Source organism: Equus przewalskii, chromosome 3 (assembly GCF_037783145.1).
Source record: "Equus przewalskii isolate Varuska chromosome 3, EquPr2, whole genome shotgun sequence".
Taxonomy (NCBI): Eukaryota; Metazoa; Chordata; class Mammalia; order Perissodactyla; family Equidae; genus Equus; species Equus przewalskii.
The window spans coordinates 99,421,238-99,540,708 of NC_091833.1; the positions used below are offsets into that span (position 1 = coordinate 99,421,238).

The following is a 119,471-nucleotide window of genomic DNA, read 5'->3' on the forward strand; positions in this document are numbered from 1 at the left end:
GATGGAATGTTCTGCCGACTTGAAACGATGGAACGACAACATGGGCAAATCTTCAAAGCATAATACTGAACAACGAAAAAAGGTAGGTTGCAGAAGGCTATGTGTAGTGACACAACAGTTTATAATGTGTACATATATGTACATCATATATTATTATATCAAAACTTTATATTGTATATGATGTGTAAACTTTAACAAAACATACAATAATAGATTTATTTATGGAGCCAATATTTGCATTAATAATATAAAAACATGCCTGGGAATAATAACCCAATTCAAAGGGAGGGAGGAAAGGAAAGGAATATGGGGAGGGGTACAAAAGGACTCCTATGGTGTCTTTAACACTTTGTTTCTTTTGCAAAAACCTGAATGGCAAAATGGTGAATTTTATAAACCTGGGTGGCAGGTGATGGCTGCTCGCTATATGACTTGCTATGCTCTTCTGCTTGCTGGAATCATGCGTAAATTTTCAAGGTCTCTTAGATTTCATGAATTTCATTCTGGGACTCTTGGGCTCAACATCTCACACCACCCCTTTAATTAACTCACTTCGCCCGCATGTCCCTAAATACTTTGAACCTCCTAGAACCCTGCCTTCCCGGCTCTGAGAGACCCTCGTGGTCCTCGCCTGCTGCCTGGAATCCCGGAGAGCCCTCCTCGTAAACCCGGTGTTTGCTTCAGGCTGTTTGAAGAGCCACCAGCCTGCCCCTAAGGACACTTAACGACTCCTGCCTCCTGCTTAATCGCTGGAGAGGCTTCAAGCACTGCAGAAGAACTAAGGACAACATTCCCTTCCTCAGCCCGTGACTCTCCCCACTCCCATGTCCCGGGAAGCCTGAGGACAAACCTACAGAGTCAAAGGCTTTTTCCAGTAACTGTCACCCCCACAGGGCCTGGCTGCCCTTCAGAGCCCTCAGCATGTCTCCCCCCACGAGGTTTCTGGGGTTGTTGCCTGCGTTTCCAAAACCAAACACCCACTCCAGGGTGGCAAGAATGTCACAGTGCGGGCAGAGAGGGCTCTGGAAATGCCCCTCCTAGTCATTTTCCGAAATCCACACTAAAAAGGCGTTTAAGGATATACCTAACCAGCTTGGCCTTGGGTCCTCACAAGAAAAACCGAAATCGTCTTTCCTTTCCCTTGGCCCCCACTCCCACACACGCAGCCCTCCTCGGCCTCCTCCAACCCCCGCTAAGAATAAAACGAGGACTCAGCAGCTCCATGTGGCCTTCAGGGAAGACAAGACAGAGGCCTGAGAGTGCGGGAAGGCGGGCGATCTGTCCTGGTCCTGCTGTCCTTCCCCTCTGGGCTCCACGAGGGCACCTTTGCCAAGGATGCTGCCCCCCTGCAGCACTCCACACTGAGCACCCACCTGGCTGCTGGCCAGGCGGCCGAGAATCAGCAAAGAAACCCCGCCCTGGCGCTGACATTCCAGTGGGGGAGACAGGCGATTTACAAGGAGATAAATAGTCACAGAGTATCCTTGCAGGTGGAGACACGCGCTGGGCAGAAAAGCAGAGTGGGAGAAGGCGTGACTGGGGCCGGGGGAGACCAATGCCTCACTGATAGGATCAGGAGGCCTCTCTGGGGAGGTGACTCCTGAGCACAGAGGACATTGAACATGGGGTGGGAGCCAGGCCTGGAGACATCCGGGGGAGAATGAGTCCAAGAAGAGGGGCCTGCAAGCAAGTGATGGGAAATGCAGGGGCAGACTTGTCACAGTGCTGGGAGAGCACTGTCATGGCCACCACCTTACAGACTAAGAAACAGAGGGCCCAGGAGGTTAAGAGGCTTGCCAAGACCAGCAGCCAGGATTTGCTAGCTGAAGCCAGGCTGTCTGACTCAGAGAGATTACTTCCCGCTATCTCCCTATCATAGGACACACATAGATGCATGACCTTTATCCAAACCCTGGGGCAGCTGTGGGTGGAAATTCAGAAGCTTCCAATTTAAGAATGCTCACACAGTGCAGTATGGTATGGTCCGTCACACCCCCGGGGGATCTGGGACAGCACACAACAATTAAATATATTAACATAGCAGGACACAATTAGACATATTCATATTTCTGCAGCAAAACATACTAATCTTCACACTCAGAGGACCAAAAGAAGAATTGTTAACAGCCTCAGTTCAGGTGAAGTTTGCCACCAAATTCAGGTTAGTTACCAAAATAACAACAAACAACTTCTGGTTTTCGGAGCCTTTAGGATTTCCACTAAAGCTTGGGGGGCGCAGCGTTGCAACTTCTGGAAATGTCAGCTCTGTGAAGACAGGCTGCAGAGAGGCCAGCTGGGAGCGCCGTCGCCCACATTCGCATCTTCGCGAGGCCCAGACCAGGAATCGGCACAAACTTCCTCCTGGGCAAAGGAGCTCCCGGCAGCTCGGGAGCGGCCAGCACCGCGCGGGACAAGGTGATGCAGGAGTCCAGACCGCCTGGCCGGGTTCGAAAGGGCGCCCCGAGAGCCCAGCTTTACTAAATAGGCAGCAAAATGAAAGGTTCCATTCAGCTCTTCCTACTGGGCCCTTCCCCGCTGGGTTGGGTTTGAAAACACGGCCAGAGGCAGAGAAGTGAAAGACGGGAGACAGAAAAGCATCTCTCCTGACCAGTCCTGGTCCTCCTGCCCCGGTCCCTACAGAGACATGCAAACCAATGCTGAGCCCCCTCCCTGGGCTCCTCCTCTCACTCTGCCTTGGCCCCTCTCTCCTCTGCTCAGCCCCTGGGAAGGGTCAGAACCCGAGGGAGGCTGAGGGGGCGGGGCAGAGCTGCCAGGCGCAGAAACGTCATTTCTTCCTTCTGTCCCTCAGCCTGGCAAGAGGCAGTGGCGTCATCCCCACCCAAGGTCAGGTGCAAACCCGTGGTCCGGCGGCCTCCACTTCTGCCCCAAGCAGCTTAAAGATTCACTGAGAATCAAAATGCAGCAGAGGTAAGAAGGAAATGATACAAGCCCAGATTTTCCTTGGGAAATTGGGAAAGTAGCCAGTCATTCATTCATTCACTCCATTATTCTACAGAGGTTTGTTGAGCACCTACTATGTGCCAGGGGATTGGGATACATCTGTGAAGAAAACAACAAATGCCCTTGTCCTCACTGGAGAGGGAGTCAGACTTGGATTCAAAATATCACAATGTGCAAAGGTGATGGGTGCCTGGGGGGCGAACAGCGCAGGGCGAGGGAGACCAGGGTGCCTGGGGAAGGAACTGAGTTTTAAATAAGGTGTCAAATTGAGCAGAGTCAAGAAGGAGGAGCCATCCAGAGAGTCTGCGGGAGAGTGTTCCAGGCAGAGGGCACAGCCAGGGCAAAGGCCTGGGGGAGCGATGTGCCTGGCAACTTCTAGTTCAGCACAGAGGCTGATGAGACCAGAGCTGAGTTATCAAAGGAGAGGAGGAGGAGAAAGTGTAGGGGCAGAATGCGCAGGCAGAATCACTCAGGGGCTTGTCACACAGGGCTTTGTCTTTCATTCTGAGCGAGAAAGGGAGAGTTGGAGAGTTTTGAGAAGAGCCCATCAGGGTGTTGGTTAGAAGAATCACTCTGGTATCTGCAGGGCTTGGGGATCATCAGACTTGGGGAACCAAGTTGAGCTCTAAGCTTCTGAGTAAAGAGGTCCACTATGATCCCAGGATTGTAAGACAATATGTATGGTTTGCACAGGAGCTGGGAGGGAGCCTGGAGAGCCCATGAGGAGGCTGCTGGAGTTCTGGTCTGCAGTAGCCAGGTGGTGGCACTGTGGACAGGGCGTAGGGCAGGAAACCCAGGCACTATTTCAAAAGTATAATCCAGATAGGAGACAGTGGATCAGTCTAAGGAAAGCAGCAAAGATGAGCCATAAACTTTCTGACCTGGGAAACTGGACTGTGGTGTATATTAATAAAACGCCCCAAATTAATAAACTGACATGAACACTCTTTAGATGCCCCATCCTCCAACCTCATGCTGTGTCAAGTCCGCCTCTTACACAAACCACCGTGCTGGGGAGCTCAGGCTAAGTTTGTTCTGGCTGCGTTTGAATTCTGGCTGTCTACAGATGAAAATGTATGGGGTTGTTATTTGTTGTGGGGGGTTTTCTTTAAAACATTTTTTTTTTTAAGATTTTATTTTTTTTCCTTTTTCTCCCCAAAGCCCCCCAGTACATAGCTGCATATTCTTAGTTGCGGGTCCTTCTGGTTGTGCCATGTGGGATGTCGCCTCAGCGTGGCTTGATGAGCAGTGCCATGTCTGCGCCGAGGATTCGAACTGACGAAACACTGGGCCATCTGCAGCGGAGTGTGCGGACATAACCACTCAGCCACGGGGCCAGCCCCCCTTTAAAACCTTTTTTTAAAAGTGGCACCACTCATTGAGACACACTGGGGTGGCATCCCACATGCCACAACTAGAAGGACCCACAACTGAGAATATACAACTATGTGCCAGGGGGCTTTGGGGAGAAAAAGAAAAAAAATAAAATCTTTAAAAAAAAAATCTTTCAATTGCATAAAATTTGCTATTTTAGCCATTTTCAAGCATACCATTCAGTGGCATTAATTGCATCCACAAAGCTGTGCATGTCGTGCTTTTTTTATTAATTTCAATAAGCCTCGGTTTTCTCATCTGTTACGTGGGAATAATAACAAAAGCTGCCTTGAGGGCGACTGCAAGGATTAAACGGGATAATCCAAGTGAAACAGCTCAGTGCCCAGCATATAACTGACACTCAGCCAATGTTAGCTGTTTCCTACCTTATTGCCTCTCTCCTCCTCTGTGTCATCCCCAGTCACACTGGCCCTCATGGCATCCTCGTCACCTCTTGCTGGTTGGAGACTCCTCTCCTCCCCCCACAGAGCCACCAGACCCATCTTCCCAAGGGCAACATCAGATCCAGTCCAGCCTCTTGCTCAAAACTCCTCAGGACTCGCCACCATCGTAATGGTCAGTGTCTCTCTAATTTGCCCCAAAGTCACCTGAAGGGCGTTTTAAACCACAGATTGCTGGGCACCCCGCCCTCCCCCCGGAATCTCTTGACTCAGCAGTGCTGGGGGGAGCCTGAGAATTTGCATTTTTCACAAGTTCTCAGGTGATGCTCCGGGGACCCCACTTTGAGAACCACTGAGCTGAGGGATAAGGTACACAGCATCTGACCCCCTCTCTCCACTCCCCCACTGCCACCCCTGCCCCATCCGGAGCCCCCTCCCACATCGGCCTCGTTCTGCGCTCTCTCCCCCACGGTTCATTCGTAACACAGCAGCAGGAGGGGTTCTTTGAAGACGGAAATCAGCCCATGTTCTTCCTCTGCCTAACGTCCTCATGGTGTCCGTGCTCATTTCAGATAAAACCCACAGGCCCTGCCATCTCCCCCAGGGGCCTGTGATCCGGCCCCCTACCGCCTCTGCCTGCCCTCCTCGCCTCTCCCCTGCACACACCTGCAGATGCTCTTCTCTGTCCCAGATATTCCCCTGGCCCCTCTCTCACCTCCTTCAGATCTCTTCTGGAATGCCCTGCCTAACCTAAAATAGCAACTTCTTTCCTCTCCCTTCCTCCTCTTCAGCTCCTTAACCTGCTTCACATTTCTTTATAAGATGGTGCCATTCCCTGAAATTATCTTGCTCATTTACTTGTTTCCTGGATTATTGTCCATCCCTCCCCCATCATTAGAAGGTAAGACCATAAGGGCAAGGATTGACTGTTGATCAATATATACTGTCAGTGCCCACAATGATGAGAGCACGTAGGAGGTGCTCAATAAATGTTTGTTGAATGAATAAATGACATCCTAACTCCTTAGCATGGCACATAGTCTCTCCGTGATCTGACCTCTGACCACTTTTCAGGCCAGATTTCTTGTCCATCTCTCTGAGAACACTCCAACCATACTCAACACTTGTGGGTGACCCAATTGTTGACACCTCCAAGCCATCGGACAGGCCATTCTGTTTGTCTGGAATGCCCTTCCCTACTCATCTGTGTAGGGACGACTTACTCATATTTCCAGATTCAGCTCGAGCACAGCCTCCCCATAAAGCCTTCCCAGGCTCCCAGAGGCCGCCTGCCCTCTTGCTCCTTTGTCTGGTACCTCCCCTGCCCCGGCCCCACACCTTGTATCTCATTTAGATACTTGTCTATCTGTGTCCTCCTCAAGCCACTAAAGGGCAAGCCAGGGTCTCCTTCATCTTGTATCTGGGGGGGCTGGCACAGGGCCTGGTACCCATATACCCAGGGAGTGTTGGTCAAATTGGGGAAAGAATTAGTGGAAACCAACCAAATCTCTTGAGTTTAGATTTTCTTAATACTACTCTTAAAATTACAAAAGTAATACACGCTAATTATTTCTCATGAAAATACCCAAGTATATACAAGGAAAGGTAAAGTTCCTAATTTTCCAGGACTCTCTGGAGCTGCTCCTGACCCCCAAGCACTTCCGCCCAGGCGGCAGGCCAGAAAGTACAGGGAGTGGCGCCAGCCCAGCATCTCACCAGCTTCCCAGCAGGGTCCCATGGTGGGGCCGAGCAGAGGCGGGAACGGGCACCACCAGGAGAGGAGGGGGGTTGACTCGGCTGACCCCAGGGTCAACCTCTCCCCTCTACGAGAAACTTGGGATGACTTCTGCCTTCTTCTCCTCCTCCAGTTGAGAGAATGTGTGCCTGGTGCTTTCTTACTGCTTCAGAGCTGCCCAGGTTGGCATTTCCCAGAGAAGCTGGTAACATTAGTATCAGTGAAATGGATTTGTTGAACGTTCAATCTTTTTTTTGTTTTTCCTCTTTCCTGTTTTTGGCCTTATCAGAAACTCCAAAAATAAACAGATTCTTTCTCAAGCCGGACCCTCACCATAGTCTTGGTGTTCTCCTTCTGCAGAAATCAAATGTGACAGCAGAAGCTCCCTCAGAGCCTGGCCCACACAGCTCGCCTCCAAGCGAGTCTGTCCTTCTGGTTGGCGTGGGTGGACCAGCCAACTTACAGTTCAAAAGTTGGCATCTCGTATAACTTTACTACAGAGAAAAGATGCGCTGGTTGGCAGACATGAGTCTCTGGATTGCTAGAAAATTGTATTCCTCATTGGAAAGTGTGATTTTTAAAGACAATTTTTTCACTCCTAAAAGAGGGCAAAGAGATTACAAGACTGTGGACAGTTGGACAAAGACCAGGATGAAGGTGATGCTGGTGGTGATGTTGAAGAAGATAAGCGAGGTAAAATCGGGTCGAGCACTTCCTTCAGACCTACAAGTATGAAATAAAGCTGCAGGCAGCATGAGGGGTTTAGGTAAACATCGTAGAGACCAATCTGATACCCAACCAAATGTATGCCTCCCTCCAGTGGTTGGATGAATTTCTACATTGGCCGCTTCACCAACTCAGATCCGCAGCCTCCTGCTTTTGCTGCAAGCCAGCCAGGAGTTGAAATTTGGCCATGGATTTCCAGAGTCTACTGTATGTCGCTCTTACTTCTTCCCCACATTGTTCCTGGCCTCGGGCCCCCAAGACCTACACCTTGCTAAACTGCCCTCTCATAGGTTTGCATGACCAAATATATCAAGTCCAAACTTTAATATAAATAATAATTTACATTTGTCCAGTTACCTAAGGTTCACGGTTTGCTTTTGCATCAATTATCTGATCAGTGGATATACCCATTTTATGGGTGAGGAGGTTGAGTGGCAGAAAGATAAAGTGATTTACTCAAAACCACACAGCTAGTTAGATGCAGCACTGGAAGCTTTTCCATCTACACTGCAGCAGACCTTGAAAGGGGGGAATTATCTGGTTAATTTGAAATACAGAGAAGAAGAAGAGAGGTGTTGAATTTCATCCTTTTTTATAAACACTGCAAGGTGGGAAAGAAACTTAAATGAGACTCAGTATAAGTGGAGAGGATTATGCTGCCTCTAACCTGACATGACTTGGGCCCTGAGGGGCTGATTCATATAGGTTCAATAGTGCTATGGTCAACGGCTTATAGGGTATTGTAGAGTCAAGCTCTGCTAGAAATGGCAGCTGGAGCTAGGAATTCCAATGGCCTAGGACAAACACCAGCCTCTCCATGAGTCAGGCTGGGACACATTCCCTAATGAGCTATCACATTCCTTACGTATTCCAGCTCACTTGAAAGGAAGAGAGAGCCTCCACCATGCCATTCAAAGAAATTCTGCAGCTATAGACATCTCAGAAAACAAGGTGTTGGAGCCGGCCTGGTGGGGTATTGGTTAAGTTTGCATGCTCTGCTTCAGTGTCCTTGGGTTCAGGGGTTCAGATCCTGGGCATAGACCTACACACTGTTCATCAAGCCATGCTGTGGCAGCATCTCACATACAAAATAGGGGAAGATTGGCACAGATGTGAGCTCAGTGACAATCTTCCTCAGGCAAAAAGAGGGAGACTGGCAACAGATGTTAGCTCAGAGCCAATCTTCCTCACCAAAACAAAAGTGCTAATTGAGCATAACAAGATATTGTTTCCCACTGACCCTGGAGTCAATCCTTGCAGATACCAAAAGTTTTCAAAAAAATGGTGGCCCCCAAAGCTCTCCTTGCTCTACCTTGGTCCATCTCTGTCCTTCCTCCCCAGGCAAAACCTTAGAAGAGATTCTTCACAAAAGGAGATTTATAAATAGCCAATAAAATATGAAAATTTGTTCAATTTCATAAGTCATATGAAAATGAAAGTGAAATCACAATGTGATACCACTACACACCAAACAGAATGGCTAAAATGACAGGGACAGGCAATACCAAGTCTTAGCAAAGAGATGGTGCTACTGGAACACTCATACACTGCTGGTGGGAGTGTGAAGTGGTACAACCATTTTGAAAAACTGTTGGCATGCACCTTATGACCCACTCCTAGGTATACGCCAACAGAAATGCTGACTTATGTTAACCAAAATATATGTACAAGAATGTCATAGCAATTTTACTCCTAATAGCCCCAAACTGAAAGCAACTCCATGCCCATCAACAGAATAGATAAATAAATTGTGGTATAATCATTCAATGGACTATGAGAAGGCAGTGTTAATAACAGATTGTTGTGACACCACAATACAGATGAATCTCACAAAGATAACATTGAGAGAAAGAGACTAAACACACAGCCCCAAACCTGAAGGACATAAGGTGAGCTGGAGCTGTCTTGTTTGGGCTTGTGGGAGCCGCTTTTTAAATTTTCAGGAATTTTTCAGGCTGGTTGCTACACACAACCACTATTTAAAATTATATAAACATACAATTAAGTAAATTGTATTAAAAGCAAATATAATGAATACTCAAAATTTATTCCTAATTTACAAAATTTTACTACAGGTAAAATTTACATTTTTACAACATGTTACTATTATCCATGTTTTCGAGGTTATTTACGCCTACTGTATCTGTGAGGTCCAACGTCTTTGTTGTCTGACTTTTGTCTTAACTCCTTAACATAAATGAAAATTTAAATAACATTCGTATCAGAAGTACATTCATTCATTAAGGACATGAGCACCTCCTTTGCTGAACTGGGTAATAAACAGCTATTTATTCATAGTCTGATTTTGTCAAACCATTCTTGAATTACAACTAAAGTTTGGTTACACTATAAGAGTTCCACAATAACAAAAATGAAAGCATTCTATGAGAATCAATTGTGCATACAGAATATACAGCAAAGAGTATTGTATATTTTGTTATTACTTGTAAAGTGTGGACATGACTTCCTGGACAAAAGTCCCTTAAGAGCCCAGCAAGGGAATGAAAACAGTCTCCCGTGAAAACATATCATCGTGAAATCCCAGAATACTGGGGGAAAAGGGATGATCCTAAATGCATCCAGAGGATAAAACAGGAACAAAACCAAGAGCCAGGTCCCCACAGACGAAGGACGGGTCATGGCAACACAGGGAGCTAGAAGAGAAAGGAGCAACGCCTTCGAAATTCTGAGGGAGAGGATTTCTAACCTCGAAATGTGCACCGGACCATACTATCAATAGATGTTAAAACAGAACAAAGACATTCTCAGAGATAAGACGTCTCAGAAAGTTTACTCCCATGTACCCTTTCTCAGGAAGCTTCTGGAAAATATGCTCCCCGCAAACAGGAGTTTTGACTTAGAAAGAGAAAGATACGGGATCCAGAAAACAGAGGTGAAGTGAACTCTGGGGTGATGATGAAGGGGATGCAGGGTTCCAGCTGTGACAGCTCCAGGGCCAGCTGGAGCAGGTCAAAAGTTCCATCTCGTTTTGTATAACACATTTCCTAGGGTCCTCTCCCTACTGATTATAAGAAACCTGGGACTTGTGTTTGAATGATGCTTGGGTCAAAAACTCTTGGGTTTCGTTCAATCAAAAGAAGTGCATCTTGGGGCCAGCCCCGTGGCCGAGTGGTTAAGTTCGTGCACTCTGCTTCGGTGGCCCAGGGTTTCGCCAGTTCGGATCCTGGGCACGGACATGGCACTGCTCATTGAACCACGCTAAGGCAGCGTCCCACATGCCACAACTAGAAGGACCCATAACTAAGAATATACAGCTGTGTACCGGGGGACTTTGGGGAGAAAAAGGAAAAAACGAAATCTTTAAAAAAAAAGTGCATCTCAAGGCTGTTTTCTGGTCTGTAATTCACGTGTTTCTCGGGCTCCCTGGAGACTTTTGTGAAAAGTGCAAAGTACTGAAGGCAGGACAGGTGGGATCAAGGTCACCAAGAAACCAGGGCAATGGGGCACATGGCCCGGGAAGGCTTTTAGTGAGCACTTATTGTGTTTCTCCAGTCACTCAGAACCAAAGTGACCACCGGGTGTTTGCAAAAGCGTCATGATGGCACTGTCCTGTGAGTCACTTATGCAGGTACCAGCCAGATGCAACAGTCTTCAAACTGAGCATGGCACAGGGCAGAGCAGGGGGTAACCCAGGAGTGGAGTGGGGCGGCGGTGCCCAAGGCTGTTGGTTATTAATCACCATTGACTGTGTCCAGCACCCTCCCCACCACTCTGCGGTAGAGGCATGGCTGGAGAGCAGAAGGACTTCTTCCAAAACAACCTTCATGCAAATGAGCTCTTCCCCCTTGCCAACAGCCACCTTGGGAGGCCACACTCGTACGCCAGCCCATATTACTGTTTTACCAAAGGTTTAGAAAAGACCTCCTTGGCAGTGGCCAACAGCCCCTGTGTCATATTCTCAGTACCCTCAGTGGAGACAAATGATCATCCTTTGCGTTTGGCGGGCCGTCAAAGCCAGAGCTGATGTCTGAGGTGATACTTAAAGGGGGAAATTTTCTTTGACCAGAAAGAAAAATTTAACCAAAGCAGTGAGGTGATGGTGATAAAGTTCTGGAGTTAAACCCAGCAGCGCGGCGGGGTAACCATGGCTAGGTTTATGGAGTGTGGATCTGGGCCAGCAGCGCTAACCCCTCACGTGCACGTTATCTTCTCTAGCGCTGGCCTGGACCCCATGCGGGGCAGGCTCACTATCCCGTAGCACAGATGAGGAAGATGAGGCTGCCCGACGTTCAGCAGCCTGGTGAAGGTCTCACAGCTACTAAGTGGCAGTGTGGCCTGGGAGCTGGCTCCGTCTGCCCCAGAGCTTTTTGTTGGGACTCGGGGAGGGGGATGAGGGACTGCTCCGAGGAGGCAGCCATGTGCAGGGAGGGGAGACGGCAGGTCGGAGGGACTGGTCCCCACAAGGGAAGGGAGGGAGCGAGTGCTGTAGGGACGCACCATGTGGGCTGGGTGTGCTCCAGGGAATCCGCGATGGAGCAGCAAGGACAGCTCAAAAGGGCCCCAGCCCCTCGGGGCGAGGTGGACAAGCCACAATGAGCAAATCACTGTGCAAACGTTCCATTTTCTTGCTTACGAGCATTTTGGGGCGCCTTGACAAGCCTACAAGTGGGGGCGGGAGGAGCCACTTTGAGGATGTTGGTTCGCCACCTCGGGAGTTCCCCGGGTGAAATTTGAAACTGGTCCCCAGACACGAAGGGCAAGAAGAGACTGAGGAAGGAGGCAGACCAGTCCAGATTGGGAGGGGCAGTTTAGGAAGCAAGGGAGCTGGCTTACGGGGCTTGTCTTGAGTGGCTGTAAGACAGGAAGATCTCCACATCTGCCTGCCAGAATCTGAAAAGTGTATGTAGAGACCTTAACTGGGTCCAGTCTCGTATGCCACCCAGGTGGCCTCAACACCACCTTACTCTCTCAAGGCTGTGTCCTTGATACAGCTTCCACTGTGGGAACGGTGGGTGGAACGTACATTCCAAGGACGGGGCGGGGGGTGAGGAGCCCGGGTCCAACTTGAGGGTCAACCAGTGGCCACCTCCTCCAACACATGAGCAGCAAAAAACGCACTGAAATTTGATTTTATACTTAGAAGGCAATTCATTGGTTTTGTATAACACAATGCTGATTAGGTCCTTGAAAATTCTGCTCTTGACAGATTAAATATCACCTTCCTCTCTGCAAGCTTTTAGCACAGTCATTTGCTTAGCAAATATTTTTTTCAAAAATAGACCAAAACTTCTCTATTTAAAATTAACAGGATCTGAATTAGTGAAATTTAACACAAGGTAGAAGTTTCTTTTGGCCTGTGCTCACTGACTACCCACACTGCCCAGAAGACCTTGGCCATACCAAGATGGAAAAAACACAACAGAGGGGGTGCCAGCTTGAGAAGGAAACAGGCTCATCAACTAGGGTTCCCAGAGGAGGCCCTTGGTGACAGCACGGTCTCCCATTCTAAGTAAAAGTCTGAAAACTACAGCCAGGTCAGGCTCCACTCAGAACCACACGAAGGCTTCCTTGGTCGTGAGTCCAAAGAGGAACCCAGGAATGGCTATGTCATCTGCATGGCCCAGTGTGAAACGAAAATATGAGGCCTCTTGTCCAGAATTTCAAGACAGCAACAGCAGAGTATAAGACTGAATACACATAGGGTCAAAAGCCAAACCAGATATAAAAACAGAACTCCGACCCACAGCCTGCAGCAACGTGCCCAGGAAACCAGCTCCTTATCCACAATAACCAAGCCAGAAAGCCAGGCTTTTACACAAGTCATTCTCGTAGGAAGTCAGACTGTCATCTCTAGCGACAATCCAGGATACCATCAATAATCCTTGTAACAGTCAGCTCCAAATGGCCAGGACATGATCAATAACTGACAGCTTCCCTAGTTTTTGTCCCTGCTTCCAACTCAGGACCAACCAGAGACAGCCCAATATGCACCCCTAACCAATCACAGAGGATGCCCCTCTTCTAGTTGGCCCGCCTCCAGCTTCCCGAGCCAACAGCCTCCAGTCAGGACACACCTGAAGTCTTCCCTTTTCTGCACTACGAAGCTTTCCCAGACCCCCTGCCTGCCTTTGAATCTCTGCCAAAACGCAGTGACCGCCTCCCTTGCTGTAGCCAGCTCAGAATACACACCCTTTGCTTGTTCTCACTTGGTTGGTTTTCATTTATTTCCACAGAGCACTGCACCGAGCCTGGGCCCTTCAGAGCACAAGGCCCTGTGTGTATCCACATAAACAAGCGAACTGCTGCCCTCTGCAGGGGCTTCCAACCAGCCAGCCAAGAAGACTCAGGAACTCTCCTGAAGAACGTCTCCTGAGGGGGACCCTCCCACACGGCCTTCCTCCCTGGGATGTCTTTCTGGGACTGCTGGGCCTGGCAGAGAAGCGCCTGGCCACCCAGCATCAGCCAGAAAGCCCATGTCGTGCCTGGGCTTCGTGGCTTGAGGCATTCCCACAGAGCACCCTCAGAAACCTGCATGGCCGCAGCTGTGGGGAACAGCTGCCTCCTACCTTGGGCGGCTCAGCTCTGCAGACCTGGCCCTGAGGGCTGGGAGCCTTGGCGTGGGGCGGCTGGGGGCTAAAGTTAGACTTCTCAGGCACCAGGGGGCGCTATGGCTTCCCAAACAGGATTCATGGTGCCCCGTCTCCATCGATTTCAGGGGCAGGGCTTCTTAAAAGGCACAGATCTTCAGTGATGACTTACATCCAGGCACCCCCAGGTTCACACACCAGAAGAGGAATAGATGCTATCCCTAAGTAAAGGGAGCAGGTGATTGATGTCAGAGATGTGCAGTGTATGACTAAGAACTTGGTCCCCATTCCTCACTAGCTGTGTGAACTTGGGCAGGTTACCTAACCTCTCTGGGCCTCTCCATCCTCCTCTGGACAAAGGCATTAATAATGCTTCCTTTCTTATGTGTGATGGGGTGGAGGCAGCTGAACAAATTAATACCTGTAGTGCATTTAGTCCAGGTCCTTGCCAGTGGTTAGCAATCAGTAAACACAAAGGTTATGGTGAGAACAGAGATGACAGCAGCCTGGGGCTGGTGCGGTGGGGCCTGGAGGAGTGAAGGGAAGCTTGGAAAAAGCATTTAAATTGGTCTCTGGGACCGACGGAGGGAAGGCAAGGAACAGCTAACCTTCAGTCTTCTAAATTAGGTGGACGCATTTCTCACACGTCCCCCGAGAGCAGCGCCACCCCCTCCCTCCTGTTGTGCTTCAACCCGTGAAACATCCTGTCTGTTTTCTTTTCCAGTGATTCTGTGTGTAGTGTCATCCTCTCAACTCCCTTCTGGCAGCAAATGGTCATCCACCCCGCCAGCTTCCAGAAATGGGCTGGACCAGGTGGTATGTATCACATGCCCATTGCCCAGCCCAGAGCAAGACTAGTTGTAAATTCGAGTTACAGTTAAGTACACGTAAACAGGCCATTGCACTAACTAATTTCGGAACTAAGGGGAGTGAAAAGTCCTAGGTTGCAAATTTGAGAGAGCCAAGGCTCATGTTTTAACTAAATTGCTGAGCCAATTTGCAAATTTGTTCCTTCAACATCCATTTTTCCAATGGAAACTAGGTTATTCCATTTCCTGCTCCCTCCTAAGACTTTCTCACCTCATCAAGTCCCTTGTCCATGTTGGAGGAGCAAATAGGATAACTGGCATGTGATGCTCGGAGCTATTTTGTGTAATAACTCAAGACCTAACTTATTTTCTTGACACTGCATTATCATAGCTCCTAGCCCACTAATAATGGGCCAAATGTGTTTTCCTGGTCTGTATTTCATGGAGTCACGGTCTCTCTGTGTTCATAACAGAGTATTCTGTTTTGAAGTTTGCCTCCTGCAAATTGCAAATGTGCCCTCTGCTCAGCCCATGCCGAGAATGGTTTCTCTGAGGATCCTCTCTCTGCCTCTCCCCAAGCTCACCCGTGTTCCACTGTCCATGAGAGCCTTTACCCGCTGAAGTCTGTGACCCACAAAATGCAAAGTAATCTTGATGAATTGGGAAATGGGACAGAGAACATTCACAGCGCAGATCTAGCGGGCAGCTTCCCCTCTATCTTTTCTGGGGAAGGAACGTGGCTGTCTCTCTGGGACCCCAACACACACACGAGAACCTCCTCAGGTGGCGAAGAAAGAGGCACGTGCGTCACTGGCTGAGGGCAGTGCTGTCTTGGAGGAAACCACACTAGTCTTGGGGGTCAGAACTTGGGGTTCAGGACCCAGCTCTACCACATACCACGCCTATGCCTGCAGGAAAAAAAAAACATCGCTCCTTCTCTCAACCTGTTTCCTTACGGAGCCGAGGGTGATCATGAATGAAGGAGCTCTGGGAAGAATGAAGCTCATCACGACTGTGAGCCGTCACCATTGTCAGTCCGTGCCACCCGGACATTAGGGTGGTCACACCACTGCAGGGACACTGCGCTCAGGGAGCACGGCCACAGGCAAGGCAGCTGGGGGCGGGGAGGGAGGGCAGTGTCTTGGAACAACACAGACCCCAGAAAGACAGCACGTGCAGTGGCTAAAAGCAAGGGTCCTGCACCAGACTGCCTGGCTTCACATCCCTCTCCCACCCCCACCACCGTGTAATTCCCATGGACAAGTTAGAAAACTTGCCTGTGCCTCAGTTTCTTCATCTGTGAAATGGGGATGATGCTAATACTACTACTTACCTTGGAGGATTATACTGGGACATGCTTGGAATGGTGCCTGGCTCTTACTAGTACTCAATCGTCATTAGCACTTACTGTGATCTGGGATCAGACCATCCATTTTTGCATCCTACTAGCTACTTGACAGTAGGCTCTACTTGATAGTAGGTCCTACCACCTACTAGCTGTGTGATTAGGACACAGAGAACTTCTCTGAACATTTTCTCTTTTCTGCAAAATAAAGATAGCAATTCCTTCGTTGCAGAGCTGTTCAGAGAATTATGAGATAATGTACCTCAAGCACCTTGCAGTCTCTCCCACATTATTCCGCTTCCACGACAGACTTCTGTACAGAACCTTGGAGAGCCAAACATCGACAGGAGAAGGGGGTGGGCAGCAGCAGCTGCAGGAGGAGACCCTTTGATCACAACCAGCTGCACGTCTGGTCTGGGCCCGGAATGTCTGTGGCCCCAGCACCTGGGATTTTCTGGCGCAACTTGGCAGATCCAGAGGTTCCCAGGTCCAGCTGGGTCTAGCTTCCTGGGTCTAAGTAGCCAGCTGAAGCCCAGTGCCATCTCCTAGGGGCCTAGGGACTGCCTGGTTCCCAAACAGCCAGAGCCCTGGACTGGGCAGTGCCCCCTGAGGAATGCTTCAGATGACCCAGGAGAGGCTCAGCACTGGAGACAGCCCTGAGCCTGAGCTGGGGAGGCCTCAACTGCACTGTGGCACAGGGAAAGACTGACGGGTCAGTGTGTGCTCCTCTGGGGCCCTGACTTCAGCAGGCACCATGGGTCACCTCCTCACCCTGCCACACACAACTGTTTCCACAATCAGCAGCGTACTAAAGGCAAGGTTAGGCAGGACAGCAACCAGAAATACCCGCTTTCCACAGCCAGCGGGGAGAGCAGCTGAGGCCAGCTTCGAAACCAAATCAGAACCGACCTCCACCTCTATTACAACCTTTAATCTTACCTCCTAGAAGTAAGAAGCACTAACCTACGGCTGACCCATGAATTAAAACCACCACCCGTGCTCGCGATTGGCTTAGTAGTTCTGTTCTGCACTGTGTCCTTTACAACCAAGAGTAACCGTTTTGAGCTCCTCTCCAGCAGTCGGCGTGGGGCTTAGGAGCCCAGCCTGCTCAGCCCGCCTGGGTTTGAACCCCAGCCTCATGACTGACTTAGTGAACTTAAAAGTATATCATTGATCCTCCTATGGGCCTTTCAAAGCCCGGGGGCCTTGGAAGCACATGCAGCCTTCCTGTCTCCTCTGTTCCCCTCACTGCTGTCATCTCATCAGGTGGCCACTCCTCCTCACTCACTGGGGACCCCAGCACCCAACTCACTGTTACTTTCTCCCCCATTACTGCTGTCATCTTTTTTGGCAACTTACACGGATGAGCCATCCAAAACCCCTGGCCACTCAGTCCTGACCTACTTAGCTCCAGTGGTTTTCTCCTTCCCCTACAGCAGCCACCACCACCATAGTTATACTTGTCATCAACTCACCACCTCCGTACTATCCACTGCTAATGGCCCTCTGGCCGTCGCCTCTGTCTTTCCACCCCTCCGCTTCTGAACCCCATGATTCTCCACCTTCTGATCCACTGACCCTGCCACTCTTTCACTAAATTCCCACCCCCCTGGCCTGTTGTAACGGTTTGACAAAACCCCCACCCAGATGAAACCCAATGCTCCCCGAATCCACCCCCACAGCTGAGCAGTGGGAGAAAAGGATTCCATTAATCGGACTCACATTCGATGTATACCACACATCTCCTGTGGGAACCTCAATGCTAACGCTTCCTCAGCAAATTCACTTTCTCATTCTGAGTGACCGTGTCACACCTCTCCTCTTCACTCTTGCTGACACCATCACACCTGTTTCATGAGGAAAACTGTACGTTTCCCCACCTGCCAGCATGTCCACCTGTGCCTGTTAGGATGAAACAAACACCACGCTCCAAGCTAAGGCTGCCCTCCCTGCGGTCACCGGGTCAGCCCTTCCTGCTTCTGGAGGACTTCACTCACACACGTTCCATCTTTCTCTAGAATGGTCAGCTTCTCCTCCTCCAGTGCATCACAGATAAATAAAGAGATACAGATAACTAAATAGGCCTTGATACCATCAATCTTTGTTTAAAAAGTCCCCTCATAGCATCCATGTCCCCCAGGCACCATTCTTGCAGTGAAACTCTTCAAGCGTTGCCTCCATTTGTGGTCTCCACTTCCTCACCTCACGTCTGTTCCTCAGCCACTCCCACAGGGCTCCCGCCACCAGCACTCCTCTGGAACACTTCCTGTCGCAACTGAACTTTTTTTATACTAAAAATCATCTTTTTAATACATCATTTCTATCTTAAATTCGCAAAAACAAAGGCCTTAAAAATTATGTGGAGGCTGAAAACTAGGAGTCCTGATTTGGAAATCGAGGTCTAAGGCTGCCAATATTTGGGTGGAGGTGAGCTCACAGAAGATTTCTCAGGGTTATTTTCAGTAGGCACAGGTGGACCAACAAATGACAGTTTTTCTATGAAGAAATGTAATCAGTGTCAAATAACCATTTTGCAAATTTTGGAATACAACCCATTTGTGAACAGATTCAATACACTGCAATGTTAAAATTTCAGGATAATTTACCATTTATATCTCAAACCACCTTACTGTATGCTAAGAGATTTGGTAATCCAATCGCTGTATATTATTAAGCACCCACCACGTGGCAGGTACTGGGTATTAGGGAGTTAAACAAAACGGACAAGATCTCTGACATCACAGTGCTTATAATCTAATTTAGACAGTAAAATAACAGGCACCAAATTAATGTCTAACTACAAATTGTGACAACTGATACAAAGGGAAGGGTCAGTGAGAGAGACTCCAACACCACAGCAGGCTCCTCTGAGGAAGAGACATTTAGCTAAGAAATCAAGGGTAAGTGAGAATTAACCTCGTGAAGGCTGGGAAAGGACACTCCTGGCAAAGGGCATGTCCCAAAGCTCTGGAGGAGGAAAGAACTCGGTTCCTCGGGAAACGGCAGGAAAGGCAACATGAGCAGGGAAAGCCCTGGGACAACGCTGAGGAGGAGCCAGGGCAGAGCCCACAGCGCCTTAGAGAACACGCTAGGAGACTGAAGTTTACTCAAAATGCAGTCGCCATTGACTTCCCATTTTCCAGAGAGAACAGCCAATTCTCCGTCCCTCCTTCTCCACTTCTCGGCAGCACTGGACACGGCCGACTACTCCCTCGCCTGGGCTTCCTGAAACCACTCACCCAGGCGCCTCCGGTGGCTCCCCTCTCGCTCGAAGAGAAGGGCTCTGCACCTTGCAGGGCCCACAAGGGTCTCAGCCCTTCGCTATCCACACTCCGCCACTAGATCTTGACTTTGCATCCCAAGAAAGCAAACCATACCATATATTTTTTTAATCCTTCACACCTTTTCCTGCAACAATTGGGCAGGACAAAATCAGTGGTGGAAAGGAAAAAGGGAAGTCACTTGTTATCAGTGTTAGAAAGTTCTGCAGTGTCATATCAAATGTTGACAATTGATCGCACAGCTTACAGCAGCTGGCTACTCATCTAGTTGGGCTCCTAAACACCAGTTCTACTGTCTGAACAGTGGAAAAAATATAACTTAGAATAATAACAATGTCCACTCCACAAGAGGAATCAGGAATACAGGTGAATAAAAACCATCCCCAAAGTTTCCAGTCTGGTTGGGGCCATGTGGGAACACTGCAGTTGGATGGCAGGAGGCATGGACTACAAACCTGTCCCCTCGTTTTAAGGTTTAAAACATCCATCAAGTTGGCACAAGTGTCATTCAATCATGCTGTGGGACAGATTTATCATCCGTACAGTGGTAACCACACAGTACACTTCGTGTCCTGGGGCACTGGGAGTTCAGGTGGACTGCAAATACCCGAGGAAAGGTGACATTTATAAGCTGTAATGGCCCATTACCAACCCGCATGGCCCATACCGACCCAACTCAGCATCTACCCCTCAGCTGAACGTGACCTTCGGAATGCTGAAATGTGGCCTTGAGGGACTCATTTCTACATGGCGCAGTGCACAAGGAGAGTTGAGGTACAATTATGCCCACCATCACTTAGACAGATTTACAGAAGACTGTGCATCTTGCATGTGAAATTAACCACTAGTTAGGGTCATTTTTAAAGAAAAGAATACATCAATTTTCAATGCATCTAAGAGAGCAGCTTTTAAACTTACAACTACAAATGATAAATACCTAATTACTAAACATTAGCTTCCACAGAAAATAATGGTTCTCACCCTCAGTGGGCATAACACCATCAGGTCAGCTGGTTAAAAATGCAGATCTGGGCCCCTTACCTTCACATTCTGACTGAGGGGGCTTGAGTGGCACCCACAAATTTGCATTTTTAATTACTGCCCCAGGCAATTTTGATGTGGTGGTGTGCGCTTCATGGGAAATTCTCTTCTAGTTTGCTCAGAAAGTAGAAAACACTGACTACCTACCATATTAACAATTCATTTCTTCAAACTAACCCTTTAACAATTGAGACTTTCTGAACTGAATATTCCTCATAAGAGTTCAAATACTATTTTCTGCTCTAACTCCAATACACTCCTTGCTCTCACATTATAAGGTTTTCGTCAGTGTAATCTTAAGAACCATCTCCCTCTGCTCACTGAGAACTAAAACCGGTATGCTGGACAAACGTAGACTCTAATAAATGCAAAGAGTCTACAGATAATTGTCACAACTTCGAGAGGTGCCAAAGAAACTGATTTGCCCCTGTCGAAATCATGCAACCCATGATTTCAGTTATAGCATCCTCTAGAAATAAGTATTTAGCACATGTCTGCTTGCTAGACTTCCTCAAGAATGAGAAAATATTTGGATTAACTTGGATATGTGGACTCCCCTAGTTACGGCGTCATAAACTCAAGGCTACATAGCACAATGGTTTTCTTCACATTTATATTCAAATGCTCTAAATAAAGACGACAAAATGTTTTAGCATTTTGCTGAGTGTAAAATTTTATTTTAGAAAAAAAAAGAAAAAAACAAACTAGAAAGGCAGAGAATTAGGGAGACTATTGTCACAGTCCTATTAAGTCTGGAAAAAACCCCTGACTATTCAAATTTCTAAAAAACCAACAAATTTATCCCAGAAAAGAGCAGCACAGAATATTGTAATAAGCCGTAATCTTTAGCAGGTGTCTCACAACGCTCTACAAACACCCAGTCAGGAACTGGGGAGCGCCACTGCCCAGGGTCCTACATCCCCACGCTCTCCTTGTTGTTCACTAAAGCCAAAACCCTAATTCAGCAACTACTGCTAAATATGCTAGAAATAAAGTGATAATGTATAATGATCAAATTGGTTCTAAATATTAAAAGCAAAGTTTCTAATGGTATGGAAATATATCTAAAAATACAAAGATAAACAGAAAATTATTTGCTCTATACTTATTAAAACTTAAAAAGAGATTCAGATATCAGTTTAAACTTTTTCACTTTGACGTAAGACAAAACCAGTTCCTAAATATTTGATATATCATATATATTATAAGCATTAATGAAACAACCATCCTCCTATAAACCGGGACTGACTCCCAGCACATCAAGAGAAGCACTCCTGATCCCTGGTTCAAGATCAGGGCAGAGGCTGGAGTCTCAGGCTCGATGTATCCCATGCTGGAACAGCAGAAAGCAAACAAGCACATATCAAGAAATCTTTATAAATTCAATGAAGTCACATGGGACAGATTACTGTCTAATAAAGAACTGGCTGATTATTGTGAAACTGTAATTCATTCTAAGAACAAGCTGTAATTATTTGACCCCCAAATCCATCAAGTTTATTTAAATATCATGCAGGAAATTTGTGCCATGCATTTACTCTCAAATGCCCTACATACCTACAATCTATAATTTCTCCAAAATGTCACCTGGCAGTTCAACTTTCTTGCTCAGAAAAGCTAACTCAAGACATACTGCACTTTGCCATGAACACTGACCAACCATCGATAAACGTTTATGTAAATTACATATTAATCGTGTTTAAGGCCTGTTATGCGCAAGGCTGCAGGCTAGCACGGTCAGTGTCCTGAAGATCACAGTTCTAAACACCAAGCTCATACACGCAACAGTGTCTTCTCTTCAGTTTTCCCTTCAAAACACACAAAGATCAGACCAACTGAGGCACCTGGCATATCTAAAGAGTTGTACCTAAAATCAAGTGTAACAGCTCCCTATTAAACAAACAGGCCGACGACACAGCAACCCTGCAGTTACCCACTCACCAGATTATAGTTTATCTTCCTGCCTCAAGATATTTAAAGCTTTAAAAAGTGATTCTTTCATTTATCAGTGAACTGATGTTAGAATTCATATATAAAATGGAAACTCTTTGAAAGTCACAGGCGAATACCATTCTACTCTAGAAGGAGCATTAGGAATCAAGAGTAGCTCATTTGCACTAACATTATGTTTAGTTGATCCGTATTTCTCATGTCCCCAAGGAGTCAACCACACAGCCAGCCAGCCACCATATGTCCATGACCAATTCTCAACAGAGGAAAAAGACACTTCTAAACACTGCTGATTCAAAGAATTCAGAGCTCAAAAACAGTAACAAGATGAGAAAAGATAATCATGTACGTGTCAAGCAGCGTTTTTGCTATTTAGATCATAAAGAAGTATCCGTCTTTTGGTTTAAGTAGCATTACAGTAAATCAGTAAAGTTTATTTTGAAAACATAATTTTGAAAACATTCTGGAGACGTAAAACTAACTAGAAGGGGAAGATAGAAAAATAGGAATAAGTGTTGCCTATGTTTTTAAAATACTAACTGCATCAAAACTTCCAGTGACGATGACTATTTAAATGCAATTTCTTCTTGATACAGGAATGATTCCTGATACCTACATTTTGACAAAAAAAGACTGAAATCTTCTTCACATTCAATTTATGTTTTCTTTAAACACTAGTTCTGCACACAGTATTAAAAAGAAATATCAGTAAAAAGAAAGTCTATCACTGTGACTATACCACTAGGAGATGAAGCAGAATAAGAAAAATAAAATTTACTGTTTATTTCTTTGTTATACAAAGAAAATCAGAAGTGGTCCAAAACACTCTTATGTCCTTTCTGACATAATGAGAACATACAAAACAACAGCAAGCTAGCTTAGGAGTCCAGCTCAGGGTCAAGTTTTTCCACTTTAATGACTATCTCCGGAGCTAACACAGCACCAGCTGGCTGGTTCTCTGCCTCTGATTCGGACAGCGCCTCTTCCTTTATCCTCACAGGCTTAGTACCAGCCTCCTCCTCTTCATCGGAAGACTCATCGAGCTCCCACTCATCATCTATGTCCATTTCAAATACTCTCACATGACGGAGATTTGAGCTTAACTACAGAAGAAAAGGCCAAATAAAGAATTTTACAGTAAATGGTTTATACACTATATATAAAGAATTAGAAATCAGAACAAAGAATGGTTTTATAGGAAAGGTATTTTCCCATCAATTTACAACAAAATCACTAAGCTTAGCCTGCATTTTATGTAAAAGGATTGCCACATACAGCAGTGACAATTTCACGATGATTAAAATCTAGAATTGTTATTACTTACTTAGTAAGCTCTCAGGACAAGAGAACTAAACAGCTGAGGACACTACATGCTCATAATCAATAAAAAACAAAAACCACATAATGTTTGCACTAAAAGGACCTTATAGATCCAAAGTCACTTCTCCTTGTTACTCTTAGTCAGTAGACAATCTGTAGATACCTACCACACAGGACACTTTCCGAAAACCATTCCCAGCAACATACTGTGCTTTCATACTTTCCAGTAATCTCCAATGCTTCTCAAAATGCATGGTACGTGTGGGAATAGCACTGCACTGCTCATCCAGCCTAGAGAGGGGAAAAACCAACCCAGGAATGAAAAAGGGATCCTCTCCCTGGTTTACTAAGGGTGGTATCAGAGTCAATCACGGGTTCAATTTCTACCAATACTCCCATTTCCAGTAGAATTCTACCAGCCACTGTATAAAAAAGCTGTGATACTATATTCTCTGAAAATAACTGTAATTCCAAATAGGCAGAATATCATCTTAGTAAGGTTCTTGATTCCCTTTCAAGGAAAGCAAATGGACACACGTTTAAATTAGAGAAGGAATCTGCTTATTTAAATCTCAGTCAACTAAAGCCATCTCTTGGAACTGGACGTGTTCCCTCCACATAGCTTCTGAGGTCCTAATTCCAGAAGGAATACAGTAGGGGCAATCTAAAATAATTAATTCTATTACAAACTGGGGTTAATGCTACCCTTGAAAACAGAACTAACAGAAGCCCCCTTCTCCACTCCAAATAATTCCCCACCTTGTTCCAGCAAATACTTCTTGATTTACTAGTAAAGCAAAGGGACAGAAGAGCTGTTGAAGCCAGTATTTTTTAAATAAAAAATAGGAGTATTTCTGGTCAGCTGACTTTACGATTATCCCTATTAACCATTTATCTAGGATACCTAAAGAACTAAAATGTATGATACACATTAAAAAACATTTAACTGTTCTATCAGAAAGATGATCTTACTAATGAGTTAGTTACCTTGCAGAGTAAGTCCCAGTGAACTGATATTCTGTAGAATCTTCACTGTTATATACTAAAGACAATGGCAACTGGACCAAGAGTCGATCTCTTCCTTCACGTCCTACAGTGTCTTTAAGAACTACTGTTACAGTTTCATCATCATAAAACTGTGCATCTAAACAACTGTAGGTGCTAGAATTGAAATAAGCTGTGTTATTTCAGAGATGATCCTAACTACTGAGAAAATATTGCATGCATAACATTATACTGGTATCAAGCAAAAAAACTGATGATAAAAAAATCAAGTGACATTCTATACAATAATGTTTAAAATATATTTTGCACTAAAATCACAGCTACCTGTTGGACTGATTATTCAAAAATGTAACTAGGCCCTAAAAACAGGTAATCATGAAAAAAGAAAAATCTGTGAGGTTGGTTCACAGTTCCAGAACATTCCTGACAACAATGGTCAGGCCTTGAGCCAAAGGAAATTCCATGAATGACATCTTATATATATATGTTGAGTAAACAGAGTTAACTGGACTGAAAAGTAAGATTTACATATGAAGACACAATAACTTCAAAGACATCATCATAAAAAACTTTTACATAAGGAAAAGAGAGTAAGGAAAAGATCAGCCTATGATTAGTGTCAGCTCTTCCCTGTGCAAAGCCTCAGGGATGACTTAGGTATGACTGACCTTTTGTATACAAAGAAAATCCCAGAGCAGTCAGAAAGATGCAACCTCCTATTTTTGTTGGTCATAGCAAGAACTTTAACCATCTGTCCTGTGGAACCACATTTCTCTCTTAACAGACCGGAAGCTCAGAAGTGTTAATTACAGGAAAGTATGCTACATAAATTCCTGCTGCAGGGCAGTCAGGTTCCAGTCAACTCTAAATCAAATCATTCTCTAAGTATAAAATGTGTAACCCCCTATATTGCAAGTGAGGAGGTCCTAGGTGTATCATCACTGTAACTGAGCTCACCATATTCCCGTAATTTGCATTTATTAACATATACACATATCATATATATATACACATCTCATCTAAACAAGAGTCAAGATTTACCTTCTTCTCACTTTTTCGGTTGTGGCATATGTGAAGCTCCCAAATTTAATAGCCACTAGTCCATTACTTACAGATCTTGAAGAAAGAAGGGGAAAAAAAGAGACTGTGGAACAACCTGGATAGCCAATAATCTAAATGCTTGAAAGAACACGATTGTCAGGGTTAGTACATTTATCTAAACAACAAATCCCAGACCAAAATACCATTACGCTCACTCCACAGTACTGACAGCTAATTTAAATACCTAGATAGATAAACCTAACATCAAAATGACAAGTTGGTTTAAAAATCTTATAATCACCAAAGTAGCTAGATACCTTAGAGAATTAAGGACATTGGGAACGACTAAATTATTTCTCTTTGGCTACATCGGTATCAAAAAATTTCCTTCAAATTCAGGTTTAAAATCTTTTAAGGGGCCAGCCTGGTGGTACAGTGGGTGGGTTCACACGCTATGCCTCGGCGGCCCAGGGTTCACTGGTTCCAATCCTGGGCACAGATCTACACACCACTCATCAAGCCAACCTGTGGTGGCATCCCGCATACAAAACAGAGGACGACTGGCATGGATATTAGCTCAGGGACAATCTTCCTTACCAAAAATAAATAAATAAAACCATTTAAGATACTAATGGCCTTTTGAATATGAATTATCCTTCAGAACTTTGGGATCTAAAAGAATTCTCTATAGGTGAGGCCTCTTGTTTAATGAAAGTCATACTTAACCTGAGGTAAAAATCCTTTCTATAAGGAACCCAAAATACAGCTTTGAACTTCTAAAGGTTTATGAAACATAATCCTGAGTGCTCTGATCTTATACTTTTCCTAACCCTAAAAAAAATCCTACATGTAACAGTTAGATACCAATACAAAATTAAATAATCTAGAAGTAGAAGGGATCATATAGCTTCCTGATCTGGCATTTTCATCTTAATGACATGAAAGCTAAGACCAAGCACAGTTAAACGACAAGCCTAAAGTCATAAGGTAGCTTAACTAAAACCTGAAATGTAGGGAAGAAAAGCTGCATGTTTTATTATTAAAAATAATAAAATCTTATCTCTTATTCAAACTTCAGATTAATACTTACTGGGAAATATCAGTATGTCTCCTTAAGATGCACATTTTATAAAGTGAATCTTCTAAAATAGTAAAAAGAAGATAGTGTAGATTTAAAGTTTTATTATTCCACCTAAAGAAAAAAAATGAATGTCAAAACATGATACTTAGCTACAGATGCATAGAATACAACTGTATTGTTCACAGGAGACAGGAGAGAAACACACACTTACAGAAAAGGAAATTTGAACAATCTACGTGTAGATTCCTCACTAAAAGAAAAGAAAAAAAGGTAAGAAAAATTTAAATTGGCTGCTGAATTATACTATCCAAAAGGTAAACAGAATTACCTTCTAGCATCTCTATACAATGGAATACAGATTGCTTGATTCATCGATTTTCCAATTACATCCTAAATAAAGTAAGATTTAAAAATATTATTCGAGCATTTACATACACACAGATAAATACTCTACAGAAAGTGACTGACAGACGGACACTGTTCAAGTCAAGTAAAAAATAATCTCTATCACCAAACCTTTCACACAAGAAACTGTAATGTCAGTCATAATAGTAAGGAAAAGAGAAAATTCGGAGCTGAAAAAGACCTTGGAGACAAGCACATGGCAGGTTAAGAACCACGTCCCCTGTCTCATGCCTTCACTCATAAACAAGAGACACATGAGCTCTGTGACTAAGACCATTTATATTAAGTTTGCTCTGGAGACAAAGAAAATACTAAAGATGCCAACACTTCCAATAATCTTGTATTCAATTATAATTTACTGCATGCAAGAAACTAGGGTGAATCATATGAAACTGCCATTTTTGTTAGTCAAAAACAATTGACTATCAGCGTGTTCACAGGATTCGTATGGTTCATCACTAAGATCACTTACATAAGTGAGCCACATATTGTATATATCTTGCTTCTACACAAAGACATGAATTTCTTTTAAACTTACTGCTGGCTTTTGCAAACACTGATCAATAATGTTCTCCATCCGCCTTTTCACAAAATGCAATGATTTTCGAGGATAATAAGGAAACAGCAAAGGACTTTCTGGTTTCAAACAAAAACAGAAACAAAACCAAAAAAAGCTGTAACAAACCAGATGATTAGGAGAAAATAATCTACTGTTAGAGCCAGCTGCACAGCTCATTTGATGATGGAATTCTCCCTGGTCACTTCATTATGTCTTCACACAACCTCACTAGAAATGATAGTGGCCTTCTGCCTTTTAACTTCCCCACTGCCAGCCCACTAAAAACAACCACACTTACTACAAATGGAGTCCCTGCAGCTTATTAGTCTATATTCTATCTTTCCCACCAAAACCCAACAGTATGCTTTTGTTGGCTATAAGAAAAGGATGCTTAGGGAACCAAAAGACATATAATGAAACAAAGTTCATTCTTCTCTACTCTTTGCCATAATGAGTGACAACAAAAATCCAGTATTTGTTTTCGGAAGAGTATGATACTAAAAACAAAAACAGGAGACAAGAAACTAGTGTTATGAAAATAAGCGCTTTACTTTTGAAAAGGCTACTTTTTCAGTAGAAAGTAATATATAATCTAGCATTTATTGACACCACATACGTTAGGTTCTCTCTTTTTGTTTTTTTTCTTAAAGATTTTATTTTTTTTCATTTTTCTCCCCAAAGCCCCCTGGTACATAGTTGTGTATTCTTCGTTGTGGGTTCTTCCAGTTGTGGCATGTGGGATGCTGCCTCAGCGTGGTCTGATGAGCAGTGCCATGTCCGCGCCCAGGATTCGAACTAACGAAACACTGGGCCGCCTGCAGCGGAGCGTGCGAACTTAACCACTCGGCCACGGGGCCAGCCCCACGTTAGGTTCTCTTTTTAAAAAAATTGACACCGGAACTAACAACTGTTGCCAATCTTCCTTTTTTTTCCTTCTTCCTCTTCTCCCCAAAGCACCCCCCCAGTACACAGTTGTATATTCTAGTTGTGTCTCTGGTTATGCTATGTGGGATGCTGCCTCAGCGTGACCTGATGAATGGCGTCATGTCCACTCCCAGGATCCAAACCAGCGAAACCCTGGGCCGCTGAAGCAGAGCATGCGAACTTAACCACTCGGCCACGGGGACGGCCCCAGGTTCTTTTTCTATCTGTTACTTCTATTGCTTACAACAGGTGTACAAAGTAAGGTTCATCCTCTCCATGTTACATATGAAAAAAAAATGAGGCTTAGGAAATTTAGGCAATTGCCCAGTGTGAAAACGACCGAGGATCTAGACCTGTGAATCAAACTCAAGTCTGATTCCCAAGCCCACCCTCTTCCACTGTGCTCTGAAGGCCTCCCTCACTTACGGCATCTCACATCCCAGCCATGCTGAATAAAAGGAATTTTAGTCATGTTAACATTTTAAGTTCCCAACAGGTGACAGATGCTGTGCTATCACAGAAAGATACTTGATCTTTGTCCCCTGTTCCTGGCACAGAGCTCTTAAACCCTTGGAATTTCCTGACTGATGAGGGTGACAGGAGCATCTTTGCTTTTAATGCGGTGACTCTTGGCAGGCTCCAGGATGGAGGCTGGTTGCCACAAAAACCAAGCCTTTGATTAGAAGCTTCAAACTTTCAGCCCCATCCCTCAACCTCCAGGGAAGGGAGAGAAAGTGGAGTTGAGTTCAATCACCAATGGTCAATGATTTAATCAACTGTGCAGAAATAATGAACACTCCATTAAAAAAAATCCCTAAATGAGAGGGTTCAGAGGGCCTCCGGTCAGTGAACACACCAAGGTGCTGGGAGGGGGTGTGCTGGAGAGAGCCTGGAAGCTCTGCACCCCACCCACTATCCGGCCCCGTACATCTCCTCCACTTGGCTCTTCCTAAGGTGTATTCTTTACAATAAATCAGTAAACCTAAGGCAAGTGTTTCTCTGAGTTTGTGACCCATTTTAGCAAATTATCAAATCTGAAGGGGGAGAATTGTGGGAACCCACACCTTTGTAGCCAAGGGGCACAGAAATGTGGGTAACCTGGGGACCTGACACTTGTAACTGAGCGGTGACGTGAGGGCAGTCCTGTGGGACTAGGCCCCGAAACCTGTGCAGTCTGGTGCTAACTCTAGGTAGTTGGCATCAGAATCGAACTGTAGGACACCCACTTGGTGTCAGAATTGGTCTCAGGAGAAAAACCCTTCTCATTTTGGTATCAGAAGTGTTCTGAGTAAAAACAGCTCAGATGCCAGCATACTGGCTGCCTGTGCACTATGTGCCAGGACCATTCTAAGCGCTTTATCTACAGTAGTTTATTTAACCTTCACAACAGCTTTCTGAGGGAGGCACTGCTATCATCCTCATTTTACAGATGAGAAAACTGACGCACAGAGGTTAGACTATTTGCCCTCAGCCACCCCACCAGGAAGGTGCAGAGCAAGATTCCAACCGAGGCAGGCCAGCTACCCGGGCACCAGCTCTGACCTATTATTCAACACTGACTCTGTCAGGCACCCTAAGCGAGCACATGCATCAAGTAGTTAGCACGTGATTTTTGCAAAGTGCTAGAAAGAAGTTTCATTCAAGTTTTCTTAATAATTCCATAATGACAGTTAGTATTACTTCCTACTAGACTAAGAAACTGGCAGATTAATGGGCTTGTCCAAACTCACATACTAGCAAAACGTCAAGCATTTAAGAGATGGAGTTAATCTGAAGTGTATGTTGGTTCAACGTGAGGCTTATAGCTAAGATTCGGCCTTTCTGTTCCGCCACAGAAGATGTGGGGGAAAAGAAAGGTAGGATCTACTTTTAGCCCAACAAAGTTCCCACAACTGGTATTTGCACAGTACAGTGACAGGGTCCAGGTGCCACCACTGCTGGCACACTGTCATCAGCACATCCCAGGCATCCTTCCTCCTTGGGCATCCTGCTTAAATACAGCAAATGAGTTCAGTCAGCTGTACCTTCACTCTCCCTCAATTCAATAGCTAACTTACACCAATGCATCTCTCTAGTGATCATAAGACTCTCAAGCAATACAAAATATGTCCTGCTCTGACAAAGAAATTGGGCTTATAAGGTTAAAGCAAAAGAGCAATAAGCAAAGTTCTGGGCCTCAGAGAATTCTCTCCCTTCCCCACTCACTCATTCAGATAAGCAGCAACCAAATAAAGTGGCAGAGATTACGACTGAGTCCAACTAAAAACTCAGGCTCTGAAGTTAGCAGAAGCCAAGCTCTATCACTTGCTCGCATGCATCATCTTAGAGCTTCTCTAACCTTCAGTTTCCTTGTTAGTAAAATAAGGATAACAAGCACCCATTCCAAAGGTTCTTGAGTAGATTAAAGGAGGTGATACGTGTACGTGGCTATTGCCTTAAGGATCTAGGAAAGAGTTACACTGTGGTCAGATTACTCTTTGAGAAAGCAAATAAATTCTTTCTTTAAAAATATTGTCTTTGGGCTGGCCCCGTGGCTGAGTGGTTAAGTTCGTGCACTCTGCTTCGGCAGCCCAGGGTTTCGCTGGTCCGAATGCTGGGCGCACACCTACCATTGCTCATCAAGCCATGTTGAGGCGACATCCCACATGCCACCTTGAAGGACCCACAATTAAAATATACAATTATGTACTGTGCGGCTTATGGGGAGGAGAAGGAAAAAATTTAAAAGAAAAGAAAAAAAATATATATATATATAGTCCTCTAAAATGGTAAAGTTCTGACATATTTAATGATTGCTATTTTGTGTTGCATCCCTAATAATGCTGGATAAATAAAATTTTACTATATCAACATCTAGGATCCTAGAGAATGAAAGGCATAACAAGTAAACAAAAAAACTACAACCTCAGGAGAATACGATGATGCATTATTATACTTTTAGAAATTAACAGACTAAGATGGGCAAACAGACTTCTCTGACCAGTAGGCTCTACACTTTTCTTCCCAATATCCTATTTTTTATAGGGTGGAAAACAGACAATATAATACTTAAGAATAAGCAATCTTACTATATCACAGTTAATCTAAGAATGTTTTTGATCACGATAGCATCATAACACTATTTGTTATTCTGCTGTTTCTCTAATCAAAACAGCCACAAAAGATAAATCTAAAGGACTATTAGGTAAGTATTGAGCAATTGTTCAGCAAAACTGTTAGCCGGTGTACTGGTCTCAGATAAAAAACACATGGCCCAAATCTACTCGGCTCATGAAATACCTTTAAGGTGGCTGCTGTTTTGAAGGAAGTCATACCACTGGTTTCCCTCTGTGTTAGGGGGTGACACAAGATCATCATCTTCATCTTTTAAGTACTAGAAATACAGAATTAAAAATTTAAACTTAGTAAACCAAAGAATTAGGCTCCAAAAATTGTTTATATTTAAGATTATTCTATTTAATAAGTTATTTTATTTTACTGCCAAGTCCTCTGAAAGTGCACTGCTATTATTCTAAGCGAGGCGACCAAAAATTGCTAAATGCCAAGCAACTAAACAAACTGCAAACTACTAAAAGATTAGAATGCTGTAGATGAAGAGACCATAAACTGAGTTTAAATTTCACGTTCCATTTTCATGAAGCATATTTTAAACTTATCTATGTAAGTTTATAAGTTAATTTGAGAAGTAAAAACTATCAACCTACTCTATGGCTGTAGTTCTCAAAGTGAGGTCCACAGACCTCTCAGAGCCCCCAAGACGCTTTCAGGGATCCAGGAGGTCAATACTATTTTTATAATAATACCACGAGGTTATTTGCCCTTGTCACTGTAATGCCAGCTGTACGGATGGCCAAAAGCATATGCAGGGAAAACTGCTAGCACCGTCACCAAGAGTCAAAGGTGTGGCCCCAAACCACACTAGCAACCACTGTCTTCCTTTTGGCCACCTACTCAGTTTCACCAATCTCTAATGTTAATAAAATTTAAAATTACTAATTTCATCAAATTTCAACCCCTGAATACAAGTCTTTTTTAATATTCTGTATGATGGAATTCAGAAGTATATAAAAAGCACTTTTGCTGCATACCAAAGCATGATGGCTACCATGAGGAAAAGCATTTAGGAAACTGTAGCTGTAAGTTAAGCCAGGCACTACCATGTTGTTAACACAATTCCATTTTTAATGCAAAGAATGACTGGCAGACAAACTATGATTATTCATTCTTTGGTATTTGGCAGATATTTTCTTGAAAAATGAAGTGAGCCTGTCATTTTAAGCAAAACAAATGACAGTCTTTGTTGCCAATGATAAAACTTAAACATTCAAACAAGAATTAAAATTTTGGAAAACCTGTACCTGCCACTGTGTGCTTGACAGCTTCACAGTACTTAAAGGCTGTCTGATGAGACTGATGATACTACTGAAATCTGACTTTTGGATATTGTAAGATACTAACACTTGTCAGAATTTGGTGTAAAACCAAAGAATATCCACAATTATCTAAAAAGCTATTCAAATACTTTTCCCTTTCTAACTACACACCTGTGTGAGGTCAGACTTTCCTTATACACATTGACTAAAACAACATCACAACAGATTGAACGCAGAAGCAGATATGAGAATCTGGCCATCTTCTATTAGGCCAGACATTAAAAAGATCTGCAAAAATATAAAACAATGCTACTCCTCACTAAATTTCATTTCGTGAAATACAGTTATTTTTCATTAAAAATAAATATTTTTTTATTCTGTTTAATTTCTAATACTTAATAATATCTACCAGTGATAGATACAACAGAAAAGCTCTTTGGGGCCCTCAATAATTTTACAAATGTAAAAACTGTTCTGAGACCAAAAAGTTTAAAAACTGCTACTCTTTGGTTATTTTACTAAAAGGGCAGGGCTACTATAAAACTTGACATTACTTTCCATAAACTTTGGATAATAAAGATTAACACTATTTATTAAAGTTTTAAAATCAGCTTTTAAAAATAAAAGTAAGTCAATAACTAAGTTCAACCCAAAGCTCATACCTGACCAACTTTTTCAACGTTAAAGTATTTTCCTTTTCGATTATAAAGGTCTGGAGCCTAGAAAAAATACAGTTTAATACTTAAGTCAACTTACAAAAGAAAAAGAAAAAGATGTTATATTTAAAACAAAAACTTTACTTTTTAGGAGAGCTGATCGTGGCAGTTACTCTTTTTTTTCTATGGACTGTAAGACACACATACAAATAAAAGTCCAATTTATAGGCTTTATGTTTAATACCTAAGTACTGCTATTAATTAATAGTTCAAAAAGCATAACTGCTAAGGACTTCAATTAAATTGGATTAAATTTGATTACTTCTTAACATTTACTCAGGTTTATTGCAATTATTTTTTTAAAAAGCCAGCATTATAAAAATACAAATTTCCTACCTCATTGAAATGTTCAGTAAGAAATTCAGCAACAAATGTGATATCTTTTTGAGTCATCTATCAAAACCAAAAAGGAGCAAAAAAACCAAATCAAGATAAAAGAAAGCTTCCCAATAAAAGAAATACTATGTAATAATATATGTGACTTTTTTTTTTTTTTTACTATCTACTAAAAGCCATGGGACAAACAGGCAAAGTTCCTTCAAAGAAATTATCAATAGAAATCCAGATTACACAATTCTGAAAATATGAAATCCTAAGGCTCTGAGAAGCACAAACTTAAACGTTTTAAACCCATCTTCCAATCACTGAATTCGACAGCTACAGACCTCCTTATGGCCTAGGGTTGTTTGTTGCTTATTTTATGCCGAGTGCTAAGACTAAGTTTGCACAGCCCCTCCTTTGGGAGTGGAGGACTGTAGCCCAGATAAATCACCTCAACCTGAGTTAAGGGCTGTTGGCTTCAGTGTTGGCCTCTGCTACTTGCAATGGCCCTACCTTCACGGGACCCCAGTTTGTCAGCCCTGAAAAACTTACACATTGAGGTCCCACCCAACAATTAACATATTTCATCTCCCAAAACAAAGCTAAGAGTGCTGTCAGAGAAACAGCTCACATGAACTTCCCTGGCACCCAAGCCAATCATCCATAGCACAAAAGATGCATCTTGTGTAAGAGGTGAGATCCCTTACTCACCTACTCCACCCAGGCTAATTTTAATGCTCTCCATTTTTCCAGGCTCAAAATTACCTAATCTATCCGAACCTGACAGTTTGGGCTGGGGGGAGGATGCGTGAGCTGTAGGAATCGAGTGGGAATTTTGCCCTATTCTCTAAGATCTTCCTGGAAGGAGATTCCATTGCTACTTGTCACAATCCTTAGTCAGAAAGAAACTGGTGCTTACCAGACATCAACACAGGTACTAATATCTAAGTACTACATATTCAAGGAAAATAAAAATGCATTTAATTTAAGGAAGTTAAAGTAAGGAATACAAACACCCTGTATTATATAGATTATTAAGTCTTATATAAACATGAAAATCACAAATTTAGCTAGCTATAATAAAGGTATTCTGTGAGATGAAAAAGTATAAAAAACATGCACATTTCTTTAAAAAGAAAAAAAAAGGGCGGCTTACTAAAATCTGTCCTGTGTCTACAGCCTGACATCCCATTAACCAGTAACTGTATATGAGTACCAAGATGACCAGCAAAGCTGAGCTCCACCAGGGCAATATTAACACATCAGGAAAAGATGCTACTATGTACTACCTTATTCAGCTCGGGAAGCACATGGTCTTCTGTCATTCTCAACATTGCTGGAAATATAAATTTAAAAACTACCTTTAAAAAAAAACCTACAAACATAATTTTAATCATAGATGCATTTCAAAAACTAAATGTGTTTCACTGGACTAAATCCTCAATTTGCAACAGCTTCTTTTCACCAAGGAAAACTTATTTTCCTTCTAAAAACTAAAGGGTGAAGAATTTAAATTTGATTTCTATTTCCAGGTTCAAAATGGTTGGTCTAACCATCCTAAACTATTATTTCTCATTTTCTCCTTCAACTCAGTCCACTGCCACTCCAGACAGACAAACCTAAGTGCTGCCCTGTGCTGAGACTACATGTGCAAGAATTCTCCCTTCTAACCCAGTGACGTTTCTTCTCTTAAAATCTGCAAGCAATCCTTTCCTCCAAAAGCCTTAGAATATCAAACAAATGTGTTTCTTTCCCTTGGGCTTTTCTGCTGCATGAAGACATTTGTTCTAAGATTTATGTATGTATACACACACTTACACATATATAGTCATGCACTGCAAAATGACATTTCCGTCAATGACAGACCAGAGACAACAGTGGTCCCATAAGATTAGCCTAGGTCTGTAGTAGGCTATATCATCTAGGTTTGCGTAATCACACTCTACAATGTTCACACAACAATAAAATCGCCTAATTACGCATTTCTCAGAACGTATCCCCACCATTAAGCGATGTGTGACTGCATACATTTATAGTTTCTTTATAATCTAATATCTGTGGTTGACTCCTTCTGCCCTTTCATAGGGTTGTCTTCATCAGTACTGTGTTTTTTGTATTATGTCCATCTAAGTCAAGAAGTATGCTGCACGTGCTTTTGCATAGTGTTTGAACATACTTCTTGGTCAGGAAAAAGCATGGTGAATGTGCTTTTGCAAATACAGATGATTTTAGAAATTTTTAATTAATGCAAACTTCTAAATTATCTGAAAAACCAATCATAACCTAGTTCCATCATTCATTCATTTATCCATCAAAAAATTACTTCTTGAGCGCACTACAGGTACTAGGGATACAGCAGGATAAGAGGTCCCTGCCTTCCCGGAGATTACATTTTACAAAAGGGCAAACTAAGGTTACTCAGCTAACTAGTGGCAGAGCCAGGACTACATCTAGGGCTCCAGTTCTCCAACGCAGGGTGCTTTCTACAACGTCCTGCTCTGGTGATGAGGACTGAACAGTACTTCATTTTTCTTCTGATCTGGCTTCCTATTACAGTTAGGACATTAAATAAAAATATAAACTGCCTAAACTACTTCAATAACTTATTATAAGTGAGACCAAACTTCTGTAAAAGAAAATTATTTCTAAGGTCTCATTCAGTTCTAATATTATAATTTATTCTAATTAACAACTCTGATATTAAACAGGCTGGCCTAATAAACACTCTGGCTCCCCATTCTGGCTAGTATTGGTATGGTTTCAAGAAAAATCTAACAATTTTAAATGTCAACATCTGCAGATCAGATTCATTTTTTCAATCAAAAGCAATTACATTAGATCGACAAATACGAAGTCTGTTTTTAAGAAATCAAGTTAGGATTTGGGCATTTGTTTAACGGATGTTAGCACATTACAGGCAATTTACCTTCTATTTTACTGTTTAGAATTTCAATATAGGATAAATTCCATTTACAACTAAATTTTGCATACGTTGGAGAGAAATGTACGCTGTATTATTTCAAAGATATTAAGAGAGATGACAAAAATAGCAGTATAAACGGACCTAAACAAAATATGCATACACTGAAGAGTGAGCATTAAAACATTTAATATCAAGTTAATAAATATTGGTTAATTAATTACCTAAAATGCAAAGATACTGTGGAGATACAAAGGAAGGCCACAAGCGGTCTAAATTCTGTTTAGCTAGGGCATCACTGTCCAATAGAAATGATAATGGAGATTTTCTACTTCTCTGCTGTCCCACATGGTAGCCACTATCTACGTATGGCTATGGAGCATTTCAACTGTGGCTAACATGACTAAGGAACTAAATATATAACTTCAACTGCTTTAAACAGCCACATGTGGCTAGTGTCTACCATAATGGACAGCAGAGATGCAGACACAGAAGACCAAAGTATAAAATAGGAGATATGCTACTCAAGGACAGAGGCTGTGTCTTATTTTTCTCTTTATTTTTTTTAATCTCACATCTAACAGTGCCTAACACACAGCAGGGATTTAAAAATGTTATTGCAATCTAAAGAGACAAGGTAAGAAAGGGTTAATTACCAGTGAGTGATAGAGACAACCCATGCTGCAAATTACATCTGTGGGCAGGTGGGGATGGGTGGGTATTAGAAGAAATAAGATTGGCCACGTGTTGAAAACTGCTGAAACCGGGTGAAAGGTAGAAGGGGGTTCATCATTTACACTATTCTCTCTACTCTTACAGGTATTTGAAATTTTACTAGAGTAAGTGAAATATTCTAAATTGATACTCCCATAATTTTTTAAAAAGTGTTAAAAATAACAAGAATGCTTCATTCAATTTAACTTACCCACATAGAGCCACCGAAAAAATGCTTTGAAATTTTTCATACTACTATCTATAACTCTAAAAAGATAAAAATAAAAGAAATCACAAATGAAATTATTACACGGGGTTCATATATCATTGTTCAATTGTCATGGCATATAATAATACTTATTGTTCTATTTTACCCTTTTCTGGAAGACATTTAAACCTTTAAAACAGCAGATTTTACAAATCAAACACATACCTAAAAATAAAATTTCAGAAGAGCAAATCCTGATTCTTTTCAAAAATAAAGCAAATAACTCAGATTCTAACCAGTTCTAATAGCCTTGCCACAAACTGTGTAACGGTCTTTCCTAGCATTCAGTAAAGTATGAAATCTTTCTCCAACTTTGCAAAGAAATCAGAAAAATACAGTTTTCAGCATTATTCTCAGTTTTTTTTTTGTTTTGTTTTTGTTTTTAAGATTTTTATTTTTTTCCTTTTTTCTCCCCAAAGCCCCCCGGTACATAGTTGTGCATTCTTTGTTGTGGGTTCTTTTAGTTGTGGCATGTGGGACGCTGCCTCAGCGTGGTCTGATGAGCAGTGCCATGTCCGCGCCCAGGATTCAAACCAACGAAACACTGGGCCGCCTGCAGCGGAGCACGCGAACTTAACCACTCGGCCACGGGGCCAGCCTCCATTATTCTCAGTTTTTAAAAAAAATACTGGTTAGGGGCCGGCCCCGTGTTTAACTCCGCTGCGGCGGCCCGGGGTTTCCCTGGTTCGGATGCTGGGCAAGGACACGGCACCACTTGTTAAGCCATGTTGAGGAGGCATCCCACATAGCACAACCAGAGGCACTCACAACTACGATATACAACTATGTACTGGGGGCTTTGGGGAGAAGGAAAAAAAACAAATGATTGGCAACAGTTGTTAGCTCAGGTGCCAATCTTTAAAAAAAAAGAATACTGGTCAGTAAGAAGGAAAAAAATCAACCCTAACAGAAAATCAATAATATAAATTTGTACTATGTCACTACCGCTGATCTCAATGGACATTATCTTTGGTAATCAATTTTTTTTTCAGGAAGATTGTCCCTGAGCTAATATCTGTGCCAATCTTCCTCTAATTTATGCAGGATGCCACCACAGGGTAGCTTGATGAGCAGTGCCAGGTCGGTGCCCGGTACCCAAACCTAAAAACCCAGGGCCGCTGAAGTGGAGCGTGCAAACGTAACCACTACACCACCACACCACCAGGCCGGCCCCAGTAGTTGACTTTTGATCCTTACAATAACTGAGATCTCAAAAATTGAACTTCCTTGAGCTTTACACAAATGTATAAGTGGAAGTCATCTTCATTTTGATGAAACTGTTTCTGAATACAGAAATGGGTATCATTCTTAAAAAAGTCTCTTTAAGCTCACATCTATAAGATAATTACTCTAAGCAAATAACACCTGCACTTCTCATTCCTAAATCTCAAAGGCCAGAATACAATGGAGTGATCCTTTCAAAGCTCTATGAGAAAACGATTTCCTTTTCAGAATCCTATACTCCCTCAAAACCATCAATTAAAAGTGAAGGTTGGAGAAAAGATACAAAAGGATGCAGAAAGTTTATCTTTACATATCTGCTTTCTCAAGAAGTTACCGGAGGGTATTTTCCATCAGAAAGAGTAAATGAATCAAAAACAGAGGAGACGCTGGAAGTCTGAATCTAATTCATGAAAGCTGTGAAGAAAATGCCTGTGTGGCAGCTGGCGGGAGAGCTGAAACCCAACATCCAGACTGAGGCAGAGGGATGGAAGACTAACGAAGCAGGCATCAGGAACAGAGGGAACCCAAAGATATGCTACTACCCTCAAGACAGGGAAAGAACCTAAGGATGTGCTAAAAACGACAGACAATGCAAGAAAAAAGAAAGCAGATAAAGTCTAGGAAAACAAAACAAACTCAAACAAAGAATAATTTCTAAAACTTGGTAAATGAAAGAAATGCAGTATAATCATACAATTTAGAAAATATGCAGGTGATTTATAGAAGAACTGAAAACAGAAACAGTTACAAGAGTTAAAAGGATTCCCTCTGGAGAGAGGACTTAAGAGTGAGGATAGATGGGACAGGAAAATATGCTTTATCAAATTGCTCTGCTACCGGCTTGTTTTAATCAAGTAAAGGTATAATTTTCATAAAAACAAAAACTCATTTTAAGAAAATCATGACAATTTGCTAGGTTCTTATTTATAAGTAAAAGCCACATAAAATGGAGGAAGATTGGCACAGATGTTAGTTCAGCAACAATCGTCCTCACTAAATAAATAAATACATGAATAAAGTTTAAAAAGTAAAATAATCTCAGGTTAATGATTCCAGGCATCCCCAGTACTTACTGAAGAAGTTCATTTGCCTTGAGTATGAAAGAACCCACAGCCGTAATGGCATCTAAAGGGAAATAATTAAATATCATTTGTTAAATAAGTAAAGTGTGTTTAAGGTATTCTATTAAGAAATTAAATTACTACCTTCAATTCCTGCAGCATCTAGTCCAAGAGGTTCATATTTTTGCTTCCATGAAGCCATTCCTTTCAGTTCACTCAAATGGTATAATAAAGACTCTGAGCCACTAGCAAAACCGAGCAGAAATAAATTAGTATGGCAGCCATCATCAAGGTGGCAGGCAGCTACTACTCTGCCTGAACATTTCTAAATTTTCAGAAATAAAAACTGAAAGTAATTTTTTCTTTGTATGACAAATTATTTCTCAAAATTATCTCTAAAAACTGTAGATCATTTGGTTGTCACAACTACTGAGATGAGTACATGACCACAAGATTAAATTCTGTAAGATCAAATTACGTTCCACAGTTAGTCTTGGCCCTTTTAAGACAGTCATATGATCATCCTGTTCACCCAACAGCTATATATTCAATATTCAACATTCAAGAAATATTTATTAAGCTCCAACTTTAGGTCAGGCCCTGTGCTAGATACTGGGCACACATGGTGAACTAAACGCAAGGGTCCTCGTGGCACCGAAGCTAATGCGGGGATAGTCATAACCACACAATGAGACAGCGTATCATTTCAACCATCACAAATGCCTTGAAGGAAATGCAGAGTGCAGCTATAACAGAAGAATCTCATCTAATCTAATGGGGATTAGGGAAGGCATCTCTGAACAAGTGATATCTGAGCTGAGAGCTGAAGAGTCTAAGTGAAGAGCAGGGTGGGAGTGTTCCAGAAGGCAAAAGGGATGTACAAACGCCCTGGGTAGGAGAAAAACTGTCACATTTGGGAAGGCCACCAGGGTGGGTGAAGCAGAAAGGCAGGTGTGCTAAAGGCTATGCAAAGGTCTTGGTGCTAAGAGCAATGGGAAGGCACTGCAAGTTCTCAAGCAAGAGCAACATGATCAGATGGCCTGTGGAGAAGACATCCGGGGGGGCACAGTGCGGACTGGAGGAGACCAGGCCAGAGGGTACGGCAGCAATCCGAGGGAGCGGTGATGCAGCTTGCTTCAGGGACTCAGCATACAGGGACTTATCAAAATTTAAGTCACACACTGAGCATCCACCTGCAAACTGCTTCACCGAGGCAGCTGTGGCTAGAAACAGCATGAGATGAAGATTGGGACAAAGTCTTGGTTCTGACACTTAGTAACTCTGGGCCAGCCACATGACCATTCTGAACTTCAGTTTCTTCTTGTGTAAAATGAGGATAATCATAACCAACATCTTGCTGAGGTGGTAAATGCAAAAATACATAATGTGCTTTGTAAACGATAGAATATAAAAATATACTTAATTTCACTGCTCAAAAAAGGGTATATGCCCTATTTAAAATATACTTCATGGTTTTCTGGTTGAGAAAAAAGCCCAGACAGGGCCTAGCCTGGAGAAAAGATGTTGGGAAATTTGTTCAGAAGGCAGAATTATATCATTACTGACTCTAAACCATGGGCACTCCAAGATTTCCCTCAGATGCCAAAGCAACAATTTTAGCTAGAAAAGGCTCAAAAAGAGAATGCCAGATGATGAAGAGAAGGTTGCAGAAAACAGACCGATGCCAAGTACGTGTAGATGCAATACCAAAAAATTCTGCATCACCTTCTTACCTCTGTAAGTGACTTATAACCAGTTTTTGTATACTGGAATACGATGACTCTATAGACTGGCCAAGTTTTTTTAAGCCCTAAATAAGAGAAGACAATACATTTAGCATACAAATAAGATACTATACACAATTCTAAAAAAAATTAAGAATGTGTTCACAGCCATTTAAATACAAAGATACTTTAACTGCACCTTCACTGTTAACTGGTTCATTAAGAGGGTCTGAAGCTCAGCACTACAATGAAAAAGAAGTATTTTTAGTCTTTTGTATTCAAATCTGAATGCATCACTTAAAACTTTTAAATGTCAAAGTATAAACAAGATTTTTAAAGAAAAATAAACAAAAAGAAATAGCCCAACAAAAATTAAGACTTTGTTGTACTCACAAAGGAACAGACAGAAAAGGAAACAAAGTCCAGAAACAGACTGAAGTATAGATGAGAATGTACTATATGCTAAAATGGCATTTCCTATCAGTAAGGAGAAAGTGTAATACTCGATAAGTTACACTCAATTATCTAAACATTTAGGAAAAAAGAAGTTAGTTTTCCACAGCATATAATCAAATAAAGCACATCTGGAACATGTAAATGGAATAAAACAAACCATAAAAAAAACTCTAGAAGAAAATACAGATCAATCTTTAAATACTCTTAAGATGGGAAAGGTCATTTTAAGAGTAATGCTAAGGAAAATACTATAAAAAAGACTGATTTGGCTATGTACAATTTTTAAAATTTTTATACATTTAAAAAATACATACACTATATATAGTATACTCACACAAAATAATCACATTTACATAAAAAAGTACGTGCAAAGAAAAGCCTGGAAAGATATATACTATTTTTTTTTGTTCTTGTGCACCAGAATTTTCTTTTTTTTTTACAATAGGAATTACTTCTGAAATAAAAAAACTACTTTACAAAAATAATGAAAAGCAAGAGTACTTAAGAGGAGTTTACCACCTTGCTTTGCCCCACAACAGCAAGTGCATGAACTCATCTTGCACTGATGTAGTTGTGTTCTTTTCCTAGACAAAATGATAAAATCATGATATGTATTTTTTAAATCACAAGCATATTTATTCAAAATTACAGGAGCACAACTCCTTTTCTTTTCCTTACCCTTCCTTCAAATCCATATGTAAACTGATTATCTGAATATCAGTTACTGGAAAACAGCCAGTCAGCTCTTCTAACACCTGCCCGTACTCCCCAAGCCCCACCTGTTCCACTTCACAGCCCTGTCTCCACCTAAGCTGCACCAGTGGGAAGAGACTCCTTTCCCTCTGAGCAAGTGGTTTGAGGTTAGACCAACACATTTGAAAGAAATCATGATCTTAGCCTTTTATGAATCAGATCGATTGTTCTCAAATACCTCATAATATAAATAAGGATATGCCTTCTTTAACTCCTTCTATGGGAAACACCAGTTACATTACCTGCACAAACTTGGTGAGACGAGAATCCATCTGCATTAGTATTTCTTCCCATGCTTCACACATACATGTCAGTGATAAATTTATATACTATTAGCAAGAAGAAAATATTAAAATAGTAAAAAAGATTTAAATCAATATGCTAACTAAATAATATGTACTTCTTACTGTCAATTGTCTCAAAAGAAATCCAGAATTCACTTTTAACTCAGTTAAGCCTAAGAGAGAGAAGACCATAGCTAACACCTGATAATCCCTTAACTATCAAACATTCTTAAGTTTTTATCTGGCAAAACAGATATCCTCCAGCTTTTTACTTGTAAGATATGTTTTATGTATACTAAGTGTTAAAATGCTGGTTTGGTCAGCTATTTGATTTTCAAACAGGATCCTTAAATAAGACACTGATTTCCAGAAATCTTTGACATCAAGTAAATCAGTGACTGAAAATAAAGGCCATGATTCTTTGCAGCTCCTCTATCCAGACGCAGAGTTGATTTCTCCAGTCCTTGAATCTGGGCGGGCCTCGTGTCTTGCTATGACCAACACAACGCAGCAGAAGTGACACTGTCAGTCCAAGGCCTCAAAAGGCTTTTTTGCACACTTCCACTCAACACCCCTGCCACTGCCACCACTTCTTAAACAAGCCTGGGCTAGCCTGCTGGGAGATGAGGAATGTAAAGCCTAGAGAAAGCCATGAGAGCTAAGGGACATTTAGATCAGCCGCTGACCACCAACGTACGGCCAAGCCCAGCCAATATTAGCTGAACCTGGCCCAGATCAACAGAACCTTACAGCTGAGCCCAGCCTGAATTGTAGACTAAAACACAGCCCCTACAGAATCATGAGCTAATTTGGGGCGAGTTTATCATGCACAAAAGCTAACTGATACGATGACTGTTTTCCATAATACTTTACTTGCAATAAAACTTTTAAAATTCCAAAATGTTATCTTGTTTGTGGGAATATTTTTAAAAATTTAAACCACTTTTTTCTTTCAAAGAAATAGAGATGGGTGGGAGTAGATTTTCAATTAAATTTCTTTTTCTTGCTTTAATGGATATATAAGATTATCAGACTAGACACCTCTACCACAGATAGATAGCTTTATAAAATAAAATTTTCATTTTTTTTATTTACAGAGCGTTAGAAATCTATAGTAAATATTCACATTAAACAAGCTACAAATAAATACCTGTAAAAGAGCCGAAATGTGAGTAAACTTTCTGGCCATTCGAGTTACTTCAGGTAGGAAAGAGTACAATAGATTGGTTTCAAGCTGTAAAAACAAAATAATGAAGTTAGTCATAATCAGATGCACTTACTTCTTTTAAAGATAAATCAGTCCCTCCCACTCAAAAAAAAAACCCTGTAACTGAGAAGAGTCAAGGTCCAGCTACATATCAGCAAGACTATCAGAGTTCCGCTCCCTTTGAGTGTTAACAGCCTGGAGATGAACAGAACATAACCTCAGCATTTTCTAATCTGCTGTGTTTAACTGCTCACAGATCACTCTCTCTAGGTTAGCAAGCTATCCTCTCTACAGTAGCTCGCCGGAATAAACATAAGAATCTATTTCCTAACACTATTATGAGGAATTTAAAAAATGATCACAAACATGTAAAAATTTTTAAAGGAATTACAGGCTATTGCTAAATACAAATTAAATATCTATTACAATCGTATGTGAATTACATCTCAACAAAGCTGCTGTTAAAAAATACCTATTATACACTTCAAAGAAATAGTGAGTCATTTTATTACAGCACCAAATGCAATCCTGGAAATCACATTTTCACAGAACCTTAAGATGAAAAGCAAAGATGAACAAGCGTTCCAGAGAATCAGGAAGTCAAGAGTTCTCTGATGCTCTGAATGCAACAATAAACACTGGAAAGCACTATACACATTGCATCTTGCATCTTTTTTGTTCTACTTTTGTTTGAGAGTTCACGCATACTTAGGCTAAGTGGCTGGGTTATTTGAGATGAAAATTTGGGGAAGATTTTCTTGAAGGCAAGGCTACAATCTAAATATAGGAGGCCAAAGAGTTTCCACAATCCACTATACAAACAACACAATAAAAAAGGTTTTTCCCAACATTAAGTGACCATCTTACACAAGAAGCAATGCACTGGTTAAGAGAACCGACTCTGGAGCCAGACTGCCCAGCATCACTTTCCAATTCTGTGACACTGAGCAAGTTCCACAGTTTCTCTGTGTACCCATTTACTGATCTATAAAATGGGGATGATAACTGTACTGACCTATTAGGTTACTGTGAGGATTCAAATGAATTAATTACATGGAATCGCTCAGTATTTGGCACATATTAAAGGAGTAATAAATATTAGCTTTTATTCTCAATTAATGTGGTCATTAATAGACTATCTACTGTTTTTATGAAAAACTATACTGGGCCATGGGAACAATAACAAGGTATTGACTATACTAAGATTCTGTATATAAGAATTAAAAGCTCCAAGTCAATTTTTTGGCTTTGTTTTGTTTCCAGGACCACTAGAATCCAGTGATATATATGATAAAAAGCTATAAAACCTTTAAAAAATATATTTACTCTCTACTGCTATAGGCTTCAGTACTCACCTGAAAGTATGAAACTTCTGAAGCACCAGTGGCAGAAACCTCTGTGACCACTGATAATGATTTCAAATCACTTGATAAACACAATGCAAGACAAGTACCAACAATCTGTAAAACAGGAAAATCCCCCCAGTCTGTTTAGTATTATTGCTAGGTGGCATATGCCTAGGATAATACACGAAGCAGAAATCCAGAGCTCTGAGAAGTAGAAACACACACACCTAGCTACATACACCACATAGCAGATGAAGGTAGGCATCCACCTCGTCAAAGGACAGAAAAACACACACGCCCACCCCTCACCCCCATCATGGGTCCCAAACCAAGCACTGGAGAACCAACATATTCCACACAGTCTACGGTATTTTTTACCCGTTTAGGGAATGGTAAGAAGAAGATGAAAAAGCTATGGAGAAGACTGACTGAACAAGCACCGTAGACTCAGTACTGAGCATAAGACTGCGTCTGATAACTTTAATCACATTTCACTGACAAACCGGAGCTCCCATCTACCACAGGCTAGACAAACATTAAATCATAATCAAGTGTATCATCGCAATCTTTTGGTGAAGGAGAAAAAAACTTTAATTCCACTAATCTTCATGGATTATTTTATCTTACTAACAAAATTATCCTCAACACTTAAGAACAAATAATTCCAATAACTGAACCTGAGGAAAAAAAACAGTGTTTTATTCTTTTTCCATAAATCAGTTAGCTGCTATATTCTAAGGGACATGATACAAAAAATTTTCAAGAAAAGACTTACCCCTGTGACTCGAGCAATTTTGAACATTCCATAAGCATAAAGCTCAATAAATCCAGAGCCTCCTCCAAGGACGAGAATATTAAGCCTAATTAAAAGTAATTCAACAACTTGAGGACAACAGAGAAGAGGAGTTCTCAAACCAAGAGAGAAGCTGTTCTGCTCTCACGTCATCTGCGTGCTACGGCTTCCCCGTGAGGAGCTGAAACACCAAACAAACTCCCCAAAGCGCAACAGCCAATCACATTGGGCTTACTTTTTTTTTTCCCCAAAGGAACAACATAAATTTTTTCTAGCCTAAATTAAAAGCAGTTCACAGTAAAATAAAACTATACTATTTTAACAATGACTGTATTTATATACTCTCAATAACAAAACAATTCTTTTCACAGCTAATACCAAGCGCCATCAGTTTTATCATGGCTCAGATACTAAATGTATTAAATGGGTTTAAAGAACTTGAATACTTAAAGTTAAATTTCTGAAATTAGTACTTCTATCCTCCTTTACTTATTAAAGTAAACAAAGGTACATTATAATATTATTAAAACTTGACAAAATCAAAGACCACAAAATAAAAACATGTTAATACCAGATATTAATTTGTCAGCAAGGAAATAATATGACAAATAAAGGAACTGACCTTAAAACTCTGCAAATTGCCTCAAATATTAATTTTAAGAAATTAGACTTGTTATTTAAGATATCTGCAAGATTTACCTGACGTCTCCCAAAAGCTTAATAATTTCATCAGAATTTTCTTCACTGAAATGTAAAAATAAATCGAGTTATCTTTCAACTCTTTTAAATAACAAAAGATTGTCTTACTTGAAAATAAAAAAAGCATAACTTACCTAAATATTTTTGAGGTGTTGCTATAACTAGAAAAACGGAGATTAGGGTAAAAAAATACTCTTAATAGAAACACATTTTTTAAAATGCACAAGAAAATTGTCACAGTGTTAAAAATAAAGGAAAGAGAAATCCACAAGATAAATCCCAGTGAAATTAAATTCTGATACTTACTTTTTTGGCAATGTAGGTAATTTAGGTAAGAGAAGATTTGATTCATCCTCGGCATTATAAAAGGATGTTAGAACACTAAAAAGAAAAAAAACAAGCATTATAAAAACACCAACTTTACTTCTCTTTCCAGTAAAAAAAAAAACGCTAATTTTTTAAAAAGCTGCCGAGTTTTATATATTATGCATTACCAAGTAAACAAATGCCACACATATTTTACCAGTGTAAAACAGTCACTGTAACAATCACAAATGAGAAACAGAAAAGTAGTAAATTCTTCCTTTATAAAGGGCTTTATTTCTGCAAAAAAATCAGCCTACCCACTTTACTTTTAGAGGAACAAATATTAAGAAATAATTTCCTCAGCATATGAATTATTTAGATACTGAGAATTTATGATTTCTTAACTCTCATCTAAAAACCAACACTAAACATATGAGTATCAAGAGTACTTGTAAAGAACACTGCAATTATTATACCATTTAATTATGGGTTCTATGACTTATACACATATGGAGATTTGACAACCCAGCAAGTATACAAGACTACATCATGCGTGTCGAAAAAGTCTGATTTATCCCTTTTTCTTTCTTAATTCTACCTCCAAATAAGGTTGGAAATAAAGGAATGAGCAAGTGAAAAGGTAGTGACTCAACAAGCATTTTTTCCCACTTTAACACATAGCAGCTGTCCTGAGAGACTCTAGAATCTCCACCTAACGTGTCTAAACTGTCAGGAGAAAGAGTGTCAGGAATACACTTAGCAGGTAACTGGACTGGCACGGAAATCACACGGTACACTCTGCTTGCCGACCTATAAATTCACGTGATTGTCTGCAATCTGTGATTACTCCATGAAGGGTTAATCACTGTTTAGTCTACAGTGAATTCCAAACCCCAGGCTAGATCCTTGCTATCCAGTTCTTTCCAGGCCCCCCTACAGAAAGCTGTCAAATAATATTCAGCATTTACAAACTCATTTGCTATTAACTTAAAATTTAATTAGAAAGAAAAAGCTAATGGCGAGAAAATTATCACATTTCCTCAAAAAAGAAACAATTTTTTTTTCAGTATTAGCTAAACCCATGGATCCCTTAGGCCATCTTTACTACAAACCTGGTCTATTACTTGACTATGTAGACAAAGGTAAAATTATTTTCATGTAACAAGAAACCCACTGAGACCGTGGACACAGAAAGAATCCGGTCAGCATCAAAACAGAATGCTCAATTTAGCATTTTTCATCCTCTAAGAATACTTACTAAGACACAAAAAACCAAAGCTCCAGATGAAATATATAGTGAAAAGGAAAACAGAACTTCAATTTCCTAATCAGTAATTTTAATTAATTATTTGAAAGTATAAGTCATTAACATAAACTACTAAAAGTAACTAAAGAGAAAAGAAAAATCTTCGCCATTCAGGCATTATTATTTCAATAAGAAAACACATTTTTTCAGAGCAAAAAAAAACTATAACAAAGCATTAAAAAATTTCACCTTGATAAACTTAAAACAAAAAGGTAAATGCAACGCTCACATACTCAACATTCAGATACTCCTAAGTTTCCATTATGAAAAATGATAATTTCACCAACGTCCCATTGTGACTAGAGGAGTTCTTCTTTATTACTCTACCTGCTTTCCACAGTCACTTCCATCCAATGCATACAAGAAACTGGAGCTTCCACAGAAAAGGAGTGCAAGCTTTCAGGTTTTTCCACATCACACAAAACAATTTTTTTGGTATCAGCAAGAGCAAAGGCCAAAACTAAAAGAAGGTAAGAAGAAATAATCAGAATAAATTAGAGAAACATCTGAAAGGAGTAAATGGGTATTTCACGCCTTGCTCAGTTTTTTTATTTTAAATACACTGAAATCATAGGAACTATTTGAACTAAAAATCCTTCAAGTAATGTTTTAAAAACTAAAAAGATTCCTTGCACATAGTTACGCTATCATCTACGCTTATTTTGAAGCACTCAGATTCTCACAAGTGACCTACTTTCTCGTGTACAGTACTTAACACCCTACATTTCACAGCCTCTAGACTGGAACCCCACTGCCAAGCAGAAAACAGAACAAGTCTCAACAGACAGACATCAATATCGTATCACCAAGAGATACTGGTCCCGTAAACATGCCTAAAAGGTAAGAAGTGATTCCATCTGCCTTGTTCTGGAAAGGCTTTTTTTCCCCTTGTTTGTTTCCAACCCTTAGTGAGAAACAAGGCCATCAAACACTGATGAATCGTCTTCTTTGACTGTGGCTGAATTATCGCGTACCGTTTCTCTACGTAAGTTATTAACATCTCCTAACATATCAAATATAAGAATTTCTAAATAGAGGTCTGTGAGTTTCACCGTACACCAAGACATGCAACTTTGCTAGCTGTGAGGCAGCCCTGGCCTCCTCCTCTCCACAACAACTTAAAGCAATCTGGAAATAATTACCTAATGAAACCTTATTTTACTGTCCAAAAACAGGAGACATATTTTTTAATGATAAAAATATCATCTACTTAAATACATTTTAACACACAGTGACTTTCCTGACTTCTTTGTGACATCCTGCTGTTTGGGGATGAATAGTTCAAGATCTCAAAATGTTTACTTACAAAAGTCCTCTAATTTTACACATACTCTTTTGTCAAAAAATAAAAGATAAAACAGGAGCAGAACAAAATGTGTACAGATAGGAATAGCTATCTGTAAGTGATAGACTTTCAGGGCATTTTTACATACTTAGTCATATTTATCTAGGAAAAAATTAAGCAATGAGGAGTACAAACCATTTTACAAAAACAATTCCGCTTTTTTTCTTAAAACACCAATAATACAGATGAACTTGAAGCTGTACGATTTACAGTATTTTAATGTACTGACCATATGCGTACAACAGCTCAAATAACAACTGTCATTGTAAACAACACATGGAAGAGGAGAGTTCAGACATCAGAGCCCTAACAAGTTACAAGGTAACAAGCTACAACATAAAGGGCACCAGCAGGAGAAAGATCATAAAGAAATGCAAGGAACGGGGCCAGAGCTGACAGTCCTTCTGGTGAGGCAAACATACATGCAAAGAGAATATTTATGAACTACACATTTAATGCTAAATTACATTTTCGTGAGAAAAAGGCCATGACGGCACTGAAGTGACTGGGGAGTGGCAGGTGAAGCCTGGGCCTAATGGTGCAGGACAAGACAGCTGAAAGAACAAAACCAAAGTATTTTGCATTTCCCTCAGATTTCATTTTAGAGTTGTCTTTGCCAAGAAGTCAGATTTCATTTTAGAGATATCTATACCTAGAAACAAGATGCTAGAATTAATATGAGTTCTACGAAAATACTTCAAAGCATTCTAAAAAGCAAAGCTCCCCAAACTGGTACTTAGAATTCCAGTATATAACAGGAATAATAAATTCTGGAAATAAGCTTTCCTTACAGAATATTTTTGTGAAAAACAAAACAGTATTTTTTATAATACTATCATTACGTTTGCCATCTGGTCTCCAAGCCAGACACGTCACTTCCTTTCCTGTATTTTCATTCGGTGGAAAACTCCAAACTCGATGAAAACTTGCAAGTCGATGAAGTAAAACCTAAGACAAAACAGATATAATGGCAGAAAATAAAAATCCATTCCCGAAAATAAAATAAACCTGTATCTCCACTACAGATTTTTAAACTATCATCTCTTGAGTATAATACTTAGCTATCAGAAGAAATTAGAAGAATTCATTCTGTGTCTGCATGAACTTAAGATATTTTCAAAGAAATGGTGAAACAAGAAGGTCTAATTTAACCCTGTACCCTACACATTTTCCTATCTTTTATGTCAACAGGAAACTTACCTATTGAGAAGTCTGTCCAAGAAGATGACGAAAAGAAAGAACACAGATAGCACTAGAAAGGTAGCTGTAATATAGTCAAATAACACTAAACTTGGAATCAGACAACTTGGCATCTAGCTTCAGCTGTGTCACTTACTGGCCATGGATCTTGGACAAGTCACTTAGCCAATCTAAATGCCCATTTCTATACAGGTAAATTCCCACCTTGCAAGGTTAAGATGAAGCCCCTTGTGCTTCAAAACTAAGACTGCCCCTATTCCGTCCTCTATTATCACCACTGAAAATAAGGGAGAAAAGGACTCAGAATTGCACGTGCTCCTGAAGATCCCGCCACACCCTAGTTCCCCACACTCACAGCTTTACCACCACTCTCTGCCCGCACAACGTCCTTCACTCCTGGTTACATCAATCACCACAGGGAAGCCGGGATGCCCAAGGAATCGCTCATCCCTGAGACTCAGTGCTCTTTCCTGAGCCCCCCTCTGCCACTCCTTACGCCTGAAGCCCTTCCTCTGTGCTCCAGAATTCACGGTCAGGTATCGTCAGGATCCCCTACACCTTCATTCTCTTCTCTGAACTGTGCTTCTCACCAAGGACACTGCTTCCCTGCGGCAGTCTCAGGCAGTGGCTGTTGTGCAGCCCACATCCCCTGGACTAGCGCTGGGCTGAGATGAAGTAGGTTTCCTCCTTGATGCTCCATGCCATTGCTGGATGATTTTTCTTCTCTAAAATCCTCTAAATTTGAATCACATGCAACCAGACCATACCACCCGCTATTCCTTTTAACTGGAGTCATCTACAGACCCCTAGGCCGTTCCCCTCATTCCTTGAAGATTTGAACTCCTGGCTCACTCACTGTTTCCCATACTATTCATCATCATTCTTTGTGATTTCAACAACTACAAAATCCTGGCTTTTTAGTTCTAAAATAGCTCTCCTCCAATGATCACATCTTCTACCTGACTTCAGTCACTCCCAGGGTCACGCCCTTGACCTTACCATTTTCAACAACTACAATGCTACCATAACCTGTTTCAAACCTCCTGCTTTCCATCCACCACCTCTATCTTTCCAGCTCATCCCTACTAATACTCAACTCCAATTCTTCAACCTCACCAAGCCTTACAACCTATTGATTCTACCATCTATTCGTTGTTTTTCACCCCACCCGTGCCCTCATTTGCCTCCTTAATAAGGTTAGAATCCAGGGTTCATCATTGCAATAACTCCTGTTCCATATAACTTAACTTTCTTGTATCTCTCTTGCTTTATCATACTTCCAAAACAACCCTGCTTAAACCCAACCATGCCTGCACCCACAGAGCTGAACAGAATAGCAAAGACACATACAGTCACGCTCACTGGTTTCCCTCAAACTACAACACACTAAACTTGGGTGGCTCTTAACACTAACCAGCAATCTTACTAGGTTTCCCCAGTCCACCTGCCTCGTCAGCTTTCTCATACCTCTCCTTTCTCCACAAACTTCCAATATTTTCTTCTCCATCCTCACTCCTAGGTAGTGCTCCTTCTTCACTGAGAAAATGGAACTAACAAGTGCCCACTATCACATCTAACGGATCACAGTGATGCCCCTATTCTCTCCCTTCCCTCCTGTTGCTGTGGCTGTACTATCTGCACCCCTCTCTAGAGCCATGACAGACTCCAAAGCACCCTGGCAGAGGAGGGAGACTAGATGATCTGATGGAGGGCCTGAGAAAGTGGACATCAATAACCTGGGGACGGGGTCATGGCAGGGAACACAGCGATGCAGCTTTGAAAGCGGCTAAGTTTCTCTGGTTGCCCAGTTTTCCTAATCACCTCGTTTCCAAGTTTGGCTGCACCCAACACAAGTCTCACCTGGCCAGTTAACAATCAGGCAACCCACCAAAAGGCCAAAGGAGGAAAGATGCACAGGTGAAGGTTTCCTTACAAAACTGCTGTCAGGAACAAATAACTCTAAGCAGAAAGTTGGGCACAACCGGGTTATACTTGATGAAGTGTGATACAGCCTGAACTAGAAATGCTGACAACACTCATGCACATCCCATCAGCAATTCAGGAAAGCTTCACTCCCTGTTTAATTTAAAGGGATTTTTAATGGGATGTGGCTATCCAACACACAGTATAAAATATGGACAACAGAATAAAGATTCTTAAACATATCCTCTGTGGCAGCTACATGCGTGCACATTTGCAGCTAAAGTTTGACAATAACTCATCTTTCTCCTGCTACTCAACTGTAGGCAAACTTGGGACAGTGTCTGTGGATCTACTACTATGTCTAGCTCATGAGTGACACACCGTGGGCTTTTAAAAAGCCCATTTAACAAATAAGTGACTAAAAAGACTTGGGGATGCAGGATTGTATGATCACGTTAAGCTATGCGAAAACTGTTGTTTTCGCCATACAATAAGGCAAATGGGCATATAAGTTATTTTTCCCGTATGTGGTCCCCTATACTTTCACTTATAGTTTATAGATGGCCTGGAAGGGAGGGGCGGGGTAGACAGCTGGCTCGGCAAGTCCACAGAAGGGGAAACTGAGGCCACGGCAGTCTGTGACGCGCTGGCTGCCCTCAGGCTCCACGCCGGCTCACTCACCTCGCCCGCAGTGTTGGCCAAGGCAATGAGATCCCGCTTGGGTGACCAGACCAGGAAAATGATCTCCTGCGGCAGCTGCTTCTCTCCCACCACCCGGAAGGACGGGAAACAGGTCGGAAAGCGCAACATGGGGGCGGCCCTGCAACGACACCCCAGTCGGAGGCCGGCAGGGGCCACCGGCCCGCCCTCGCCCCCAGCCCTCTCCGGAGAGCCCCCACCGCAGCGGTACCTGCGGGACGCCCCGCGACAGCCGACGCAGCCAGGGAAGCCTCGCTCCCTCCCTCTGCCGGCCGCGCGCCTACGGTCTGCGTAGCCTCACCGCCGCCGCCGCCGCCGCGCGCGCCGGGCACTTCCGGCGCCCGCACTTCCTCGCGAGAGGAAGGAGGCTGCGCGAAGGGGCGCGCGGGCTGGATCTGGATGCGGGGGCTGGGATGCGGGGGCTGGCACGCGGGCTGGAGGAGGGTGGACGAGGGCAGGTCCGAGTCTCTAAGACCGCTCGCCAGTCTGCAGGAAAGGCGAGTATACAGGTGTGTGTGCGTGCCCACAGTGCTTTTCCGTTTTCCCGGAAATTCTCTGATATGGGTGAATGGACAGTCATAGGTCTAGGGGTGAGGCCTCAGAGACGAAGGGGAGACGGAAAAGAATGCCAACTGGAGGTCCTGATCAGCGGGAGCCCCGTTTGACAGCCTCTAAACCGGTAGTTCTCAGTCCTGGTTGCTCAGTAGAATCACCTGGAGAGAATTGTTTAAACCTCCTGCCTGGACAGCACCCCAGACCAAGTAAAAGAGAATTAATACGGAATGGGACCCAGTATTTATTAAAACTGTAGGGGATTCCAATTTGCAGCCAAGGTGGGAGGGCCCTGCGCTAAAACCTCTGACACAGGCAAATATATCGATTATTTATCCCATTTAAGCCTCACAACTTATTGGTAGTAGTAGCCCCACCATAACAAATGAGGACTGTGGGCTCACCCAACATCTATCCCATACCTCTTTGAGCACCTAGTGTGTGAAAGAATCTGGGACTACACATATGCACGGAGCGTGGGTTCTGCCCTAAAAGGCTCACTGGTCAGCCTGGCGGACATGTAAATCAGAACCCGTCTGATGCTTCTTTAAACAGGACACATTTAAATGTGTCAATATGCTCGAAGGTTCCCACAAGTTATGACCTGGGTTGAGAATGTGCCAGTATCATCCTGTGATGCTTGAACTTAAAATCTATGGTAGAAAGCCATCTGCCTTACACTTCTACTTGTTCAAAGGCGAAAGAGGCAGCGTGATCTTCCACTTTCAACAGTCCCTATCTTCTTCTGGACTTCTGGACCTTCTACCATCTGGACCTCGCCTCTGGGAAGTAGCTGACAGAGGTAGACTCATTCATCCAGCAACAAATATTCCAGGCACTATTTTGTGCCAGGCACTGTTCTTAACTCTAGACTTTCATGCTTACCCTGCTCTCTCTCAGAGATGGGGTTTTTCCCGTGCCTTTGCTGCAGACAATGTAGCATGTCCTCCAAATTCTTCCGAAGGCAGCATTTCTGAAGTGAGAATGGACTTGCCTTTGTTATTCATGAAATGCATTTTCAGGTGTTTTTGTTCTGGGCTGGCAATAATGGATAATCTGGATGGTGGGAGTCCAACATGTATACACCTAACATTCACCTGGAAATTGAATGTCCATTTTCCTGAAACTTATCCTGAATATGAACCCTCATACAACACATGAAAAGGACTGTTAATAGAGGTATACACACACAGTGCTACAGGACATGCACATTATGAAGCCTTCACAGAAACGTATGAATTTCCCAGAAGGTATTACAGCACAGGAAACAGCATAGGTTCCAGATGTGGCCAGGAAACAGCAAATACTTTTATGTGGCCGTGGCACCTCGTGTGTGTTGGTGGGAGTGGGGGGCAGGGATTGTTAGTGGAAATGATCAAAGGCAGCCAAGGCAGAGGTATTAACACACAGCGTTACCGGCCTTTGCTTTCTCCCACTGCCCCATAAAGGAGATTTTAGCTTTACTCACTCCATTTCTTTGCCTTCCCCATTCTCTAAGAAAAACACTGCTTAGTCAAATTGGTTTACTTGTGCTTCTAGGGCACAGAATCAAGAGAAAAGGGGAATGCCAGAGATCAGGCATCAGTGCTTTTCAAGGAGGCAAGAGCAGGAGATATAAATATAGGGAAAATGAGAGGGGCATGCGGAGGGAAACAAAAGAGAAAATAGACTTTAAAAAGAATTTCCACACTCTGTGTACCCTCTCTCTAGTGCTTGAAAAAGAAAAATGGAAGAACTAGTTTTTTTGAAATAACTTTTTGGTAGCGAGGCTGTTTCTTTGATCACTATACCCCTTAGGCAAGTTCATACTGAGGCCTTCTTTCCACATGGTATGGTATGGGGTTGGATTTTGAAAGGCCAGGCAGCTGCCAACAGAGATTGGGAGTGGGGCGGGGGATGTTTTTGACAGCCTCACGCTGGTTCATTGGTTATTCAGGACCTTAATTCCTGTGACAAGGGTGATGAGGGGTTGAAAAGGAAGAACTGGAGATGTAAAGATGCCAGGAAGACTAGTTGGGCTGGGGCGGGCAATTCCAGAGACATTTCTGAAGGAGAATAACAAGAGCTGATTGTTTATTAGATTAGAGGAATGAAAGCAAGGGTTGGGATATTTGGGTGCACAGACTCAGGGGATACAGAACTGGTTATTGTTGGATTAGGGGTCAGGGTATGAAGGAAGTATGAGGGGGAAGGGAGGGAAAGTAGACCAGAGCAAAGGAGTTCAGTGAGGACTACCTTCAGGTGGAGGGGTGGTGTGCAAATCTATCTGTGATGGCAAACAGGCAGCTGGAAAGGTAGGTTTGAAGGGGAAAGGTCAGGGCCTGAGCAAAGGTGGGAATCCCTGTGTCCAGGGATGGAAGATGTAGTGTGTGGGATGTGACTAATCTAGGCCATGTGAAAGGCTGTTATTTTGAAAGGTCTATTTTGAAGTCATAAAATAGGTGAAACATACAAAATAAGCAAATTGAATTTGCTGGAAAGAGAAATAAATGTAGATGGTTGGTGTTAGAACTTCTCTGCCCTACTAAGTTTGCATTCATTAGGCAACAAAAAAACCCCAACTCAAAGCAGCACAAGTAATAACTAGAATGTAGAGTTATGTGCCACATAACGATGGACCACATATTCAACAGTGGTCCCATAAGATTAGTACCATATAGCCTAGGTGTGTAGTCGGCTATACCATATAGGTTTGTGTAAGTACACTCTATGATGTTCGTGCAACAATGAAATCGCCTTACTGCACGTTTCTCAGAACGTATCCCCATCATTAAGCAATGCATGACTCTACTGGCTCATGTATGTTACAAGTCCAGCAGTAACGCCAACTTCAGGGCACGCTAGATCCAGCAACTTGGTGTCACCAGGAGCCCTGCTCATGGTGTGCCTCATAAGGCTGTCTTCCCATGTGGTTACTGGAAGACTGACAACAGCAACTGGAGCTACATACTTCCTCATTCAGAGGGACAACGAATGGTTCTTCAGTGATCACAGGACAAGTCCTGAGCCTTGTTGTGATTAGACCAACATCACAAGTGTAGCTGAAATCAATCACAGATAAAGGGGATAGAATTATGCCCAATAAAAAGTTCTACCCGGAGAGCTAGAGAGGATGTCAGTCATCCCTCTCCCAAATCCCATAGCAGGCACAGTGGGGAGGGCAGGAATGATGCTGCTGAAGCAACCATTCAACAGTGTTCAATTTAACAATCCATCATCACTACTCAAAGGGGAGTTTTAAGTATGAAATGCATTTGGGAGATGTTCCATCCTGGCAGAGTGCAACGAAATTGTATCAATTCAGTGTTTTATCTCCCACAACCACTTCAGTTGCTGTTCTGGGAAAGAAATTCAGAGACCAACTCATGCGACTCCTGTCAGGAGGAAGAAGTTCTAATAAGACCTATAGAACCAGTATTTGTATGTATAGGAATTTATCCTAAGGAAATAAAAGATTTAGCATGTTCATCATAGGGTCATTTACAATAGGGAAAAAATGCAAACAACTTAGATGTCCAACCATAGGAGACTGATTTTTTTTAAAATATGGTACATCCATACTGAAGAATATTATTATTGTTGTATATATAAAGTGATGTTCACAGTATGTTTATAAAAAAAGAGGATTACAAAATAGTATGAATCTATAATTCCATTTTTTGTGGGGGAAATTTTAAGGTGTATCTGTCTGTATAGCTATTTAGACAAGACTCTATCTGTAAGAACATACACAGAAGTTGTGAGTGGTTACCTCTGGGTGGTAGGATTAGAGTTGCTCTTCATTTTCTTTGATTTACCTGGCTCATGTATTATTTGTAAAGTTAATAGGCAGGGCCCTTAGTTTCCTTTGTCCTCCTTAAACATGTAGAATGTTTAGACTATCTCTAGGTTCCTCCCACTCCTCACCTCCACATTTGCAGATAAAGAAACTGGGCCATCTATTCAGGCTTAGTTTCTAAGAGAACACTGGATGTTACACTTCTAGTCTGCAGGGGTGTTAAGCAACTAAACAATGTAAGAATCTTATGACTGTCCAGATAATGTCCAGGGATAAAACTCATCTCTCAGAGCTTTAAGAGCTGCTTGCTCACTTTTGCTGCTTTTTTCCCTCAGTCTTGCTGAGTTAACATTTATACTAAATCACCTGAAATCAAATAGTAGAGATCTTATCTTCACATTATTGCAATGACCTTCTTAGCTGAACCTCAAGTAATTTAACCCATGTCCTAATGTTCAAATTAAAATCAAATCAAATAAGTGAAATTAGATTTTCCTTTGCATTTTGAGCAAGCTTTCCTTACGTAGGCAGCTCTAAGCATATTAGCTTCTTACTCACATAGCAGTTAGGGTTTTGAGACATAAAGTGGTATATTAAATGGCACTTCCCTTCACTCAGTCTGTACTTATGAGCAGCTACTACTCAGAGGGTGAAGAAACGTGCCCGCCTGGCCACCTGCTCCCCAGGGTTGTGGGAGGAGGAATGAGGTCATACGTGCTGCTGTTGGTTGTCACCGTGTGCAGGGCACAGCTCGAGGAGCCAGTAAACACACATAATAATGTCCACAGGCCCCTGACGTCAACAAGCTTCTAATCTGTACAGGGGAAACAAGTACAAAAAGTCGTTCTGTTACAGGGCATGATTTAAGTACCTTAGAAGTATAAATGAAAAGACACAAACACGCACAATTTTTATTTCACTGGCAAGAGATATACTGTTCTACTGGAGACACCAACAAGGACAGCACGAAGGAAGTGGCATCAGACCAGGACCTTCTGTAGGCTGTGATTTTATGTTTAAAAATTGGTCAGACTTCTTCCAGCTGTCTAGTATTTTATAGATTGCTTCGAAGGGGCCAGACATCAACTTAAGCGTTTTCCTTAAAATAACCTTGAAAGCTGAATTGTTGTAAGTGTAAAGACTCCCAGATCAGGCTGCCAATCTTGTTTACACAGCACATCCCAACATTTAAACCCTCAATGTTAGGATAGTCCTCCTATTGACTCTAAATTCCTTCCAGTATTGTTTAGGTCCATCTTCCTTTTTTCAGTACTTATAAGAAAGAGAACAGAGCAAATCCTTTCCATATCTTAGGCATGCCTTCTGTTATGGTCTGAATTATGTCCCCAAAAATCTATATATTGAAGCCCTAACCCCCAGTACCTCAGAATAGGACTATATTTGGAAATAGAGCCTTTAAAAAGGAGACTGAGGTAAAATGAGGCCATTAGGATGGGCCCTAATCCAGTCTGACTGGTATCCTTATAAGAAGGAAATTTGGACACAAAGAGACACCAGTGATGCACACACACAGAAGAAAGACCATGTGAAGACATGGTGAGAAGGCAGCCATCTGCAAGCTATGGACAGAGGTTAGGAAGAATCAAACCTGCCAACACTTTATCTTGGACTTCCAGCCTCCAGAACTGAGAGAAAATAAATCATTGTTGTATAAGCCACTCAGTCTAAGATATTTTGTTATGACAGCCCTAGCAAAGTAATGCACCCACCACGTGAAACATCTAGAAAATTCCATGCTTTCATCAAATTTTTATTAAGTACCTACAATGCATGAGACACATAATAGTGTATAAAATGGGTGCTGACATTAAAAAATTGAAATCTTATGGGGAAATAGAATCTGTGAATATAATCACAGAATAATACATGAAAAGTGCCTCAAGTCTGGTGCAGAATGCCAAGGGTTTCAGAGGGAAGGGTATTGGTTGGTATCAGGGACTCACTGCAAGAATTCCCAGAAGAGAAGGGGACTTAGGCCAAGGCCTGAAGTCTCCATAAGACTATGGAAGGAAATATTCCAAACAGAAAGAAAAGAATAGGATGAAAAGATTAAGGCATACTGGAGAAACAAATTAGTCTAAATATCAGACAAAATTTATGAATAAACCTGAAATCTGATCATTCAGGACCTCAGAATGACTGTGTAGTTCATTAAATTTTGTAATATAAGCAAGCAGCAGAATGAAATTTAGCTGTAATTATTTAAGAAAGATGTCCCTTTGGATCTAGGAGTGACATCAGCATCATGGTGGAGTGAGTTGTTCCCTTTGTCTCTCCCCTGAGTCACAACTAAACGGACATTCACTAACCAACAGAGGATTCCCTACACAGCACAATAGGATCCACACAGCCATACATCTGAAGGTAGGAGGACTGGATCCCCAGGAAACAGTGGAACTAGGTGAATGGACCCCTCCCCCTGTCCAGTCGCAGTGATCTGGGTTGCAGGTCCTTACACAGATGCCAGTGCAACTGTAAGAGGAGGCAGGGTAGCCCAGCCTGCACGTGAACACTTGCAGAGTGGTAGCCTGGCCCACAGGAACACTCACCATGCACCAGGGGCTCCTCCTGTGGGACTGCTCCCGACCAAGCGGCATGGCTCAGTGCCTGCAAAGAAGCCTCCACCAAGCGCCACAGCTGAGCTGACACCCACGAACACAGAGCCAGTCAGTGTGTGGAAGAAAGTGCCCCTCCTCTCCCACCTAATGCACCAGTTTGGCCAGTCCCCTGCCAAGTACAACAGTCCCACACCAGAGTGACCTGCCCTGCCTGCACATGCACACATCACCTGCCAAGCAGCTGTGGACCATGAGCAAATGCAGAGAAGCCCTACCAGCACAACTTCCAGCAGACAGGATGGGATCAGAAAGGGCAGATCCTGTCCCCACAAGCAGTGGCCGGTGGAATCTGTGACCTGATAATACCACAAATGCAGCACTGGCAAAGGATCAATTCATCTAACACCATGAAGAAATACACTAACACTTTAGAGCAGAAGGAAAATGACAAGTCTCCAGAAATAAATCCTGAACTCACAGAAATTTACAATCTAAATGACAGAGAATTCAAAATACTTGTCATAAAGAAACTCAACAAGTTACAAGAAAACTCAGAAAGACAGTTCAATGAGCTCAGGAATAAAACTAATGAGCAGAAATAATACTTCACCAAAGAGACTGAAACTCTAAAAATAAAAAAAAAAAAACCACCAAACAAAAATTCTGGATATTAAGAACACAATTAATGAGATAAAACATAATCTAGAATCCATAAAAAATAGAGCTGACATTATAGAGGACAGAAGCAGTGATTTAGAGGATAGAAATATAGAAATGCTTCAGGTGGAAGAGGAGAAAGAACTAAGGTTTTTGAAAAATGAAGAAATTTTTTGAGAAATATCCAAATCAATTAGGAAAAGCAACATAAGGATTATAGGTATTCCAGAGAGAGAAGTGAGGGTGAAAGGAGAAGAGAGCTTATTCAAAGAAACTGTAGCTGAGAAATTCCCAAAACTGGGAAAGAACTGGAGTTACAATTATGTGAAGCCAAAAAAACTCCTAATTACATCAATGCAAAAAGACCTTCTCCGAGGCATATAATAGTAAAACTGGCAAAAGTCAATAACAAAGAGAAAATATTAAGGGAAGCCAGGCAGAAGAAAATAACCTACAAAGGAACTCCTATGAGGCTTTCAGTGGATTTCTCAGCAGAAACCTTACAGCTAGGACAGAATGGGATGATATATTCAAAATATTGAAAGACAAAAACTTTCAGCCAAGAATACTCTATCCAGTGAAACTATCCTTCAGATACGACACAGAAATAAAGGCTTTCCCAGATAAACAAAAGCTGAGGGAGTTCATCACCACTAGGTCTGCCTTACAAAAAATGTTGAAAGGAGCTCTCCCATCTGAAACAAAAGAGCAAAGGTTTACCCTGAGCAAGGGGATAAATAGAGCCAGAAAATTGCAGCTCTATATCAGAATAGGTTAGTAAACACAATTATAACATAAAAGACAAAGGGACAGAAAGCATCAAAAATAACTATGAATACTTCAATTTAGTCACAAACTCACAACACAGGAAAGAACAATTTGTGACAACAATATCTCAGAAGAGGAGGAGGAAAGGGATGGAAGCTCCTTAGGCTAATGGAGATAAGAGGCTATCAGAAAATGGACTATCACATCTATGAGATCTTTTATACAAACCACATGGTAACCACTAAACAAAAAGAGCAGAGACACAAATCATAAATAATGAGAAAACCATCAGAGAAAACCACCAAACTGAAATGGCAGTCAGAAATACAAGGGAAAAGAAACAATGGAAATATAGAACAACTGGAAAACAAGAGATAAAATGGGAGTATTAAGCCCCCATATATCAATAATCTCTCTAAATGCAAATAGATTGAATTCTCCAATCAAAAGACACAGAGTGGCTGGATGGATAAAAAACAAGACCCAACAATTTGCTGCCTCCAGAAAACACATCTCAGCTCTAAAGACAAACATAGGCTCAGCGTGAAGAGATGGAAGATGATACTCCAAGCAAATGGCAAACAAAGAAAAGAAGGTGTTGCCATACTTACAGCAGACAACGCGGACTTCAAAATACAAAAGACAATGTGGGACAAAGAAGGGCGGTAAATAATGATAAAAGGGACATTCCACCAAGAGGATGTAGCACTTATAAATATATATGCACCTAACACAGAAGCACCAAGGTATATAAAGCAACTATTAACAGACCTAAAGGAAGAAATTGATAGCAACACAATAATAGTCAGGGACCTCAACATCCCACTTACATCAATGGATTGATCATTCAGACAGAAAGTCAACAAGGAAACACTGGCCTTAAATGAAATACTAGACCAGATGGGCTTGATATATATAGAACATTCCATCCCAAAAAAGCAGAATATACATTCTTCTCAAGTGCACATGGGACATTCTCAAAGACAGACCATATTTTGGGAAACAAGGCAAGCCTCAATAAATTTAAGAAGATTGAAATCATATCAAGCATCTCTTCCAATCACAATGCTAAGACACTAGAAATCAACTACAAGAAAAAGGCTGGGAAAGTCACAAATATGTGGAGACTAAACAACATGCTACTGAACCACCACTGGATCAATGAAGAAATCAAAGGAGAAATCAAAAACTACCCAGAGATAAATGAAAATGAAAACACAATATACCAACTCTTATGAGATGCAGCAAAAGCGGTGCTAAGAGGGAAATTCATAGTAATACAGGCCTACCTCAACAAACAAGAAAAAGCTCAAGTAAGTAATCTTAAACTACACCTAACAGAACTAGAAAAAGAACAAAGCCCAAAGTCAGCAGAAAGAGGAAAATAAAAATTAGAACAGAAATAAATGAAATAGAGACTAAAAAAATAGAAAGGATCAATGAAAATAAGAGCTGAGGTTCTTTGAGAAAATAAACAAAACTGACAAACCCTTAGCCAAACTAAAAAAAAGAGAGAAGGCTCAAATAAATAAAATTACGAATGAAAGAAGAGATATTACAACAGCTACCACAGAAATACAAAGGATTATAAGAGAATGCTATGAAAAACCATATGACAACAAATTGGACAACCTATAAAAAATGCACAAATTCTTGGACTCATACAACATCCCAAAACTGATCCAAGAAGATAGAGAGAATCTGAATAGACCAACCACAAGTTAAGAGATTGAAACAGTAATCAAAAACCTCCCAAAAAACAAAAATCCAGGATCAAATGGCTACTCTGGAGAATTCTACCAAAGATTGAAAGATTTCATACCTATCCTTCTCTAACTATTCTAAAAAACTGAAGAAGACAGAACACTTCCTAACTCATTCTATGAGGCCAACATTACCCCAATACCAAAACCAGACAAGGACAACACAAAGAAGGAAAACACAAGCCAATATTGCTGATGAACATAGATGCAAAAATCCTCAACAAAATATTGGCAAATCAAATAAAGCAATACATTAAAAGGCTCATACACTATGATCAAGTGCGATTTATTCTATGGATGCAGGGATGGTTCAACATCCACAGATCGATCAATCAATGTGACACACCACATTAACAAAATGAGGAATAAAAATTACAGGATCATCTCAATAGATGCAGAGAAAGCATTTGACAAGATCCAACATCCATTGACAATAAAAACTCTCAATGAAATGAGCATAGAAGGAAAGTACCTCAACATAATAAAGACCATATATGACAAACTCACAGCCAACATCATACTCAACAGTGAAAAACTGAATGTCATCCCTCTGAGAACAGGAACAAGACAAGGGTGCCCGCTCTTGCCACTCCTATTCAACATAGTACTGGAGTTTTTGGCCAGAGCAATTAGGCAAGAAAAAGAAATAAAAAGTATCAAAAAAAGGAAGGAAGAAGTGAAACTCTCGTTGTTTGTGAATGACATGATTCTTTATATAGAAAATCCTAAAGGGGCTGGCCCGGTGGCCGAGTGGTTAAGTTCACATGCTCCACTTTGGCGGCCCAGGGTTTCGCTGGTTCAGATCCCGGGAGAGGACAGGGCACCACTCATCAAGCCATGCTGAGGCGGCATCCCACATAGCAGAACTAGAAGGACCTACAACTAGAATATACAACTATGTACTGGGGGGTCGGGGGGGCTTTGGGGAGGAGAAGAAGAAGAAGAAAAAAAACAGGCACATTGGCAACAGACATTAGCTCAGGTGCAAATCTAAAAAAAAGAAAACCCTAAGGAATCCACTGAAGGGGCCAGCCCTGTGGCCAAGTGGTTAAGTTCGAGCACTGCACTTTGGCAGCCCAGGGTTTTGCCAGTTCAGATATTGGGCGCGGACATGGCACTGCTCATCAGGCCACAGTGAGATGGCGTCCCACGTGCCACAACTAGAAGGACCCACAACTAAAAAATACACAACTATGTACTGGGGGGATTTGGGGGAGAAAAAGCAGAAAAAAAAAAAAAAGAATCCACTGGAAAACTATTAGAAATAATTAACAACTAGAGCAAAATTGCAGGGTACAAAATCAACTTACAAAAATCAGTTGCACTTCTTTACCCTAATAATGAACTAACAGAAAGAGAAGTCAAGAATACAATCCCATTTTCAATTGCAACAAACAGAATAAAATATATAGGAATAAATTTAACCAAGGAGGTGAAAGACCTATACACTGAAAACTATACAACATTATTGAAAGAAATAGAAGAAGACATAAAGAAATGGAAAAATAGGGGGCTGGCCCAGTAGCATAGTGGTTAAGTTCACACAATGTGCTTCGGCAGCCCAGGGTTTGCAGGTTCAGATCCCAGTTGGGTAGGGGCACACCGCTCATCAAGCCACACTGTGGCAGCATCCCATATACAAAGTAGAGGAAGATAGGCACAGATGTTAGCTCAGGGTCAGTCTTCCTCACAAAAATAAAATAAAGAAATGGAAAGATAATGGAAATTATGAAATGGATTGGAAGAATAAACATAGTTAAAATGTCCATATTACCTAAAGTAATCTATAGATTCAATACAACCTCAATCATAATCCCAATGACATTCTTCACAGAAATAGAACAAAGAATCCTAAAATTTATATGGAACAACAAAAGACCCAAAATAGCCAAAGCAATCCTGAGGAAAAAAGAACAAAGCTGGAGGCATCACAATTCCTGGCTTCAAAATATACTACAAAGCTATAGTTATCAAAACAGCATGGTGCTGGTGCAAAAACAGACACACAGATCAATGGAACTGAATTGAAAGCCCAGAAATAAAACCACACATCTATAGACAGCTAATCTTTGACAGAGGGGCCAAGAAGATATAATGGAGAAAGGAAAAGTCTCTTCAGTAAATGGTGTTGGGGAAACTGGGCAGCCACATGAAAAAGAATGAAAGTAGGCCAGTATCTTACACCATACACAAAAATCAACTCAAAATGGATTAAAGACTTGAACGTAAGACCTGAAACCATGAAACTCCTACAAGAAAATAATAGGTAGTGCACTCTTTGACACTGGTCTCAGAAGCATTTTTTCAAATACCATGTCTACTCAGGCAAGGTAAACAAAAGAAAAAATAAACAAGTGGGACTACATCAGACTAAAGAGTTTCTTCAAGGCAAAGTAAACCAGGAACAAAATGAAAAGACGACTCACTAACTGGGAGAAAATATTTGCAAATAATATATCCCACAAGAGGTTAATTTCCAAATAAATAAAGAACTCATATATCTCAACAACAACAAAAAAACAACCCAATCAAAAAATGGGCAGAGGATAAAACAGACGTTTTTCCAAAGCAGATAAACAGATGGCCAACAGACTTATGAAAGATGTTCAACATCACTCATCATCAGGAAAATGCAAATCAAAACTACACTGAAATAGCACCTCACATCCGTCAGAATGGCTATAATTAACAAGACGAGAAATAAAGTGTTGGAGAGGATGTGGAGAAAATGGAACCCTCATACACTGCTGATGGGAATGCAAACTGGTGCAGCTACTACAGAAAACAGTATGGAGATTTCTCAAAAAATTAAAAATAGAACTACCATACGATCTGTGCACCCTTATGTTCTCTGCAGCATTATTCACAATAGCCAAGACGTGTAAGCAACCCATGTGCCCATCAATTGATGAATGGATAAAGAAGATGTGGTGTGTATGTATATACACTGGAATACTACTCAGCTATAAAAAAAGACAGAATCGTCCCATTTGCAACAACATGGATGGACCTTGAGGGTATTATGTTAAGCCAGATAGAGAAAGACCTTATGATTTCACTCATATGTGGAAGATAAACAAACACATGGATAAAGAGAACAGGTCAGTGGTTACCAGAGGGGAAGCAGGTGGAGGAGTGGGCAAAAGGTGTAAAGGGGCACATATGTATGATGATGGATAGAAACTAGACTATTGGTGCTGAGCACAATGCAGTCCATACAGAAACTGATATATAATAATGTATACCTGAAATTACACAATGTTATAAACCAATATGACCTCAATAAAATAATTTTTACAAAATGCCTCTTTAAAAAGCTTAGAAAGTTCTATCTGTCAAATTTCAGGGATTTTCTTCTATTGTTGTTTTGAGTAGGTATCTTAATGTTCAGATATGCAGATTTCTAATTAGAACAAATGACCTCATCTCCCATCACACTTACCTCCCAGAGACATTTTTACATCCTATTAGTTTATTCTCTGAGAAAAGAAAGAAGAAATTAAGTCCTTCAAATTAGTAGTAACTGAATACAAGAACAGACTCACCAAATTTCCTATTTTTAACTTTCTAGGAAGGTAACAAAGTTTTAAAATACATAATTCTTGATTATAAGCAACACTCTATTTCCTCAATTGTAGGATGTGCTTTTTTTTTCACATTTCAAGGTATGTCTAAAATTTAATATGTATCATTAATGAGACATGGAGCTTTTCCCCTGAAAAGCTATGATTACATCAATACTGCATTTTACAATTGATTGTATCTTAAAACTAAGAAAATACAGTGATGATAATAAACCACTGGCCATCAGGACCCAATTCTTCAGTAGTCATGGTCCCTTAGGTGTCTGAGTTTCAGGGCAGATTTCAATAGGTTTTTCTATAGTATCGTGGACACCAGGGAAGTCAGGCAATGTCTATATCCATGCCCGAATCAGAGAAAGGAACTCTCACAATGATTCTACAAGGTTCAGATCTCATCCAGTCACCTCAAAATCTGCCCTTCCTATCACCAAAGCAACCCACGTAAAAAAGGGGGCAAGAGAAGAGTTTTCTGATGCTTGTTAGTGCAGGAGCTCAGCACATCTTTTGATGTCACCTGATGTACACCACTATCACACCGATCAGGGCCATGCTTGAGTATTCCACATGAGGCGTCACACAGTCCTAATTTAAATACCAGATGGAATTTAAACACCAGATGAGGGCAGTTCTACCTTTACTCACAGGGCTCTAGCTAAGCCCAAGCAAAGATGCCTCCAAACTTGCTCCAAAGCAGTTGTTTGAGAACAAGAGAAAAGTCATTATGCAAACGCAAGCCATTCAAAGTTATTCAGTCCTAAGGAGATAAGGTCAGATACCTAGCAGAGAAATGGGGAGACCAATTGTTTGTTCTCAGAGTTCAAACTACACCCTTCTGTGCTATGGTACTGGACCATCAGATGTTACCATTAGGGCTCAGTAGCCATCTTCACTTGTTAACATTTCTCACCAATAACAGAACTGAGAACCAGGCACATGTGCCTCATTTAATTCAATCACAAAACAAACCTGAGGTGTAACTATTATTATCTCCATTATAATAATGAAGAAACGGGCTTCTAGAGTGAATGACCTGGCCAAGGACATACAGCCAGGAAGAGTTAGTCAAATTAGGAATGAGGAGTTTTAATCACAAAACTATTCTGCTTTCTGCTACTCCTTTTACAAAGAGAGAAACTTACTGTCTAGGTTAAAAGACACTGATATGACAGAGCAAGTCATAATTCTAAATACCTCATTCATTCAACAAACATTTGATTCTATATCATCAAAGGACAACTGCAAAAAGTACTTGAAAAATAAATATTTAATAATAATGTAACCATAATTATAATCTTTATATTTCGACTGCCTTTGTCAAAATTCCTTCCATCATCTTCAGATTCTGTCTAAAAATAATTGTACACTGTAATTCTCTTTATAAGTGGGGTTTAAGCCATTGTACAGTATTTTAATGCTTAATTTAAAAGATTTATATAACAACATACTTTTATGTTCAATGTAAACAAAACCTCAGGTTTTCATTTTCATTTTCTTCTGACACTCTCTGCAAAAGAATACTGTATGCCCATTTTCCAGATAAAAGAGGCTAAAATAATATGATTGGAAGAGAGAAAAAAGGTACAGATAGGGAGCTAGTAAACCAGCTAAGGATGGAACAACTCCCCAGGTCTCCAGAGAGGCTGCTGAGGGGTCTATCAACCAGCAAATACCACCTGCCTATTATCCAGCTTAGAAAGGCGCATACTTTTGAAAGCGACAGAATTTAAGTCCAGTGCGGCACTTTCAGAAAATGGCATCAAAGGTTGGACTATAAATCTTTCTTATTCTCAAGTCACTGGACATTTAAGAGCAAAGATATTGATGGGCTGTTTCTCTCCTTTCCTTTTTCCTTGTAACAGATGTATGATTCATGGATTGTCCTTTAGTGGTCTCCATTTTCATCTTATTACTTTTTCTCTGCTTCTTCTTTCTGACAGCTCTGAAAAACAAGGCGCTAAATTATTTTGCAGAATGAGCACAGTGAATTATGTAATTATGTTGAAGTTTAATTAAATAGCTAACCAAATAAGAAAACAGAAGAAAGAATTTACTGTATTATAAGCATAAATCCACAGAATCCTAACCATAATAACAAGGAGATAGTCAGAGGCCTGACCAAGCAAAATGTTTCAGAAAAGAAATTTCTTTGAAAGATGGTTACTACAGATTTAGAACAATCTATTTGAGACAAACACACCACAGAGGTAAATAGCCAAGCCAATGAGTTGGAGGTTTTTTTGGTTAGGTTTTGTTTTTATTTTTTTGGGACTGCTCAACTCAGCACTTCAATTTCCAAATCCCTGAATTACATTTTTCAGAAAAAGGACCGACACATTTGGCAGTAAGCAGAGGTAGAAAAATGAAATAGCACAATGGAAAAAAACTGACAACACTTAAAGATGCCCATCTTATAAGTCTTACAGCTAATTTTCCCTTCCTCAGTAGGTCTAAAAGTCCTGACGTGTGCCACATGGGATGTCCACATTTTATGATCTCTGTTTTCATAATGACTAACCTCACAATGAAGAAGTTGGAACTCACCCTCTAAAAACACTAAACTACCCAGCAAAAAATAGACCCTTTGCTTCTGGTGTTCTCTGAACTAAGTTACAGGCAGTCTATAGCTGAGAAAGATTACTGGTCTGTTCATTCACTTTCTCCAAGCTAGCAGCATCAGGCCATTTATCCTATCACAAAGCAAGGAATGGGCTGGGCTGCCAGGACTGGCAAACCTGGAAACTTCCCATGGCTACTCAGCAATATCAATCGTTAGATTCACTTCTCCTAAACCACAAGTCCTAGGGAAAAGCTTATTCTTGATCTTCCCAGGACCAAAACCTGGGAAAGGAGCTTGATAAACAGTATATAATCCCCCCGTGGACCAAACTCAGGCCTCACTTTTCTTCATTCAGGACCTATGTTAAGTGTTAAGAATACAAAAATGAATGCATAATCTCTGACTTGAAGGAGCAAGGAGACTGACACAGGCAGATATTAACCTTCCCTTTCCTTCCCAATATTTTTTAGGGGAAGAAATTGAGGCTATGAAATCATCCAGGGAGGAAGTGGCAGAACCAGCTTGATTCTAGAACCTATGCTCCTAATTACCTTGATACTGTATACTCTACCATAAATCATTCAGGTACGTAAAATGCTAAGCATATACTAATCACTAAATAAATATTAGCTATTAGTAGTAGCTCTATACAACTATTATTCAAAATTTTGCTTGACAACTTTAAATTTTTTTATATTTAGATTCTGCTGTATGAACTTTGGTATTCTGTCGGTTCAAAATAAAATAGTCATCTTTATACTCTTTTGTGCATGTTCTATAAATCTCCTTTTGGTCCAGCTATTTTTTAAAAGTAGGATAATGTCCTGATAAGTGATAATTTAGCAAATTTAATGAAGTATAATCTCTTGATGGCAAAGTCAATGAAGCTATGCATGCCTGTAGACAAAATTTAAACAAATTTTCTTTGGCTTATCCACTTATAAAAAGAATTAAACATGAACCAGATTTCATTAGAGGATACAGGAAAAAAACAGAAAATATTCATTTGTAATAGGAATAAACAAACCTTTATCCAGAGATAAAATCTTTCAACAGTGATAAACTGATTTGAATATAAATCAATTAATTGTTTTATTTTGTCTTAAAATTAAATTGACCTAGTATTTGTCCTCTAAATCATAGATATTTATGTAACTGATAAAATGAGATTTAGCCACAAGAGGGAGCCAGCGTCATTCTAGTTCACAACCAAAGGAAAGTTAATACTAAAGAAAAACAAATTAATATGATAGCTATAAAATACATAAGATGAAAAGATCTTTTATGCCACATATGCTAAAAAGGCTATTAAAATTATTTTTTACTATTGTAAAGAAAAAAATTTGCCTTGTCAATTTCATTATAAAAAATATTATTTTAAAGCAGTATCTGAAGATAACTATTAACAGGAGTTTAGGAGTTCTCTCTGAGAGAAGAAAGTAATACTATTTAAGAATTATCAGATATACTACATCCTAAGGGATTTGCTCTTTGAATTAAACTTTGGAAAATCTAGTACTAAAAGATACTAGATGATTTCCCTGAATGAAAACAATATATCAGTACCAAATAGACTAGCCGTGGCTGTTTAAGAATCAAAGAAGAGCCTTCAAGATATCACCAAAATGAAAATTCAGTTTCCATGTATCATAAGATCACAGAATCAAAGGCTGAGCATGTTACTGGCTCTTGTTTCCAACCAGGATTACATTGTAAATAGTGCAACAATCCCAGACCAATAGTTTATTAGGTTGTATTCTATTCTTGAAGGTTTCTAAGGAAAAATATTCTATAAAATTCTTTAATACACCTCTTTAATTAATTTAAAAAATTCCACTTCTACCCTGGATTACTTAGTGGAAATAATTATTTAAAGTAAAGTTGGTTAAAAAAAAAAATGAAAAAGGCAGTTTAAATAGTAAGGCAGAATTCAAATGGCTGGGCCTTAATGGAAAAAAATAATTTCCACTGACCAAAAAAATAAAAATAAATAAACAAAGGGAAAAGAATTCTAATACAATCATAAATAGTTACTAAAGCATCAGATGCTTCTAATACTAATAGATGTTTTTTTCATCACAAGTCATATGATAGCTGAAAACTTTTATCCTAATCTCAATTTTCATGTAATGTTAAACTTGGCTATCTGGTTTTCATATCAATAAACAAGAGGACTCAATACCTATCATCCCTTTTAGTTTAAACAAAAAAAAGTATATGGGGCCGGCCCCATGGCCAAGTGGTTAAGTTCGAGCGCTCTGCTGCGGCGGCCCAGGGTTTTGCAGGTTTGTATCCTAGCCGCGGACATGGCACCGCTCATCAGGCCATGCTGAGGCGGCGTGCCACATGCCACAACTAGAAGAACCCACAACTAAAATACACAACTATGTACCAGGGGGATTTGGGGAGAAAAAGAAAAAAAAAAAAAGAAGAAGATTGGCAACAGTTGTTAGCTCAGGTGCCAATCTCTTAAAAAAAAAAAAAGTATAGTCATTCAAGTTAGCCCAGTTGAAACAGTAATGGTTTTTCTAAATATGCTATTGTCATCAGTATAACTTTGTTCTGAATTATAACCAATACCAAATATTGGTGGGAGAAGTGAAAATAATCATAGAAAAAAATAAAAATTAAAAGTTTAAATATTTAAGTATTAAATGTCTAAATGTTTTTCTTGAAGTCTAACATAATTTAAAGAAATAATTTCCTTTTCCAATGTGTGCACTGTGGAATTACACACTGCATTCCATCTAAATGCCTTCTCCAGCCTCACTGGCTATCACACATTTATATCCGATTTGTCCCGAGTTAAAGTTCATGTCCTTCAATAAAGCCTGACCTCTCACCCCACAAACTATAATTTCACATGAAACATACGAGATAGAAACTTAGCCATTTTCTACCTCATATTTTGGTTATTTTCATGTCTTACCTGTAAAATTTTAAGCTCATCTTCATATCCCTCCTCCCCCTTCTATGCAAACAATACCTAACAGTGAAAGCAACAATTAATTCTGAATCCTCTAACTATTGTATACTTTTGTGGATTGCTCTATACAAATCACATAAGGAAGATTTTTTTCTAGTAAATAGAAGAATTCAACTAACTTGTTAACTTTCTTAGATGTAGAGATGTTAGGACAAGTACTACGTTTATGATCTAATTCACCACAAACAAAGCAGCCGTCTTTAGGGCCCTCGCAAGAATGATCTGGAAGAGCGCAGTGATTGCAAATGCTACAGTGGATCCAGGCTGTAAAATAAAAGTTAAGTTTTAGAAGAGATTCATTTAATGTAATTTTTCATTTGATTAACCTTTATGATAGGGAAGCATAAATAGTGTTTACTTCAAACCTTGTGACTCGTTTGCATAGCTGGTTATAATTTCACTGAAAAGGCCAAACCCACGTAAACCAGCTAAGTTCTTTCTGATTCACGGCAACAAATGCAGCCCTCCTCCAGTGACTCATGGGCTGAGAGCCACTGACAATGGGGGCCGGCTGAGTGAACCAAAGCCCTATGAAAATGAGCCAAACCGAAAGCCACACTGAAACAGGTGAGCGGGCACATCTCTCTATGAAGGAGAGAACGTACATTTTGGTAATTATAAAAATTAAAAAGCAAGTAAATTACTGCAGGTCTCTATATTTTTTCTTTTATAAATACAATTAAATAAAAATCCTATTTAGATGAAGAAAACTGAGATGTTTCCATAAGTTCTCAAACACTAAGTCTAAATACTTACAAGGCTTTACACACTTTTTGCAGAAAAAGCAATGGTTCCATTTCCTGCCATCCTACAAAAACAATTTTTAAATTATGTTTAATTTGTCATTAAAAATCAAGTTCCACGATTAAAAATTAAAAATGTCTTATGAAAATCTGTGTAAATTATTCATTCCTTATTTCTCACTTTCCTGAGCTTCACAATTAAATACTTTGATTTCAATTTATGCATTTCTCCACTCAATTCAAATACCTCTTGATGAGTCCCAATTTCCTTAACTCTAAAACTGAGGGATTTATCTAAATGGTCTTGAAAGTCCACTTCAGCTCAAGCAACTCAATCTGCACAAAAAAGGACTCAATGAAAATTTCAAGAGAATTGATTCATAATTTTTATGGTCTATCTGGCATAACCCTTAATAAAATCCGTATTTGAGAACTTAATGTAATTAGAAAGATAGAGATTTTAGGTTACTATTTGGGTAATTTGATAACTGAAATAAAATATACCTAGAAAAGTGCATAAAACACAACATGTCCAGTTTCATGAGTATTAAACACTGATGAACCCCAAAGGCCAGGAAATAGAATGCCACCAGCCCCCAGACACTTCCCCACACACATGCCCCTCCCAGTCCAGCATTCCTCCTTCCCTCTGAGTAACACCTGCTCTGGTTTCTGTGATGGTCACTTCCTCACTTTTGTTTATTTTTACCACTTATATGCACATCTCTAAATAATACAGCTTTGTTTTCCTCATTTTGACCTTTATATGATCTGGTCATTAATTTTTTAAAACGAAGACTACAGATAATATCTAAACTAATTGAAAATATATGTAATCAGATGTGTTATAAAAACAAGTATAACCTGCAACAAAATTACAAAGTCATGAAAAGTATACTTTCTAATAGTTATAAAAATACAGCCTCTCCTGTGGAGAATAATATGTGCTTATCAGCCAAACTAAACTTCACATGTTCTCTCTGACTGGATTTAGTTAAACTAACAGAGCAACTTCAGGATGATCCCACCTTCCTACAAAAATAAATAGGAGGTATGTCCCTTGCAGTCCTTCCTCATCTGTAAGAGCAAGGAGTAACTGCGCCAGTCTGCTAGGACTGCCGGGAGGAGTACCTGTCAGTCCATACCGGGACAGCTCTTAGGAAGGGCCTGGCTCATAACACGTGCACAGTGCATGTTATTAATTGTTATTTCATCAGAACAGTGATGGTATCCAATAGTTCAACGCCTTATTGGAAACTTCTTACTTCTCCCCCAACAAAATTTAGCACTCATTTAGTGCCTTATTTGAAACACTGTACTAATAATTTTAGCAGTCATGCCAGTACCATATAAAAATGAATTCAAATAATTGTTAATGATGATGAAGGCAACGAAGTATTTTTAAAAGCTTGCTATACTTTATAGACTATAAAAGATTATATTAAAGTATATTAATAAACAATAATATATTAATACAAATTATAATATTAACAAAACATTAAACAAATATATTAAAACTAGCAGTCTAAAATAAAACTAATATATTTGAATAAAAATGCATTCTAAAGAAACCTATACCTTGGATGTGCAAGAATTGCAGTGCTCACAGTGTTGATTCTCTAGGGAAACATATCGTTGACACAGAGGGCAAAATCTAAGGAGGAAAGAAAGACATGGAGAATCAAGGGCATATATTTATTGAGATTCACAGCGTAGATAAAAGTTCACAAGGCACTTGTTACAAAAATTGGGTGTAATCCGAATTCAATTCAATATAAAATTATGGGCCAAATTTAAAAGTAACAGAAGAACTACATGAGTCAAAGGCATTTTAATGTTAGATATATGGAACTTTATTTCCAGTGACTCGTGTATTTCAAGGTCCCACTAGAATCTTACCTGTACCCTTCTTCGATAGGAAGGATTATTTTGTTGGGTGGAATATTGGTGAAAATACGCACAGGAGACTGTTTCCGACCTGTTTTTCCATGTTTATAAAGTGCATGATTATCATAATCCACCTAGAAAGTTAAAAAAAAATTTAAAAAGAAAGTTTAATCAAATGAGTCAACATTCGTTAAGATTCTTTAAGCAATAATGAATAAGCTGATGCAAAGACAGAAGTTAAACCCAAGTATTTAATAAGAAATTCTTAAAAGCAAGAGTTTACTTATTAATCAACAGCCTCAGAGAAGCTCTATGGCAGTGAAATTTCATTATAAAAAAGGTAAAATTTGTTATGACAAATTCATGTTGCCTAGTATTAAGAGAACAACTCTAATCTTTTATTCAATACAACAGACTTTACAAGAACAGCTATTATGTAATTAAGAATTGAGCTTTTGGCAATAAAAAATTCCGCCTTTGAAGATATGCACCGGCTTGGTTGGAGCTTTTCATTTCGTGTGTGTGAAATTCACTACCCGTCAGTTTCCAGCTCACCCAGTCTCAGTACAGCCTCAGCATAGCCTCCACCAGCCACCGTTTCACAGAGCACAGGCTTGGGAGCCAGACAGTGGTTCTGCCACTCACTTGTTATGTTACCTGAGGCAAATTTGTATAATCTTCAACTGGAAAAGGAGGTTGCTGATACTTACCTCAGAGCTGCTGTGAAGGTTAAATGAGAGAACGAATATAAACACTGAGTTCAGAACCTGGCATATGATAGAGATAGACAGAAAGCTGGAGGTGATAAGAGAGATTCATAAGTATAGTTGTTCTCCCCATAATGACCAGTAATCAAACATTTACCTCTCTCCTCAAGATCCCTAACTCAGCTTTCAGTTTCAGCAGATTACCTTGAAAGTAAACTGAAGCTAACAACGTGATTTCCTTTATTTAGCTTCTCGCTCCCATCTCCTCCAACCTCTCTATTATCCATACACATTCTCAATTTGTTTTTAAACCTGCTATGAATGCACCTGGCCACTAAGTCCATCTTCCTTTAGATCAGTACTTCTCAAAGTTCAGTGTCTGGATCAGCAATATCAGCATCACCTGGGATCTTATTAGAAAGGCAAATTCTCGCCCCACCTAGGACCAAATAAAACAGAGACTCTGGGAGTGGGGCCCAGCAATCTGCATTTTTAACAAGCCCTCCTGGTAGACTGAAGTTTGAGAACCACTTCTTTAGATCATCCACAAGAATACCATGAGATTTTTAGGAGGTCAAGACAGGTAGATCCCAACTTTCAAATAAGTTGTAATGAATTGTTTAGATTCTAAACAAGAATACACTTAGGAATTTACAAAAGAAGTGGCTTGCAAGCTAGCTATTTAATAAGCAAATCACAAAAATGTAAGGCATTAATGACAATGGAAGAGAGGCCTTTGATGGGAGATTCCTGATCTCTCTCTACGGCCCTGCCAATGCCTGCTAGATTTACGGGTGAACAAAGTTAGGACGCTTCAGCAGCGGGGGAAAATAGGCACAGATGAGGAGACCCAGCTACAGGGACAGCGTGAAAAAAACCCGAAGGGCTTCGGGCCTGACGGTGGAAAAGCTGGTGCGGGCCCACAGCTGGCAACACAGAAGTGTGATATCACACAAACAAAGGAGGAAGTTAGATCACACTTGCAGCCTTGCCTTCAGGTCACTACGTTTTATGAGAGACATTGATAAAACCAGTTCATTTCTACTGAAAGCACAGGGAACAAATAAGATTTATACTCTAACATACTGGGAGTGTTTATTCAGAAAAGAGAAGACTGGGAGGATCTGATAGCTATTTTATAACTGAAGGGGTGTCATGTGGAATAGAAATTAGACATCTTTTATTACTTCGAAGAAAAGAAGTAGGACCAATGGTTAGAAGTTAATAGACAACATATTTTATCTCAATATGAGAAAATTTTCTAACGATTAGAGCTATTAAATAAATTGAGTTGCCTTGTAAGGCTGTAGGACTTTGCTCACTGAAAGCATTGCAGTGAAAGGCTAGACAGACTGCTTGTCATGAATTTAGTGGGAAGGAGGATTACACTGGGAAGTTAGCCGACGTTATCTCTATGTTTCTTTCCAACTTTACAATTCTATGAATGTACGTTACCTGCTAGAAGCTACCATACAAAAGTAGATTTTACTTCAAAATCACCTTAAGCACATTAAGTACTTTTCTTTTAAAATGATTTAAATTGATAATTTTTCCCTAATGCACTCCTCTATGTACTCAATAAATATATGGCACCTTAATAAATTCAACAAAGATATTTTGAACATTTACAAGTGTCAGAAGAGAAAAAATTCTTCCCAAGAGAATCTTATGAGATTTTCAAATGTTGGAAAAGAACATCTTAGAAAGATTTCTAGTAAATAGAATATTCCATGCAATATAATAGATAGCAGATGGAAGAGAGGAAAAAAAGAACAATTTCTTTATGGTTACCCAAGGAGTCAGAGAATGCATGTGTCAGGAAGGTGGTTGATTGCTTGATTTTGCATAACCTAATTGAGATTATTATTATTTTTAAATGCGGGTTTGTTGTGCTAATTAACTATAAACATATGGTATGTAAAACGCATGCTGCTAGGGTAAATTAATGTACCTCTAACATACATCCATATTTCATAGCTTCATCCACACAAATAAACCTCCTATGGAAGTGCTGTAAAGCAAACACAATTTTGCAAATTGCATATCACTAGTGGTAGAGCTGATACACCATTTTCCCATCATTATCCCTGACATTTCACTCACAATGATGATGAGAGGCATTTTCAAATAGAAAATTTCTCCCATGGAACTGATTAATGTGATGAAGTACTGTATAGAAATGAGGGAAAGCACAAAATCTCTGCAATTCCTAACTTTTAATTTTATCTGTACGCAAATTTCTTCTGTAACATGCGACTGAAACTAGTTATATGGAAACCAAGACATTCAAGTCAACAAACACTTATTTTGCACCTACTATGCACCAGGCATCATGCCGGAAAACAAAGACTAAATAAAACAGAGTATCTGTACTTTTGTAACTCCCTAAGGATTGTGTTCTCTTTAATTTCAGTATATTCAAAAGATCTTAAGCAAACTCTTCAGCTCCATAGCCAACATCGACCACAAGATCTTTGAGTCATGTTCTCCATATCCCATGAAACCTCTTATTTAAAATTATTATATATATATATATGTTATTCCTCTTGTCACTCCAAACCCATTAAATATCTTATGTTTATTATATATTGAGTTTTAAGTAGTCCAGTTGCCATCCTGTAATTTATAATTACTTCTCAGAAATTCCTGTCAAAATATCTTCATTTCTGAATGTGAAACCAGCCTTGAAAAACACAGGTTCTATACAAGATGATTTTTAAAAAGACAGCTTTAAAAAAAGGCAGAGCTCAGGGCTGGCCCGGTGGTGTAGTGGTTAAGTTCGTGTGCTCTGCTTTGGTGGCCTGAGGTTCGCAGGTTCGGATCCTGGGCACAGACCTGGCACCACTTGTCAGGCCACACTGTGGCAGCATCCCACATAAAATAGAGGTAGATTGGCACAGATGTTAGCTCAAAGCCAATCTTCCTCACAAAAAAAACCCCAAAAAACAGAGCTCTACTTTTAACAATCCAGACAAATGTCCCAGATTAAGCAGAAATAAGAGATTACAGCATGTTCAAGGTAGAAGGGAACTGAGATGGTCTAGTTCAGACACGGTAAATACTGGACCTGAATGCCACCACGACTCCCTGACCTGACCCTGACCCTGCAGCAGACATCACTAATCAATCACAATAACCCTCGGCCATCGAGCCTGGTATTCTCAACAAACGCTCCAGAAAGTCACTACCAATTTATCAAGCTCAGCACTAAAAGTGAAACTCATCTGCCATCCCTTTTCTGGTTCAATCATTTTATTTTATAGGTAAGGAAACAGAGACCTGGAAAGATAAAGTGACTTCCGCCAAGATTAAACAGCCTCTAAAAGGCAGTGCGAGGACTCAAAACGTCTCCTGCCTGTAAATCAGAATTTCCTGTCATTATCACATCCTTCCTTTCCAAACTGCCCTTAATAAAACTCTTGGTTTTCTAGGTCTCTGATAAGTATTTTTTTCTGTACTCATCAAGTGCTTTATCACTGAAGAGCCTACATAATTTATATTTTATGAGGATTTGCAGCATTTCCGCCTTCCTCTTACCTGAAAAGTATTTCACAAAAAAGGGATTTAGTGATTTTGGTTTTTTTACTGCATTGTGGCATGGGGGCTTATAATCATCTTAGGCAATGTCAGAAAGAAGGCCTAATCAAGGTCTGCGGGAGAAGATCTGTAAGGAGGAGAGCAGTCTTTCAAATTTTTCATTTGATGAAAGTGCTAATATAAAAGGAAAAAAAGACTGCAAAATGAGGTTCAAGAAAGAAAAAGGCTCAGAAAAGATAATAGTAAGTCCAGAGAAATTTTCAAAAAAAATAGTAGAAAAATCCTCAAAGGGGAGGGACAACAAATAAGGTTAATACATACGCTAGGAGATGCGCGTAATCGGTTTCTCCTACTGAGCAGGTAACGGGCAGTAGTGTTCTTATCTTCAGGAGGAGTCATAAAAACAAAGGTTTGTTTCATTTTACAGATTTTATTCTAATTTTTCTTTTCAAAGGTTTTTCTCTTTATTAAGTCTTTGTAAGAATTAATATTTATAAGACATATTTATTAAGTCTTTCTCTTTACTCAGTCTCTTTATAAAGTCTTTTCTCTTTATTGAAAAGACTGATTTTCACCCTGATATGCATGGGTGAAGTAGAACCTTTTTTCACCAATACACTGAACTGTATAATTATTTCCAATAAGCTTGGACTTTGGAACTATTTCTCAAAACTGAAACTCCAATATTTCTACACGCTCTTTCCGAGTAGCACAGGCTGTCTACACAAACGATAATTGGTTACTCCACGTTAACTCTCTCAGCTGCTTTATTCTGGATCTGCCTTCTTTCTCCTCCTCACTGTTTCAAACTCTTGCCCACAGTGAAAACTCATCTCTAAATGTGGACAGTTTTCTGAGGGACCTTGTGTTCTGCAATTTTAATGTCTCAGATACTGTACGAAAAAAGGACCTGAAGAGGCGTTTTACCCCCACCCTGCAACTATCTGAATGATGACAATACAGCGATGGTGACCACGATGCTGAGAGCAATAACCTTTCCTCCACATTGCTGTGTGTCAGGGCCCAGGCTAAGCCTGTTTAATATATTCTCTCATATAATGCTTGAAACCTTATGAGTTAGATATATTATTACTATGTTCATTTAACAGGTAAGATGAGCTTCAGAGAGTTAGATAAAATGTGTAGGCCTAGCTACTAAGTGGCAGAACCAGGATTAAAACTCAGTTCAACTATTGATTCAACATGTACAGAGCACCTACTATGTGCCAAGCATGGTACTAGGTAATTATTCACTGTCAAGGGCAGCGGGTGCTCCTGGAAACCAGCACTAGTTTACTTAGTTAACATCTTTGGGATATGTCAGCTCTCTCTGTACTGCAAGTGTAATACTAGAAGCATCCCTCAGACAAGAAACAGAAAGCCCTTTTGGTGCCCAGAAGAGGAAAGTAAACCAGCTTTGAGAAAAATCATGATGTGGATTCTGCCTCAAGCAGAGCTCAGGAAGTCAAAGTTAAAATGGCCTGATGCTACACACTTTTGGAAAGAAACTTGTTCATATGGTTCAATAGCCATAAAAATTTAAATTTGATAATGTAATTTCTGGAAGTCTATTTTAGTTTTGGGAATTTATTTTAAAGAAGTTATGTAAAACATGGAAAAATTATATGAATAAAAGATGTTTATGGCAGTGCTATTTATAGTACCTTAAAGGTGGAAGCAACCTGTAAGTCCAGAAAGAAGAAAATGATAACAAAGCCTGTCAATGAAATGATTTAAAGTTATTAAAAGCATAAAGACTATGTAGCTACCTTTAAAAATGTACACTTATATAAGACACAGTAAAGAAAGTAAAATTCAAATTCATCCTCTATGATTACCAATACGTAAAACTGTTTCTAAAAAGACTGGAAGTGAATACTTCAAAATTATAATATTGCTATTTGGGGTGGAACCACAGGTAGGGTCTGTCCTCTCACTTTTGGTAACACTGTCTCTTTCAGAATTTCTAAATAATTTTCATAGTGGTCTATGTATTCAAGATCAGAAAGATTAGAACTAAGTGCTAGGAACAACTAGCGAAGACATTTACAGTTTTGAGCTGAAAAGTCTTAATCAGAGGCTAGCCAACTGCTCAGAAAACTCAAAACGCAAATAGCAAAATATAATTACAAAAGAGGAAGCAGTGCCCATCTGGTGACCACACATAGTGATGACAACAATGGGGTTAACTTCAGAACCCTGGGAGATGAATACAGGAAAGTGGACATTAAAGCAGAAACATGAGTTGAGGGCAGGGTGGAGCCACCACGGCCACTGGTGTCTATTCTCATCGAAGGCAGGTTCCCAGGGCCGTGGGCAGAGATGCAAAGGAGGTCTAGTCAATTCCACCCTGGATGAGCATACTCACACTAACAAGCAGACCTCAGCATCTCTGCTTCTGTGACACCCCACGACCTTGGGAACATGTCCCCTTAGAGCTCCTGCCATCCTCTGAGTGGCAGAGTAAAGTGTATATGGCATTCCACCAACCAGAAAAGGCGATTTACTCCTCTACAACCTTGAACAGAGAAAACCCATGTTCATAATGACCCTGGGGTGCTGCGAAACCTTCTGGTGATGATAAAAGATTAGATCAGTTGGTCTAAAACCCAGCTGCACATCAGAATCACCTAGGAAGCTTAGTAAAATATTTTTCTCCTTGGGATTTTACCCTCTGATTTTGATTTAGTAGGTTTATTTTGGTACCCAAGAGTCTATATTTTTAACAAGCACCCAACAGATTACAGACATTTAGGAACCACTGGACTAAGCTACACAATGCATAATTTTAGTGTTTAATACAGCTTATAGTCTTTTCATTTACTTAAATAAATGGCTAGTCTTATCAGAATATTTAAGCAGAATATACATTCCCCAACCATGCCAGAAAACAGAATATTTACTATACCTGATAATCCAGCATGCAGAAACTTGGAAAGAACTGACAAATTCGGGATTCAAAAAAATAGGGGAAAATCCAGAAAATGGGTAGTTCTTTGTGACTGTTATCTAATGAACCACAAAAAAGGGGAAAGAAAATGAGAAACTGATATTAAAGAAAAAATAAAACAGATATCTATAACTGGAAAATTTCTGCTAATGGAAGAAAATGAAATCATTCAAAACATCTAAATCACACAAAAAAAGAGAATGTTTACCAGAGTGCCATTTATAACATGATCTTTCCCAAAAGTCAATGGAAACTTTTATATATAAAGGTTCTTTTATATCTAAAGACAGCTACAAAGGGTATGTAAAAGTAATCCTTACATGCATATCACTATAGTCTAGTTAAAGGCAAAGATATTACCAGAAAAGTGGGAAATAAAAAAGGAGCATCACTTTGAAGCACCAAGGTAGTCATGATGTGTGGAGGGAATCCTGGACTAGAACGCAGAGGCCTTGGGTCTGATCCTAGCTCTGCCACAACTCACTATGTCCATTTTCAGGGATGAATCAATCTTTTCTTAATCATGGAAGAGTCTTAAAAACAATCTTATCAAAGTTAATTTCTATGAGAGGCAGGGGACACAGCTATTATTTATGGAGCACCTCATATCAGCTGTATACAATGCTATGTACTTTTCATATATTATCTCCTTACAATAACCCCTAGAGTTAGATATTAATAATCCCATTTTACAGATGGGGAAACTGAAGCCACATGATTTAAGTAATTTGTTCAAGTTCACGCAGCTAATAAGCGGCAGAACCAGAACTGAAGCCTACAAAGCTCTTACTGCTTCCCCAATGACACTGACTGCATCCACTCTGATAACTGAACTTAAGAACCAAAAATGAGCAGAATACTTAACACTATGAGTCATGTTTTAGATTTTGTTTGCATTCTGTCCTCAAAGCACATTATCTGTGTAGCACAATTAATAGATAAGCTTGATCAAAAATTCCTGATACACTTAGAATTTATCAACTTGCAAGCTATGGAAACTAAAAAATGAACATACCAACTAACGAGACAATTATACAAAATACTTTGAAGTCCTCAACCACTTTAAACAGAACAATAACTCCCAGCCATTAACCCACCTCCATCTATCTGGGCATCTATGTGCCAGTAATAACCACAGCTAGGCTAGCGGACATCCAATCTTCCCACTCAAATCTTGGCACAGTTTGAAGTTCTGGGCCAGCTCCTGGGTGCCCTCTTTGAGTTCTGGGCAAGACTTCAGGCACATGGAATATAAGGTCCATGAGGGCAAAGATATGTGTCTTGTTCACTACCCTATTCCAAGCACCTAAACAGTACCTAGTACACAGTGGCCACTTAGTAAATATTTATTGAATAAATGACAACAGTTCACTGCTATTCTTCATATCCTCTTATGCCTATCAAAAACAAATGTCTTACCTATGAGCAATTTTAAAAACACATGATTAGGATAATACAAAGTATATCATGATAATGAAGTTTGCCACATCATCAAATACACCTGTTTAAAAAAAAGACAAGAACCTAAGACATGTATATTTTATCAGTGCTCTGATTCACTGAGCTCTGCTAATATCTGACAGGAAGCAGATACATAGATACATGTTTACTTTGGAGTAAGTAATAAATTACACACCTTGGCTTTGACCTTCTTTCCACATAGCAATTAACTTCTTGAATGTAACAGCCAGAGGTTCAACCAAGCCACCAAAAGGAGGATCTGTCACCATAATGACTCCTTCACCTTTATCTTCCTGTAAAAATGTTCTGCATACTTCAAGGGCAGCCTGGAACAAATAAAAATTCATTTCTAAATTAGGACCAGAGGGTGACACTTCATCCTACTTGGAGGAAAATGCATTAGGCTCAGTCTCACTCTTCGTACTGAAACTTCACCCATCCTGCCACCTTGGGGTCCCTCAGTGACATGCTGAAGCCTCTCATTCAGCCCCCAAAGATGTTATCTTTGAGTTCCCTGATAGGCAGGTTTTTAAAATTGCAAATTCAAACACCATCACTATCAGAGGACTACACATTTCAAATGGTTAAATTAAACAACTAAATTTAGTAACCTAAAAGAGAGAAACTCATTACCCATGAAGACTATCTAAAAGGCTAAATTCAGGTCAACAAACAGAAGCAGGGACTGCGCTGAGCACTGGGACACAAAGACGAATAAGAGATTCCTTTCCTCTCCGGTTTGTCCACTGCCGTGTAATCAGAGCTACAAATTACCAGTTAAACATGCACATGTTTTCGAGCATCAGGTAAATGACAAACATATTTGAACATGCACAGTAAGTAAATAAATGAACGTTCACAAATAACAAAGCTTATCCAGGCCATGAAATCATGCTATTAACACATTTTCCCAACAAATTGAAGTGTTTCTAATAATTTCAAAGTTGACATTAACCACTGTCAGGGATATTTGTCATTTTTTGCTTTGGGAGAAGTTAATAAGAGATATACCTGTCATACTAACTCGAGACTACTGACTTTGTAGCAGTTTTCAAGTACTTAGCTATAAAAGCAAATCAACACTTACAGTATACAAAATGGCATGAGATTTTAAAGTTTAATGGCATTTTAAACTTTAATAAACCTATATGTACTTTATAATAAAATATATATTGTTCTACTACTAAATCAATTTAGAAGACCCAGTTGATGAGAGAAAAATCCACAACGCCCTAATCCCTTTCCCCCAGGAGAGTCTTTATTAGCTTCCTACTGGAAGTCCTACAGAAAGGATGGTGCGTCAGGAAGGGTGGTCATCTTTCAAGTGCTGCCTGGCACTTCCTTGACCTGCCTACGCGAACAAGGACTTAAAGTACCATTGACATTATTGAAAAACCTTCAAATTCCTTAGAGTTAAAAGTAGAAAAAAAGAAAAAACAAACTATGCCTAAACTCTTAACTAAATTTAAAAAAAAAAATTAAAGAATCTTTCCAGGTAAGAATCAATGGTGTAACGTCCCACATGAGTTGCTGAGGGTCCTAATGTTGACCACCTACAGAAAACAGATGTTTGATTATGCCACCAATGCTGACAGTACCTGAACTCTTTTCTTCATCTATCACTAAAAAAGTGCTTGGCATTTTAAATAGCCATCCTCTATACATCTTTTAACCCCCTTGACCATTAAGGCACATGACATGTTTTACTACCTGAAAGACTGTACTATTTGCCGTGAGGAAACCCCGTGCAGGAACTCCCGCTCTTTAATCCAGTGGCTGCGAGTGCTCCTGTGCAGTGGCAGGGCTCATATCCCCCACGCACCCTGGACACCTGCCCAGGCCCCGAGCAGATGCTTAAATACTTAGTGATTGATTAGTAGATAGTAAGTCTCTACTGAAAACCTTGACTCAGGAAGTAGGTAGGAAAAGGGCAGATAGTGAAATCCTTAAAACAATGGTTTTCTATAGATCCGTCTCTACAGCTGCAGCGCTATTTAGAGGGTGTTCCTAAAATCTAGAGAAAGGGAAGCCTGAGCTGGACAACTGTTTGCTTCTGAGAAAGATAAAGTGGAGCTCAGTCTTGGTAGCTTTTTCCAACCATTATGTTAGAAATTTATAAGGTAATTCTATAAACTTTCAATAAATGTTATATAGAATTTCCTAGAAAAAGGCTAATTACATGTTACTTTCTTAAAATATATAAAATTGCTAGCCAACCGTTAGGTATTTAAATGTAATTTTACTCTTGCCATTATTGTTCAAAATAAAAAGCAAAATCATGGTATAGGATTAACAAATAAACGAATAAGTCCTGACCCACTGCAGCAGCATCGAGCAGTAACATAACCTCAGCCACCTCCTCACCAGCATGTCGCCAGCCCTGACCAGACCCCCGAGCTCACGGTCCCACGGGTTCAAGAGGCCATCCTGGACACCTTCACACCAGTATTCCATGAGCCCACAAACTCAATATTGCCAAACTTCACTCCAGAACTTCCCTACCCTCCGTTTAGAAGAATGAAATACAAATCCGAGCCACCACCAAGTTATCTTTGACTTCTCCCCTAGTACACTTATCACCAAGTCTTCTTGTTTCATCTGGGCAACACCTACAGAATCCACTATCTTTCCTCTCTTTTTCCCACTGCCACTGCCCTAGTTGAGAAGTCCCTCATTATCTATTGTCAGGTGATTTTTCAATTCCTCGCCCTCCTTCATGCTCATGTAATCAGTTCTCAAATCCTAGTGATCATCAACCACATAAGCCCTTTGGGAAACTGTGAAATACATCTAATTCTAACTGCTATTTATTTCAATACTTGGTTTTCATGGCTATCACAGCTGAAAAATATATATCCCAATACTGATTCTGATGGAAGGAGGGCATCACTGGCTATACTCACTAAATCAGGAGACTCATTTTTCAATCCCAACCAACAATTTAGAATTTGTTTTAATTCCCTGAATGCTTAGTTTGTCAGTCTTGCTTGGTTTTCACTCCATCATTAGCTAATATCTTAAAGCACAATATATACTTAAGCATGGTTCACAATTTTTTAAAAAACTGATATATACACACATATGTATGGATATGCTTCAAGTAGTCTTGATAATTTCAAAACATTTTTGGCCAACCTCCTGTCAGGTGTGATTACTTGGGTGGTTATAGTTTCTGTTTTATAATAGGACTGAGAAAGAGCTCAAACTAGGAGTAGCAGTATCAGCTCTGCTGCGTTGTTTACTCACAGTGAAGTTATTAATATCATATTGAAAGAAGCTTTTTTTAAGCCACTATCTTTTTTTTTTAAGACTATTTTTTAGAGTAGTTTTAGGTTCATAGCAGAATTGAGAGGAAGGTACAGAGATATCCCACATGCTCCCTGCCCCCAGACGTGGAGTCTTCCCCATTATCAACATTCCCCTCCAGAGTGGTACATTTGTTACAATGATGAACCTACAATGACAAATCATTATGACTCAGAGACCACAGTTTACATTAGGGTTCACTCTTGACACTATTTTTTAAGGATTACTTTAATAAAACCATAAAATCCCTTAACCAAGACATAAAATTTATCAGAGAAACAGACACCAAACAACTAACTACAGAATGAATTACAGTAGCGTAAATCTACAAAGGAGAACTTCATCTTGTCTGGTGGTCAGGGGAGGCTGGAGAAAGTGACTTGGAACAGAGCTCTGGAGGATGAGATGAAGTTAAGAAGGCACAGAGAGAGTAGAGACAAAGGAAACAGGGTGGGCAAAAGCCCCCGTGGTGGAAGGGCCGGTTTGAGATAAAAGTCATGTGCCCTGAACACACACAGCAAAGCAGGAACAGGGAGAGGAGAAGCTGGAGAGTGCCAGGGCCCAGATCACAGAGCCATGCGGGCCTGGCTAAGAGAGTGGGTCTTTATTCAAAAAGCAGTGGAAAGTCACAAAAGAGAAATAACATGATTACTTCTAGATGCTCAATACACACTCAGTGAATGAACAAAAAGAAATATCAATAGATGGTGAACAGCCACAACTCGATCTTGACGGACTTTAGAAAAATAACGAAGGTGGTACACTTGAACTTGTTCTTCCACTAAAAGAGAAGAGATAATGATCATAATTCTTACCTTTCCATCAAAGAAGTGATGGTTAAACATGTTATAATGGCAAAAGCTATCTTCCATATAAAACTGTGAATACCTGTAAAATAATTTGTTTATTACTGGGGTTACTTGTCCAGCCACAGCTATACAATAAATAAATATAAACTAACTCTTAAAACTATGAAATCACACCTTTAATAAAATCAATTTCATCATTCTTTAGTTCTTTGAAATAAAAAATATTTTCACAAAATCTCAGGGAGTTGGTAAAAGTCAATGAATAACAAACTTAAATTATGTTCCCCAGTTTAAAAAGCCAGTAGCAAAACCAAGGAATACTCATATATAAAATACACATGTTCCTATGGGCCAGAAGATCACACATAAGCAATCAGATTACTGATAGATTATTATGCAATTTAAACTCGAGATGGGTTGGCAATTAAAATACATCTCTCATAGTCAGCAATTTTAAGAAAAATACTGAATCAACAATTCTGCTCAACAGCTGTTAATTATTTTCTTCTGTGGTTAATGAAAAAAAGTATTTAATACAGCTTTTCTTGTCCATTGCAGATTAGCTTAATAAAGTATGCTTCTTAATATAAAAGAAAAAGAACTATGTGCATTTCATATTTACTGAATTACTGCCAGGAAAGAGGGATATTTATTTACTGATCGAATCATTTTATTCTTCTAAAATACTACTTTAAAATGCAATCAGTAATGAATGAGTATCAGCTTTGGGTATTAACATTTTATAAATTTTTGCTAATTTACTAGGCAAAATTCATACCACATTATGGTTTAAATCTGCATTTACCTGATTTCTTACAAGACTGAGATTTCTTTATTCCTTAATTGTATTTGAACTGTCTATCTCTACGTTTTCCTCATTTATATATATGGGTCTTAATGTCTTCCTTGCTGATTTCTCAGTTTTTCACATATAGAAACCTCTTTGTTATCTCAATAGGATTTTGAAATTCAACAATTTTGTTATAAACAAGTCACACATGAACCACACCATCCTTGTAAGGAATACATAACCTGGTGAAAAGACTGATAAAAATCAGGCGGTTAAGTGCGCACGTTCCGCTTCTTGGCGGGCCGGGGTTCGTCAGTTCAGACCCCGGGTGCAGACATGGCCCCGCATGACAAGCCATGCTGTGGCAGGCGTCCCACACATAAAGTAGAGGAAGATGGGCACAGATGTTAGCTCAGGGCCAGTCTTCCTCAGCCAAAAAAAGAGGAGGCTTGGCAGCAGTTAGCTCAGGGCTAATCTTCCTCAAAAAGAAAAAAAATCAGGGCCACATCTTTACTTCTACCACTTCTTTAACCAAATCATGACAGCAGCATGTCTCTGCTTCCACGTATACTCTTGGTTACTGATTCCTGCCTGTAACTGAGTCACCATCTCTGATTCATCCTCTTCTGGTTCTACTGTGGTCAGGAGCACCATCTCTAGTGAGACGGTCTGGTTTCAAACTCTGGGTCTCTCACTTACGAGTTGTGGAACTTTAGTAAGCTATTTAATCTATCTGAGCCTCAATTTCTTCATCTACAAAATGGAAGAAATTAATAGTTTCTACCCGATAGGACTTGGTAAGAATAAATGAGACAATGTAGGTAAAGTGCTTAACACAAGGCCAGCTACACAGCATATACTGAAATGTTAGGTATCATTATTTTAATAAATATCAACTAAAAAGATTTATGTCTTAATGTCCCTAATATTAGGGAGTTATGTTTATGTCCAACCCAAATTTCTCCTCCTATAATCTAAGCCCGTTTCTTGTTCTGTGGAGATGGATGAACAGCTCTCCACCATTCTCAGTACAATATCTCTTAATATCATTTAAGATATTCTTAGCATATCTGCTGATTTCATAAAAAATAAATTTGCACTGAAGAAATAAACAACAGGTTTAGATAACTGAAAAATATTTAAACTATATATTGTAACCCAATGAACAATCCAAAAACTGAGACAATGTCAATTACCATTAATAAAGGTCTTCCTATTTCACTCATATTTATCTCAATACTAGTACGGTTGTAGGTCAACTATCATTTGAGCTTTTCTTCTCTCTTGCAATGTTTTGTGAATGTGAGCAAAGGAAAATACAAGCTCTTTTTAAATATATTTCTACTCCCTCTCCATTTTTTTTTATTGCTTCACCAAAACACAATGGTCACTTTTAAAAATTAAAAAAGAAAATTTTATTTACATAAAATTCAGCACAGCACACTTGTCCAAAACATTTTGGACAGCAGTGGGCAGAGCTAGAGAGAAAAAAAGCCAAGATTTTGGCTCTAAGATTCCATCAAATACAAACAAGGAAGCATAATTATTCATATTTTAAGTTATGAAAAATCACTCAACATTACCCTCTTAAAATGAAACTGGCCAGAAAGAATTATTCTCTCCATTGAATCAGGCAAACAAAACCAATCAGAAATGCAGGCACTTGAAAACTGCTCAAAAGGACATTCATTTAATTGGCCATTCATTCTCTTTAAATGAGAGTCAGTTACCAAGTGTGAAACATGCTCTACACCCAGGAAATGTAATCAAGAGCAGAATAAAATTAGTTCATGAAATGAACCTAAGAAATTCATTTTTTTGATATAACTTTATTTGGATGATAGTTTGCCAAACAGAGTTTCACGTCTCACATCTTTCATGCTAAAATTAGAGCATACAGAAATCCATCTTAGCAAATGTTAACTTCATATCCTAGACCCCCTGAAAACGATATTTATAGCACATCCACATAGAACACTGGAGTTGAAGCCATTCTCTGCAGCCTGGGACAGATCTTTCACAGGGAACAGCAAACCAAAGTCAAAGTGCCAAAACTAACAATTCACTGCTACTCTATACCAAACAGGAAGGTTTTCCAGATTTAACTGTGCTCCTTGTGAGAAATGTGAACCAACCACACGCTCCATCATACTGTAAACAAAGGCAGCAGACTGAGTTCATTCTGGCTACCGATGTGCTTCAAACCCAGCTCTCTCAACGCCCACTGCTGACCTTTTACAGAACTGACTCCGTGCAGACCGTAGGGTAGAGTACGGCATCAAAGACACTAAGCTGGGAGATCCCTAACACAACACCTTCCGCTTTTGTTTGCAACACATACACAGAGGTTTACAGACTTGAAAAGAAAAAAGTATCAGTGCATTCTATAGGTTATAAAATAACTTTATCCACATCCCCTACTCCCTACAGGAGATTTCAACCACAAGATCAAGAAAAGTAAATCTACAAAGGCATGGCATTTAAGGCAAAAGATTTAAGGGCCATATAAATCTTTCAAATTAAAAGTACATCAGGTAAGATGAAAAGAGTTCTGGAGAATGGCTGCACAAAGATGTGAAAGTGCTTTAACACTACTGAACTATGCACTTAAACACAGTTAACAGGGTAAATTTTATGCTATGTGTATTTTACCACAATTTTTTTAAAAAGGAAATCAGGGCAGTAGCAATGAACAATAAAAAATGAAATTAAGGAAACAATTTAATTTATAATAGCAACAAAAAGAATAAAAGATTTAGGAATAAATTTACTAAAAGAAGTACAAGACTTGTACACTGAAAACTACAAAATATTTAAAGAAACTAAAAAAGACTTCCATAAATGGAAAGACATATCATGTTCATGGACGGGATGACTTAAATGTTAAGATAGAAATACTCCCCAAATTGACCGACAAATTCAATGCACTCCTTACAAAAATCTCAGCTGGCTTTTTTGTAGAAATTGACAAGCTGATCCTAAAATTTGCATGGAAATGCAAAGAAGCCACAATAGCCAAAACAATCTTGAAAAGGAATAAAGTTGGAAGACTCACACTTCCTAATTTCAAAACTTACTACAAAGCAACAGTAATCAAGATTGCATGGGACTGGCATAATGACAGACAAAGATCAATGAACAGAATTAACAGTTCAAAAATAAACACATACATTTATGGTCATTTGGTTTTCAATAAGGTACTAAGCAAATTCAACGGGAAAATAATTGTTTCAACAAATGATGCTGAGGCAACTGGACAGCCATATGCAAAAGAATAAAGTTGGACCCCTACCTCATACCATATATAAAAATGAACTCAAAATAGATCAGACCTAAATGTAAGAGCTAAAATTAGAAAACTCTTAGAAAACAACAGAAGTGTAAATATTCATGACCTTGGATTAGGCAATAGTTTCTTAGATATGACAGCTAAAACACAAACAACCAAAGAAAAAAGAAAAAAAACTGGACTTCATCAAAAGCAAAAAGACAATCGACAAAATGGGAGAAAACATTCGTAAATCATATATATGATAAGGGTCTGGTATCCAGAATATATAAGAACTCTTTCAATTCAACAATAAAAAGACAAATAACTAATTAAAAATGGGCAAAAGATTGAATAAACCTACCTCAAAAAGATAAACAAATCACCCACAAGCACGTGAAAAGATGCTCAACATCATTAGCCATCAATAAAATGCAAAAGAAAACCACAATGAGATATCACATCAACAAGACAAACAATAACAAGTGTTAGCAAGGATGTGGAGAAATTAGAACTCTCACACATGGCTGGTGGAAATGTAAAATGGTGCAGTCACCCTGGAAAACAGTTTGGCAGCTCCTCAAGAAGTTAAACATAGAGTTACCATATGACCCAATAATTCCACTCCCAAGGTATATACCTGTTTGGGCTGAATTATGTTCCCCCCCCAAATTCATCGGTTGAAACCCTAACCCCAGTATCTCACAATGTGACTGTATTTAAGGATGGGGCCTCTAGGGGCCGGCCCCATGGCCGAGTGGTTAAGTTCGCATGCTCTGCTTCAGCAGCCCGGGGTTTCACTGGTTCCTGAGCATGGACACGGCACTCCTCATCGGGCCATGCTGAGGCGGCATCCCACATAGCACAACCAGAGGCACTCACAACTAGAATGTACAACTATATACAAGGGAGGCTTTGGGGAGAAGCAGAAGAAGAAGGAAAAAAAAAGACTGGAAACAGTTGTTAGCTCAGATGCCAATCTTAAAAAAAAAAAAAATGGGGCCTCTAAAGACGTGACTAAGTTAAAATGAGGTAATTAGGGTGGACCCTAATGGGATATGACCCATGTCTTTATAAGAATAGGAAATTTAAACACACAAAGAGACACCAGGGGTGTACACACAGAGAAAAGACCAGGTGAGGACACAGTGAGAAGGCGGCCATCTACAAGCTAAGGAGAGAGGCCTCAGAAGAAACCAAACCTACTGACAGCTTGAACTTTTGGCCTCCAAAACTGTGAGAAAATAAATTTCTATTGTTCAAGCCACCCAGTCTATGATATTTTGCTATGGCAGCCCTAGCAAACTAATACAATACCCAAGAGATACAAAAACATATGTTCACAGAAAAACTTACACACAAATGTTCACAGCAGTATTATTCATAATAGCCAAAAAGTGGAAGCAACTGAAATATCCATCAACTGATGAATGGATAAACAAAATTTCATATCTACACAATGCAGTATTATTCAGCCATAAAAAGGAATGAAGGGGGCCAGCCCAGTGACTTAGCGGTTAAGTTTGCACATTTCCACTTCGTTGGCCCGGAGTTCACCAGTTTGGAACCGGGGTGCGGACCTATGCACTGTATATCGAGCCATGCTCTGGCAGGCGTCCCACATATAAAATATAGGAAGATGGGCACAGATGTTAGCTCAGGGCCAATCTTCCTCAGCAAAAAGAGGATTGGTGGGATGTTAGCTCAGGGCTAATCTTTCCGAAAAAAAAAGGAATGAAGTACTGATACATGTTACAACATGGATGAACTTTGAAAATATTATGCTAAGTGAAGAAACCAGACACTAAAGGTCTTATATTGTATAATTCTATTTGTAGGAAATATCCAGAATAGGCAAATCCACAGAAACTGAAAAGTAGATTAGTGGTAGCCAAGGGCTAGGGGAGGTTCCGGGAAATGAGGGGAGACTGCTTCTTGGGAGAGTGTTTCTTTCAAAGGTGACAGAAATGTTCTGGAATGAGACAGTGGTGATGGTTGCACAACCTCATGATTAATACTAAAAACCACTGTATTATGTATGTGAAATATATCTCAATTAAAAAATACATATGCCTGAAACATAGCAGAGTGGAAAAAAAGACTATATTTTATGATTCTACTTTTAAAATGTTTATATGCATAAAAAAGCCTAAAAAGCCAAAATCCAGAATGTTTTGGGTGACAAAATTAAAGATCATGTTTTCTTAAAAAGGAAAAAAATAAATAAACCAGGGATCCTCAGAATTTGAACAAGTTCTTTGATATGAAACACTGATTTTTTCTGGCTTCTTTGTGTATAAACCAGTCCACCACAACTAACTTGGAAAAAGCTTCTCTCTAATGAAATCAGAATCATTATATAATTTCTAATGTAACTTCAAAGATGTTGGAAAGACAACACTGTACCATTTCCACTGAAGTAAAAGTGCCAAAGGTAGGAATTTCAGCGCTGCTGACAACTGATATGTGCGGCCTTGAATAATTCCGTTGTAGACATCTGTTTCCATCCCTCCAGCACCTACATGCCCCCCCTTCAAACACCTATTCCCTACAAAGAACCCACCCCATGTGGCTGATCAGGGGCTGGCCAGAGCACGCTCCCTGCCAGGCCACAGCGATGGTTCTGGAACGGACACATGACCCCAGCCAAGCTAAGCAGAGTCCTCCCTGGAGTTTCACTGCTGGGTGCTCAGGACAGACTGCCTCTTTACACTGGGCAGTTAAGCTGAAACCACGTAAGCTGAAAGCTGCCCCCCAGCCAAGTCTCTGTAGAGTGAAGGCCACTATCTGTAGAAGAAAGCCACCACACGGAGACAGAATAAGAGGTGGAGAGAGAAAGACAGAGCCCTAACCACACGGGTGAGGCGCACGGTCCGACTGTACTGAAGCCTGCTACAGCCCAGACTCCAGTGCTGTGAGCCAAGAAATTGTCTTTGACATAAATGGATTTCCAGGCCTCCAGTGATAGATTCCTGACCAATAGGAGTACCTATTCTAAATATATGAATAACCTGGAAACCAGTTATTCTCCTCTGAAAACCTCTGTGGAACAAGTCAGGGGAACAGATAGAGAAAGAGAGAGACAGAAGGATGACAAGAGAGAAACGGGCTACAGAAGAAAGGCTTACATACACTTTCAAAAGCAAAGTTCTTCCCAGAGGATAACTTAATTTTTGGAGTCAGACTGACCAGGTTTGAATCCTGACTTGGCCATTACTAAACTGTAACTTTAGTCAAGTTATTTAACCTCTTTGTATCTCAGTTTTCTCAGCTGGAAAGTGAGGATAAGAGCATCTATTTAGAGGGCTATTGTGAGCACCAACGAGTTAAAACACAGTTTGACAGTGGCAAGCACTCAATAAATACCAGTTATTGCTAATATTCTTATTATAAGAACCCAAAAGTTAAACTTTTACCTTTAAAAGAATATATTTATAATAACTTAACAATAATACTTTAGAAAGGAATGTGATATTCAAAAAGAGAAACTATTTCCATACAATGGAATATTGTACAGTCATAAAAAGAATGAAGCTGTTATATGCTACGACATGGATGAACCTTAAAAGCATTATGCTACATGAAAGAAGCCACACACAAAGGTCACATATTGTATAATTACATTTACATAAAACATCCAGAATATACAAATCCATGGAGACAGAAAGCACATCAGTGGTTGTCAGAGGAAATGAGTACAGGGTTTCTTTTCAGTGTGATGGAAATATTCTAGAATTAGATAGTGGTGATAGTTGCAAAACATAGTGAATATACCCAAAACCACTGAAATACATACATTAAAATGGTAAATTGTAAGTGAATTATATCTCAGTTAAAAAAAAGAAATTGAGTTTATCTTGAAGAAACCTATATCACTTATGGAATTCCATTTTGCTGAGCATCACTCGTGTCAAGCAGATATTAGTAAACATGCTAGTCCTGTTAATAAGGGATGCGTGGTTACAGAAAATGTGGGTTATTTCTAAGAAATGTAGCTGCTTTAGGTCAGACAATCTAAAGTTGACTTGGAAATCTAAAGAAACATAAATTGTAAAAGCTATTTCACTTTAAAAATCTGTCTGCCTTGTTTTTAGAAAGAAAAAGCATACGTAATTTCATAGATTCTCTCCAACAAATATTGGAATATTGCCCAAAGAGACTCTATCAGATTAAATAAAAAGAAACACAATGCCTGATTCCTTCAATACATTCAGGAACAAGTAAAAGATAACTAAGAACATGTGTCTTACAGACTCACTATGAATGCCTGGAATTCAAACGATTACAGAAACTAGGAAGAGTTTTCAAATTTACAGAATCACAGAGAGTGTAGATGGACATATTTGCCATGCTGTGTTATAAATCAAAAGTCTGTATCTTCTAAATTACCAGCAGAGGAGAGACTCAAGGTGTGGTCCTCTGTCTCACCTCTGTTTGTCTCAACACATCAGATGCCGTTTAATTCTCACCCTCTCCCACAAAGCTTATCTGTTTGCTAATCCTCTGCCTTGGAACCTGTCTGTTCCCTAGTTAGCACTCCCTTCATGTTAGGGCTATGTCCAGTGAAAGACAATATATACATCATCTGGTAAATTATATTAAAATAAATTCCCTATCACACGTAAAACATTATGATGAAACAAAATTCTGGAGGAAGGTCAGAATTATCTTTGAAAAATAAGCAATATGAGATGAAATTTTACTCAATAGGAATTTATGTCTAAATTATAAACCAAAGACAACTAGACACATTCAAAGAAAAAATTTAGGAAGCATACCAGCAAAAAGAGAAATTGACTGCCCCCTTTTGAAACAGGGAAGATTACATGTCGAGTTTATGACGACAAAGGTGCCTTATAACCAATTATTATTTCTAAATGTTAATTAAAGGCTTGTAACAGGTAATAAACAATTAAGAAGAGAAAAGCATTAAAAAGAAAAGGAGACAATGAAGGAGAACAAATATTATATTTTGTAAACCTACCGAAAATCAATATCCAACAAAAGGCTTTTAATGTTAGACTTCTTGTCACCTGATGCTTTCAACCTGATCAGCTCATGCAACCTAAAGCAATCAGTGAAAGCAAATTTAATAAGAAATTACAACTGCCATAGACAATAAGCAAGCAAACAAAAAACTCCATCAAGGTTCTCCTGGTATTTCTAATATTTCAATGAAACACTGAAGAGAATTTGGCAGACATAAGCAAGGTCTCCACTTTGCAAATATTTTTAAAAGGGTAGAACTTATCTGAAACAGAGAAGTCTAAAATCATAAACAATTTAGGAATCAAATCAGAAAGAATCTCCTATCATATATCAGAAATCTATACAGATTCCTCTCAAATGTAATATAAATCGCCAACTCCTTAAGAGAGGGACCATACTTTATACTTCCTTTGTATACTCAAAGCTTCATGCTGTACTCTGCACATAGTAAATAACTACGTGATAAATTTTTTTTACAGTTTACATAGTGGTGCTGGGGAGAAGTTTTTAAACAATCATGTAACATACCTTGGTGTTCCAACACACAGTACTCTTCTGAATCCAAGGGTAGAAAGTAGGTCTACCAAGAACTGACAGCTCCTATCAGCAAACAAATACTGGGCATTTGTCTTCTTGTTTTCCAGTGGATACAGGAGTCGACTGGGCCTTTTTAACTGAGTGAGGGAAACATCACCCACTACCTGATGTTCACCATGCTTCTCCCAGTCGTCTGGTAAGAGCAACTGCTGACATCTTTGACAAAACTTCCTCTGAGACAAGGGCAACTCAATAAACTTCAAGTACCTTCAAGGCAGAATAAAACACAAAGGAATATATATTAAGTTTGTTGTTTTAAAGACAATTAACATGCTCTTTTTGGTATCCAAAAAGCATTACGACTTCCTAAAGAATACTGCATAAAGAAGCAAAGGTAAGAAAATCTGTGGAATGTTGGCTGGAATTTATGTCTGGCTGCATACCTACAAAGTGGAAGAGAATCAGCAATTTCATGAGAATTGAGATGCTCCAATTTAGTCACTGAATGAAGATCAATACCCATTTACAATGTGAATATAATATATTACTCAAACAACTTAGGGGTAATGGAGACTACGAACACGTTTAAATTCACTGACAAATCCATGTGTTCTAACTTTCAAGTGTTAAACAGTCTGGCTCAATAAGACGGTCATTTTAAGATGAGAAATTAAAATCATTCTTCAAGTTCTTATGGCATACTTAGCAAGAAAAACTACCTCCTAAAAGAAAAACCATTCCTACAAGGTCCCTCTATTCTCAGCACTACTGATTGGAGGCAGTTCTAAGAAGCTCATGCCCAGCACAGCAAGATAATATTCACAGCCTGGAAATAAAACTGTACTGGATATCCCACTAGATCTCTTTCAAGTCCTCTTTATAGTATCTGACTTCAAACTTGCCACTTTAGGTGGTTTTTTTTCATTTTATAAGAAATTATTAAAGAAAGAAAACAATCATGGTTAGTATGTTTTAAAAACATACCAGCTATGAAATCAGAGTGAAAAAACAAAAGAAAAATAAATAAGATTATCAGGCTCCCAGTGGGTCAGAAATGTCTAACTCCAAGCATGTGAGAGCGCACTAAAGGGTTCTCGTTTCTGGAGATGAGTCATACGATTTCTACTGAACTAAACTCTGGAACTGCACTTTAAAAACTGTGAACTTCACATAGAATCAAAGTGGGTTTTAAAACTTTTTATATCCAAGCACAGCTTCACTTCAGAGCACCCAAGGCAGTGACAGATAGATATTCTGAATGGCCACAGCAAGAAATAAGCTTATCATGCCAGTAATTTAAATGTTTCTATTTCTTTGATAACTGTTCTTTTGACAGCTTTATCTATGACTGTAAAGAAAAAGGAGAGTGATATTTGAAGAAACTTTTATAGTAATTCAAAGTAAGAATGTCAGTAGATAAAAGGGCCCCTAAGACATGAAATGCAAATGGAAAAAACCAGTACACTCTTCAGCAAGAGAAACACTGAATCACTACTATTACCTTTCCTTATTAAATGTTAAGTGTTGAAGACTTCCACATCCAGCCATGATAGAGTAACAGGAACCAGATTTGCCACTCTGGCCCTCAAAGAATTTTTTCAACACACAAAATATATGAAACCACAGTTTCAAGACACTGGACGAGTGGCAGCCCGAATAGTGAAGGATAAGAGAAAGGCACAGATGAGTGAGTGGTACAACTGCCCAGCTTACTGCCTGTGGAGAGCAGGCAGCACAGAGACGGAGATCCCAAACAGAGCTTGATGAGTTGATGAGGTAGAGCTGAGAATTCGTGGAGGCCAGGGCGGCTGGAGTTCACAGGGCAGAGGACTGGAGAATAGAAGTGGAGGACACAGAACTGAAAATGGGACGCTTAGAGAGAGAGAGCTCCATGATGCTATGATTTCCCTCAAGTCTTCAGCAGAGCACTGATCAGCACACATGTGTGAAGATCTACCCACAGCGAGGGAGAGAACCACTGAAAAGGAGCAGGCGGAACAATCGCTGGATACACACACAGGGCACAGAATGGTTGTCTACTGACGAGCCAGAGTGAGAAACCTCCTAGAACACAAGCATCGGTAGCACGCTCTTCTGAGCACTGCCTCAGGAGTGGGGAGCAATTAGCCCCACCCCAAAGGCTGCTCTGGTCCAGCCCAAAAGCCTAAAGATAAGCCTGCAAAAGCAAGAGACAACAGGGGCCAGCCCCATGGCCGAGTGGTTAAGTTTGCGTGCTCCACTGCAGGCGGCCCAGTGTTTCGTAGGTTCGAATCCTGGGTGCGGATGTGGCACCACTCATCGAGCCACACTGAGGTGGCGTCCCACATGCCACAACTAGAAGGACCTACAACTAAAAATACACAACTATGTACTGGGGGTCTTTGGGAGAAAAAAAGGAAAAACAAAATCTTTGGGGGGAAAAAAAAAGCAAGAGACAAGAAACCTTTTCTGTAAAGGATCAGACAGTAAATATTTTGAGCCTGGTAGGCCATCCGGTCTCTCTGCCACACTTTTCTGTCAGCACAAAAGCAACCACAAACCAACTGTACGTGAACAGGCATGGCCAGATTCGGCCTGCAGGCTGTAGTTTGCCAAATCCTGCTCAAGAGCATCAAACTACAGCCAAGTAACTTAACTGTGTCCCAGAACAAAGCTCAAAAATATGTAAAGGAATAAAAAATATCCAGTGTACAACAAGGTAAAACTGACACTGCCAGCACTGAATCAAATATTTCCAGGGATGCAAAGAAACAGGAAAACGTGACCCATGATTAGGAAAAAAGATCAATCAATTCGAGCTGACTCAGAAATGACAGAGATGATACAATCAGTAGACAGAGAGAGTAAAGCCATTTATTGTAACTACATTCCATATGTTTAAGGAAGTAGACAAGAACCTAAGGCTGTTAAGTAAAAACATGGAAAGTACTAAAAACACCCAAATCAAACCTATAAAGATTTCTCTTTTAATTGTCTGAAACAAAAAACATCCTAGATGGGATTAACAGCAGTTCAGATACTACAGAAAAAAAAATGGTGACATGAAGTCATGGCCTCAGAAACTATCCAAAAAGAAACACTGACAGGCCTAAATACATGAAACTGGACGCCCCAAAAGGAGTGGACAGAAAAAATTTTGGAAAAGTAATGGCTGAAATTCTCCAAAATTACATCAAAAGATGCAAGAAGCCTAGAGAACCTCAACCACAAGAAACATGAAGAAAACTACAAGATGCATCATAAAAAAATTATTCAGTATCAGTGAAAAAGAGAAAATCTTAAAAAGAGACCAAAGGGAAAAAAGATATGTACAGAGGAACAAAGATAAGAATGATAGCAGATTTCTCACTGGAAACAATGCAAGAAAGAAGACAGTGGAGCAATACCACGTCTACACAAATTCTTCTAGAACACTGAAGAGGAAGGTACAGTTCCCCATTCATTTGATTAGGCCAGCATTACTCCAATAGCAAAACCAGAAAAAAAATTATAAGAAAACTAAAGACCAATATACCTCATGAACACAAACTCAAAATCATTACAAAATTTTAGCAAATCAAAACCACAATACACACTGGTTACATGATGACCAAGTGTAATTTATCCCAGGAATGCAAGGTTGTGTCAACGTTTGAATTCAATCAACACAATTCACCATATTAACAATCTTAAAAAAGTGATCATCTCATTAAATGCAGGAAAAAGCACTTGACAAAATCAAACATTCATTCATGAAAAAGATTCTCAAAAAACATAGAAGGAATAGATGGGAACTTCTGCAACCTGATAAAGGGCATCTAAGAAAAACCAATAGCTAACACTATACTGATAAAAGACTGAATGTATTCCTCCTAAGTCTGGGACTCAGCAAGGACCTTTACTCCCACCATTTCTATTCAACATTGACTGGGGATTCTAGCCACTTTAATAAGGCAAGAAAAAGAAATAAAAGGCATGGATTAGAAAGGAAACATTAAAACTTCTTTATTTACAGACAACATGATCATGTATGTAGAAAGTCCTAAGGAAATCTTCAAAAAAGCTGCCAGAACTAATAAGTAAGCTAATCAAGATTGCAGGATAAAATATTAATATACAAAATTAATTGTATTGTTAACAACTGGCTGGCTTATACCTCAACACATGATCAATCTTAATATCACAGAGTGAAGAAGACATTATCTATCTTTTAATGTGATACAAAAGGAAATACACCCTACCATTTAAAAAAGAGTCTTGGCCCCAGAACTGAACTTGAGTCTGATGACACCTCTACTTTACAATAAATACAGAGAATAGAATAAATGTTGCACAACATTACGGAATGTGGTCAACCAAATCCAGAATGTGGGAAATTCTATAGGACAAATGGCTCTGCTTTTTCAACAAACAAAAGATTAATAATATGAACCAGGGCTGGCCCCGTGGCCAAGTGGTTAAGTTCACAGGCTCCGCTGCAGGCCGCCCAGTGTTTCATTGGTTCGAATCCTGGGCGCGGACATGGCACTGCTCATCAAACCACGCTGAGGCAGCGTCCCACATGCCACAACTAGAAGGACCCACAACGAAGAATATACAACTATGTACTGGGGGGCTTTGGGGAGAAAAAGGAAAAAATAAATAAATAAATAAAATCTTTAAAAAAAAAAAAACCTTAGAGGCACCCTGTGTAGACAGGCTTATCCTTTCTCACCTTTAAAAAAATAATAATAATAATATGAACCAACTACAATATGTGAGCCCTGTTTGGATCCTGATTTGCAAAAACCAATTATAAAAGAGAATTTATGGGCTAATCAGAGAAATATGAATACTAACTGCATGTTACATAATATCAAAGAAATGTTTATTTTTTTAGGTATTTTAACAGTATTGCAACTATGTTTTTTTTTTTTAAAAAAAAGGCTTTATCTTTTGAGATACATAGAGAAGTATTCATGGATAAAATTATATAATGTCTAGACTGAAGGTCTGGGTAGAGGGAATAAGTGAAATAAAATTCGCCTCATGTTGATAATTGAAGCTGGGTGTGGTGTAGCAGATTCTTCATACTGTCTTCCTTATACGCATAGGTGGAGACAGGAGTGCAGTTCTTTATAAAACCGCACAGAATTATTTGGGTTTTTACCACATAGAGATTTTTTTTTAATTGAGATTTAATTCACACACCACAATCACCCTTTTAAAGTGTACAATTCAGTAGTTTTTAGAATATTCATGAAGTTGTGCAAACATCAACCCCAATCTAATTCCAGAACATTTTCATCACCTCAGAAAGAAACCTGGTACCCATTAGCAGTCACTCCCCATTTCCCCCTACCCCCAGCCTCTAGAAACCACTAATATACTTTCTTTTTTTTAAAGATTGGCACCTGAGCTAACATCTGTTGCCAATCTTCTTTTTTTTTTTTTGCTGCTGCTTCTCCCCAAAGCCCCCGCAGTACATAGCTGTATATTTCAGTTGTAGGTCCTTCTAGTTGTGGCACGTGGGATACCACCTCAGCATAGCTTGATGAGCAGCGTCATGTCCAAGCCCAGGATTCACACCGGTGAAACCCCGGGCCAATGAAGCACAGCACACGAACTTAACTGCTCGGCCACGGGGCCGGCCCAACTAATATACTTTCTATCTCTATATATTTGCCCATTCCAGACATCTCATATAATGGGAATCATACATTAGCCACGTACAAATTTTGATTTAAAAATTTTTGGTTAATAAAAGATTTTAATGTAAAAAATAAAAATTGCTAGAAGATGAATTTCAACCAAATAGGAGATGAGTGAAGAGACTACAGCCAAGGGGCTGTCAGTAAGCACTGAATCCACTTAATTACAGCATAAAAACAGAAACAAATATGGGTATTATGGTTACGGTTATAAATCCAAATTAAGCTGATGGGGAATAGGAAGAGAAAGTGGAATATAGTGTAGGTATACTGATTCTCTCCTGTTTTAGAGTCACAGCCCAAAATAAGTAATTTAAAACTAAAAAAACAAGTAAACGTACTGTAAGCAATATTCAAAGGCATAAAGATTAACCCTAAAAAGAAATAACCAACTAAAATTGGATAGTGATTGTAGACAAGGAAAAAGATAGAAAGAAGAAATATGCTAAGTTCATTTCTCATTTTTAGATGAAGACTAAAAAAAAGGATTAAATATAGTATAAAAAGTTACAAAGTGAACCATTAGAACAGAAACATAGAAGAAACACACATTAGAAAAAGAAAAGCAAAGAAAACACAGACCATATAGTGAAAGAGAACAAAAAGAAGCAGTAAAAACAGAAAGTATAAAATAAGACAGTAAAACTAGGACCCAGCATATCTGTTACATCCACTATGAAAACAGGCTAAAATCGCCCCTTAAAAGAAAGCCTGTCAGACTGGATCACAAAGCAAAATCTAACCACTCTATTTCATAACTTCGAGGATGCATATTTTTTCACATTTTAGCATCTACAACATTGAGATGTGACTTATAAATGCCGTCAGCCAAACAGAGGTCATGACATAGATGTGTGTCCACCCATGGGCAAACTCGGCCCTAGGTCCTCATGCTGTCGTCTCTTCAGTGCAGCACTGGGCGCCACTGGAACCACAGGCAGTCCCACTGCCAGCACCTATGACTCAGTCCTGAAACACAGAGCTCCCGCACGTGCGGTCAGGCACCAAACACAGCAACGGGGCGTACGTTTGATATTAAACAAGTAAACACTCGTGGCTGAAAGAACGACGACAACAATCAAGGACTTTACAGGAAAAAAGAGAAAGAAGATCCCCAAAACGAAGCTGTGTCAGGTTCTGCTACTTAAATACAGTCAAAAGGACTGCCTATCACACACCAAGCGGTGCCAACTCAAGGCAGGAGAAGCCGCAAAATCACCAGGAAGAGATGAAAGAAAATTCAAAGCAAAGAGGGGCGGTTGTCACAACTCACCCACCACATTGGACTATCTTAAGGCACTCAGTTTAATTATTTTTAAAAGAAAGAAAAGAACACTGTTAAATGAACCGTCACTTAAATATCTTTGTGCCTTGGTGAAATTCTTTCAGAAAGCTTTATTGCTAGTTTATTAAGCTTCTCTTGACAAAAGAAAAACTGAGATCTTTCGCATACTTCTCTCTATTCAAAATCACATCATAATCATTCAAGCATACTGTTTTAAATTTAACATTCAGACACAAGGTCTTTTTAAAGGTTTGGGAGGAAGAACACGAGACTATCAAGAGCTGAGGGTTACTCAGAGCTCCCTCCTCATTCATTCTTACTCCACACCCCCGGGGGGAGAAGAAATTCATTCTGCCGCGTGGCTCCGCAGGATTCACAATTGCAGGCTAGTATTTTGAAATGTCATTTTTATTGATCTCCATTTGATGTTCCATTTGCCTTTCCTGGAGCAGACAAATTATGTGCATGCCATTTCCCTAATAGCAGACGTTGGAAATCTGAGTTTAAATGAGCTCTTGAAAAAACAACCAAATGAAATATCAACTAAACAAAACTATTGGGATACACATACATTAATGCTGATTTTAGCATTAAAATATATCTTTCTTAAGACTTCACAGGTCACAATAAGGGTGCCAACATACTACATGATAGAATAACACATTTTAGGGCATAACAGGCAGCTAAACACTACAAGAAAAGTCAAATCTCAGGCATAAAATGTAAATCTGTCAACTGAACACATGAAATTTAAAGCATGGTTCAAAGACTGGGATTAGAAAAAGGACTATCAAATCCTATTCTGCAGAACCTAGAAATCTGTGCAGCACAGCCAGTTCCGTAATAAAAATCAAGTAACAAAAGTCAGTTTATCTTGTTAGCTACCATCTTTCCTTTCTAACAATTTCAAAAACAAATTAGTCAATAAAAAGCTATTATTACTCCACAATAACAGATGAAAGGTTTGCTTTACAGAATAGGTGTAATGTTTAAATGCATTTTAATACTTTTACATATAGTATTATTTAATAAAATAACTTATAAATGAGTTGTATAAAGTTAAATTAGAAAATAAATACAATCTCAAGTAACAGTGCATCAGCCATAGATCCATTTACACACAAGAATGAACTGCTAGTCTTAAGCTGAAGACACACTAACAAAACAATTAATAACACAGACTAGGTAACTTAGTAAGCCTTTGATTTTAAAAAGTCAAAATTTTAGATTTTTAGAGGAACGACTGATTTCAAACTTTTCACTCCTTAGACAGCATATAAGAAATCATAAAGAGCATCAATTACAAAGTGATGCAATGAAATCAATTATACTGTATTTCAAAAAGCTTAAACTTCTACTCATCCTCTAAAACCTGTTCAAACACCATGTCCTTAAACTGTATTGAGCAGCTAAGGCACGAGTCAGCTGTAATGCGTCTGACTTCCCAGAGCACTCGGTCTTGTCTAGGAATACTGTTGACACTTAACATATTCTTCTTCGCACTGTGTAATCTTTAAATATATCTCAACTCCAGTACTACCATTTCAGTTCTTTCTGAGCCCTCAACCAAGAATGAATAAACGATTGGAGGGAGGAACGGTTGGATGGAGGCTTGGGCAACAAAATCCAAGGTTATGGGTCACAGAGGATTTAAGATGTTGAAAATTATTTTTAAGACATGCTCTCAAGAACCAGCACTAGATAACAGATAACTAGATAATTAGATAACACAAGAAATTATGGCCCCCAAGTCTTACTAAATCTCTGCTTTCTTTTTCTCTTTTAAATAATTCTGATTCTGTAAGGTGACACCTCTAAGCAGCCCAAACATATAAGTTTTTGAAAATTCTTTAAGACTTCATATTTTAGCCAGTTCTTTCATATTATAATTAGCATGAAATATGAATTTCAAAAATTCATTATTATCAGGGCCGCCCGGTAGCATAGTGGTTAAGTTCACACCTCGCACTTCAGCAGCCCAGGGTTCACAGGTTAGGATCCTGGGCACGGACCTAGCACTGCTTGTCAAGTCACCCTGTGGCAGCGTCCCACATAAAATAGAGGAAGACTGTCACAGATGGTAGCTTAATGACAATCTTTCTCAAGCAAAAAGAGGGAGACTGGCTACAGATGTTGGCTCAGGGCCAATCTTCCTCACCAAAAAAATATATATTCCTATTATCAAAAAATCATACTCTGGCAGTACAACAACAAGACAGTGGTTTAGCTCCAGACTAAAATTTTATTATGCAAGGAAACAAGATCACCTAGATTTTCTTATAGAGTTTAATTGAATCACCAATATCCTTAAGTAATAACACGAAAAACACATTTATCAGATAAAAGTAAATACAGCAAAGTACAAAACTATGTACATGTTATGACTATAACCTTGTAAAACAAACAAACCTAGGCATAGGAAAAAAGGCCAAAACACATACTACCAAATAACCAAGGTGAGGGGGTTCAAAGGGAAAACCAGGAGTGATGTTCTTCTACTTTCTGAATCTTCAACATTCTATTTTATCTCATTATGATAATTTTATTAGGATATATCTCTATATAATTCTTTATGTTTTATCTCCTTAAATAAAATCATTACACATCACATATTACTATCTTTTATGTTTAAAAATAACATTTTAGAGGGGCTGGCCCCATGGCCTAGTGGTTACGTTTGCCACACTCCACTTCGGCGGCCCGGGTTCAGTTCCTCAGCATGGAGCTACACCACTCGTTGGCGGCCGTGCTGTGGCAGCAACCCTCATACAAAACAGAGGAAGACTGGCACAGATGACGATCTTCCTCAAGCAAAAATAAATACATAAATAAAAATAACATTTTAGAATCAGAGAAGCATAAGTTTGAGTCACAGCTAAGTCATTCTAGTAGTAAGAACTCGATGAAGTTACTCAACTTCTCCACACCTCAATTTTCTCACCTAAGTAAACTACTCGGAAGGACTGAACAGTACCTCACATGAAATGTCTAGTACAGTGCCTAGCTCACAGTAGCACTCAATTTACATTAATTCCCTTTTCAACATTTTTTGTTGTTGACTGAATTCCCATACAGTAAGTAGACAACACTGATTAAGTACTTCGATTAAGGGGCAATCAAGTTATTAAGAAAAGTCTCCTCCATCAAAGGACCTTAAAATCTACCAAGAAACTCAAGAAAGACATCGAATAGAGCCCACTACTCCTTCCCACTTAGCCTGAATAAGACCTCAGAACCCTTCCGAACACAGCAGCCCAGGCAGCCAGAAGGAATTGCCTCGAGAGTGAAAACCTTTTTGTCATCTGCAACGCGGAGCAGGGGCTTTTTAAAAAGCTTCTCCCAGAACATAGAGCACAACATCAAGACACAGGAGGGGAATGAATTCTTTACACAGGTTTGCCAAAGAATTAAATCTATCACTCAATTTCCATTCACCCAATAAAACATTTACAATGCAGCTTTTAAAGAATGTTTTGGTTCTTTTAGTATTTCAAACTAGAAATATTACAGTAAATCTTCATGACATTGGATTTGGCAATGGATTCTTAGCTATGTCACCAAAAGCACAAGCAACAAAAGAAAGAATTGATAAGCTGAGCTTCATCAAAATTAAGAACTCTTGTGCATCAAAGGACATCATCAAGAAAGTGAAAAGACAATCTGTCATAATTGGAGAAAATATCTGCAAGTCATATATCTGATAACGATGCAATAACAAGAACGTATAAAGACTTCCTGAGACTCAACAACAAAAAGACACACAACACTCTATTAAAAATGGACAAAGGAACTGAACAGACATTTCTCCAAAGAAGATGTACAAGTGGTCAATAAGTACATGAAAAGATGATCTACGTTACCAGTAATAAGAGAAATAAAAATGAACACCACATGTGAAGTGACATACCAATTCACAACTACTAGGATGGCCATAATCAAAAAACAGAAAACAGGGGCTGTCCCAGTGGCGCAGCAGTTAAGTTCGCACGTTCTGCTTCAGTGTCCCCAGGTTCACCAGTTTGGACCCTAGGTGTAAACCTACACACTGCCTGGCAAGCCATGCCGTGGCAGGCATCCCACATATAAAGCAGAGTAAAATGGGCACGGACGTTAGCTCAGGGCCAGTCTTCCTCAGCAAAAAGAGGAGAATTAGTGGCAGATGTTAGCTCAGGGCTGATCTTCCTCAAAAAAAACCCCCAGAAAACAACAAGTGTTGTCAAGGATATAGAGAAATTGAAAGCCTCATACATTGCTGATGGGAATGCAAAACGGTGTTGTCACTGTGAAAAACAATTTGGTGGTTCCTCAAGAAACCAAACACGGAATTACCACGATTCAATAATTCCACACTTTTAGGTATATACCCAAAATAACTGAAAACAGGAACTCAAAGAAATATTTGTATGCCAATGTTCACTGTAGCGTTATTCACAACAGCCAAAAAGTGGAAACAACCCAACTGTCCACTGATGGATGAAAGGATAAACAAAACATAGTAAATACATACAATGGAATATTATTGAGCCACAAAAGTATGAAGTTAAGATACATGCTACAACATGCATAAGCCTTGAAAACATTATGCTGCATGAAATAAGCCAGACACGAAAGGACAAATATTGTATGATTCCACTTATATGATGTACTTAGAAGAGTTAAATTCACAGAGACAAAAAGTATGGCAGAGGTTACCAGGGTTTGGGAAGAGGTGGAATGGGGAATTATTGCTTAATGGTCATAGATTTTCTGTTTGGGGTGATGAAAAAGTTTTGGAAATACACAGTCACGATGATTGCACAACACTGTGAATGTAATGAACGCCACTGAACTGTACAGTTAAAAATCACTAAAATGGCAAATTTTGTTATACATCTTTTACCACAATAAAACTTTTAAAGTAAATTAAATTTAAAGGCACAGGAAAAAATACAACAAAAAATAATAAATAAAAACGCCACCGCATCAGTACCTTTCCACACACTGCATTCGGGAGAGAGGAGGCTGACATCTTCGGTTGTAAGCTTCTCGGGCAGCAAGTCTCGCTCCTGACAACTGAAAGAGAATAAAAAACCCACTTAATAAACCATCAAACTTGCTACCACCTTAGAAAAACTGGTTTCACATTCTGACATCAAAAAGCCAGAAATTCAAGCAGCTCAATGTTGTAAACAAGCATTCATTTCAGGGGAAAACAAAACAAAACACACTGAACTGCGAAAATTCTAGAGCAGTTTGAAGCAATGCCCAACATATTAAACCACTGAGAGATCACCTGACAAGTGGTGATCTTAACGGGTCTGCAGAAGAGTGGTGTACAAGGCTGTTTTCCAACACACCTAACAAAGCCGGCAATTTTCTAGTCAAAACTTTCAGAAACTTCAATTGGGGCTGAGTCCAAATGGATACCAAGCTCATAACTCTAAGTGCCTTCACTGGTCATCCAGTGGCTGTATAAAGGATGTTCAAAGCAAATGTTCAAGAAGAGTGTTCTTCTAAAACACTTCCTGGAATGATCTAGACTAGACTCCCTGGGAGAAATCTGTATTTGCAAACGATGGATTAGCCACCACAGTAGTTTAAGACATTGGTAAACAGGGCAAGTTCAGAGTAAGTATAAACTCCGGTCTCTCAAACCAAAAAACATGTTATCTTCACCTCTCTTAACAGACTCGACTTATCTAATGCTCATACTACAGAGTTTTTATTGGTTTAGAACTTCTCAATAAAATGTCACAAACATCAAAAAGGAAAAAACATATATCCAAAAAGTTCATATACCTTTTCATCTTCCCATTGAAAAAAATTACAGTCTTTTCTATCTCTACAGGCTGAGCAGGCATAAAACCTCCGCGTTCCTTCTCTCCCTTGGCTCACCTTTACAAACAGAAGAGTGGGTCCTAGTTCCAGAGGAGGAAAAAACATGTCAAACGATAGTCATCTACATCAAGTTCCTAGTTTTCACCGCCCTTAAATAAAACTTGTTTTAGTCTTATGCACAATTTGTCAAAATTAAATCCACTACTTTGTTCAAAAAACATTTTTCCTTTTCTCTCAGTCACAACATTCAGAGATATATCTATTTTTTTATATAAATATATTCTTATATTTCTTATATTTAAGAAATAATTTTTGAGAACTGGTCTCTGCTATTGTCAGTGTAACTGCTGTCTACAGAGTGAAGGACCTGGGTCCTGAGACTAAAACAAGGAGGGGTCCAGAGAACCGAGCACTTTGCCATCTCCCGCTCAGCTATCCTTTCAGAGAAAATCGGAGCTTTTAGAGTCGCACACACCCTCTCTCTGCAAGTTAGAGAAAAACCTGGTCTGGTTTCTAAGCAAGAATTCATTCTATCATTCTCCCTAAGTGTTTTTTATTGAAAAGATAGCAAATCAACAAATGAAATCCCCAAGTACTGGGCAATGGGAATTAATCACATGAAGTCCCTTACCCAGCCTCTTCCTTAAAAAAGAAATGTTAACAGCCTTGGAGCCAAAGCCACAACAGTGAGGACTCTCTACAACGGTTTCTCAATAAGTTGAAAAACACGACGCCCCGAGAAAGGGGCGTTTTCTAGGCATCACGCACCGTGGGGGAGAGGCAGATAAACACCGGGAGCTCTGAAAGCCCACGGCACCTTCACGCCCCCGGAGCCCCACAGCCAGGCTGAGCCCAGACACGAACCCACCGTGAGGGCAAAGCGGAGCAGGAGTGGCAGGATCGGAGGAAAGCACCACCTCCGCTCCCGAGCTCTCCGAGCGACCCCCGTTCCCCTCTGTCTCCACGGCTCCAAGCCCGTCCCTGGGGGCTGCCATCTTCCCGCCGCCGTCCCGAAAGCCTCAGTCCGAACCAAGGAAACTGAGAAAGAGTGTCGCCGAGACCCACAACGGACTCACAGCGCCACCATGCGCCTAGGAGGAGCTGCAGCTGCTGGGCGCAGGCCACGCCCCCAAACGCTTTCCCGCCAGCCCTGGGCTGGCCCTAAATGGCCCCCGGTGCAGCGGGTGGGGCGACTCGCAGGCAGTTTGTTGGACCTGTGCAAGAACCTCACCTGTTTTCTGCTGCACCCTCAGCAACTGTAAGTACCCTCGTTTGGTAAGAAAACAGCCAGGAGATGAGATGACTCTTTAGAGCAAAGATTTGGTGGGGTTCGAAGTCCAAAAGGTGGTGTCACTACCAACAGCAGCTAGAAATAGTTTCAGCAGCAGATGGTTGGTGGAACCATCCTCTTTTTTCAAAGTCACTCTCACGCTGTCATGTATCACTTTTTGGTTTTTTTGGACGACGTTTATAGTTGCATACAGTAGTTGCATGGCCACTGACTCTTTTTTTTTTTTTTTTTGGTGAGAAAGATTGGCCCTGAGCTAACAGCTTGAGGGAGATTGTCCCTGAGCTAATATCCATGCCAATCTTCCCCTATTTTGTATATGAGATGCTGGCCACAACATGGCTTGATGAGCAGTGTGTAGGTGTGCACCCGGGTCCAAAGTCACGAACCCTGGGCCACTGAAGCAGAACATGAAAACTTAACCACTATGCCACCAGGCTGGCCCCTCCACTGACATTTATACGTGGAAAGAAATGAAACCGGACCTATTCGCATATGACATGATTGTCTACATAGAAAATCCCAAGGAACCTACAAAAATAACTCAAGTTTAAACCGAATTCAGCAAGGTTGCAGGACATCAGATAAACATACAAAACTCCATTGTACTTCTGTATACTAACAATGAACACCTGAACGCCCAAATTAAAAACAGACTACCACTTACAACCACTCAAATCAATGAAACACTTAGCTGTAGATCTAACAAAACATGTAACAGACTTGTATGCTGAAAACTACAAAATGCTGATGAAAAAAGATCTAAATAAATGTAGAGACATACCATGTTCATGGATGGGAAAACTCAACATGGTAAAGATGTCAGTTCTCCCCAGGTTTAGCTCAGATGCAGGTTTAGCACAATTTCTATCAAAATCCCTGCAGGATGGGGCCGGCCCCGTGGCCGAGTGGTTAAGTTCGTGTGCTCTGCTTCAGTGGCCCAGGGTTTCGCTGGTTCGGATCCTGAGCACAGACATGGCACTGCTCATCAGGCCGTGCTGAGGCAGCATCCCACATGCCACAACTAGAAGGACCCACAGCTAAAATATACAACTATGTACTGGGGGGATGTGGGGAGAAAAAGCAGAAAAAAAAAAAGAAGATTGGCAACAGTTGTTAGCTCAGGTGCCAATCTTTAAAAAAGAGAAATCCCTGCCAGATTTTTGTAGATATAGACAATATTATTCTGAAATTTATATAGAAAGGCAAGGGACCTAGAATAGCTAAAACAATTTTTAAAAATAATAATAAAGTGGAAGAAATCAATCTATCCAATTTCAAGACATTGTATTGCTGCAGTAAACACATACACACTCACACGGTTGTAGATGAAATAGTCAAATGCCTCCTTATAGAGAATTGATGGCACACAAACATATTTAACATCACACATTTAATACTATGGCATATTAATTTAGAAATATTGCTCTACTCGACACACATCCATGCAATGGTTTCACTCACATCCTTTGACTGTAAGAGTTCCCTTTTTCATGTTGTCCAGCACAAGTTTCCAGAACACATTATCTGCACTTCTGCATCTTTTGGGTAGGAAAGTTTCTGGATCCATATTTGATGATATTTTTGGAAATTTTGTGTCAAGACCTAACTACCCATTCTCATTAACATTAACAGTTCTATTGTTTTAAAAAAAATCTCTTATAGGCAAAGATTTGTGATCTTTAAAAGACTTGTTTACAAAATTTGCAATTGAATTAATGAAATCACACCACCAGAAATAGTTAGTGAGTTTGTATTTTCTTCTTCTCTCTTAAATAATTCTGATTCCGGGATGTGACCTCCGTAAGCAGCCCACTAGTAGGGATTTTCAGCCTTTGCAAGTGAGCTTCCTCAAACAGTGAAAGTCCAGCAAAGGTTGATCCCAATAAGGTAAATGAGAGAACACCCCCTAGTGTGAGAGACTTTGAAGGTTTCAAAAAGGAGGCAGTTCTTCTTTTCTGGGGGATAATTTTGGGGAGAAAAAAAAATCTCACCTCATATTCAGACATATATATTAAATACTCTAGGTTGAATATTTGCTGAAGTGGTCATGAACATGAGCAATAAGTTATGGATGTTTCATTTTACTGTCTAACAATGTTTTTAGTTTGTGCAAGTAAATCCGTGAGCAGAGAAAAGCTGACAGACATAGCAAGATTCTCAAAGGAAACCAGTGGCAGAGCTGAAAATAGGCCCTGAAGCCTGAGCACTGAGACAGACCCCTGTGAACACCCCGTCTCACAGAGGATGACGCTAATGCTGCTAGACACGCTTGAATCCAGCGACTCCCCCACCAGAGGATGTGGACAGACTGGGGAGCTTCCTGTAGGGACCAGGATGTCTCGCTCCTTGACTTTGTTCATCGAGTAAAAGCCCTCCAAGGCCCAAATCTCCTGCAGAGAAAGTGGTTGAAGCCGGAGGAGCAGTTTGTAGCAGACGCCTGACCCACTTCTCTGTCTCCTGTAAGAGCACCCCAGTTTTCTCCGGGAAGCCAACTCTCACCAAATTGAGCCCATGTCATCTGAGAGATACGAAGAACCACGGGGACTGGCTTGGTTTGGGCAGGTGACTTGGGGCGTCTGCTGAAATGAATGAGAAAGACAGCTGTAATAATAATAATATGCCTTGATCTTGTCATCTCAGTGGCATCCATAGTGTTGATTTGTCGTGTGCCTGAGGGGTTCGGCTCTCCAGTCTTGCCTCGGATATGTGATGCATCTGGTGGTTGGCTGGTCCAGGTTCACCTTGGCTGGGATAACAGCTCTGCTCTGTGTGTCTCTCATCCTCCTTGCAATGTGCTGAATGTTCCTGTCCACCCAAAATTCATAGGTTGAAATCCTAACCCCCAAAGGTGATGGTGTTAGTAAGTGGGGCCTTTGGGAGGGGATTAGGTCATGAGGGTAGACCCATCATGAATGAGATTAGTGCCCTTATAAGGGGCCCCAGAGAGCACCCTAGCCCGTTCTGCCATGTGAGGATGCAAGAAGTCTGTGACTCAAAGGGGAGCCTTCATCCGATCTTGCTGGCACCCTGATCCTGGACTGCAGCCTCCAGGACTGTGAGCAATAAACTTTTCTGTTGTTTTAAGCTACCCCGTCTGTGGTATTTTGTTACAGCAGCCCTAATGGACAAGACACTTCTCTTGGAACCAGGGGGCCGGTCTGGGCACATCTTTCTTATGGAGGGGTGGGAGCACAAGAGAGCCAGGAGAAACAGACGAATTCTGGAGGCCTAGGCTTGGAGCTGCCACTGTCACTTCTACCTCATTCTTTTGGCTCAAGAAAATCACGTGGCCAAGCATTGCAGAGCTACATGGCAAAGGACATGGGTCAGAGAGGGGTGAAAAACTGGGACCAATGACACACTCTATTACAGAAGCACTCTTCACTGGGGCAACCAAGTGGCTGGTGGCAGTGTGTCCCCCAACTTGAGGAGCACATGCCTTAGCATGAAGCCAATAAGAGGAAAGCAGAACTAGAAGATAGGAATGTATGATGAGTCCATGTGTGCACCTAGATCCAGATGTGCCTGAAGCTCTCAGTTACGTGAATCACAAATTCCTTTGTCTCCTAAGCCACTTTGAGATGGGTTTGGTTCTATCAATCACAACCAAGAATGTCGATTAACCCTCTGTGGCTGCAGCCATAACAATTGGATGGGTGTATCTGTCCATTTAAATGCCTTGAAGCTCTGTTCCAGTCAAGACCAGCTAATGCTGCTCTGCATTCTCCCTACCACAATCGCTGTCAATATTCCTGCTATCCCCGCCTCCATCCCATCTGTCCCTTCTGGCCCTGGCAGTGGAACCCAGTCTCCCCAGATGCCTTTTGCCTCAAAGTGAGCACCTCCTTCTCTTTAAGGGGAAAACTGTCAGGGGAGATGACCAGTAACAATAGACCCCTACGAAGACTTTACCGTGGCAGACTCTGCTTTCTGGTTCTGCATCCTGACTCCCGTGCTGACAGAGTCACAGCAACAGACTGAATTGTATTCCCCCAAAAGGTCATATGTTGGAGCTCTAACCCCCAATGTGATGGTATTGGAGGGGGGAACTTTGTAAGGTAATCAGGTTTAGATGAGGTCATGAGGGTGGGCCTCCATAATGGGATTAGTGTCCTTATAAGAAGAGGAAGAGACACCAGAGCTTTCTCTCTCTCTCTCTCTCTCTCTCTCTCTCTCTCTCTGCCATTTGAAACACAGGAAGAAGGTGGCCATCCACGAGCCAGGAGCCAGGAGCCGAATCTGCCAGCACCGTGATCTTGGACTACTCATTCTCCAGAGCTGTGAGAAACGACTTTCAGTTGTTGAAGCCGCCCGCTCTGTGGCGCTCCGCTACAGCCGCCCGAGCTGACTGAGACACTTGTGGAGCTCCTTTCGTCCTCCCTCTGCTTTAATTTCTGAGAGTAAAGCTCAGCAAACCTCTGCCCACCCCTCAGAAGCCTTAACTGTGACAACATGGCTGGAGATGGGCTTGGAATCAAAGGGGCTTTGTGTAGCGTCCCTCGGATCTCTGAAAAACAGCGACGACGCTGCTGAACCAAACACCCTGAAAGTAGGGACGCCCTTTGATAAGGTACAGAGACTCCCTGGGCATTTCTGCTGTGCTGGGCTTGCTATGCACCCTGGGACATGACAGACAGGAGCCCCACTGGAGCGGGCCTTTCAGAAGGCAGTGAAGTCCTGAGGCCAGGGACCCCAGCAGGCACCCCGTCAGTGCTCTGAGGGGGCTGCGCCTCCACGCTTCTTCCTGGCTACCTGCGCCCCTCTGGTACGAGCGTTGGGAACGAGGTGCAGTAGAGAATGTGTATTTATGTGCGTGAAAGTGACCATTCCTTATAAACACACAGAAAGGAAACCTGCAGATAGATAAATCTACTGAAAGGTAAAATTCCATGGGTAGATGGTTGAATAGTGTCCCCCAAAGACTCAGGTCCACCTGGAAACTCAGAATGTGATCTTACTTGGAAATAGGGTCTTTGCAGATGTAATTAGGTAAGGATAGAGATGAGGTCGTTAGAGTGGGCCCTAAATCCGATGAGAGTGTCCTTCTAAGAAGATGCAAGGACACAGAGACAGAGGTGGGTGGAGGCTGGAGTTATCTGCCACAGGCCGAGGAATGCTTGGGGTCACTAGAATTTAGGAAGAAGCAAGAAAAGCTCCTCCACCAGAGCCTTGGGAGGGAGCGTGGCCCTGCTGGCACCTCGATTTCGAACCTGGAGCTGTGAGAGAGTAAATTTCTGTGGTTACCGCCCCTGATTTGTGGCGCTGTGTTACAGCAGCCCCAGCAAACTCAGACACCCTGTCTGCGGCTTTGTCCTCCTCCCCTCCTGAGCCCAGCTCTGCCACTCCCTTTCCAAGTGGCTTGGAGTAGTCGCTGTCTGAGCTTCAGTTTGCTCATCTGTAATAATAACAGTATCTACCGCCGAGGAGTGGGAGTGTGGGGGTACATGAGAAAATGACGCGAGAGCACCGTGTCAACAGCCAAATGGTACGTACGTGTTAGTCATTACACTCCTCTCTCATGGCTGTGTTCAGATATGTAGGGGTGCTGCTACGGGGAAGAGAGTTCCTTTTATCCTGGGTTACTCAGCACAGTAGAACCTGGGTGAGATTATAAGGAGGAAGATTTTGGCTAAAAAAAGAACATACTGTGGGGTTCCTAGAAGCGAGCCCTGAATGGAGATTCTCGTGTAAGTGATTTATTGAAGGAGAAACCTGCAAGGAAGTGAGAGAAGCAGGAGAGGGCAGGGGTAGAAGGAGGCAGAGATGTGGTTTCAGCTGGAGTCCAGCCTCAGTCTGATGCACAGGGAGCTCTGGTGCATAGCTGGCGCTGCGGTGTTGCCTGCTTTGGGGGTGGAGGGGGACTATGGTACCCCACCATCAGTCATGCTCAATCCCAGACTAAGCAGAAGTCCTGGTTGGGACCTCAGAGAAGCCTCCTTAAAGGAATGACTCAACTGGGAGATTTATCTGCTTATTTTTTCCCCCTTCTCCTCCCTGCTGGTGGAATACGATACGATGACTGACGCTCCAGCAACCATCTTGGACCTTGAGGTAAACTTGAGACAGAAAGCAGGCAGAAAGATAGGAAAACTAGACTGTCTAACAACTTCTTTCATGTGAGAATAAACCCTTGTCTGTTTAAGCCACTTGTATTTTGTGTTTTCTCTTACATGTAATCAAACTTAATTTTAATAGAGGGTTTTTTAATGGCACTTTAGGTTTCAAAAATATGATTTGTAACTAAAATCATATACACTATGTACTGTCCAGATTATAATGCTTCTGCCTTAAAAAGGGAAGGATTGAACTTGGATGATAACTGTAATTTTTTTGAACATTCCACCATGTGTCTGGTGCTTTAAATATGTAAACCATTTCATCCATATGTTAGTTGAGGGGAGCTCTTATTCCACACACTGCACACCCGAGGAGACGGGAGCAGAGGCTCGGCCATGCGGGGCAGTATGGAGTCAGATGGTCTTGGTTCTAATCCCACCCACCACTTAGCTTAGGCAAGCGGTCACTTGACCAGTTTCTTGTTCCATAGCAGACGGGCGATGATAATAGTACCTACCCTTTTAGGTACTATCGGGAAGATTAAAAGTGATGATCCATGTAAAGCATTCACCAAAGTGCCTGCAACATCGCGAGCAGTTAATAAAGCTTAGTCATGACGATGACTCAGAGTCAGAGCTGAGGCGGGATGTGATCCGACGGCCCTCCCACTCCAGTGCTCCTGCTCCTTCTGCGACCTCAGCAGACAGGCCACACGGGCCCTCACCTCAGGGGATGGAGCACGCTGCCTGCTGCTTCTCCTCTGTCCACCTCTCCCCCATCTTGGCTTGGTTAACACCTAGTCCTCTCAGGATTGTTGAGATGTCTCATCCCCTGGGAAAGCCCAGGATTACGTTAGATGCACCTCTTACATGCTCCTCTGGGATCCCGAATGGACATCAGTGGTATTAATTATTGCTCTACATTAAAACAGCCTAATGGCTTGCTTGTGCTCCCCTCTACACTGTAAGTCCTTTGAGAGCAATGATTGTGTATTATGCTT

At 40.3% G+C, this 119,471-nt stretch overlaps 2 protein-coding genes and 3 long non-coding RNA genes across 7 annotated transcripts; 3 read left to right on the top strand and 2 right to left on the bottom strand.

The window, feature by feature from the left end:
• Positions 1-1,226: 1,226 nt before the first annotated feature.
• LOC139082344 (uncharacterized) lies at positions 1,227-4,911 on the top strand. Its single transcript, XR_011538244.1, has 3 exons — positions 1,227-2,415; positions 2,810-2,928; positions 4,757-4,911. It is a non-coding gene; the product is annotated as an uncharacterized lncRNA (long non-coding RNA).
• A 1,331-nt stretch (positions 4,912-6,242) lies between these two features.
• Positions 6,243-54,651, bottom strand: ANAPC4 (anaphase promoting complex subunit 4). 2 transcript variants are annotated; one of them, XM_070613043.1, is made up of 29 exons: positions 54,356-54,651; positions 54,127-54,265; positions 51,165-51,270; positions 49,305-49,437; positions 47,672-47,746; positions 47,500-47,526; positions 47,366-47,410; positions 46,649-46,733; positions 45,883-45,987; positions 44,471-44,554; positions 43,279-43,365; positions 42,803-42,867; positions 42,027-42,069; positions 41,837-41,913; positions 40,248-40,348; positions 40,116-40,167; positions 37,762-37,817; positions 35,206-35,252; positions 33,932-33,988; positions 33,542-33,598; positions 31,786-31,879; positions 27,562-27,659; positions 26,947-27,008; positions 26,830-26,868; positions 26,628-26,729; positions 25,538-25,612; positions 24,479-24,652; positions 23,659-23,782; positions 6,243-7,194 (listed from the first exon to the last, which is right to left on the bottom strand). In XM_070613043.1, the coding sequence occupies exons 2-29, from the start codon at positions 54,253-54,255 to the stop codon at positions 7,189-7,191; spliced, it is 2,205 nt and encodes a 734-aa protein (XP_070469144.1). In that variant the 5' UTR covers positions 54,256-54,265; positions 54,356-54,651; the 3' UTR covers positions 6,243-7,188. The 2 variants fall into 2 exon arrangements, with proteins under 2 accessions (XP_070469144.1, XP_008512007.1); XM_008513785.2 differs by lacking the exon at positions 6,243-7,194 and adding an exon at positions 22,585-23,274.
• On the top strand, positions 54,500-72,287 carry LOC139082343 (uncharacterized). Its single transcript, XR_011538243.1, has 3 exons — positions 54,500-54,653; positions 55,394-55,498; positions 70,853-72,287. It is a non-coding gene; the product is annotated as an uncharacterized lncRNA (long non-coding RNA).
• Positions 69,072-112,154, bottom strand: ZCCHC4 (zinc finger CCHC-type containing 4). 2 transcript variants are annotated; one of them, XM_008513783.2, is made up of 13 exons: positions 111,992-112,154; positions 111,085-111,203; positions 110,276-110,358; positions 98,344-98,619; positions 97,811-97,891; positions 88,775-88,847; positions 84,829-84,979; positions 83,151-83,251; positions 76,011-76,132; positions 75,690-75,765; positions 74,125-74,176; positions 73,488-73,632; positions 69,072-69,764 (listed from the first exon to the last, which is right to left on the bottom strand). In XM_008513783.2, the coding sequence occupies exons 1-13, from the start codon at positions 112,116-112,118 to the stop codon at positions 69,629-69,631; spliced, it is 1,542 nt and encodes a 513-aa protein (XP_008512005.2). In that variant the 5' UTR covers positions 112,119-112,154; the 3' UTR covers positions 69,072-69,628. The 2 variants fall into 2 exon arrangements, with proteins under 2 accessions (XP_008512005.2, XP_008512006.2); XM_008513784.2 differs by lacking the exon at positions 97,811-97,891.
• A 62-nt stretch (positions 112,155-112,216) lies between these two features.
• Positions 112,217-115,502, top strand: LOC103546881 (uncharacterized). Its single transcript, XR_543792.2, has 2 exons — positions 112,217-112,381; positions 114,519-115,502. It is a non-coding gene; the product is annotated as an uncharacterized lncRNA (long non-coding RNA).
• The last annotated feature ends 3,969 nt before the right edge of the window (positions 115,503-119,471 follow it).

Excerpts from the sequence above, each read along its gene's own strand:
- ANAPC4 (XM_008513785.2), bottom strand. The coding sequence starts at position 54,255 with ATGTTGCGCTTTCCGACCTGTTTCCCGTCCTTCCGGGTGGTGGGAGAG. Across the intron at positions 47,527-47,671 it reads TTACCTACATTGCCAAAAAA|TTATAGCAACACCTCAAAAA; the intron begins GTAAGTATCAGA and ends CCGTTTTTCTAG. Across the intron at positions 27,660-31,785 it reads AAACAGCAGCCACCTTAAAG|AAAGTCCTTTGCTGTTTCCT; the intron begins GTATTTCATGAG and ends GTTTGAAACCAG.
- ZCCHC4 (XM_008513783.2), bottom strand. The coding sequence starts at position 112,118 with ATGGCAGCCCCCAGGGACGGGCTTGGAGCCGTGGAGACAGAGGGGAAC. Across the intron at positions 97,892-98,343 it reads CTGTGTGTTGGAACACCAAG|GTTGCATGAGCTGATCAGGT; the intron begins GTATGTTACATG and ends TGATTGCTTTAG. Across the intron at positions 84,980-88,774 it reads ATCACTTCTTTGATGGAAAG|GCTGCCCTTGAAGTATGCAG; the intron begins GTAAGAATTATG and ends TATTTGTTCCAG.